The sequence below is a fragment of the Colossoma macropomum genome, unplaced genomic scaffold, assembly GCF_904425465.1.
Source record: "Colossoma macropomum unplaced genomic scaffold, Colossoma_macropomum, whole genome shotgun sequence".
Classification (NCBI taxonomy): Eukaryota; Metazoa; Chordata; class Actinopteri; order Characiformes; family Serrasalmidae; genus Colossoma; species Colossoma macropomum.
In genome coordinates this window covers 17286621-17423465 of record NW_023494809.1, presented here as the reverse complement: position 1 = coordinate 17423465, position 136845 = coordinate 17286621, and the positions used below count along the sequence as shown (strand labels likewise).

General features: G+C 37.4%; 4 protein-coding genes and 1 non-coding gene across 7 annotated transcripts in view; 4 read left to right on the top strand and 1 right to left on the bottom strand.

Annotated features, from left to right (window-relative positions):
• The window catches only part of klhl15 (kelch-like family member 15), an 8828-nt gene extending 1204 nt beyond the window's left edge, over window positions 1–7624 (top strand). Inside the window, exons 2-6 of one of the 3 annotated variants that reach the window (XM_036558792.1) lie at window positions 1476–1563; window positions 3433–3537; window positions 4435–4570; window positions 5179–5754; window positions 6390–7624. In XM_036558792.1, the coding sequence (XP_036414685.1) occupies window positions 3518–3537; window positions 4435–4570; window positions 5179–5754; window positions 6390–7499 (1842 nt within the window). In that variant the 5' untranslated portion in view covers window positions 1476–1563; window positions 3433–3517 and the 3' untranslated portion in view covers window positions 7500–7624. Of the gene's footprint in view, window positions 1–1475; window positions 1564–3405; window positions 3538–4434; window positions 4571–5178; window positions 5755–6389 lie in introns of those variants that run through there. The other 2 variants (XM_036558793.1, XM_036558790.1) reach the window with 2 other exon arrangements.
• A 7881-nt stretch (window positions 7625–15505) lies between these two features.
• trnat-agu lies at window positions 15506–15579 on the top strand. Its single transcript has one exon. It is a non-coding gene; the product is annotated as a tRNA-Thr (tRNA).
• Window positions 15580–19937: 4358 nt separating this feature from the next.
• On the top strand, window positions 19938–24373 carry cmbl (carboxymethylenebutenolidase homolog (Pseudomonas)). The gene is made up of 6 exons (XM_036557960.1): window positions 19938–20074; window positions 20925–21139; window positions 21219–21326; window positions 21932–22074; window positions 22727–22818; window positions 22900–24373. Exons 2-6 carry the CDS (start codon window positions 20925–20927, stop codon window positions 23077–23079), a joined length of 738 nt encoding a protein of 245 aa, XP_036413853.1. The 5' UTR covers window positions 19938–20074; the 3' UTR covers window positions 23080–24373.
• A 589-nt stretch (window positions 24374–24962) lies between these two features.
• cct5 (chaperonin containing TCP1, subunit 5 (epsilon)) lies at window positions 24963–33123 on the bottom strand. Its single transcript, XM_036557958.1, has 11 exons — window positions 32891–33123; window positions 32100–32160; window positions 31609–31773; window positions 29990–30188; window positions 28862–29054; window positions 28438–28587; window positions 28069–28188; window positions 27120–27305; window positions 26263–26400; window positions 25810–25990; window positions 24963–25228 (listed from the first exon to the last, which is right to left on the bottom strand). The coding sequence occupies exons 1-11, from the start codon at window positions 32993–32995 to the stop codon at window positions 25101–25103; spliced, it is 1626 nt and encodes a 541-aa protein (XP_036413851.1). The 5' UTR covers window positions 32996–33123; the 3' UTR covers window positions 24963–25100.
• Window positions 33124–33417: 294 nt separating this feature from the next.
• On the top strand, window positions 33418–83498 carry mtrr (5-methyltetrahydrofolate-homocysteine methyltransferase reductase). The gene is made up of 15 exons (XM_036557969.1): window positions 33418–33546; window positions 36297–36450; window positions 36594–36747; window positions 38633–38750; window positions 40210–40585; window positions 44413–44529; window positions 47011–47164; window positions 48757–48845; window positions 49744–49924; window positions 55062–55104; window positions 57117–57306; window positions 58933–59051; window positions 75626–75718; window positions 81978–82163; window positions 82583–83498. The coding sequence occupies exons 2-15, from the start codon at window positions 36307–36309 to the stop codon at window positions 82725–82727; spliced, it is 2109 nt and encodes a 702-aa protein (XP_036413862.1). The 5' UTR covers window positions 33418–33546; window positions 36297–36306; the 3' UTR covers window positions 82728–83498.
• The last annotated feature ends 53347 nt before the right edge of the window (window positions 83499–136845 follow it).

The following is a 136845-nucleotide window of genomic DNA, read 5'->3' as shown; positions in this document are numbered from 1 at the left end:
TATGGAAATTAGCTCTGTTTTGATTGGTTGCCCTGCATTTTGTCTCACTGAAAAAGCATTGCAGGCTGAAAATCCTCCTTAAAACATCAGTTTGAATGGGCAGAACATAAAATCTGTAGAATGAATAGGTGGATGGATACTGAATGTGCTGGTTTTCATATCATCACATAAACACTGGATTGAAAATGGGCTGTTTTGCAGCTTAGTTTCCTTATATGGACAGGAGAGTGAACGGTACAGTCTGAAACTTTAACAGCGTTGACAGGCTACATCAAACTTATTAATTTCAAAAAAGTAAAGGGAAATTTCTTTTTCCGTGATATGGGCCCTTTAACATTACCTGGGGGCAGTCATGGGCTGGAGGTTAGGGAACCAGCCCTGTGATTGGAAGGTCGCCCTCGAGCAAGGCACCTGAACCCCAACTGCTCCCCTGGCGCTGTGGATAGGGCTGCCTACCGCTCTGTGCAAGTGTGCTCACTGCCTCCTAGTGTGTGTGCATTCACTAGTGTGCATGTGGTGTTTCACTGCATTTCCCTGTTGTGGGACTAATAAGGGTCACTTAACTAACTACTGCTTTTCAGTATAATGTGCGCAAGGTCAGTCTAAGCCTGTTTGCTGGAGCTTTGCATAGTAATCAGGGGGTTGTAATAAAGTGTGGAGTGTTAAGTTCTTTGGTCTTTTGAGGTTTGGGTGTGTCTAATATCAAATGATTACCTGCATTTCAGTATAATATGCATGAAGTCAAAGCCTGGTTGCTGGATATTGGCTTTAAACAGTAATAGGGGGGTTATAATAAGATGTTCGCATGAGCTTGATAGTTTGGTGTAATATCTTTGGATAAGGTTTCTCACAGATAGAGAGTACCGATAAACTGTAAAAGGGCTCGTATCATGGAAAGCCAAATTTTCCAATTTTCCTCTGTAATAATAAAAAGTTCCATGTTGTATGCAAACTTTTTTTAAAGTATTAAAACATACTGTTAACCTTCCAATCCATTCCAGTCCTGCTGAACATTTACATTTATTTGTCTATTCAGCCTAGATCAGTTTAGCCCTGCCCATTCACACTGAATTATTTTTTAAGGAGGTACAATGCACTGCAGTGCAGTCAGTCAGAACAGAGGTCATATATATATCGTATATTGATATACATTTATCAATCTTTAAAGAAGCAGTAACAGAAACAGCCTGTTTAATTCTAAGGGAGGAACAGAGGATGAAAATGGTTACATAAAATGAATTGTGATGATTTTTGGTACATAACACCATGCATATATCATAAGTGGACCTCAGTGGGGTATAATGAGATACAAGAAAAATATAGAATATGGGCTCTTTAATGCAGCATGCTCTTTTTTAGTTCAATGTAAACACTCACCACTAACGAGATGTCAGTGTGGTTTTTCAACTCTGTGAAAAATCTGTGAGTCGGTTTGTGGGCAAAGTAATAAACTCTCTGTGCTTTTCATACCTCAGAGCAGGGGAAGCACAAGCAAAGGAAATGTGAGCGGCCCCTCAGCACGCTGTCAGTGAAGCCGCCGACCGGCCAGGAGGCCGCCAAAAGGTACCAACACTTTCATTTTGTTTCAAATTTCTTATACTTGTAGATAATACTGTCTAAGTAGAATAAAAAATAATACCCTGTAAGACAGACTGTAAGAAACTGTTTTCCAATTATGTATGTAAAACTGTCATATATTTCAAGCAACTACATGCAAACTTATTTCAATTAAAGTCCATCATCTCAATAAATTGCTTTCATTAAATACATCATTATCCAGCATGCATCACCCAGTGACTGTGTTTAGGATGTAAACAGGTTTATGGAGATTAAATAGATTTCTACTTTAGCACTACAGTTACATGGATCAGTTTACAGAATTGGCTCAAAGTCAGAGTTGATAGACCAAAATCCTTTTGCTTTGAACGAATCAATATCTTAAATATGTTTATTTTATTAAAATACATGACTGAACATTGAATTTTGGTAGTGACAATTCTTAGTGTAACACACTCACATTTCAAAACAGTGGGATCTAGCAGTCTCAGTTTCTGCTGTAAAATGCTGGGGTGTGGCTAAAATAAGGTTCCACCTACCGACTTAAACTCTGAGATTTGGCAGAGACGTGGGACAACATTTTTCATTTAATAACTAAATTCAAGATGAATCTAAATCTTTCAGCATCACTTTGAAAGAAATCAAAAAGATAAAAAATTGATTTAAAAAAAAAAAAAAGTATCATTTTCACAAGTTAAAATTTAAGGGTTAGGGTTTGAGACAGCCACCTCCCAATAGAAGGTACCCTATAAATAATCATTTTGTATTTATTTAGCTTATTACTGTCCTTGGGTTTTAAATAGATTATAGCACAGTTGTGATAAATATCAAAGGTCTGAATACGTACCTGTACTGTGGAACCGCAACTTAAACTAATTCAGTAGAATGGTCCCTATAACAAAAAGAAAAATACAAAAAATTATTAACAGTAACCAAAACCACAAAACATTCTGAGCAGCTCCACCTCCAGTATGCAAAAGTTTTATCAACAAATTACATTTTGTTGATTTTTCTATGTGAAAATAAGATAAAACATTCTCTACAGAGGACATACTTCACTATGACATTTTATCCTGCAAATCTTAATGCAGTTTCTGTTTATTTATTGGAAAGAATAAAATATAAAATGTGCCAAAATTTTAGCCTCAGCCACATTTATGTGTTATTTTCCCAGTATGTTAAATTCAGCAGATAAACAGTAATTGTATATTAAAACATGCAGAAGTGTTCTTTGTAAAAGATGTTTCAACTTATTTTCAACAATCAGCAGAACATGGCATTTGACCAGTGGAGCCCAAACTTTCTGCATGCGACTATATATTATTAAGACTAAGTTTTTGCCGTTTGTTGGAGTTTAAGAAGTGTGACTGTCATATCTGTCTCTAAAGCACTGTTTAACTAAAACTTGTTTAAAAATAAACTCTAAAGTATAAATATAAAATGATGTTGGCTCCTTAAAATCATCAGTCACAAGAAAGTCAGAAAACATTGACAAATATTGGATTATTTGTTTGTACCCATACTAAATACAGTGTCTGGGTGATGTTAGTTGTTCATTAATTGATTGAAAACAACATATTAAAATTGGAATAAAATCTTTAAATGAAATAACCTTGCATGTAACTGCTGCATGTAGCTCTTTAAACTTTACTTTTATGCTAATAGTCCCTATGAACACTTTTACAGAGATTTAAATGGAGCTGCTTTCATCGTGTTCTTGGATGTCTGTATGTGAATAGAGAAATAAAATGTAGGCTTGGTTGATGCAACATAATTGGCAGTTTTCATTCTATCATGAATTCTGTGTTTCACATCATTGTAATGGTTTGGGCCATTTTTGTCATTTAGGTGCATATTTGTCAACTTGTCGTTCAGGTGAATACCTTCAGAAAAGAGGTTTTTTTTCTCTGCGGACACAAGGGGCACTGTCCTCTGATTGGCTCGGACACCCTCCTGTGACATGCCCGTGGCCAATCAGAGGTGAGTGTGCAGTGCGTGTGCATGGGTGAGAGACAAAGCAGAGTCGGCTCTGAACAACACAAGCCAAAGTGCTGAGGTGTGAATGTTCTTGAAGTCCTTCCAAAAGCTTCTGTAGCAGCTATTTATTTATTTATTTATTTATTTAACAGTAATGCACAATTAGTGTTTATATGCAGGATTTAACATATTGGGGGGAAAAAACATAAAATTTGACCCGTTATTTTAAAACCGTTTGTTTTATTATTTCCAATATGTTAAAATCAGCAAATACATAGAAGTTGTGCACTGAAGAAAAATGTCATATTTAAGCCTGTTCTCTGGATGTATTAACCTATTTTCACTTAAAAATCATCAAAACGTCATTCAACAAAAAGGTGTTCAAACTTTTGCATATATATATATATAGATCCCCAGGAATATTAGGTTATACTTTATTATTGTCTACTTTATTGTTTTGTGTATCTTTATCTTACAGTAATATGGATGAATTAAAAGGGAATTCCACCTGTTTTTCAAAATTCACTCTGTCTCATTCATGTATTGATATGAATCCAAAGCCATTGCTTTTTTTTGTAGAGGTGTAAATCTCTGTTGTAAAATGATTCAATTCCATTCTCACTTTTTGCCACAATTTAATTCAGTTTGATTATTTACTATGATTCAGATTTAATTTTTGAAATACACAGAATAAACAAATGTAGTACAACACAGTAGTACAATATAGATGATAAACAATACAAACAGCTAAGGTTTTTCTTTTTTTTTTTTAAAATGGCCTGAGACTTTTATTTTGGAAACCTTCAAAATAAAACATTTTACATTCCTATGTTGTAGAGATTTGTTTTGTCTGAAATGTTCTAAATGTTCTAAAAGGTGTTTGTCGCTGTGTTGCTGCAGGTGCCTGATGGCGGGGGATGTAGAGGTGTACCTGTCTCAGGTGCATGATGGGAGCGTGTCCTCAGGCTTCCGGGCCTTATACGAGGAGCGCTTGCTGCTGGACGTCACACTGCTGATTGAAGAGCACCACTTTCAGGTAGGAGTGGGCAATATGATGATATTTTATAGTTATCACGATGAATTACAGAGTGATACTATTCAGTAATGCTCTTTTCTGAGTATATGATGGGTATGGTCAGTGTTTCTAGAACACTGAACAACTGCATGGATCATAAAAAAAATACAGATTAATAGACTAATTATAAGGAGACTGCCAACAATGACCCATGTACAGTATAGTACAGTATTGTCATTGCATAATACTATGCTTGTGTAGTAATGGATGTCGGCACATTATGCACGTTATTTTGTTTCTCCAACATAACTTTACAGGAGAAGGCAAAAACCTTCTTACCTTTCAGTGTTAGTTAGTGTAAAGAGATTTTATTCCAATTGATTTTAGAGCATTTCTGTTGGTCCATTCATCATGAAATTTTCACATAATGTAAAAGAACAGCTATACATATATACATACATTCATACATATAGATTGGTTTTTTTTTTTTATTATTGAAAACAAGCTTTTGAATGATAACTGCATATTTAAGATTCTTACACATATAGTGCCTTTCACAAACTCAAGATTGCTCTTAAGTAGCATTAATAAAAGTATTGATGTAACATATCACTCACTTTCATCTTTAGGCTCACAAGGCCCTGCTGGCCACGCAGAGCGACTACTTCCGGGTCATGTTCACGGCCGACATGCGGGAACGCGACCAGGACAAGATCCACATGAAGGGGCTGACCGCGGCCGGCTTCGGACATGTTCTCCGCTTCATGTACTACGGCTCTCTGGAGCTGAGCATGCCCACGGTGCAGGAGATCCTGCAGGCCGCCATGTACGTGCAGCTGACTGAGGCTGTGGAGTTTTGCTGCTCCTTCCTGCTGGCCAAGATCTGCCTAGAGAACTGCGCTGAGGTCATGCGACTGCTGGACGACTTCAGCGTAGGCGTTGAAGGCGTGCAGGAGCAGCTGGACGCCTTTCTGCTGGAGAACTTCGTCCCGCTGATGGCCCGGCCTGACTTCCTGTCCTACTTGAGCCTGGAGAAGCTGATGGCATATCTGGACAGCGACCAGCTGAGCCGGTTCCCCGAGATAGAGCTGTATGAGGCTGTGCAGGCCTGGCTCCGGCACGACCGCCGCCGCTGGAGGCACACGGATGCTGTGGTACAGAACCTGCGCTTCTGCCTCATGACCCCGACACAAGTGTTTGAAAAGGTAAATGCTTCAAGCGGTGTTTTTCATTATTTATTTAAAAATTAAGCCTCAAAGGCCCAATTATTTTTTTAAACTAATTATTACTATTTTGTCCCTGTGCCTGATTACTGTTGCCATTGTTGTTGGTAATATTCATTAAAAAAAAAACATAAGATTATTATGGTTGAGGCTTGGGTTGACATTGCTTTGGCATGTTTGTTTTTGTTTTAATTAAATTCATTTGTAATATGATACTACATTTAAGTTACGAATGTTTATGTGACACTGGGTCACTCCACTAAAATATCTGCATTGTATTATAAATTGGTTGTTTTAATTGAATTCTTTATTTGTAGTGTGATATTACATTTAAGTTACGAATGTTTATGTGACACTGGGTCACTCTGCTAACACATCTACATTGTATTATAACTTTATCTCTTACTTTATAGAAATAAATGTTATATTTCTCTGTAATGCTCTGTAATCCAGGTTGATATAGTCCCAATTTCTACATTTCATAAAAGTTTATGTATTGACAGATAGGTACATGACAAAAATATCATACGGAAATTGACATTTGTCCACAATTCCCATTTCAGTGCATCTATATATTAATAATTATTATTATTATTTTTTTTTTTTTGTCGCTGCAGGTGAAGACCTCTGAGTTTTATCGTTATTCTCGTCAGTTGAGGCAGGAGGTGGACCAGGCCCTCAACTACTTCCATGCTGTGAATGAGCAGCCGCTGGCCGACACCAAGGCTAACCGGATTCGCTCGGTGCGGCCGCAGACGGCCGTGTTTCGGGGCATGATCGGCCACAGCATGGTCAACAGCAAGATCCTGCTTCTGCACCGTCCCAAAGTGTGGTGGGAGCTGGAGGGTCCGCAGGTGCCACTTCGGCCTGACTGCTTGGCCATCGTCAACAACTTTGCTTTTCTGTTGGGAGGCGAGGAGCTCGGGCCGGATGGAGAGTTCCATGCATCTTCGAAAGTGTACCGCTATGATCCTAGACAGAATTCCTGGCTCCGGATGGCTGACATGTCGGTGCCGAGGTCGGAATTTGCCGTGGGCGTGATTGGAAAGTTTATCTATGCTGTGGCAGGCCGCACACGGGACGAAACGTTTTACTCCACGGAGCGATACGACATTGCGGAGGACAAATGGGAATTTGTTGACCCGTATCCAGTCAACAAGTATGGTCACGAAGGCACGGTGCTAAACGGAAAACTCTACATCACTGGAGGCATCACCTCGTCCTCCACCTCCAAGCAGGTGTGCGTTTTCGACCCCGGGCGTGAGGGTGCATCTGAGCACCGCACGCGCCGGACCCCCATTCTCACCAACTGCTGGGAAAACAAGTCAAAGATGAACTATGCCCGCTGCTTCCACAAAATGATCTCCCACAATGGGAAGCTTTACGTTTTCGGTGGAGTGTGCGTCATCCTTCGTGCATCTTTCGAGTCGCAGGGTTGTCCATCCACAGAAGTTTATAATCCAGAAACAGACGAGTGGACCATCCTGGCATCCATGCCTATTGGCAGAAGTGGGCATGGTGTGGCAGTCCTGGACAAGCAGATCATGGTGCTGGGCGGACTTTGCTACAACGGCCATTACAGCGACTCTATACTGACCTTTGATCCTGAGGAGAACAAGTGGAAGGAGGATGAATATCCCCGGATGCCTTGCAAACTGGACGGCTTGCAGGTGTGCAGCTTGCACTTTCCAGAGTATGTTCTGGAACACGTCCGGCGCTGCAGCTGAGGGTGTGTTTTGAAACTCCGTGAAGGTTAAGGGGGAAAAAACGTTTACAGATGTGAACATAGTCCTAAAATACTGAAGCTTTTAAAAAAACTGTAGGCCAGTTGCTTATTTAAGAACAAACAAAAAGAAAACAAAAAAATCTCTATACTTTTTAGGTCTTATTGGTAGAATGGGGTGGGTTAATACTGGTGGTTAGGCTGAACTTTTTCCCCCCAATTTAGCTTTCTCACTCAAAGGGGATGTAACAATGAAAGTTCCTGTGGACTTGCATTCATTTTTGGGGCCTAAATCAGTCTGTTCTATAATTGTAATGTCCTGTACTACCATGTCCATCATGTTGTTTCTTGTGAAGCCATACTATTTCCCTCGTGTTCTGTTCTAAAGGTGTTTGAGGAAGGAATGAACACTTAGGAGCATTTGGACAATTGGAAAGGAGATTAAATTATGTAGATGTTTGAAGAAAACAAAGTCATCTTATACTTTTTCTTGTTTTCTTTTTTTGCATTATTACGCCTACATGAATGCGTTTCTGTTGATGAGCTGAGTTATGGAAGATTATGCTAACTATTATGATTTTGACACTAACGATATTGACAAATGTTGCACTCTAAAGAGCGTTTCTTACTGCTCTGCAATAACACTGGTCCTCCACTGCTGACTATGAAAGAGCTAGAGCAGAGTAAAGGGTGTGTACATATATATATATATATATATATATATATATGTATGTATATATATATGTATATATATATATATACATGTATATGTATGTGTGTGTGCTTTCCAAATCTCTGCCAGCTATATTTATGCTGTAACTCTGTTTAATTTATTAAAAACTGGTGGGGACTCTCCTCAATCCCACCAGGATGAACCAGCTGCTGTTTTCATTTGTCTCGCTCATATTTTGTTCCATGAGCAAAAAGGGCTAAAGCACATATGCATTTCTTTGCTTTTTTTTTCAATTTTTTGGGCAAAATGTCTAAGTTTAATGTCTAAGCAGGTCTTTAAAGGTACATCACATGCAGAGTCGTATTCTATAAATCTATAAGGGGAATTTCACAGATTTTTCATCATTTTTGCATAATTAAATGATTATGGTGTAAAGAAAGTCATTCAGAGTGGTTTGATGTGAAATGCTCTGTTTTAGAGAAACTTATCAAGTCTGAATTGTTCACTTTGGTAGTGACAACTACCTCTAAAAGTTCTCTCACAGTAAGCTATTACATGAAATAGTGATGTATAGTGATGCCTGGTATCTGAGATGCTGTTTCATGAAGGTTTTGCCCCAAAAAGTATTTTTAAAATCCACTTTTTTCACAGATTTAGCAGTTTAAAAGTGGAATTCCACCAGTTTTTCAAATATTTTAGATTACTGAGATGTAGACAAAGTCATTTAGAGTGTTTTTAATATGAAATGGTTCATTGTAAAGAAAATTACCAACTCAGGTTTCTTTACAGTGGTGGTGATAGGAACCAGAGGTCATGATGTCTACAACACAAATATAGACATTTTATTTACTATCTAAAACCACTAGTGACACTACACTTCTGGGTTTTTATATGTAATGTCAATGATGGTAAAATAGTGGAGTATCTGAAAACTTACTTTTTCTTTAGGGGCTTTTTTTGCCACACAACACCTCCACCATGAATGCATTAATATGTTTTAGGCCAAAATCTTCAAAAGTACCATTAAAAAAAAAAGTCTCAGACATTAGGCAGCGTATTCATAACTATTTCATGAAATATCTGCATGTAAGAGAGCTTTTAGAGATGGGCGCCTGGTTCTTACCACCACCACTGTGAACAATCCTGACTTGGTAAGTTTTTCTAAAACAGAGCATTTCACACTAAACCACTCTGAATGTCCTTGTTTACATCTTAACCATTTAATTATACAGAAAATTTGAAAAATCATTGGAATTCCCCTTAAGTGAATCTTCAATGAAAGAGAGCAAACATTTCTCAGCCACATACCACGTGGTCATATGACCTATAAGTATTGTGATTATATTGTTAAATACAATGCAATATATTAAGAACACACTGGTGAATCAGTGAGCCACGGTTAAAGATCAGCCTGCATCATTTCACTTTTATTTACTTTGGTTGGATCTGGTGAATACCCTAAATGATCAAAACAGCCACAGAAACGCATCTGGAACTGTGATTGGTTAGAAGTTCATCTGCGTATTGCAGCCTTCTGCAATATCAGTATTTCAAAAGCCAATATGGTGAAAATGAACAAATTATATATTGTGCAGCCCTAAGACTTGGAACCTTGATTAGCTTGGCATAAATTCAGTGAAATTAAGCAAAATACAAAGGTTAAAACTCAAGAACCTTATAAATGGGTAGTATTCATTGTATACAGTATTGATTGAGTCTTAACACTGTAACACTAGTGTACAGTTTCTGAGTCACATCATTTCACTAAAGCCTTCACTTATCAATAATTCGCACCAGCACCCCAGGGGAATTCCAGCGGTCATTCAAAATTTCAACATAATTGAATCGTTGAGATGTAAACAAAGTCACTCAGAGAGGTTTGAAGTGAAATGGTTTATTGTAGAGAAACTTACTGTCTCGGATTTGTTTACAGTGGAGGTGATGGAAATCAGGGGTTGTAATGTCTGCAACACAAACATAGCCATTACTATCCAAAACCACCAGCGAACCTACATGTGTCTTCTGAGTTATTGTATGTAATGTTGATGATGGTAAAATAGTGGGAAATCTGGGGGCAGGGGGGGCAGTTTTCTGGACTGTTTTGCCTCACAATGCTCTGTATGTACCCCTCCACCATGAATGTATTTTAAAAATATGTTTTAAGTCAAAACCTTCTTAAAATGTTTAACAAAAACATCATAAAACAATGTCTCAGGCATGAGGCAGCATGTTCAAAAAATATTTCATGTAATAACTTGCTCTTGAGCTGTTAGAGGTTGTCTGGGTCCTATCACCACCACTGTAAACCTTTCTGACTCAGTACGTTTGTCTACAACAGATCATTTTACACCAAACCACTCTGAATGACTGTTTACATCTTAACCATTTAATTATGCATGAGAAGGAAACTGATAATGTGATGGATTTAACATGCCATGTACCTTTAACTGTATTTTTACCCTGTTTATGCTCATTTTACAGCAATTATGAGTTTTTTGGTTTTGTACCAGCACTTAATTCCCATGTTTTCTGCTATAATTCAATTCTTTCTCTTCCTTTTCCTGCCCCTCTGATTCTTTGGCTGTGTATTGATACTATATCATATGGGACTGGTTTAAACTTCCTCAAATACTGGCTCATAAACTCACGTCTCTGTCTTGTGGGTCATTGTGTTTTTTTTCCAAAACACGTCTCAATGTCATGTACATATAGATACCAAACTGCAGTCTCTGAAGTTTTATACTGTGCAGGTTAAGGTATACTACTCCAGTGCACAGGTATGTCAAGAATTAGATTTTTATCCTAGTCACATTTATCCCTCTGCAGAATAAAACGAAAAACTAATCAAGTTTAATAATCCATAGCCCTATATCTTAATTGTACTTGAGCATAATCAGATTGCTAACATATTTATCGTAATCTGATGGTTTACTGCAATTTGGAGACTTTGTAACTTCTTTCCTGAAATAAATGTTCATATTGTTCACTTTGTCTGTGGTCATTTTTTGAACACAAGTGCTAAGAGGTGTAGCAACCCAGTTCTATGTACTTAAAAGGGCGTTCTGACCTAAAACTAGCATTTAATATGTTATTTGTCAGGTCATAAAGCATTACTTGGCACAGCATTGCACCCCTCAGCCTTGGCGGCTTGACAGAATTGGTGCTCAACAAATCCTGGCTGTACACCACTGATCTAGAGGCTAATAAATACCTTTGCAGTGCTAGCTGGCATTAGCAATACAGCACTAACCATCATTTTTGTCAAATGTTTGGTAAAACTTAGCTAGTGAAATCAATTTCAAACAGCCCGCCTTCATCCCAAACTACTCGTAGTCTTTTTTTTTAATTTAAAGAATATATACGAAATATACAACCAACGTCAGACCAATACATTATCAGACACCATATAAGAATATTTGAACAGTACAGAAGGATGCAAACATACACATATACACACACAGGAGGAAAGCCAGTTAATCAAGTGTCTCTCCATAAAGCTGGTCATAGAAATTCAAAAATCTATTACTTTTCTTAGTTTCTACAAGATGTAAGGACTGGTGTAGTGATTTAAATTCCACTACAAAGAGGGACAGGGTTGGCTGAGAATTTGAAAACTTCTGTTTATGAATAAAGAATTTAGCATGTAGAATGAAAAAATTAACAATATACTCAAGAGGCTTGTTAGTGAAGTTATTGTAGTAACAATATCTTTGAGATTAAAAGAATAAGTCATTTTGACAGGGTTAAAAATGTGAGCACAGAAGTTGGACCAGAAGTCATTCGTTAGGTGAGTCAAAGTTTCATCAGCAGATCCACAGAAGGAGCAAAAGCTATTAATGTCAACAAATTTGGAAAGAACAGAATTCACAGGGTATATTTTATGTAAAATTTTAAAGTGAACTTCTTTTATCTAATTGGACATACAGTATTTATGAGGCACAAGACACGCCCTTTTCCAGTTGATATCCTCAGTAAAGGACCGCTTAAAAGGACCATTTAAAAATTTACTTCCTCCTGCAATATACATCACCAGAAGGGGGATTTCCTAGTCTTTAAACTGGAAAATCTCACTTTACAGACTACTCTGGCACTGCTGTAGGATGTGAGTAAACATGTTTATAACAGTTGTAGCAATGGTTACATTTTTCATTTTTGGCCAGAGTTACCTTTGATGGATTTGTCTTTTTTTTTAAGTTATAGTATTTGCACCTCTACTGGAGTACACTAGTGAGTAAAGTGATCTACTTTCTCCTCAGTTGCTTTTTAGACATAAATAATTTCTAATTATCTTTTTTGGGGTTTAATTTCATTCTGCTGTTTTCGTTCAGCTCCTGGACTGCTTTAATCTCACTCTGGAGTTTTATATTAAACGAATGAAGTTCCACTGCAGCTATAAGTTACTCGGTACTTAAGGTGTTTTTAAGCTTCTAGGTTTGTGCTTTTATTGTTAAAGCAGACATTATGTACCCAAATTAACAATACATTGACTTAAATAGGGGTTTCGGCTATACTACACAGCTCTGTAGGTGTTATATGTTTGTAGACTTAGAATAATCAAGCAGGAACGACAATGAATTTGTATTTATTCTCGGAACGAAGCGAGTACAGACCACATGCATATCATATTGCAGCAAATATGCTACAGCTCAAACAGTCCTGTATACGTACTACACCAAAATAGTGTTTGGACCGCGCTGTGTGTCCAATAGGGAAGTGTTTGGGATTCAGCCATAGACTGAAATGACGTATAACGAATATAGCGGATACAGATACAACACTTAACGAACTATGTAAAGTAGTTTGTAAGTTAAGCCATTTGAGGTGCAGCCATACCAGAGCCGGTTCACGAGGAGTCTGGCCTCTTCCTATTTCCCCCGTTATATCACAAACATGACTACAAAACGCCAGAGGGCGCCCGCGAGCGAGTCCTCAATGAATGGGGTGAATGGAGCTAAACGGCTAAAAACGACAAGTTAAAATGGTTCTAGTTACTCGCCCAGAACTCTATTTGAATTTTAGAATGTAGAGGCATGTATCTTACTAAAAAAGCAAAGAAAACTTACCTGTCTGGTTTTGGGCATTACTGCTACTGAGTGCTGATTGGTTGGCGAGCAGAGCAGCTCATTGGCTGTTCGCGCTCACTGACGTCATGAACGTACATGCGGCGCCGTTTTAAACTCCTATAACCCGAGTTATAAAAAGCTCTTATAAATCTAAATGCAGTGTTAAAATGTTTTATGTGGTTCTGTGTATGAATGTATTTCTTTACATTAAAAATGTTTTAGTATTTATAAACTCAAATGCTCAGTTGTTCCATATTAACCCATTCATTTGGGACTCTCTCGGGAGCGCCCTCTAGCGTCTGAGAAACCGACATTACAGAATGGTAATTCTCCTCACTACAAGTTCTCTGGCCATTGTTTTACCTCTACTGTGTACTCTTCAAACTACCGAGCAACAGCGACCTCTAGTGACGAGTGCCAAAAAGGACGAAGGAGGGCTTTAAAATGTATTTTCTGACAGTACTCCACATTTTGTTCTCAAAATACAATTTATTACAATTTAAAAGAATATATATATATATATATATATATATATGTATATATATATATATATATATATATATATATATATATATATATATATATATATATATATATAAGGATACAAAAAACGGAATTGAATATAAACATGTTTATTCTGGTCTCTCATTGGGTGTGGGAGAGGGGTTACAGTAACAACAGCTGACCAAATCAAACATACTCATGGGCCACAGGCAGCCCAGCTTTAAAGCATAAAAACATAACAGCATACAGAGCTGTGTCTGTTTACTGAATTAGAAGGGATTACACTTACATTTATGACACTTATCAGATACTCATCCAGAGCAACTCACAAAAGTGTTTTGTTGTCCACTTAAAGAATGAAGCCTTCACTTTTAAAAATAGTTCTTCACTGGTCCTTTAGTAAGAGGAATGGTTCTGTTTAGAACCGTGAGCTCCATATGAAAACATTTTGTGCTTAAATGGTTCTTTGCATGTTGAAATGGTTCTACAGATTAATGGAGAATGCGTTATATATGGTTCTATATAACACCAAAAAGCGTTTTTCTATTGTTACACTGTCATCATGACAACACATTCTCATGCATTCTCCATTAATCTGAAGAACCATTTCACCATGCAAAGAACTATTTAAGCATGAAATTGTTCTATTTGGGTCTATTTAGCACTCATGGGCCTAAATAGAACCATTCCCTTTACTAAAGAACTCTTAAAGAACCATCTTTTTAAAGAATATAGCTAGTAAAAATCCTAGCTAGGTCCAAGCTACCCTTGAGCTAAAGATACTGTCAAGACAAGAGTCAGTGCTGATACCTTAATAGATAGACAAACAATACAGAAATAAGACATTACAATAATATAATAATAAGTACACATAAGTTCAAGATTGATGTCCATTTAAAAGCTTCACAATTAGTTTGATTGTCAGTTTGCAAGATGAGAATATATATATATATATATATATATATATATATATATACATATATATATATATATATATATATATATATTATATATATATATATATATATATATATATAAATTCTCCTACTGCTTTTCTAACAGTAAGAAACAGCCTTATACACTCATATATGCATTTTTTGCCATAAATATATATATATAGTATGTATTTTACTAAATCATAAAAAATCAGTCAGCGCAGGAATGTAAATCATAAATGCTTTGGTCGAAAACTGGCGTCTTATTCAGTTTTGCTAACAGAAGCAGCGATATAGCACCACCTACTTGACAGAAACTGAGATACACGGCTTTATGTGTGACTTGTGTCGTCTTGGTTAAACTCAGTGTAGTAACTCAGTAAAGAACACAGGCTGATTAATGAAATCATGGTGCATAAGTGAATTGAAAACCCACTTTTTTGTGGAATATTCACAAGGAGGAGTAATTTTTCGTCAGATTTAACCAAGCAGGCTCTGATTTAGCCAGCTTAGTTTCAAATATCAAATTTCTATCAAATCACAGCGGTGTATTCAGGGAGTTTATCTTGAGTTCGATAAAGTGTTTGTGTTGTGTTCAGTACAGCTAAAGCGTGTATTTAGTTATGCTTAGCATGATTCTGTAAAGAGAAACATATGGCGGCTGATTGATAACTGACTATAATACGGCGCTGGAAATGTGAGCTTATAGCTGGTCAGTGAAAAAACGCCCTTTTCATTTAGAATGAAATAACCTGGCCAGTAAAATGAAGAAGACATGTTATCAGTCAGAGTTTCTCCCCTGTTCTAAAACTCAGTATTTTCGATCTGCAGCCGCGGCGCCGTGGCTTAGTTGGTTAAAGCGCCTGTCTAGTAAACAGGAGATCCTGGGTTCGAATCCCAGCGGTGCCTTTTCAACAGCTTTCATGGTTAAGTGAGGAAAGTATCTTTTTATCATACGATAGTACTCTATAATATGTATTTAGGTGAGAGTTACCCCAGCTATGATGTAGTTTGCAAAACAACATTTTTCAATATTTATGCTGGTTAGTGTTTTTTTTTTTTCTTGGAATATGTGGAATAAGTCGGATAAGTTAATACATAAACATTATGTAACTGATTATAATATAAAAATCCATAAATCAGCTATCTGTGATGATTAAATGAAACATATGAATATTTGTATTATTATTATCTGTAATGTAATTTTTAAATTACTGAATTGTCAAGAAGTATAAAGATATAGAGAGTTAAGGTATATAGAAGTCATGTATTCAAGAAGTATAGTAAGAAAACAGGCAGACCTTGCCAGGGTATAAATCTAAAAATAATAGTTGTTATTAAGCACAAAAATAACAATCTCACTATTAAGATATAAATATGAGATACAATGTCTATTATTCCAGAGGCTTTATATGTACCTCTTCTGCTAGTGTTAATAAAGAGTACTTCTTGTAGCAGAAGGCATTCACCATGTCTCTTTCTTCACCAAGATACTTCACCTACTTCACATACTTCACCTACAGTATTGTGGGATCAGTCACGCCTGGTTCTGTTTAGTTTTTAAAAAAGGTTCATTCTTATTTTAGTCTATTTATTTGACAGGAAACATTAGCATCTGTTATGTTACATATGTTATTTTGAAGCACAGCACTAAGTTCTACCTGTGTGGTGAATGGACCTAAAAATGGACAAAGAGTGTAGATATAAGGTAAGCGTACTTAATGAAGTGGCTGTTCGGATTGTATGACTCCAGCAACCACAATCAGTGAATAGAGGGGTGGTGGGCATTTGTGAGGAAACAGCATCAGCCAAGACTGATGAACCGCTTCCAGCAACTAAAGGATTCAGAACTCTTTACAGGTGACCTCCTCAAGAAACAGCTAATACTGTAATACTGTTTACTTGTTTAAATGCCACTGAGATAAACATTTGTGTGTGTGTGTGTGAGTGAGTGAGTGAGTGAGAGAGAGAGAGAGAGAGAGAGAGAGAGAGAGAGAGCTTAATTATATAACATAAAAAAAAGAATTTACTGTTGTTTGTCTGTAGGAAGAGCTGCAGCAACTCTTAATTAAACAATTAAATTCCACCTTGCACGGATGCACCACATGCACGCCCATTCATGATGTACACAAGTTTCTGGGGCAAAAGGTCACTTGAAACAACTACATGCCCACATAGAAGTCCACACCTCTGCAGTGAGACAGTCTTCACTTTGTCCGGTCATATTATGGCTGAGAACGACCTACACCCACCCACCACACCTGCTGAGGCAACAGAAATGTACCTATTTTTGAGGACATGCATACTTAATGACTTGTAACCTGGTATTTACCCGCGGTACCTCCTAAACACAAAGCTGTGTTCCCTGAACTTCAGTGGGTGAGGGTAGAGTGTGGCCAGGTTCACCTCAGTCTAATGATCCTTGCCCACAACTGGACAGTATTTTTATTTTAACCTACACAGACCGAGCAACCTAAATACTAGTCCATTATTTTCCTGAATTAAGCTCAACCAGATTTTTCATAATCACAAGCAACGAATTAAATGCCGGTCATCTGAAATGAAAACTTTATAGCAAACCTGGCAAACATCAGATTTTGCGGTTATAATTGTCAAAAATATTATTATTATATTACTGAAACAAGAGTGATAAAAAAGCACAGTAAAGTAAGTTTTGTAATATCAAACAACAGTCTCTAATATTTCATTTCACATTGTAATTTTCTGTCATTTTAATTACATCACTTGCTTTGAATTACATGCATTTGTGAATGATATGTGATACAGGGTCAAAGTAACACAAACTTGTTTAATAAAATATCAGAGTAACAAAATGCTTTCTTTAAAGTAACATATTGGTTCTTAGATTTTCTCCGCTCTGAGTGCTCTTCAACTGCACTCATTTACCTTGCACTGAAACAGTAATAGAGCATTAATATGCCATGGCCAGTGATTTAAGGAAACAACAAACTGTTATTAAACTCAGCGCTGCAGAACAAAATCTTCTAAATAAAATGATCTTCACTTAGTGAACTTCCCTGTATTGCTTTCTCTTTATGAAAGTCCAAGTGCAAAGTAGAACATTAACAGGTACAAGAACTACTATAAAACATTTCACAATGCAAGTATCTCCATTCTTCTCCTAAAAGAGCAACAAGATATTTATAAAGCTCAACAGGCACCCAAGTACTGCTGCTCAAACAGTTTCCATAATAAAATAACAATCTCATAAACTGCTTTCAGAATGATTTCTTACATTTTGAAGCTTTCTCACCTAGAACACTATAACACAACTGAAATGCATTCATACATGTCTTGTTATAGATATGAACATATTTGGATGTGTATCCTATGATATACTTCCCTTCTAATAATTCTAGAGCATAGGTTTACTTGATCCTTTGCTTTAAACAATGTCCATTCTGTAGACTAGGGCTGTTTGATAGATCATAGTTTTATTGTTATCGTGATATGAGTTTCCATGATAAACACCTAGTTATAAGCTGCAATGACAGAACAGATCAAATATCCTCAGAAATGCAGCATCGGGGGACGTCATATCATTTATGTATTTTTGTAGCCTTTATAGAAAAAGGTGTTGGGGTAATGCTGACTGTTTCTCAGCCCTTCAGTGCGCAAAAAATCTGCTGGCAGATCTGATGTTAGTAGCTGTTAGTATTTCAGTAATTCTTTTTATTTTGCACAAAAGTAAATGGTGCTTTTGTAATTATATATTTTGCTGTTTGCTTGAAGGAGAGGTTAGTTAGATTTCTTTATACACATTAAAAAAGTCTGTACATGCGTCCTGTCCAGTCAGAGGCACAATATTTTACTAATAACTTATGGCTCCTCATATCATTATTGTTCTTATATCTTACAGCTTTATCGAACACCACGTTTTATGTCCATATCATGAAACGAAATCATAATTATAAGAAAATAAGTCATTATAATGAGACGTTTAATCTTGAATAAGAGATTGTAAGTCATGATTAAGATATAGTAAGTTCTTATTATGAAATAGTAAGTAATAATTACATTATTGTGAGATACTAAATTATAAATGTAAGTCAGTAAGACGTAATAATGACATGCTAAGTCATAATTATGAGACAGAATCATTATTATTAGATAGCAAGTCAGAATTATGGGAAACTTTCTCATTATTATAAGTTACTAAGTGGCTATATATCTCTTTCCAGGGGTTGTAATGGGCTTCTGTATTAACTCTGCTTATCATAATAATGAGAAAGTTTCTCATAATTATGACTTAGTGTTCCATAATTATGACTTAGTATTCCATAATTATGACTTAGTATATCATAATAATTAGTTTCTCATGATAATGACTTAGTATTTCATATTTATGACTTAGTATATCATAATAATGTGAATGTTTCTCATAATTATGATTTAGTATATCATAACGAGTTTCTCATGATTTTGACATAGTATTTCATAATTACGAATTAGTATATCATAATAACAAGAAAGTTTCTCATAATTATCACTACGTATTTCATAATTATGACACAGTATATCATAATAATGAGAACGTTTCTCATGATTATGACTTAGTATTTCACAATTACGAATTAGTATATCATAATAACGAGAACGTTTCTCATAATTATGACTTACTAGTTCATAATTATGACTTAGTATATCACAATAATGAGAAAGTTTCTCATGATTATGACTTAGTATTTCATAATTATGACATAGTATACCATAATAACAAGAAAGTTTCTCATGATTATGACTTATAAACACACTACCACGGCATCACCACATCGGTGTCCGTGCAGTGCCGAGAATGATCCACTACCCCAATAAAACCTGCTCTGTGGGGGTCCTGACCATTGAACAACAGTGTGAAAGGGCGCTAAGAAAGTAGGCAAACTACAAAGTGCACCTATATGGTAAGTGAAGCTGATAAAATGGACAATGAGCGTAGAAACAAGGAGGTGGTTTTAATACGGTGGCTGATCTGTGTTGTATTTTGCTATAAATAAGAAAAGGTTGATTCCATATGTACATTTTTTCATTATTGTCATTAAATGTTAGATATTTTTCGGATAAAGTTATTTTATCCTAAAAGAGCATCTGACTGTACTGACCTTCACAAAAAAAGATGTGTTAGAAGTTTCTTTGCTTGAAGCAGCAGTACAAATTCATAGTTAATTACATTTTAAATTACATTTTTTAAATTAAGTTTTTACCGGATAGTGTCTGGGAGTGACTATCAGAGCCCACCCGCCTCTGGCTTCGTCAGTGGTGAAAATCACAGTCGCGTTTCGCCCACGGTGGGGGGCGTGTCTGAAGGGGCAGTTCCGTTTAGCTAGTGCTCTCTGTGCAAGCTGAGTGTTGTTCTTCTACAGCAGAAACTGCCGAGAACTCCACGGTAAGTGAAATAAACTTATACAGCGAACAGGGTGTTAACTTCACTGTGCTCGTTATTCAGGCCTGTTTTCACTTCTCACTGCGTTGTAACGTGATTTGGGTGAAGCGGAGACGATATGAAGGACGCAAGCAAGCGAGTCAGCACAGTGAACTACTGGCATCATCACAAGCTGTGTGGGAGAAGTGTTAGCGAATTAAAAAAAACGTTTTGCAAAAAATTAATACAACAGAAAGGCAGTTTTTCTGCTTATGTCATGATGAATGGAGTTTGATCTGGGGTTACATAAATGTGTCACGTGATCCAGCATGTGGCTCCAGTATTTCGACTATCTGATTAGATTACATCGCGTTTAGTTTCTATTCCAAACGTCTGTTCTCGATTAAAATGCCTGAATACTACGTGTAGATTTTCGTCTACTAAAAAGTGGACAAAATAAGAAATAATGTTGCTATGTCTGTTAATATTTCATTACATACAAATAAATACTTGTTTTTTAAATTTTTTTATTTGCACAAGAAGGTAAAGAAAAGGCTGTAAAGAAAGCAGAATACAAAAAAAGCATATTTATTTAGGAAAAAAGCATAAAATGTGGCCTGTGCTAAAGTTCTGGCATTTTTTTTCGTTCTAGTATGTTAAACTCAGCAAATAAATAGACACTAGGCAGAAACAAATGTCATATTTAAGTTGTAAGAAAACCAACAAACGTAATTTGACTGGGGGTGTTCAAACTTTTGCATAGAACTACTTTTTCTGTACTATGCTTCTTTCTGCATTATTTTGCAGTTTACTTTGATACATTTCCATTGGGGGTGTTCTGCATGTGAATACGTTTTGACTTTCTCTCCCTCAGATGGCGAATGAAGCAAGGCCGTGCCCGTGTGACATTGGAGATAAGATTGAATATGGCAGTCTCGGAGAGGAGGTCCAGATTGAGCACATTAAAGCTTACGTGGTGAAGCCCAAAGCTCCGACTGACAAAGCCCTCATCATAATTCAGGACATTTTTGGGTGGCAGCTCCCCAACACCAGATACATGGCTGACATGCTGGCTTCAAATGGATATATGTAATACTTCTTTAACAGTGTACACAAGACTGTCCAGGCTGTAGCTGAATACATGTTTACCTGAGCTTTATGATTACAGTGCTGTTTGTCCAGACTTCTTTATTGGAAAAGAGCCATGGAGTCCGTCCAATGACTGGTCAGGGTTCGAGCAGTGGCTGGAGGACAAAAAACCCACCAACATCAACAAGTAATGGTTCAGATTTGATCAAATATGCTTTAAAGTGCTTTACCAACAAGTGATAAAATTCAGTATCAGGAAGAACATTGTGATTAGGGGTGCTTCAATCATGAGTTTTAATGGCTAGGTCTGGTTCTGGGCAATTTTTGGCTGATTTTACTTAGTTTTTTGTCTTTTTTTTCACACTGTTTGGATTAAATTAACCCAAGAAACACACTAGCACACAGACACTATGTAAATAATATATATATTTTTACTTTAATGTAATTACATAATAATTACATAATAGGTCAAACTTTAAATCTGAAATACTTAAATAAAAAATCAGTTGCCTATTTTACTAAACCGCATAAAGAGCTCAACCTTAAGTAAGAGGCGACTGGCTAGTTAGCACAATGAGTCATGAATAATTATGCTTTGACATGCTATTTATGTCATAAAATCAACACAGATCAGCCAAAATCAAAATAATAAACAGGCTGAGTGTTCAGAGTAAATATTGAGTGATTCCGATCTTGGCCAATTACAATCGTGCATTCCTAATTTTGATCTATTAATGTAGAGAGTTTTCTGTCTGTCATGATTTGGTTAATTAAGCATGATTCTGTATGCAGAGAGGTGGACGCGGTCCTGAAGTACCTGAAGGGTCAGTGTGGGGTCAGCAGGATTGGTGTTGTTGGTTTCTGCTGGGGTGGAGTGGCCACGCACTACATTTCCCTCCAGTATCCAGAGATAAAGGCTGGAGTTTCAGTCTATGGTAATGAACTTGTAGACTTGTGGTATACACTGACTTTGTATTAAAAACAGAAAATATTTGGACATTTGTGCCATTGTGCTAGGAAACAAAAAGTCAAACCAAGACTCTCATTTTCCTTTTGGTAAAGTATTCTTTCAGAAGGTGGGCTAGTTTGAAAATGCAGTTGTGGGAGAAAAAGAAAAAGTTCTAGCTTTTGGTAAAGTTTGCTTTTAAGCAAACTTCTCCCACGACTGCATTTTCTTTTAAGCAAACTTCTCGTTCCAATAACTTCCATTCAAAATGTAGAGAGTTTATCCTTCTCCTGTAAAGTTACCACTTTGGAGATAAGAGACAGTGACAAAATACTGTTTCAGATAAAATTATTTGTATAAACAATTTTGCAGTTTGTTTACTTCATTAATTTGTTTATTCTTAATTCTGTCTAATTTCATTCCATATGTTAATTCAACTTAGAAACTCGAGAAGATATAAATCACCCCAAAATATTTCTTTCCTCTAAAAAAGCAAACTTAAAGTGCATATTGTTGCTGTCCAAAAAAGTATTTCAAATCAACAATTAAATTAGGACAATAGTCATTACAGGAGAGAGGTACAGTAGAACTGTGTTTGACACTGAGCTGAAAGCTCAGCTAAAAGTTTTATCACTTTGCAGGAATTGTTCGAGAGAAGGAGGACAGATATGACCTTAAGAGTCCAACCTTCTTCATTTTTGCTGAGAATGACTTTGTGATCCCACTTGACCAGGTGAGTCCTGCAGCTGAAGAACACTTCATATGAATAACTAGTTATTAATGATTATTATATATTCTTATGTTTTCTATGAAGGTAAGGGCACTTGAGGAGAAACTGAAGGAAAAGTGCACTGTTGACTTCCAGGTGAAGATTTTCCCCAATCAGACTCACGGATTTGTGCACCGTAAAAGAGAAGACATCAACGAGCCGGACAGACGCTACATTCAGGAGGCTAGGCAGGACATGATTAACTGGTTAAATAAGTACATTTAAAGTGGGTGGTTATTAGGCCCACACTGAAGCACTATGCAGTCATTCACAGGCCACGTAAATCATGCAAAATGTTTCAAATCTAATCTTACAAGCCTACAAGGAGCAGTTCCGTGGACTTGGCTTAAGTCTAGATTGCATTACCTGTGGTGATTAATCACTGAAAATGATTGTTTTTAGTACATGTTTAGGGCTAAAAATACAAAATTGAGAATTAGTACGCAGGACATGGGACAGTTTGCATTTTTCAAAATAATTTTTAAATCTGATCTCAGTCTGCTGCATCTGTAGAGTCAGTTATTACAGACAATAATTTCAATTCACTGATTTAAAACACATCTATAATTGAAACCAATGGGCAGATGCTTTGGTCTGTTCTGAATATTCATTGCATTTTCTGGCCATATCTAAATACAGGGAACTTAGCACCCGTGGTAACACACTGTATGATGCAGCTCATTGAGATCAGGTTGAAAAAACAGTGGAGTATTTCTTCAAAATCAAGTACATTTGTTGTAATTGCTTAATTGCTGAAGGCTTCTTAAGTCATGTTTCCTTGTGTAGTCATCATTATGCCCACATTAGGAACTCCAGGTGTAAGCAGATTTACTCTTTAGGAAAAATGAAATTTCTAAAAACCTCAGCTGTAGCATCGTAAAATAAACTAAAAGCAGGAGCATTCGCTTAAATTTCCGAAAGCTTAAACTTCAGTACTGATATATACTAGCACCAGCTACTCAAACTGTAGCCTAAAACTGCCAAAAACAGCAGGCCCAGATTTCCTTACATGGGCTTGACGCCAACTACAGATTGACTACACGGCTTGAGAGGTCAATTCAAATCCGGCATCAATTTAAAATGTCTTGCATTTCACAACGGTTTCTGGAGCTGAGTGGACGATTAAAAAGTGTTGTGTAGTTACTGAAACAGGACTTTCTATTCTGAGGACGTGCTTTACCAGTCAAAGTTGCTGCAGGTATGTTTTTTACTGTGATGTGACCCTTTAAAGGCCAACGACGAGATAAGCAGATCTTTCTGATTGTGCTTGTATTTATGCTTTCACTCATTTCCATTTCTAGAAAAAAAAAACACATAACTTTGTAAAAAGTCCTAGTGCAAAGAACATGACTTTCTGCCTATTTTCTTTTGTGTAAGGACTAGTAATGCCAAGTAGATGACCACCATAGAAAAAAATACTTTTAGCAGATAAAACATTTACTCTTATATTTTTAGGTATTTGTAAATGAAGTTACTTTAAACATATTTTTGGCTACATCTACTTAAAGAGCTCATATCCTACATTTGTCTTGTATTTTATTTTTTCCTCTTGAGGTCCACCAAAAATAGTCATAATTCATTTTTACATGAACATGACCTCTCCTTATCCCTTAAACAGGCTTTTTTTGTTACTTTGCCTTTAAGGCTGATATATGCAAATAAGCACTGTTCTAATTGGCTGCTGTGCATTGTGACTTACTCCAAAGTTTTGCAGCACAGTTTCCATAAAAGGACAGTATGGACGGGGGAGTGGTGCATTTTTCAAATTATTAAAAAAAAAAATTTAATTTTAACAAATTGAGGGAAATTGTTTTTTTTTCATGATATGGAATATTATGAAAAACAAAAGTATTTAAGTAATAATATAATTCAAGTAAAATTTCAAATTGTAATGAAATTTGATATTAGGATGCAAAGAGTTTCCTAAAGAACAGTAATGAAACTGTAGTAAGGTCACAGATTTACACCCCTATCAACTTGTATTCCCCAAGGATACCTACACTAACGCACCCCATCATCGTTTTGGCTAATTAAATCAAAGTGGGATCTGTGACAGTTAACAGTAGTTTCCTAATCAAATTTTTCCTTCAAAAGACAACAAAGAGCCATTAGAGTCTAACAGAGCAACGTTTTAATGATCATTTCTGCTCTACACAGTGGCTGAGAAGCGTATCAAATGATAAATAACGGTAAGAAGGTTCTGACAACACCAATTCCGTCAAAGAGCTCAAGACATGAAACACAGACTAGTCTTCAGATTCTCCAGGGTTTCTGATGTCATCTATCTTCAGGATCATCTTCACCACCTGCGTTGCCAAAGAAATCTGCTGTTTCTTTCCAATGAGCGTCTCAATCACATGCTGCTGCTTCATGTCTGCAGAAAAAGAAGAAGTTGAACACATTATGGAGTGGTTTTCTGGATAAATCCTCCAGTCCTATTAAATCTGCATCACACTTTTAAAACATAGATCTCAGAACACCACTGATATTGTTCCAATGAAGTCTTACTGAACATTTAATACAGCTGGCAGCTAACAGTAAATGCGCCCCACTAATAGCATGGCTGAGATGAAACTGTCGAAGCTAAAGCTTGACCATTAACTAATCTTATGATAATTACATTAACAATAATAAAAAAATGGCAGATTACAGCAGTTAAGCTGCTAACTCCCCCTGCTCACTGCCACTCTGTTGTGGCCTGGTATCGAACGATCAATGGTCCAGTGGATGGGAACCTCTGCTCTAGTGTAACTGTGGCTTAGTGATCTGAATTCAATTTATGAATACCTTGCTAATAAGCTGATGAACTGAATTAGGCGAGTTTGATAAGGCAGAGCCGTGAAGTCTGCCATGCTGTGGTCTGCAAGGACTGAAGGCTGACACCATGATCAAACACCTGCCACTTAGCTCGTAGGGGTGCCCTGACAAAGTGGCTGACATGAGTGAACTACGTACCATTTGTAGACAGACGCAGGCAGTCGATGCCGAGTGCTGGGTTGTTTTCCTTCACTTGCCGGGCTCTGACCTCTGTCATCGTCTGAATGGGATTCAAACCACTATTCTCTGCCAATGCCATTGGGATCACTTCCAAAGCGTCAGCAAATGCTCTCATAGCATACTGTTCCAGAGACGGGCACTGCAGAGCAGGTACAGAGTGTTAATGTTACAGAGTACAAATGTTATTTAAGACATTTTATCTACATATAACATTAAATTAGACACTTCTATGTTACATGTAGACATTCAAATGAAATACAGAATTAAGTTAGACGTGTTTCAGTGTTTAATGTAATGCAGACATTAACGTTCAAAAGTAATTCACTGATCACTTTCTTGGAATTTATACTGACACCTGCACCAAGAGAAATTCCTACATCTTGTACTTGAAAAAAAGATTTTGACTGATACCTTATCAGCTGCCTCGTTCACAGCAAGAGCACAGGAGATTTCAGAAGCTCCACCACCGTAAACAATCCTGTTATCTCTAACCAGGTTACGGATAACACACAGGGCATCATGGAGTGCTCTCTTAGCCTCTTCAATAATCTGAGGAAATTAAAGGCACATAAAACATTAGTAAACAGTTGTAAACAGAAACATTTCATGCTGATTTAAAGCTGTCCAGGTGAGTTTTTTTTCCCAATTCAACTGAACTCATTACATTCAAGTATCTGTGAACTTTAAAAGTATAACAAAGCAACTCTAAGTAATATAAAACATCAATATGTAATAACAAAAAAAAAAGAAAAATGAAGTTACAGTAAATGGAAGTACAAAGAAAATTATACATACTGTCATAGGCAAAAGTTTGGCAGCCCCAGTCAAATTACATGTTTCTGTTGATTTTCTAAGTATAGATTAACACATCCTTTACAGAGAACACATTTTAATTTCTGTTTATTTGCTGAACATAGTCAGAAAAAAAATAAATTGTGAACTAAAATTTTCAGAAAAATGCCATAAGTGTGTTCCCTGTAGAGGATTAACTTATTTTCACTTACAAATTCCACAAAACATGCAATTTCACCAGGGATGTTCAAATGTCTGCATAAGACTGTATAATTGTTTTCAACATAATGTCCACCCGCTGAACCTGTAGCATACAAACGATTATGGACACTAATTTTTTACGTTTTCCTGTACAAAAAGAACAGAGCATTTAAAGTGTCGTCTGTGTTAACTGACTATGCTATAGATACAGCAGATAGGTTTAGGTTGATACCTAAGAGCAAGATAAGATACAAGAATAAGAAAAGAATATATACCATTTTGTTTCCTCCACGAATGAAGATAGTAACAGCTCTGGAGTTTTTGCATTCCTCGATGACAAGCATGTGGTCTTTAGTGGTCCCAAAGCAGAGTTCCCTCACCAGGCCAGCAGTGCCTAGCTTCTCTGGCGTCAACTCACAGAAACGAGGCACGATGCGTCCTCCGGTGGCGATGGCAATGAGCTAAAATAAAACATCATTAGTTGTTTAAGGGGCTTTTTTTGCACCTATTGTCTCAGTTACCATATTGCCTTGGTTAACATTTTATAACTTAAAAGGAGATTATCAATTTTTCAAAATTTCTGCAGTTAAATGAGACTTGTTCACAGTGGTGGTGATAGGAATCAGATGTCCACCTCTAGAAACTCCCCTCACAGAAAGTTGTTACATGAAATGGTTATGAATACACTGCCTGATGCCTGAGACACTGTTTTGCGATAGTTTTAAGAAGGTTTTTGACTGAAATATAACCTTTAAAATCCATTCATAGTGGAGAGGCTCAACAGTCCACAAAACTTATATTTTTGATTCAGACCTCTATTTTACCATCATCAACGTTACATATAAAAGGTCAGAAGATGCATGTAGGTTCACTGGTGGTTTTGCATGGTACATAAAATGGCTATATTCTTTTTGTAGATATCGTGACCCCTTTTTCCAATCACCACCACTGTAATAATCTGAGTCTCCAAATGCCTCTATAGTTAACCATTTGACATCAAACCACTCTGAATAACTGTATACATCTCAACCACTGAATTATGCATAATTTTTGAAAAATCATTGAAATTCCCATTTAAGTCACAATGAACAAGGCGCTGTCTCTGTATTGTTGCAGTGAAGTTTTAAAAGTATAAATGGAACATTCCAAAATATGAAACAGTCAGAAGACAGATACAGAAAAGATACCAATAAAGATTAATGTAATCCACAGACTTTTACTAACCTCAATCTCAGGTCCTCCTACCCAGCGGACAGCAGGGAGCTCATTCTGCAGCAACAAGTGATTCGCCTCATCATCAAAACCCCACTGACAAATGGCAAGGTTGGCACCATTCTCCTTCACCTGACAGGGAGCAGTAACAAGGTATCACACTCATTCACTGTGATTGAGAATTCATTTGATTATACTAACTGATTCAAACTAAAGAGTTATTGTGTGGTATTATTTTATATGTTCCAGAAATATCACTGAACAATTAATATAATTGCTCATTGCCATAAACCTTTGCCTTTTGGGATAGAGAAATATCTGGATTCAACAGTTCCTTCACAAGTGCAAGTGGCAAAAGTGACAAAACATAAGGATACTTACTTGTTTAATCATCTCCTGAAACTTCTCCTTCTCGTACTTCTGCAGAGCCTTATAGTCTTCCACAGAGGTGACATCAAGCTTGTGCTTGGTTTTAGGCTTGGGTGGCTCAAACGGGCAGGTGAGGATGGCAATTTTTGTGTCTTTTAAGACCTGCAAGTGAAGTGCATGTTACACAATTACCTCAGCAACAGGGCAGCAAGACTGCCTAACAGCCTATATATGGTCTATATAAACAGATGCCTCATTTGTTTTTTCAGTGTAAATTTAAAAATAAATCTGAACCATACCAAAAAAATCAAATTTAATCGTGAAATTTGAGGTTTCATGATGCAACCATTTCCTAAACAATCACAATGAAGTCCATTAGAAAATCAGAAATGCATTCTGTGCATTGACAAAGAAAAAAAAATAACATATCCTGTACCTTGGGCATTTGAGGATGGCTGAACTCTTTGTCCACGATTACGCCTTTAATAAGCTGAGTGTCCTCCAGTTTACCTCCAACTTTTCCCTCCATCTTAATGAGCTCAAAGTCAACATCTTTCCTCTCCATGTCGGCCACAGTTAGGATGGCATTGACGGCAATCTCTGCCATCTGTCTGTGGCATCGGTTGATGCTGAGAAAACAATGCATAATGAACAGTTCAGCACTTAGCACTTTTGCTAAATCAGCCACCAATTATGCAGCTAAATTGGTTTCACAATACAGAAAAGATGTGGTGCCTCAAGAATGCACAAAGGTTGTACAATATGACAAAATACTTACTGTGATTATACTGATACATACTCTCATACAGACATATTCTTATTGCAATTCTGATACACACAGATGCACAAAACATGCTTTGCTAAATCATGTGGCATAGTTAAATATTTGTCTGTATTATTTTAACCAAAATAATTCACTGTTATTGGATGTCAAACAACTCAATTCACTGAAACACTCACAGAAACTCATATGGAGCTGTGACTGATCAGAATGCATGCAAAACACACACAAAAATGTGCACAGCGCAGCCTTCCATAACACCAGTACTGCAAAAGCTAATGTCACAATAGCAATTATCAAACTTGACACTGTGCAGCCCTACTCTGCACATAACAGTTTATCATGATCATTAAAACCATTAAGATCATTTAAAAATAAGATAAAGCTGTAAAGATATCAGGTTTTGAGAATATCCAAATCTGCAGAGTTTATTACTGGCACAGGTAATACCACTGTAATATGGCTAATTTAAATATTTGTATCTAAAGATTTTGCATGTTTGCAATTTGTTTCATAGAATGGATTTTGTTTGCCAACACAGGAGTTATTTGTGATCAAAACTGAACCCAGACAAACATCTACTAATGAGCAAGTTTAAGCATGACTGCACTGTTTTAAAAGTTATTATGCTAAGTTTATCTGTTTTTTTAGAAGGCTACAATATGAAAATGAGCCTCTACCAGTTCAAATTGTAATCAGACTCTGAGATGAAAAATAATGCAGAACAATTTTCAACCATTACACATTATTAATCTTGTTCTATTACAATAAACTAGAGCTTACACTTTGGATCCGAGTGTTGTCATGGCTGTCTGAATAAGTGGCTCTGTGTTGCTGGGGTCCACTGGAAAACTGTCCCCGATCTTATCGAGATGTTCAATGGCGATCCGTGCAGCCTGGTCATACCCATCAGCGATGCGGATGGGGTGAATGCCTCTGTCCAGCAACTGCTCAGCCTGTTCCAGAAGTGCTCCAGCAAGGACTAAGATGAACAGGAAGGGTCATAACATCACCATAAGTTGAGAATTTTTCGGTGTGTGACTCACAATAATCAGAAAAATGCATAACTAAATTTTATACTTTCTAAGGTAAATTAATTAACACATCCTCTATGGAGAATACTTAACATGGCATTTTCTGCACATTTTAAAGCATATTTTCTAATTATTTGCCGTGTTTAACATATTGGAAAAAATTAAACATAAAATGTGCCATAATGTTTGCGCAGACCATATTTTGTGTTTTATTTTTTCTGGAAATGTAGAATTCATTTTACCATTCTAATGCATCTTATGCCATTGTTATACAATTCTTATATAAGTCTTCTACTGCGCATCCTTGTGGGACCTTCGTTGCCATATTTTGACCTTCTGTTAAGGCATGTTTTCAATAAGAGACAGGGATAAGGACTCCAGGCAGGCCAGTCTAGCAGCCATGCTGCTGTGACACATGCAGAATGTTTCTTGGTGTTGTCATGCTGAAACAAGCATAGATGTCCCCAAAAAGGACATTGTCTAGATGGCAGTACATGTTGCTCCAAAATGTGTTTGGCGTTAATGGTGCTTTTACAGAAGTGCAGGTTACCCATTAACACCTCCCCACACCATGCCAGAACCTGGCTTTACACTGGTAATAATCTGTATGGCCCTTTTCTTGTCTGGCCCGTAGAACACAATGTCCATCAGTCCTACAAACAATCTGAAGGGCTCATCATACCACAGCACACGTTTTCACTGTACATCAGTCCATTTCAGATGAGCTTGAGTCGGCAGCGTTTCAGTACGCTGTTGACACATAGCTGCTTCTGTGCATAGTACAGGCCTAACTTGCATTTATGGATAAAGTGATGGACGGTGTTTATTGACAATGGTTTTTCAAAGTATTCCTGAGCCCATGTGATCATATCCATCACAGAAACATGGCAGTTTTTAAAGAAGTGCCCTCTGATGAGTCGAAGGTCACAGACATTCAGTTGTGGTTTCAGTTTTGTCCTTTATGCACAGAGATTTTTCTGATTCCCTGAATCTTTTGATGAACCTATGCACTATAGAGGGTGAAATCTCTCATTAAGAAATGTTGTTCTTAAACTGTTGAGATTTTGCTGATGCATCCTTGCTCATAAAGGACGAGGCCTTTCCTGGCTGCTCTATGATTGCATCACCTGTTTAAAAACGTTTTTGAACATTTCACAATGTTCCTAGACTTAAGTTGGTCCTGTCTCAACTTTTTTGGAATGTGTTGCAGGAATTAAATTTCAGAATGAACAAATATTTACAAAACACAATGACGCTGATAAAATAAAACATCTAATATCTTGTCTTTGTATTGCCTTTGTTCAAGTACAGGTTAAAGCAGATTTGTAAATTAAAATCCATTTTTTAAAGGCTTATTTGTGTCCTCACCAACTACACCAGTGGTGCCATCTCCAATTTCATCATCTTGTGACTTGGAGAGCTCAACCATGAGTTTGGCGATCTGGTGATCCACATCCATCATGCTGAGAATTGTTGCACCATCGTTGGTGACTGTCACTTCACCATCCTTATCCACCATCATCTTATCAAGCCCTGTAAAGTGGAGAAAATCATATTTTCCAGTTTAACCTAAAGCACTATTAGATTTCATGAAATGATGATTTAGTCTCTCCTGATTACATCTACACATACTTTATTGAACACTACCACCCTGCAAAAACAATTAATTTTATAGACGATAGATTCCCTATCCAAGAATTGCAAAATATGCAATTAAAGACCATTGAGTAAACACATATGGAAAACCTGAGAATTTATCAACATATTAACAGGTACCAAGTAAGGTTGTATTATTGAATTCAGGTATTTATTAATCAGATATTTATGAAACTGGACAGAGCACAAGAGGGGTGTCTCACCATTTGGACCCAATGAAGTCTTAAGGGTGTTGGCCACTGCTTTTGCTGCCATGATGTGTGACTGAAAAGTAAAAATGAAGGCAAAGTATAACTTCAGTAAGCACAAAGATGAGCTAACCTAAGTCAGTTCTACTTAGTGTACATGCCTTCTGCACAAATGCACTTAATGACTGCCTGACACTGTGAGGAATGCACTAATTTACTATATATATATATATATATATATATATATATATATATATATATATATATATATATATATACATACATACATACATACATACACACACACACGTGGGAAAAATTGGCCATTCACAGCCTCTCAGACAAACATACGAACATAAAAAGGCAAGGCTGCAGAAAAGCGAGGTTAAACGCAGCTTTGTTCCTCCTTCTTCACTCAATGGAAATAACGTTAATATTTAATATTAATAGCCACAGCCCAAGTACATGACGAGGCTGAAGTCTGCTTTCTATTCGCAAGATTCTAGCTCGAATTTTCCCGTTCCACCTTAAATGATGCAGTTGCTGCGGCACCATTTAAGGTGGAACGGGAAAATTCGAACAAGAACCTGCCGAATAAGAAGCTGGCTTCAGATTGCTGAGCACATGGGCGACATGCCGGCCAGCCGGTTCATTCACAGACAACAATACGCATCTAGTAAAGCCATCCAGCAGCGCACAGGGTTAAATACTAACATTTAAAGAGTTTATGAAGGACTGAAACGCAATAATGAGAAACAAAATCCCGGCAGAAGCGCTTCTAGCTCAAACAAAGTGTTAGCATTTACCTTCAAAGCATCAAGGCCCGTGAGACGTGATTTCTTATCCTGGTCTTTAATGATAATGAAAGGCCTTCCATATTCATCGAAGGCGAGTGTTCCCAACGTAGACATCTTAAACGGCAGCTAAACGCTCACAGCTTTCAGAAACTATTTAATTTTAGTGAAAATTTCAGAGCATAAGCTGCGTGGACCTGCCGGCCACTTCTGGAAGGATCTCAGGGCGGCGCGGACCGTACCAAGTCAGATCGGGCAAAGAAAAGCGTAACTGTTGTTGTCCTGTTTTTTATTATTTTAAATTAATATTTATACTAAATCATTGTTATAAAGCATTAAATTATGCTATAAAACACAGAATAAAGTGTACAGGATACAACAACGTTGTACAAATACTGAAAATCAGATTAATCTGGATGGTTTATTCCACTATCGCGAGAACTCCACACTCTTGCACACGATCTGCATAGCATTAGGATTGGCATGAATATCGTAGTGTCTATGGTAGGATTCGTGCGAAGCTGTAGTTGGAGATCGATTTTTTTGCAGGCTAAGCACGTGTTTTAGCCCGTATTCCGGTATCGAAAATACTTTTATGCGTTCATTATGCTGGTTAGGTTAATGTGTGTTCCTCAGGCAAAGATTTGGTGTTGGTTAATAGCATGAAGGTAAGAATGAACTTAATATATGAGCAGTTAGACTCTGGTCATTGTTCGTTTTAGCCGTGGCTTGTTATTGTAGAAGTTACAGTTTTCACTAGACACCGTTGACTTTTATCCACGCTACCAATGTGTAGGTCACTTTCAGATGTCAGGTGCTGGTTACCAGTCATTAGACTACTATCACAAGCAATTTTAATATTAGTTATTGGGAAAAGGTTGGATTCAGGTATTTTGGCACGTCAAGTAGTGTAACTTAACTCGTTCAGTGTTAGGTAACACGGGACAGTTTGTTATGGTCCTGCTGGACACTGTGTTATGTAATGTGGGACACCCATTCCATTGTTTCAGAATGACATCTGTTTTTACAATTTTTTTTTAATGTAATTTTTCACTTAAATACCTTTTGAACTTACTAAAGCCAGATTATTCCTTTGTGCTCATTTTATTATAATACACTCCTGAAATTGAAGTGCACCCCTGGTACATGAGGGTCCAGAATACCTGAATCCACCCTACAGAACAGTGCAAATGTCAGAGCCTACCTTCCATGTATTTAATTTACAATACTGTAGTTTCCAAAACTGGAGTTCAAAAAGTGATTAAAAGCTATAGAGAAAATGGGACTCATGACAACCACCTGCAAGATCTCGTAGACCACCAAAACTGTCCACATCAGTTAAACAGTATTTAAGGCTTTAATCTTGAGGGAGAGGAGGAAATCAAGCTCCACTCTTGCTTCAGATCTGAAAAAAATCACAGGTGTTTCTGTCCGTCCTTCCACTGTGAGAAGACAATTCAACGATATGAGTCTGAAAGGATGTGTAGTTGTCAAGAAGCTCTTACTGAGAAAAGAAAATAGACACATCAAACAAAAAAGCTGCTGGTGTTCTCAGAACAATGAACTGACCACCCCAGAGTCTATAGGGCTGTCACGATTAAGTTTGAATGAATAATTGAGGTTATTGAATTGTCTTTTCTTGTTCATTGTTTAAAGCTATTAAAATACAACACAGAAGTGGCTAATTAGCCACCTTACATGCTAGCTATGTTTACATAGAAGCTAACTCTTGTTGTACTGTTGAATCGACGCTCCAAATGTCTGCAATTACACAGAATTACATGTAGAATTAAGCAAAGCTAAAACAGAGTGAAAATATAAGCAGAAAAACAGTAGTTCTGGCAGCATACAAGCTAAAAATGTTAGAATCAACTATTATTAAGTGCTTCCAAGTCATTTCCAACTCCTCTATAATGTTTCTCTGAAATATCGTCTCTTCTGTTTGGGTCTTCAAGCTTCTGAATGGCTGGTTCATAATACCTCTTATAGTATCCATCCATCTTGTTTGCTGGTCGTCATCTTCCTCTCTTACCTCCAGCTTTTCCAAGCATGATGGTCTTTCCCAATGAAATAGTTCTTCTCAGAATATGTACAAAATAAGAGAGCTTCAATTTGGTTGTCTGGGCTTTGAGTGAAAGTTGAGGCTTGATTTGTGTGTTTTCTGCAGTCCAAGTTACTCTCAGAAGTCTTGGCCAACACCAAAGTTCAAAGGCATCTGTATATTTCCTGTCTTGCTTGTATATTATCCCGCTTTCACATCCATAAAGAACCACAGAGAAGACTAAAGACCTAGACAATTCTGATATGTTTGTGGAGACAAACCGTTGCATCTGAAGATCTTTTTAAGCTCTTGCGTCTTTATTCTGATGAGTGTCAGTCAGTGTTCTCTGTTGTCGATAATTGATCTGAATAAGCCAACACAATATCCATTTCCACATCTTCTCCATCAGTAGTTAAGCATCTTTCCTGTTTTCATGACTGTAGTCTTCTTCATACTGTGCTGAAGTCATGTCTTTTCACTTTCTTTAACCATGAGGCCTTCAGGTCTTCAGGTCTTCCAGAGTGTTGAGTTTCTTTTATATACTTTTATTTGCCTCAAGCTAACACACCAAATTCACATTTTCTTTGATTCAGCATGAGTGTGAAATCTAACTTCTAAGACTGAACTTGGTGTAGAAAAAATATCTCCTGAAATGATTGGAAGCTGTCATAAAGGTAAAGAGTGGACACAAAACAAATTCCTACTGAAAAATATAATACAATAATTAGTTGTTGAGGCTTTCTGTTGAATATGTTTTCTGCTTGTTAACTAATTGAGTCAATTGAATAGCTTGTACTCTATGGCTGTTTTGAGTGAAAATATTACATGCCTTGCTCTTGGTGTGATCTCTGTTGGTCGACCACTCCTGGGGAGCATAACAATGGACTTGAATTTCCTCCATTTGTACACAGTCTGTCTGACTGTGGATCGGTGGAGCCCAACTCTTTAGAGTCCTTAGAAATCTCCTTTGTTCATGCTATCATACACTTCCACAAACATGGGTTGTGAAGATTAGACTGTAATAGATCCCTGTTCTTTAAATAAAACAGGGTGGTCACTCACACCTGATTGCCATCCCATTGATTGAAAACACCCAATTTCACCTTCAAATTATCTGCTAATCCTAAAGGTTCACATACGTTTGCCACTTACAGGTATGTAATTTTGGATCATTTTCCTCAGTAAATGACCAAGACTAATATTTATGTCTCGTTTGTTTAATTTGGTTCCCTTTATCTACTATTAAGACGTTTGAAAAAGTTTTAGGTCAAATTTATAATTTGAAATATAGAAAATTCTAAAGGGTTCACAAACTTTCAAGCACCACTGTATGTTAATAAGTTATTGTCTGTATTTATCAATTGTTTTCATACACAGGGTCCAGATCATGCCTTGTGGAGTTGCATCTCGGTTCCTGATACTGTACGGCTCGCAGCGAGGTCAGGCGCAGTCTATTGCGGAGGAGATCTGTGAGCAGGCCACTGAGCATGGGCTTATAGCTGAGATCAGCTGTCTGAGTAAAGGGGAGAAGGTATGACATTCTGAAAGGAACCATATATGTAAGAATGATTTTGAGTTTTAATCCATTGAGAGCTTTGGGTGATGCAACTATGTTTGCTTTGCTGATTATTGCAAAGCTTGAAAATCAATGATCTCACTGCCTAATTTTTGTAGTATAACTTGGACAGAGAACGTGGCCCTGTTGTTTTTGTTGTTTCCACGACGGGGGACGGTGAGCCTCCGGACACGGCGCTGAAATTTGTAAAGAAAATCAAGAATAAATCTTTGCCTTGTGATCACTACTCTCACCTGCACTACGCACTATTAGGTAAGCTTCTGTTATTTTTTTTGTCAGTTAAGTCAGCATGTCAATCAAAAAGACTGAAAAACTTTCTTGAATGACTGGATAACCAGCATAAGACAATCTTTAGGGGAGTAAATACAAAGTAAATAGTGATTTACATGTTTTAAACAGTCATTATAGCAATTGAGATCTAACTCTGGGTTAATTTTTCAATTGTTTGTCTTAAGCCTTATTATTCAGTAACTAAAGCTGGGGGGCAATGAAATTATTGTAGCATTAACTGCTATTAAATGAGACACAGTTTATACACAAGTCGTTATGCTTTATTAATGAGCCGCAGTTAGCCACAGCTATGCTGTACACAAAGAGAGTTTGCTAACTGTTTATTTTAAGCCAAACACAGCCAGTGGGAAGCCCCACTTTTCAGAATAAGAGTCCTTAATAGAATTACCCCATGGACACATGCTATAGAACACATAACCTGGAATGAACATGACATAGTTTTTTAACACACTATACTATTATACAAATAATTATAGTAATACTGTATACAAATTATCAAAATATAATACATGCATCTTTCTTATATCCTTTTAAACCTTAAATAAATAAAAGCTTGTTATTTATTAAGATTACGATTTTAATTTTCACCGGATGCTGTAACTATGCTGTAACATTGGCAGTGTTTACATGGCTGCCTGCTGCCATTGGTCATGCAAAAAGACATGGAAAGATGTTTTTTTCAACGCTAGTGTGAAAACATAGCATAAGCATGCTCCATTGTTTCTCCTGATTGTGGAAACACAGCTAAGCTGTGCTAAGCTAACAACCTAGCTAGCGAGTAGTAGTAGTTGACTGCGGTAAATAAAAAGTACTGTAATAAAGTGAAAAGAACCTTGCAGTCTTCAAGCATTCATTCTACACATCTACTCCTAAAGCTGTAAAAGGTACGTTAGCCTAGTTGATTAGCTGCTGTGGAATTCTGTCAGTGGTTAACGTTAGCCAGTTAAACATGAGGTAAACAATCAAGTGTAGTATTCAATATTGAAAATGGTTTTATCCCTCTGATTATAACAATAGGTGGGTAATTTATAATGATTTATCTATAGTGAAGTTGGATAGTTGGTGGTTGTCATCCTAAATACAGCAAAATCTCAGTGCCTCTCTCTTTCTCTGTCTCTGTCTCTCTCTCTCTCTCTCTCTCTCTCTCTCTCTCTCTCTCTCTCTCTCTCTCTCACTTTCTCTCCCTCCCTCTCTCTCACTTTGTCTCTCTCCCATGCTTGCTGACAGGCTAACATGGGGTTGCACGCACAGAGATTTTCATGCATTCTGCAGCGGCATCTTAAACCACATAATACTACACTAAATAGCACATAAAAGTAGTACAACATCAACACTGCCATTGCTATTTTGAACATACTACTTAGTACAGTAGTGTTCGGTTTGAGACACAGCCTGTGTGTAGGTGCGTTTGTCAAAGTTAGGCTGCATTATAACAGCACAGGATAAACCTGTTAATTCTTAGTTACAGTTAGTTTCAAAAAGCAGTTTAAATACGCATCTTTATCCGATGCATTAGTTAGCCTACAGAAGATTAAACACTAGCTGAAAAACAATCATGGTTTTAGCTGTCTTACACAAAGGCAGAACAAATACTGGACTGGAAAATGTATTTGTACAGCACTTACTTAAAGTATGAAGAAAAATGTAAAAACAAACCATCAAAACTCCGATAATTAGTTTTAAAACATTGGGAAAAAAACTTTAGCATTTAAGGAGGGTAACTGTTCAGGACATCTGGTACAATAGCTGCCAAAAATGTGTACAGTTCTTGTATTGTTTGGTTCTTTAAGGCAGTATAATTGCCAGTGGTTGGAAGCAATATTATTTGTTTTTCTATCTCCTGCAGCTTTGGGAGACACAAATTATGCAAACTTCTGCAACTGTGGAAAGACTATAGACAGCCGTCTACAGGAACTAGGTGCAAAGCATTTCTATGCAACAGGTCATGCTGATGATGGCACAGGGTAAGGGCATGTATCTTGAGTTTCTAGTTTATTAGAAACTCCTGCCTTGGAGCTATACTTGTCAGCAAAGTCACACATCGTTCTGTAGCGCCCAAATTAGAAACTCTGGATCAAAGCAAATTTGAAAAAGCAGATCCCCAACTACCATTTCACTCAGTCACTTTGTCAGCATTATTATTATTATATCATATCACTGCTATGGACAATAACACTTTAACACTAAGTCACTTTAAATAACCATAACACTGAGTCACTTAAGCCACTTTAAAATGTGTATTGCCTCTATATTTTGTGTATATTTTGTGTATATTTAATATATTTCAGTTCGTTTTTCTTATATTTTTATTTTTACTTATTTACTTTCTGTAGAGTGATTAGCTGAGCCTCACCACAAGCATTTCAATGCATGAATGTCCTGACATGTTGTGCAAAGGACAAATTAACTTGAAACTTGATTTCTGTCTGGGGAAAATTGTGTGGTGTTTTTGAAAATCACCACTGTCACGCCCTGTGATAAACTTATATGTTCTAAACCCGTCCGTACATTTTGTCCTACAGATATTTTTCCTCTGAATGTCACTGAACCCTGTAAACCAAAGTGTCGAGATATGAATGTTGTTACATGCAAGTTGACACTGCTGTACACTGAACTGACATCATAAGATTGCCAACCTCACCAAAAATACTCCACACAAACCCGCAGGTATTGTTGAGATGTGGTAGTTAAGTTGCTGTAGCAGTTTTAGGCTGCAGTTTAAGTGGCTAGTTTTGGTACATAACGGTGTTAAGGTTTAATAGTAGACCTTTTTTCATGTGACATCATCTCAGTGCATAAGAGTGTTAGCTTTCTTGAAGAATGTATTTAGCAATATTCATATTTTAACTCCTTAACACCCTCATAATTCAGAGGATCTAGTGACATTCTAGGGAAACGCATGTAGAACAAAACATACCAAAACGATTTTTTTTACCACCAGCCGCAATATTGGGAAATTTTGAAATCGATATATATTTTTTCCATAGAGAATGCCACCTTAGACCCAGAGTTCCTAATATGGGCATGACACAGATTACAGAATGACGCACGACTTCAGAACTGTGTTGGCCATTTTATCAGAAACACCTACCAAATAGATGCACTTTGTAGGTGTACAGTTATAGACTGTAGCCCACCTGTTACTGCACATTTTTATCAGCCCCTCCCTACCTCATCAATCAATGGAAAGGGACCACCGTAGGACCACCACTGTCCAGATACAATTTCGCTGTCAGCAAAAACAGCCTGTTTAATTATAACGGATAAATAGGGGTTAGTATATGGTCATGTAAAATTTAATTTTGACTGTTTTTAGGACGTAAAACCACACAAACATCATAAGTGAACATCAAGAGTAAAAAGCACGAAAAATGTTGCATATGGGCCCTTTAAGCATAATTGTTTTTGCTGGTTTCTCTTCAGGTTGGAGATAGTTGTCGATCCATGGATTGAGGGACTTTGGGAGGCTCTAAAAAAAACATTTGCCAGAATGTCTGCCTCAAATCAGGAGGGCGCTACTCAAGGTACTGAGAAAAGTATTCAGCAAGAAGCACAAATCCAGGAAAAACTGGACTCCTCTGCGATCAGCCTTAGTCTTTTGAAGCTCACTGATGTGGAGACTCAAAAGGGAAAAGCAGAAACATCTGTGTTGGAGAGCAAAAGCACAGAAACTCATGAAGCCCCTTTGGAGGCATCTTTGATTCGATCTGTACCGCCTCTGTCTGGGTCTTCTCTCAATGTCCCAGCACTGCCCCCATCATACCTGGATGTCTGTTTGGAAGACTCTCCTGCCGAAGAGGTAGGATGCACTCAGTAATATCATTAAAGCGATAGTTTGGCAAAAATTCTAATTTACATAATTTTGATCCTCACCCCAAATTACAGTTGCCCATATATGACGAACTTTAATAATGTAATATTACAATGTGATAGTTTTGTAGTGTGACAATTTATTACCCTAACTTTCAGTATTTACAGTACTTTGTGTAAATAAGCTAACACTACGCTGACATTGTGTTGTGCCTACATTCTTTAAAATAACACCCAAAAAGGAGTCCTGAAGAGCTGTGTGTTAGAAGAAGACCTTAGGGTTTCTTAATAACCTTTCATTAATGTGTTCTTTAGAAATCTTTGTGAATGCAGTTAAAATCCATGTTTGCTTTCTAAGCAGTATTAATCTTGGGTACCGCATACGTAAGCAGTGTCCTTACCAATCACAAGACTGATACGGGGTGTCCTGTCCACACAGCTGTTCCCTTGTAGTCTCCTTCTCTCTGTTCAAGTTGGAGAGAAAGCAAACCAGAGTGAAAGCTAATCTAGCACACATAACTGAGCTAGTAAGTACATCCGTTCAGCTGTTCATGCATTTAATCAGTCACACCAGCGTTCCCTGAATATACATCCAGCAGTAAAGCAAATAAGAAACTTCTTTAAGATGCTTCCATATAAACACTGGCTACATTTTTAGTGAGTGGACACAGCAGAGTCTGCAACACCTCCTGTATGTGTAGAGCCTGTTTCATTCCTCCCAGCTTCACTTGCGCTGTTGTGTTTAGTTCTGCTTCAGTGGTGTGGCATGCTAAGAGTTTTGAAGTGAGACATGTCAATCACATGTGTTTGTCACAATATTAAGCCACGCCCATATAGTTCTCGGATAGGTCTGATCAGCGTTTTAAACAGTGTTTTTTAATATTTCTGTTTTTTATTTTCATTTTAACATTGCTGGATATTTAATACAACGCTAATTTTTTGTATCATGCAGATATTTTTTATATTTTACACTGTGCTCCCTAGCACTTTAAAGAACCGTCACATACACAAATGAAAGGTTTTTAACAACCTAGAACCGTACATTATAGCAAATAACCATTTAGTTATTTTCTTTAGTTCAACTTTTATTTTTAAGATCCTATAGCCAATCAAACTGTGCATGCAGTTTTACCTGACTCTGATAATGCAAAAAAAACATTTGTTCTAAACATAGTGTGATAACTGTTAGGCTAACAATTTGAAAGAATTAATGTTAACCTCATTTAGCTACTTTATTTGTTGAGTTGTATATTGATGAAGAGATTGAATTTGTAAATCAGAGATGTTAATTAAGCTGTAATAATTTAAATATTTTTTCTGTGTTCAATCCAGTAAACATGAAGTGGTCAGACAGTGATGAATGTTTAAAATATTTTCCATATTATTATTTGGTATTGAGCACTGGGAAACTAATAGGCTATTTTTCTTACTGTGCCTTTAAGGCTAATGAAACTGACCTCTGTTGTTGTTGGCTCATTTAAGAAGCAGTTTAGGCGGAAACACTCCTTATAACTTCAGCATGAGTGAGTGGGGCTTGGTTTTTGTGACATCACAAAAACAATACATTCAAAACCTGCCATTTTTACAGTTTCTGTATATGGACTATATAGACTAGAGAGTGTATAGTGTGTTTTTGAAACTTCAACTGTTTTTACGTTCTCTTTTGTTTAAAAAAAGGAATGTAAAAGGAAATTTAGATTTCCATAATACAGGCCCTTTACTTTTGTTCTGGAGCTTTAAGGCTAATGTAGCTAACAAGCAATGGACAAGTTTTCACAATAAACTTTATTTATTTTCTTTTGACTTTTTATATTAGTCTCAAAAGTCTCAAAAAAAATGTACAGATGACTGTAAGAAAAGCACAGGTGAGAAAATACTACGGTTAAAATGAAACAGCACAATTATGATGTTTTTTGGTGGATAACATCTTTTAAAAATGAGCAAAAGTGCAGGCTTCAAGCTGGCCGCTAATACTCAGAAGATACATGATGGTTTTGGATAGTAAATAAAGTGGCTGTGTTTGTGTTGTAGTAATGACATTAAAAATGTAAAAAAACTTTTAGCTATGTGATGTATTTTTGTTCATGTTTTAATAGTATGTTATACAGTGTCAGAAACCACATAAGTAAGTCTATTAGACATTACTGAACAACTTCACATGGTTTAAGACAAATATATAATGATTTACAGTGCTGTGAAAAGTATTTACCCCTTCCCAATTTCCTTTGTTTTTTGCATATTTGTCACACTTGAATGTTTCAGATCATCAAACTTCTTTTCATATTAGAAAAAGATAATCCAAGTACACACAAAATGCTGTTTTTAAATGATGATTGCATTTTTTGATGAGGAAGTAAAAGTAATTGTCCCCACAGCTACTAAATTTAGTTGACTACAAAGCCATTGCTAAGGCTCTGGCACCAGCGAACCACGGTGAGAGCCATTATCCACAAATGGAGAAAACTTAGAACAGTGGTGAACCTCGCCAGGAGTGGTCGGACTATCGAATTTCCACCAAGAGCACATCAACGACTCATCCAGAAGGTCACAAAAGAAACCAGACAAACATCTAAAGGACTGCAGGCCTCACTTGCCTCAGTTAAGTTCAATGTACACGATTCCACAATAAGAAAGACACTGGGTGAAAATGGCATCCATGGTAGAGTTGCACGGTGCAAATCACTGACCAAAAAGAATGCAAAGACTTGTCTCACATTTGCCAAAAAACATCTACATGACCCCCTTGCCTTTTGGGATAATATTCAGTGGACTGATTAGTCAAAGGTGGAACTTTTTGGAAGACATGGGTCCCGTTACATCTGGTGTATAGCTAACACCGCATAACACCATAAGAACATCATACTGACAATCAAACATGATGGTGATAGTGTGATGGTCCATGCTTTGCTTCTGCAGAACTTGGACGACTTGTCATTAATAGTTGGAACCATGAATTCTGCTCTCTATCAGAAAATCCTGAAGGAGAATGTACCCCCTGCCAGTTTGTGACCCAAAGCTCAAATATAGTTGGGATTATACAGCAGGACAATGATCTGAAACACACAAACAAGCCCACCTCTTAATGGCTCAAAAGAAACAAAATTAAGGGGTTGGAGAAGCCGAGTCAAAGTCCTGCTTTGAATCCCATTGAGCTGCTGTGGCGAGATCTTAAACGGTCAGTTCATGCTCAAAAACCCTCCAGTGTAGCCAAATTAAAACAATTCTGCAAAGAAGAGTGGGCCAGAATTCCTCCACAGCGATGTAAAAGACTCGCAAAGTTATTGCCAGTGTTTGGGTGGCACAACCATTTATTACATTTGGCAATTACTTTTTCACATGGGTGATATGAGTTTTGAGTAAATCTTTATCTTTAATAAATGGAACGAACATTTAAAAGATGCGTTTTATGTTTACTCATGTTGTCTTTATCTTGTATTAAAATTAAATGGATGATCTGAAACATTTCAATATGACAAATTAGCACAAATAGAAGAAATCATGTAAGGGCAAATACTTTTTCACTGTATGTGTGCAGTTAGCCTCCATTACTTTATAGCTGCAATAGCCTCAGAGCTCAAATATTAAGCTAAGACAGCAAACTTCAGACAGCAAAAATGTCTTGGCTGATTGATTACATTTGGGTTAAGAGGGGAGGATGACTATGTAAATTAGATTTTTTGTGTTGCTTTAATGGTAAAAAGATGGTTATGAAGCAAGATTTGAAAAGTTTAAGAAAACTCAATATCAGATATGTATGAGATAATATGAACTGAAAATGAGTTGTGCTGAAACAGCTTGCGTCTGCTTGTCCCATAGGAGAGCGCCCATCATGTGGTGAGGGAAGGCTTTTATGAAGTGGCAGTTTCAAGAGCGGCTCATTTAACTCGAGATGATGCGGTGAAAAGTGCCATCTTACTGGAGCTTGATATCTCAGTATGTTTGTATTCATCACACTGCACTGCGAAACTTCAGAAATTAACTTGTCTGATCAAAACCTGTGCTTTTCTTGATGTTTAGAGTGATATATTTTCACTCTGCTCTTTTATTTATACAGCCTTTATTCTTTATTCTTCCCTTGAAATTAGAGATCAAGTTTTCTTTGAGGAAATATATTTGGGTAATTCGCCTGCTTGAAAAAAATGAGCAGTATTAGAACTAAGAGTGGATTAAGGACCCATTCAGACCCACAGAACTTGTTGTGATTGGTCTAAAGTGATTGAAAAGTAATTCCACTTATTTTTCAAAGTATCTGTACAATTGAACTGTTAAGATGTAATGAAAGTCATTCAGAGTGGTGTGAAATGCTCTGTTCTAGAGAAACAAAGTTAGAACATGAAAAGGATATTAATACCCTGCTTGATGTCTGAGACATTGTCACAATAGTTTTGAGAAGGTTTTGGCCTAAAATGTTGTTTTTAAAATACATTTATGGTGTAAGGGTACATGCAGGGTGTGGTGAAGCAAAATAGTCCCCAAAGAAAGCTTATTTTTCAGATTTACCACTATTTTACCATCATTAACATTACATATAAAAACACAGAAGACACGTGTAGGTTCACTGGTGGTTTTGGATTATAAATAAAATGGCTATGTTTGAAAATGTTTTTACAATAAGCTTTATTTTATTTTCCTTTGGCTTTTGTATATTAGTTATAAAATCTCAAAAACTTTGCAGAGGAGTGTAAGAAAAGCACTGGAGACAAAAAGTTTTTTGATAGCTAATGTCTATAAAAATGAATAGGTATGGGCTTCAAGCTGGCTGCTAATACTGCATTTAGCAACATGATTTACTTTAGTCCATGTTTGTAGTTAACAGTTAACATGTTTGTGTGTCAAACCACGCAAATAAGTCTATTAGAGACCATTTGATAACTCCTCAGATGGTTTTGGATAGTATTTAAAATGGCTTAAGTTGTGTTGTAGATATCACAGTAAGGTACGATGAACTATTTCACATCAAACTGCTCTGAATGACTTTGTATGACTTTAAGGATGGTGACACTGGGTGCCATTCACACACGCTGACAAAGCAAAGAGCGCTTTGTTCACACATGGTTTGTCAAGTAAAGAATGAGCTAATATACCCTGCAGATAAATAAATATCCTTTTAATAACCAACATTTAAGTGCAGCTATAACTATTTGAAATAAGTGTTCATTGGCTCAGTTATTAGTTAAACAGACTTTAGAACCTTTTTGAGGTTTATAGCAGTGCAAAGCTGCTGCTCTCATTTAAAATATAGCTGCTGTTTTGCTTATGGGCTTAGAAATGCACATTATTGCCATAATACTGACTTTTGTACTATTTTGAGCTAGAAAGCAATAGTATGCTGTAAGTCTCAAAAATAGACCCAAAGCATATTTTTGTGTTTCATTATATTCTAAAAATATACTGTGACGTAATTTATCACATTAATTATTAGAGCTGCATTGATACCATTTTTTCAGACCTTGTAGGAGTAAGAGTACATGCTTTAGTACTCACAGATATGATTACAATAAAACGCTGAGTAGCTTACTTAGAATTAAGTAGTTGTTAGTGTAAATGGGTGCAATGTACCTTAAAATTATATCATTAACATCTAGCTGATTTTAAATGATGTTCATTAGCTAGCTTTGCTATGTTAGTTACTTGGATCCAGTAGCATTGCAGTGGAGAAGAGAGGGTTTTGTTCCACGTCAGAAAAGTGCTTCTGTACAGCTGTACATAAAGTATGTTTCATAGTTTTGATCCTCATCTGTCTCTTTCTGGAACAGTATCTGTAGCACAGTGCCAGCAGAAATAACATCCAAAGTTAATGCATCTGAAGAACTCATGTTTTGTCTTTTCCATATTGTTTTTTTTGGCTGGTTGAATTGTAGTTAAATGTCCTCTAAAGTCAGGCGTAGGCTGTGTAATTTTAGAAATATTGTTCTTTGGCGACTCACACTGAATGTTTGAAAAGACCATTGTGTACAGACAAGGCCTACAACTTATATACTTAAACTGTACCAAAACACTCCATACTACGTGAATGCAGCGCCTGAAGTTCAAATAAAGTTGTTTTATTCAAACATTCATTCAAAATATGCACACAGAGTATTGAGCAGAAACACTTGTGCTGCACTATGCACTGAAACTAAAGCAGGCAATGATGTACATGGTAGGACAGTACAATCTCTCTAAAGCCTATTTTACAAAGACAATTAAAAAAAATCAACATATTAATGTTTATATCTCTCAATTCTAGTCTGTCAAACAGAATAAAGTAGGGATTTACAAACTTTGGTAGCAAATGTGGACTTTTTTTTTAAATAGCAGCCTCCCCTAATAAGAACTTAGATGTATAAGCTTTACCTGATGTGCTGTAAAACAGATATTGACAGTAGTACTATCTCTCTGAAGTCTCTGTAGAGTTATCTTGTCTCTCTCCAGGATCAGGACATGCCTTACCAGCCGGGCGATGCCTTTGATGTGCTCTGCCCGAACAGAGCAAGCGAGGTGGAGGAGCTGCTTCGGAGGCTGGGGTTAAAAGACCAAAGGAGCCAGCGCGTTCATCTCCAACTGCGCAAAGACACCAAGAAGAAAGGTGCTGAGACCTTTTGAACGCATAGTCAATTACATCAAGACAGTCTGTCCTGTTTAATTTTTCAGTTGCATCAGAGAAGTGATAGTGACATCAGTTCAAGACTTTAGCTGAGACATAAGAGTAAAAAGTAAAAGTAGAGTCTCAAATATACACTGGTTTAGCCCTGTCTTAGCTAATGTATCATCGGCGATCCACTTGTTGTGTTTGTCCCTTTTAACTGATTAAAATCTGCCCTGATGTGTAGTTGATGGGCATGCATGTCCATGTTGGTCAGTAAAATGGATTAGCATGGGGAATGTGAGGTTTGTATAAGCTACCATGTGTCCTATCACTGTAAAAGAAGCCTATGCATGACTTATTGTTAGATGCACTGCGATAGTTTCTGAGTGAGTGTGCAAACACATTCAGAATGCAATTCACATCGCTACAGAAACAACAGTAGTAAAAGGTGTCATTGTAACAATAGGCTAATGCGATTTTCAATTCTAAGCTTAAGATTTGATTCCATTTTTGATAGATTATGTGTTTAAAACTCTCTTGATTCGACAGCTCTAATTATGTTCCACACACATTTTGGTTTGACTTAGATAAATACAAATTCTTTAATAAAGCTTTTTCAGCACCTGCCACACCGCCCTCTAGCAAAATAAACCAAAAGTCTCAAAATGTGTCAGCCTTTCGGATAAATACATCGCTCATTTGAGTATGGTTGGGTCCATAGCATAAGCCCCGCCCATCTAGCAGTCTTTCCTCTATGGAAAAAATGAATGGCTTATTTGAAAACTGCCTCGGTCCTGCGCTGTAGTGCACACAATTGTTACAGAGCTGATGCCTTTTTGTTGTGGGTACGTTTTCCTCCCAAATATCACAGGAGCCTCTTTTGAGGTCAGTAAGTAGTCAAAATATGAATGGTACATCAGTGCTACAAACAAGCTCACACTCCTGTGCATTGAAAAGACATTGCATGAAAGTAAGTCTGCTATTAACTTACAGTGTTATATACCAACACCTGCAACTCAAACTGCAGCTTAAAACTGCCAAAACAGCTTAACTACCACATTTAACAAAGCTTACAGGTTTGTGTGGGGTATTTTGTTGAGGTTGCCCGTCAGTGTGCAGCAGTGTTAGCTTGTATGTAACAATAGTTGGATTTCGACTCCTTACTGACCTCGTAATCCAGAGCAGCTAGTGATTTTTGGCGGAAAATGGTTTCTATGGCAAAATTGTATTTGGAACATTTTAGTTGACCCCAAGCACAGCAGCTGCGAATTTTCAAAAACCTCATCAGATTTTTCCCCATAGAGAAAAAACACTAAGACCCAGAGCTCCCAATGGGCATGACCCACGCATGACTTCTGAGGTCTACTGTCAGTGGTTTCCACAAAAGATGGTAAATGAGACGCTCGAAAGAGAGCGAGAGGGGTACTGGAGTTACGTACACTGTCAACAAATCATTTCTTACATTTTTCAATATTGTATTGAATCATTACATCCTTAATAAAACCATCATGTGTTTACTTGCTGAAAGCAGTTGGCTTTCTCCTTCAGCTTCAGAGTTAAACTAAAGCATTTGTGTGTTTTTGCATCAATAGGGGCTCAGGTTCCCTCCTACGTCCCTCAGAAATGTTTTCTAGAGTATCTTCTGACCTGGTGCTTGGAGATAAGAAGCACACCAAAAAAGGTAAAATTCTGAATATTTACACTGCAAAAAATGATGTCTTGGCAAGAGATAGTATCTTATATATTGCCAACGTTTGTGATATTTCTGATTATGACACTTATTGATTATTCCATCTGTTTTTATACTGTTATTAGATGATTTTATGAAGTGGAATGATTGTTAATGATTATTAACCCATTTCTAGACATTTTACTCCTTTAAGTAATTTTATTAAGTGAAATGGTCTCACTGCCCTGGAGAATAATTTTACTTTAAGGAAGAAAAGATTATCTGCCAGTGCAGTGAGATCATTTCACTTAATAAAATTACTTAAAGGAGTAAAAATGTCTAGAAATGGGTTTAATAATCATATAAAATTCTTGTAACAAGGTGACTGTGAGAAATATTAGACATTAGAATGTTTTTAACAAGGATTAGTGTTTTGCAAAAATGTCACAAAAACTGTTTTGCTAACACTTAAGCATTGGGTGCTTTTTATAATGAAAGTTTCTTTATTTGTTTATTTACTGCAGTTTGGCAAAAAATGTACACAGTTTTCCCCTCTTACCCTAAATATAGTCAATCAGCCAAGACATGTTTAGTGTCTCAGGCACTGGAGCTACGAGGCTAATGTAGCTAACATGAAAGGGAAGGTTATAACAAACAATTAGCTTAGTGCCAACTACACGCAAAACTCAATACATATGTCCAACTGTGTTGAGTTTAATCGTGAACTGAAATGGACCAAGCGGACCAAAATTAGGCTTCATTATGGCTCCTACTATTCAATTATTTTTGTCCACTGTTGTTTTACGTGGTCAATTTAAAGCGCTGAAAAGAGACCCTTAGTTTGTACTTAAGATGTCGTAGTATTTTTAAGAAAGCAGACTGGTTGAAGTTGTTTGCTTATCTCTTTTAGGCATTTGTGCGGGCGCTGGTGGACTGGACACAGGACAGCGGAGAGAAAAGACGCCTACAGGAGCTCTGCAGCCGAGAAGGTTCAGCAGATTACAACAGATTTGTGCGAGACACTAACCTTTGCCTGCTGGACCTACTCCAAGCCTTCAAATCCTGCTCACCTCCACTCAGCCTTGTCATTGGTCAGTTAACTTTTTGCTTACAGTTTGTTTGTCATTGCTGTTTCTGTACAAACTGGAAACAGCAATGAATTTACCACCATGCTAATGTGACATTGTAAAGTTGTGTTCTACAGATTCTCCTTAGGTTGAATGAATAACTCACTCTAAATGTAGGTATTCTGATATAAACTGAGTCTGTTTTACAGTTCTCATTAGGTGAATGAATCACTCTAAATGTAGGTATTGTGATACAAACTGAGTCGTGTTCTATAGTTTCTCATTAGGTTGAATGAATAACTCACTCTAAATGTAGGTATTGTGATATAAACTGAGTCTGTTCTACAGTTTCTCATTAGGTTGAATGAATAACTCACTCTAAATGTAGGTACTGTGATATAAACTGAGTCTGTTCTACAGTTTCTCATTAGGTTGAATGAATAACTCACTCTAAATGTAGGTATTGTGATATAAACTCAGATGTGTTCTAGAGTTTTTCATTAGGTTGAATGTGATTTTTGCCAGCATTCTTTAAAGCTTCTCCAACCTAGAAGCAGTAGCTTCAAATAAACACATTTATGGGTGGAACATGGTTAGATTGGTTAAATCAGTTTGACAATGACCAGCACATGTTTATGAACATCACCAGTTTACCCAAAGCAATTTGTTTAAGAATATTCCTTTGGTGTTGCAATGATGTTAGTGCCTTACACTGACCAGTTTTTAAAGGGGAATTCCACCAGTTTTTAACATTTTCTGCATAATTAAATGTTTAATTACATTTCTGCATAATTAATATGTAAACAAAGTGATACAGAGTGGTTTGATGTGAAATGCTCCATTCTAGAGAAACATACTGAGTCAAAATTGTTCACAATGGTGGTGAAAACACGTCTAAATAATTTAATGCCTCTAAAAGCTCCCTCACAGAAAATTATTATATGAAATGATTGTGAAGAGGAGGAAGAGTTTGCCCTGATATGTTTTAAAAGCCATTCATGGTGGAGGGGTTACATGCAGGGTGTTGTAAGGCAAAACAGTCCCCAAAAAAACGTATTTCCTCAGATTTATCACCATTTTATGAACGTCAGTATTACATATAAAAACTGAGAAGACACGTGTAAGGTCACTGGTGGTTTAAGATAGTAAATAAAATGGCAATATTTGCATTATAGACACGTTAACATGTGAGTAAGTTTCTCTACAGTGAACCAGCGGTCACTTACTCAACACTATTATTGTAGATAAGCCCTTTGTTATTGATTAATGAACATATTACTTTCTGTTATCTTTTGAATAAATGCAAGTTTCATGTTTGTTTTTTTTTATATTTTTTTATTTATTTATACCAAGTGTCTGGCCTGTAATGGACTTAAACTGGTCAGTAGTCTCTGCATAAGGACAAATCATGTAAGCTTATGTAACCTTTTTTTACTCATATGCTGTCAGACTTGCCTGATAGAAATTTGTCTGATGATTTTTAGTAGTCTCCACTAGGTGGCGGTAAAATCACATTTAATCTAATTTGACTAGATCTTTAGTAAATGTCTTGCAGTTGGCAACCCTTGTAATTTGATCAGGAGATCCAGGGGAATTAACTTTCTGTTGAAAGTGGATGCACCTATTTGATATTGGCCTACCTATTACAGTAGTGTACATGGAAGATGTCTGTTTAAAAACACGTCTGCCACAAGGACGTGCAATGATGAGGTTATATTAGCCGCACCTTAATGTTAGTGTGCCTCAGCTGTGAAATGCACTAAAATTGGCAATGACATTATTTGCGCGAGTCGAGAACTGTGCTGCCTGTTCCATTTTTCAGGACCAGATGGCATCGCTGATAAAGTCTGCTGCATAGTCCAGTTTCTGCAGGCGGTGAAGTCTTTGTTGAAATATTTTTAGGACATCATGACGATCATTAAATGAGAACAACTGGCTGTTGTGTCATCATAGATCTCGTTGAAGTATTTTAGGGCACCATTATGGTCGTTTATTGAGAGCTGCTGTTGTCTTCTTGGTGCTATTATAGAAATAATTTGATATAAAATCAAATTTATGCACTCTCCCCTTACCCCTAAAAGTAGTCGATCAGCCAATGCATGTTTGGTGTTTGAAGTTTGCTTTTTTAGTTTTGCACTGTAACAAATAATGGAAGCGTGAACCCAACCTAACATTAAGTTTAAATCAAAACCCAATCCTAAACCTATCCTTACCCCTAATGTTGTTGATAGCCAACTGTAGGTTGCCAGATTATTAATAATTAATAATTCACTTGATTGATAAGTAGGTAGACATTAGGGCACCCCTGGTCAAATGTTTTGTTAATTTTCTGAGTGAAAATAAGTTAACACATTCTCCACAGAGAACACACTACTGTGCATTTTAATGCACAATTACTGTTTGTTTGCTGAATTTAACATATTAGAAACACATAAAACGTAAAATGTGGTGCAAAAGTTATGGCACATTTTATATTTTATGTTGTATGAGGATGATTTAACCTATTTTCACTTCAATCAACAAAACATAATTTGACCAGGGGTACGCAAACTTTTGCATGCAGCTGTATATTTCATAATATACTCTTTTTCACCTCCAGATTATGATAATCTTTGTGTGGAGTGACTGAGATGTACAGGTATGCAGGACAGGTACTATAGGCTAATACACATGACATCTGACATGACAGGGATGGAAAGAATAAATAAAAGGAAATGGTATATAATGATTATGAATGAGTGAAAAAGGGACAGATGATTTGGTGAAAAATACCTAAAGAAAAAAATGGATAGTTCCTATAATACACGTATTTGACAGGTTGTTTGGTAACTTTGTGAGGTAGGTCACTTTTCTGCAACGTGAACCACACTAAACCTTAGATTCTAGTTTTAGCCTTGTGAGCACACCAGTGCCATCCGTACCCACAGTTTTTGAAATAATGAAAAAAAAAAAAAACACAAATGACAGCAAAAGTATAACTAAAAAATGGAATTCATTACCTTGAATAACCAGCTGTGAATTTCGTTGAATTTCGTGACACATACTGTAGCCTGTATAATGTAATCATTTTACAAAATTTATTTTATTTAAACTGTGTTTATTTATTGGCAGCTTTTCTTATTTTTTGGTTTCAGTGTTTCCTGAATTTTTCAGCAAAAGATTTTCATGGTGCATCACTCAAAACATAACACTTGCTTTTCACTGGATGAGAAGAGGAATCCACAGTATTGACTGGTCCACTGTCTGTGATGTATGACACTCTTTCATGGGGCAGTAGAGAGGTTGACTGATTTTCAATGCGGTTTAAAAGTGTGGAGTGTGCTGTCCATGCTAGAGGAGCACTTGGTGCATGTTGCTCCATAGACAACAATAAAAAGAAGTTCACAAGAGTTTGAGAAGGTGTTGTTTTAAATGCACCCTTAGGCAGTTGGCACAGTGTTAACTGCTGGCTATAAGCTTCAGTGACTTTCAAATTAGCCTCATAGCTCCAGTGCAAAACTAAAGAAACAAACTTCAGACACCAGACATATCTTGGCTGATGGAATACGTATGGCGTAAGCAGGGGAAACAACATAAATTTGATTTACTAACTATTCCTTTAACGTCAGTGCTTCTGCTCAGGAGGATGCAGCCATGAAGAGTGACTAAAACGGCGTGTGCTATTTATTGGAGTTGCTTTCGGTGAAGAGGAGACTTGATTTACAACAGCTGCTCAGAATATTTAATCCTTAATTGTAATTCATTGGTGATGTTGAGGACCCTCAGCACTTGCATATGGCATCGTTTAGATTGAGCTAGAAACATGGGGGGTGTAAACAGCCCCCTACCTACCACTGACTGATGAAACCTAATTGTAAACACTCTGTTAAAGATAATGAACTTGGGGGCAGCGGCGGCTTACAGGGTTGTGGGTTCAATACCCGGGTCTGCCAAGTTGCCGCTGTCTGCTCAAGGGGCAGCATGGCCCTATTCTCTGATGCAAAGAAAAGACTTCTGTTGTTCTGTGCAAGTGTAATGACCATAAAGATACTTAAACATCTGGATCTGTGCTGTTTACACCGCAGCATTGAAAAATTGTAAAGTGAAAGCTCAATTAATAACATGTATTACCTGCATTCTAAACCGCAAAGTTTAGAAGTCACATGCCTCACTATTGAACTGCACAGTGGTGTTTATTAATTGTGTCATTAGCCTTCATAATACTTGTTTGCATATCAACATGCAAATGAGCCTCTAACTATTGATTGAATATTTTATTGTGCATTTGAGCATCCTGGCCAATCACAGCTGGTATTTAGGTTGTAGCTGTTAATTTATTTGGTTGAGTAAAGGCATTCACATGATCCAGGACATGTAATTATGGTCAGAAGTAATGCAGATAAATTTTAAACCATTGTCAAGGTTTCGTTCATCTTAAAAGACCTACTTCTGTCTATCGTCAGAGAGTCAGGTGAGTTTCAGCACTCAGCATAATCAAGAACCACCTACATTGGCAGGGCCTGACTGTCATGCCAAACAACCTTTCACAAACTGTTGATTTTGCGTGATGTACATGTATATTTTCAAAATGGTGCTACAACAAAAACACACCTGAATGAAACAGTGGTATACCAAACACAAAACATGTGAGGATATCCCATTGCTACTAGCGATTAAATAATTTTAGTGTAACAAAATGAAACGATAACTTTTAAAGATATGAGATATATATAAGACAATTACTTTCAATCAGTTTCCACTCTAAACATGTTTTTGTTTATCATAACTGCAAAAACCTAAAATATCGCCATGTTGCTTTTCCTCAATATCGTTCAGCCCCACCTGAATAACATCTGAGAATGAATCAGTATAAAGTCTATCCTTCATCCCTGATATGCAGGTAAAGTCAGCCAAAAACACAAAGTACAACATGAGGACACCGGAGACTTTCTAATGCATGAATTTCCTGAACCTGTGAATATGAAATATGTTCAACGGTAGAACCAGCCTACAAAAGGACTATAAATGGAACAAAGGGCATGTACTGTCTCAGTCTGCTTTCAACTTGCCTCCAGCAACTTAAGCTAAGTAAGAACTGAAAAGGAAGTCACAGATAATGTTAAATGTCCTTAAAATCATCATTATGTCACCATCTGTGCTCCTTTCTCCCTTTTTATTACAGAACATTTACCGAAGCTTCAGCCCAGAGCCTACTCAGCTGCAAGGTAAGCAGGCCTAATTTCAAACACCTGTGTTTTATATTTGGAGTTTGGATCGAAGGTTGAAATTAGGTTTTAGGTCATTATCTACTGTAGAGGTCTAAATTTGGACACTTGTTTAAAATCTTTCGATCTAAAGGCCTAAGACAGGGGTGCACAACTCCAGTACTAGAGGGCTGGTGTCCAGCACAGTTTTGAGGTTTCCCTGCTCAAGCACACCCGCTAAACCTGCCAATTAACAGATGAGTTAAGTCAGATGTGTTTGAGTAGGTAAATCACCAAACTGTGCTGGCCCTCCAGGACTGGAGTTGTGCACCCCTGGTCTAAAACAAGTATTAAAAAGTGAAACTGGTTACTATTATGGATTTATTTCCAAAACAAACATTATAAATGCAAAAATATTGTACTGTTGGAAAAGCATCTCAGATGACACTGTATGTCACACAGTTATCTATAAACATTGGCAAAACAACCATATAAATAAGTCTGTTAGAGATTACTTAAAGGGCCTACTTCATGGAAAACCTCACTTTTCAAAATAAGAGTTTGAGGTTCCGTGTAAAGTTTGTTAAAGTCTCAAAATGTACCTTTCACTTTGGAAACTAAAACAAAAATGGTCTGTTTGGAATTCATTGATTTTTGTGAAATCACCAAAACTAGTGCATTTACATATATCTGCCTATTCAGCCTACAGTAGTTCAGCCCCGCTCATTCACTCTGAAGGTATAAGAAGTGTTTCAAACCGTATTGTTTTTTAAATGAGGCCCAATACAGGGCAGCCAGAGGTCATTAACATATATCAGTCCTAAGGGCACAGTAAAGAGTGGTTGGAAAATAAATAAAAAAATAATAAAAAATTATTATGGTTGTTTTTTGGCATATTAAACCACACAAACGTTAAAATTGCAGTAAAGCAAGAAAAATGGGATATGGGCGCTTCAGCAACTCGACACAGTTTGAGGCAAGTGTGTAATCATTTACGCATGCAGTTAGCACCATGCTAATTGGTGTTTATAAGCAAAACTGGTGTTTGTAAGCAAACTTCAGACAACAAACATGCCTTGGTTGATTGACTACATTTAGGGTAAAAGGGGAAACTGTGTGCATTTGATTTTTGGCTGAACCATCACTTTCACTGTGATGCTTGCGGGGTTTTGAGCAGGAGCCATTCATTCTTATCAAATCTGAGAGCAAGTGTAGAGTGTAAGGATGCTGCTTTCAGAGCAGCCTGACACATTCATTTGTTTTCCACGCATCTCCTTGGCCTGCGAGAGGCTCCGTGTCTAGACTAATGGTGGTGACTGAGTGTAATGATGTTGATAGGGCCTTTTTTCCAAGTAGCAGCATTAGGGCACTAAAATATTAATGTTCGGTCAGCAGGGCTCCCCAGAGGTAGACTGACCACTGAGGAAAAGATAATGATGTGTGTAGTCGAGATAGACTGCACACATAATTATCCAGAGGTTCATAAGGTAGATTTATAAACTACTACTGGAGCTGGGCTAGATTTCTCAGAGGAGTCTGTGTAATGTGCAGAATTTGATTGGCCGATTTGGTTTCAAATAAAGCATTTGTATAATTTTCCCAAATTCCCAGATATCCCAGATTGAAGGGTCTTACACCACAGGACGCACTTAATAACAATAACAACACGGTGCACGGCACCACGCGATACTGGATTAAAATCACTCCACAATTATTACTGTCTGACTTTAAAAACTATATACAATGCAGATTTATACTAGATTAAAATTATTCCATAACTGTTAATCTGTGATCACTATACATACTTCTAAATCATACTGGATTCAAATCACTGCCATGATTACTTTCAGACTGTACAACTACACACGCTGTAGATTCATACTGTATTAAAAGCCCTCTACTTTTATTATTGTCAGACTATAAAAAAAAACTGCACATACTGCAGATTCATAATGGATTAAAATCACTGTATAATTATTACCGTTAAACTGTAAAAACTCTAGAGGGCTAACTTTTTTTGTGTTATTGTGTAGCTCCAGTCTATGCCACCCTGGAAAAGTTCATTTTGTGTTCAGCGTGGTGGACTTTCCAGCATGTGCGGAGCATCCAGAAAGGACAGGGCTGTGTACAGGATGGCTAATGCACCATGTCTCGGCCATCCTGCAGCCCTGTGGGAAAACAGCCTCCGCAGAAAAGACTGCAGATTGTCCAGCTTTACCCAAGGTGAGTGCACTCAGAGTTTGACCTTGGGACAGCATGTCCTTCCTCTTCCTCGAGAGCCATAATGAATCCTCTGGCTCTGAGTTTCTCCCTAAAGCACAAACACAGCTAATCACAGCCCTGGCTGAGTTTGATTTGCTCCACAGTCCTTTAGGTTGCAAGAACTGGAGGAGAGCTCATTCTAAATGTAGAACACAGAAGACTGACTACTCAGAGATGCTGCAGAAACATGAACTAACATGCTCATGTTGGTTGCAAGGCAGTTATTATTTTTTGCTCTTTGTGGGTGCCTTGCCACTGCCAAACAAAATATTTCAAACTTGATTAATACTCAGAGGTGGAAAGAATCGCATGAACCCACACTGAAGTGAAATGTTTTTGATGCAATAATGTCTGCAGTGAAAGTAAAAATATCTTTCCAAAATCAACTTGAGTAGAAGTATGGATGTAGCAGCTCAATAAATACTCAAAGTTTTGTTAAAAATTAAAGCAGCATTACTGAATCAGGAGACTACAAAAAACTGGCTAAAGTATGGTGTGTGTGCGCTGCTGCAAGTCACTATGTACATCCTGAAAGAATCAATTAAACGTCAGAGGCAACAGGTTGGATTTTGTGGGATTTTTTTCAGACCATGTCATATATCTTTATGTATTATTGTCACACCCAGGTTTAAAAAGAAGGCCCTGCTCAATGTTTAGGTCTCAAGTGCAGACTCAACATTATACTCATGAAGATTTAATGAGAATAGAAGACGCATTCTCTGAAGACACTTTCTTCATGAAGTTTGACTGAATTCTCTTGGAACGTTGCATGCAATTACACATTTCAGCCAGGGAGGTCTCCAAATCCCCAAAACTTACACAGTGTAGCTTTAAGTACTGAATAACTTATACAATTGCAGTGGAACTTCTTAGTCCATCCAGCATCTATCAGCATAGGAACTGCAGTTTGTTAGGCTCTGTTCTTGTCTTTTTGGATCCTTTAGGTCTAAAAAAAAATGCTAAAACTCTGAGAGGTGAAAGTAGTCTAGGAACAGAAGCAAGACAACAGAATGAAAGTAAACTCAAAAAAAGAAGTTAAATATTCATCACTAAAGTGGAACTGACTGCTTTCCTCACTAATAAACTAGTGCAAAACTATGTTTCATTTGAAAAGACTCATAGAAGTACAAATCCATTAACATTTTACTTGGAACTGAACGAATGGAACTGGTTGCTACTCACCACATCTAATAATAATATGTCGTTGCATTTGAATAACTTTGTGTCCAGCAGGCTGGGCAGAAAATACTAGATGGGATATCGGAGAGAAAAAATGTATTAATCTGACCCAGTTCATGTAATAAATCTATTCTGAAATAGCAAGTATCGGTTTCGGCCAATACTCCAAGGTTTTAGTATCAATATCGAAACAGGAAAATGTGGTATTGCACCATCTCTAGTTCACATTAATGACAAAGTTTATTGTCATGACTGAACGATCGGATCTGATCTGAAAAAAAAGTCTATGAGGGGCCAAAAAAGGACATCAGGCTTGAACAAAGGCACAAAACATGAATGTAGACTAGTTTTGTTGCAGTACCTTCAATAGTTTGAATTAAACACTCAGTCTTATGTTTTCTGTCTCAGATCAACGTGAGGCCACGGGTCAGCAACACCTTCCACTTGCCCTCTGACCCTTCTGCTCCCATAGTGATGGTGGGTCCAGGCACAGGTGTGGCTCCTTTCATCGGCTTCCTCCAGCAAAGGTATGCAGTCACAGTTAACCTCTCCTAATGTTATGCTGTGCTAATATTATCAATTAGCAGTGTAGTAATTACACAAATGTCATAGTACACAGTATAACACATTTTTCCCCAAAGAAGGGGAATAGTCCAATTGCAAAAAACAGGACTGCAGCATCTGATAAAAGCATAATTTACACAAACAACTACTGGTGGGGTGGGATTAGTTCTCTGTGGCCCAGATCGAGTTGATGTGTTGTCTTACCTGAAGTGTACAATGCTAAACAGAAAACATGTAAAATGACAAAGAAAATTTGATTTTGCAGTACTGTACAGAAGTTTTAGGCACCAAAGCACATTATGTAAGGTAATTTATCTCAGCAGTGAGTCTGTTTGTCCTTAAAACAGCATATATCAATACCAAGAAAAAAGGCAGTAAAAAGTAACCAGAATTTCTTGGTTTTCAAAAAAGTTCTTATGAGCTGGTCTGAAGGACAAAGTTTGATGGATTTAGTAATCGGTTTAGTAAATTTTGTTACTAGCACACCTGATTTCACATAATGAAATGTTGATTAGATAAACCAGGTACTGAATGATAACTACATATGATACTGCTTCGAGGGGAGGTTTGGAATGGTGTACATAACAGCACTACTCATTTTATTAGTGTTATTGTTTTTTTATTGCAATATTCTTGTTTTTTGAGCATATAAACACTTACTGACCAGATAAACAGCTTTTTAAATCTCAGGTCATCTTATCCTATGTGAACTGGTCATAAATGTTACAGACATCATGTGGTAATAATTACATTACTCAGCCTCCCCATGTAAAACTAATCTCATCCCAGTAGTACTTATTATTATAAGTGCATATCACCTCACAACCCCCGTGTTGAAAAAAAGATTATTAACGTATAACACCTCTTATATGTGAAAATGGGTTGAAACTGCTGTTAAACAAAGCAAAAATGTGTGAGTGTTTAATAAAGCAGGATCATGTAAGTCTAAAGTGGGGGTTGTCTGGTATAAATGTTCCTTAGCTCTTCTCCTATTACACAAGATTGACTCTGGGCTTAGGTTATCTGGTTAAATCGGAAATCCTCCTTTATTAAATACCCCCAGGTCTGAGACCTGCATAATTTTGAGTTTCATCATTGTCTAATTTGATATTCATGAGACAACGCTGTCACCTCTGCCACTTAACAAGGGGAAAATATTGTCTCTAACGGTTTGCTAGCTGTTGTGTAGAACAGCAAACATTAATTTTCTTGTAGAGTTTGCACTGCTGTTGACTAATCAATTCAGAGGTTTCTTATGCTCCATCACTGTAGTCAGAGATGTAAATGTGGCCGTCAGTGCAACAAACATTCCTGTAATTTGCTTCAGTGCGCAATAAACATAGTGATTATCTTGTTGCTCTTTATTACTGTGTTAAAAAGCAAACAACAGCATGTGCAAATGGAATGCTATTGATATTTACAGCTATGGTTTGGATTTTATAGTGTCAGAAATCACATAAGTAGTGAAGCCAGAATTTAGTCCGTACCTGTTTTATTAGGGATGTCCTGATCCATTTTTTTCGCCCCACAGTCTGATATGGCTAATTTTATGTTGAATATCAGTCAGTAAGAACGGTTGGTGAATGAGGCCTATTGTTGTTTGGCCAAAAAGACATTGAGCCTCATTCACCAACCATTCTTAGGACGAAATTTCTTCTTAAAACCCAGTCATGCAGCTTTCACGAAGATTCTGACATTCACCAATGTTTTCTTATTTGGGTTTTGTTCTTAGGTAAGAACAAAATCTACGTACACTGAGGAGCACAAAGGTGAGAACTTTTTCTTAGGACCTTTCTCAAGTACAAATTTAAGAAAAAACTTGGAAGATATTGGTGAATGAGGCCAATTGTTGGGCTTCAAAACATTTATCATTTTTGTTTAATGTAAACTCCCAGCTGAAAGCCGCACAATGTAATTTTGAGGATTTGGCGACCTCTCTGGTGGAAATATGTACTTGCAGAACAACATTTTGTTGCACTTCAAAGCCCTCCCCCGAGGGGATGAATCTGATGATTTGTGAGCGCGTTACTAGAACATTCAAAGAGAATTCAGTCAAAACTCGGGTTAAGGATGTGTCTTCTGAGGATGTGAGTGAATTATCTACTATTGTCATCATATATTCATCAGTATAATGTTGATTTTGCATGATGCATTTGAGATGCAAACACCGAGCTGGACCTTCTTTTTGAGGCTGTGCATGTGATTTTAATCCATAAAGAGACATGATGTGGTCTCAAAAACTCCCGACCCAACATCTCTGACTTTTAAATAATTATTTCAGGCTTTACTGGGCAACTCACAGCAGCGCACACACACCATATTTTAGCCTGTTTGTATTCTCCTGACTCAGTGATGCTACTTTTTACAGTTAAAAATCTTACAGTTAAAAAATCTTACAAAGCACAGTTCTATCAAAGTCTGTTAGAGATTACTTAACACCTCAACATGGCTTGAGGCAAGTCTGTGATTTCAGAGTGCGATCTGCATGATGTTTCCATCACTTATTAGCTACATTAGCCTCATAGTTCCAAAACTGAAGAAGCAAACTTCAGACACCAGACATTTCGTATTAACAATTTATCCTTTGATAGATCACTTTTACAGTGAGGAGGATAAAGATGAGACTGTGCTTTACCTGGCCAGGTGTTAATATCCTAATAACTGGCACTGAGGAAGCTGTCAGTGGTGCTAAAGGGTAAAGCATCAAAGTGAAGGAGGAAATAAATAGGGTATGTGTGTGTGTGTGCATGTAAAAGGCAGCTGGATGAAACCTGTCACCTCAGAAAAGACGATTTATGTTTTTTTGCTCCAGGAGTGACATGCTAAGACTGCATATGAATGGAAGTGTCTGTCTGTGTTGTGTGACGGGGTCATCTTCTGCTGTTCGTGTGAGTTGTGATATAAGGAATACAGCAGTAATCAGAGGGGCCGGTGGTGAATGTGGGGATGATTGATGTTTTTTCCCAATAGAGGGATGGCACCACCTGTGGAAAACAGAACTGCTGATGAGTGTCGGCTTGTTGCGTGCACACACGCGCACACACACACACAGATCTGTGTCAACTTTTAAACTGTCAGCGCGGTGGTTGTCTGATGTAGCTGAATGTATGTGGTGTTTCTTTCTTTCTTTTCCCCAGCAATAACCAAAACAAGCTCTTTTTTTATTATGCCACAGTTACAGTGGGGTCCTAAAGTCTGAGACTGCTATTTTGCATTTCTTTCTATTTTAATGCAAAGTTTTTCATAACAACATTATCATTGTGACATTATCATCATAACATTTTGAGTAAAAAGTAGAATCTTTGAATGTTTACATGAATTTCAGAGTTTCTCAGTATTTGGTATGTCCTTCTTTTGCTCTAATGACAGCGTGCTCAAGCTGGGTGGGACTCTGCAAGTTTGTGCAAAGCCTCTCATTAGTAGATCAAATCCACCCAAGTCATCTGAGGTGTGTTTCAGTGGAAGGGATAATGCTCAAAAAAACTGGTCTTTTTTGTACTAAGACCTGGTCAATTTTACAAATTTGTTTAAACTTTAATCATGACCTAGAAATAGAGTAAAATTTTGAATTACTATTTCTTCTTCATTTTAATTGTCATATTTGTTCTTTGTTTTAAAGTTTTCAGGATTGTAAAACTTTCTATTGTTTATTTCCAGCATTAAATGATACAAAATACAAGATTTTCAATGTGGTCTCAGATTTTGGACTCCACTATAGTTCCAACCTTCCAATGTCGATTGGCTGAGAGGCATTCCATGAGTCTTTTGATAATGGCACCCTGACTGAATCTCTTTAAGTAACACTGCCTCTTATTCGACTGTAATGTAGAAATGACAACCAGCTGTTTAAAAAAAAAAGGAGCAGCAACAACTTTATTACAAGGAACTCACCTGCTGAAAAGAGCCTAATAATTTGATGCACCAAAATAAACATTTATGGCCAAAACTAAAGCCGAAAGTTCAGAAATTTTCACATTGGTCTGAAAAGTGGAAAAAGCTAACAATAAATAAAAACAGTTTACATAAAATGAACTTACTCTAATTATCACAGAATGTAGTAAATGGTAAAACAATAACAATAATTAACGAAAGATAACTTCCATGATAGATATATAAGAAATGTTCGATAAATGTTCAGTGCAATAGACCACTCTCACACATTTCTGTGTTCTAGCAACAGCCCTGGTGGCATACTCTGTTGTCACCATGAGAGGGTGCACTACCGAGTTTTCCGACATGATTCGACGAGGGAGGGGGTGGAGACTGAAATGGGTCACCAAATATACCGTGGTAACATTTTTGGCCATATGTAGGCTACGCTGCCACAAAATCCGACATCTTGACAGCAGACAACAGTGATGAATTCAGAATTCTTCCAAAGTCAGCTGCTGTTTGTGAATTTGCTCATAATTTCAAAACAATTTCTCTTTCTGAAATTGACATTTTTGCCTATTTTTGTCTAAAAAGGGCTGCATCCCTAAAAAAAATAAGAGATATATAGATATGGGTAGGCCGATGCCAGTATCTGATATCTTTTATGTACATATCTGTTAATGTCAATACATAAACATTGGGAGTACATCTGTCTGATTAGCATTACAGAGAAATATAACATTTATTTCTGTAGCGTTACAAATGCAATAAAATGAATAAAATACAAATATTTCAGTGCAGTAACCCAGTGTCACCTAAACATTGTGCTCTTCCAGAATACAATAAATACATCAACAAATATCAGCTTGAAATATCGGTCAAATCTGAGCCTCTGTCCAATGCTGATATTGTATGCCAATATGTAGGGGTGGAAAGTAATGAAGTATAAGTACTTTGTTGCTGTACGTAAGTGCAATTTTTACATATCTTGAGTATTTCTAACACGTAATACTTTTTACTTTTGCTCACTATATTTCAAAAGAAAAATCTGTGCTTTCTACCGCACTACATGCAGTTGTGTTTTTGCAAAAAGAAAATCATCCTGTATATTTCTGCCATGTTATTTTTATTTCTTGTCATCAAAACAAACAGGAAAAAGTCAGAAATCCAAACTAAACACACAGAATGTCAGTTGAGTGTCATTCACTACATACCTACATAACTAATCATGTAATTACATTTAAATAATAATGTAATTTAAATCAAATGTAGCAAAGTAACCTAAGACATTGAAGGGGTTATGAAAATTGTACACAATTGAGAATGGTAATTCTATAATGCCTATTTATTGATATGAAGATACATAAGACAGTTTGATGAGACTAAATCTAACAGTTGAGGTACAGACTAGAAGCTTGTTGATCAGCACAGCTTATGTTTAAATAAGGCTTATACAGCAGAAATTGGCACGGTCTTAGGTGTAAATGTTAGAGGACCCATGTCCTTTTTTTTTCTTGTGTTTTATATTTTAGGTCCGCTTATGATGTTTATGTGGTTTATGCACCATTGTTTTTTACATGACCATTTCCAACCTCTCTTTATCCCTTAAAATTAAACATGCTGTTTTTGTTTCTGCACCTTTAAGACTGATATATGTAAATGAGCTCTGTTCTGATTGGCTGTCCAGTGTTGCACCTCATTCAAAAAGTTGAAACGCTCCTTATAACTTAAGAGTGAATGGAAGAGATTAAACTTCGATAGGCGGATAATTATAAATAAGCGTCAATTATCAATGATCAATATTAATTATGATATCAAAATGGTCTTTTTCTGTGTAGACATTAAAGCAGTATTTTGTGGTCTATCTCTCTGGGACTGAGCTGCAGATTATCCTTTATTTATTCCTCGCTCACATGCACACAAAGCATCTCCACAAAAAAAGCAGAACACATAATAGAGAGAGAGAGAGAAGCTGGAAGACAATTTAGCCGTTCGCCCGCTGTCTGTCCGTCCTTGTGTCTGGCCAAATTGTGAAGACTTTGTGCGTCTCTGGAAGATTTTAAGTCGAGAATTCTCCCAAACACAGCTGCCTTTGATGCCAGGCTTCAATAAAAGATAACAATCGCCATTTTGTCAGCGGGCCACTGTTTGTGTCACAAAAGCCCAAAGCTTCCTTTTTAGCAACAAACAGCATGGGACGCTTCGATTTCCCCTCAGCGAATCAATGACTGTCAGCGGGCTGCAGGAGAGGCATTGTGAGAGCGAAAGAGAACTAGAGAGCGAGAGAGAGATACAAAAGGTCAGGGCCAGTGAAACTGTATGCAGATTGTCGATGAGAAGCTCCAGTAAACAAGCCACAACTTCAAATAGGAGCAAAACTTCAAATAGGAGCTTGCGCCATTTATGGCGGAGTCAAAGGGTCAAACTATGTTTTTATGCTGTTATTAATTTGCATTCCCTAAATTTTGTATGAATTATTTCTGACTCGTAGCTAAATGAAACAAGTGGAGAAATTCTGTATAAGTGCAGATTATAAACATTTTAAGTCCATACAGCATTTAGAGGAGATTAACTATTATGATGTTCATTTGATGAATAGCTATTATTGTGCGTACACTCTCTTCATATTTGTGTAATTTTTTGATATCCAAGCAAATGGGGAAAAAAGTCAAACCTATCAATACAGAATAGAAAATTGGATGTTAAAGTCATTTGTAAATTTGTAATTGTAATGACTGTCATTAATTCTGTAGTTACATTTAAATAAATGTGTAATGTAATACATGAAATATGTCCTTTTATGCTTACAGACACAAATGTGGTTTGTGTTTAAAATCTACACTTTTCACACAATTTCTCCACTTGTTTCAATAAGCAATGAATAAAAAATAATGCATATAAAATTACAGCATGCTTTTTTTTCAGCATGCTAACAATAACCGTTACTTCTAGGGGTCCAGTATTAGGCTGATAAATGTAGACAATGATATCAAAGTGTCTCCCTGTACTTTGTAAAATAAGCACCTTGGGGGGGGGGCTTACGACAATATTTAACATGATCGTGATAAATTATGTCACAATATGCTTTCCTGAGCATATCTTGGATATTGTCAATACACAGAACAACGACATCATTGCAAAGAGAGCATAATTTGCCTCGTTTCGTTTGATTTAGCGCAGTGGCGTATGTGAAACAGTGAATAAAAATCATTGTGTTTATGGTTTTTGATAGTATTTTTGTAGTATGGCCCCACTGGTTATTTCATCTGTTCCAGCTTGTCAAACTGTCATGATGCGTATCCTTAAAATAGCTTGAGTATCGTGATATTATACGCTCTATGGCCAAAAGTATTCGGACACCCCTCTTAATTATTGACTTCAGGTGTATCAACCACACCCATTGCAAGTACATAGCCATACAATCTTCATAGACAAATATTGGCAGTAGAATGGGTCGTACTGAAGAGCTCAGTTACTTTAAATATGGCATGTCAATGGATGCCACCTTTGCCACAAGTCAGTTCATAAAATTTCTGCCACCACTATCCCCTGGAGCAGTGGAAACATGCTGTTTGGAGTGATGAATCATGCTTCACCATCTAGCAGTGTGATGGACGAATCAGGGTTTGATGAATGCCAGGGGAACACTACCTACCAGAATGCGTAGTGCCAGCAGTAAAGTTTGGTGGAGGCGGGATAATGGTCTAGGGCTGTTTTTCAGGGGTTGGGCTTGGCCCCTCAGCTCCAGTGAAGGAAAAAATCTCCAGCATGGTTGACCTGTGTGCACCAAGCAAGGTCCATAAAGACATGGTTTGACAAGTTTTTGGTATGGAGGAACTCCAGTGGCCTCCACAGAGCCTTGACCTCAACCCCACCGAACATCTTTGGGATAAACTGTAATGTCAATTGCAAACCAGACCTTCTCTTACCTGACCTCACAAACGCTCTTTTGACTGAATGGGCACATTTTCCTGGTTCACTCCAAAATCTTGTGGAAAGCTTTCCCATAAGAGTGAAAGCTGTTACATCTGCAAAGGCGGGGGCGACTCTTTATTAATGCCCCTTGTTTTTGAATGGGAAGTCCAATGAGCTCCCATAGGTGTGATGGTCAGGTGTCCACATACTTTTGGACATATTGTGTTTGTTTGCGATATTACCCACCCCTACCACGGCTATACTAAAAGCCAATGAGTGAGTAGGTGTTGAAGCAACTGCCCATTGTGTCCTATTTGTAGGTGAGTTTTGAATCAGTGGGCTTTTCTCTTCTATTCTAAGTGCAGGGAAATGTGTCAGAATGATTGTCCATGGTGATCAACAGAATGCTACAGGTGTGTCAGGTAGAGATTAGGTTGAAAAATGCCTTTGTAGGCTGAAAGCACCACTAGAGCTGTGCCTATGATGAGAGATGATTATATATTCTCCACGATAAATGTACCCATGTTATTCCAGTACTTCAGTGCCACTCTGAGTCAGTTAAGCCACTGCTTGGTAACAGCAGCTCTCGTCCTAGCTTGAACCCACAGTGGAGATTGTTGGTGTAATTTTCTTTCGGAGAGATGGCGACTATGTGCCGTCTGTCGCAGAACACTTGATTTGTATTCAGGATGGAGCCAGTTTGGTCTGCGTGGTTTTTGTTAAAATAGATTCCAGGTTTTTCATATTGGTATTGATCCCTCTGGGCAGTATAAAGCCACGCTGAAGCTGCTTTATTGAAGGCCATTTCCAGATTGGACACTGAGCTCCCAGATGCTAATAGCATCGCTTTGGGACAGTCTCTTTGCACACTCTAGCAAGAATTCTTATGCCAAATCTAATATTGCTCACATTGGAGCACTTTTAAATACCCGTTAGAGGGTGCCAAAATTTCACCTGCTTTATATATATATTTGCACAACCTTTTAAATTGTCATATTTGAATGCTTCTTTGATCCATTATGTTGTACCACTGAGACAGAGTATGTATGAATCAGACACCTAATTTTGCTAGTTAAAAAGCAGTTCAAATGTTTTTATTTACTATTTTATTAGCTGTTGTGTATTGTGCTGTTTTATATAGTAGCTTTTCATTTCTAAAATCAAATTCTCATTTTTGTTCATTTTTTATGAACTTTTGCTTTCTGTACTTATTTTTCCTTTTTGTTTTAAGAAGCAAATAATATTCCTTTCATTTTATGCTATTTTTTGCAGTACTATACATAAATAAACATACACATACAGTGCTGTGCAAGTCATTTATTTTATTTCCAGTCAAAACAGTTATCAAGTTATTCATTTTACAGCATCAGGAAAAAAGCAGAAAACATATTGTGATGTGGTAAGGCGAGGCCTACCCCATTACCAACGAATACCATCCCTCGGACTATAAAATACATGTGTGTGAAGGTACTTACCTGTGTCTGTCTGTGAAAGGGAAAATAGTAAAAGGGGGACAGCAGGGAGACCTACTTACCTTATCCTTATCGGGAGGATCCACCGATGGGGAGAAAAGGGGGGGATCCATTCCTCGTCTATTATCCTGTGGGGGAAAAAGAAAATAACTAAGTTGTTATAAGTTAATGGCCAAGACGATGTACTTACCGGTAATGAACTGCTTAACCTAGGTTGACTATTGTGTATAGCGCTATCGTTTGTTTAATGTGTAAACCACACTGTTCTGACCTCATGGAGGGGAATGGGATCTCCGAGGGCGGGGCTTTAGACTTAAAACCGAGGGTTCCTTGGAGAGGTAGTCTACTTCTCCCCACGACTCTGTTTGCCACTGAGAACACTAGCTGCTTGTAGCATCTAAAGTAATGGTGTGGGGAAGTTTTAAAGTGAGTTGGGGCCCAGCCTCGCGGCTGCTTCCCATGCCATGACTAAGCCTGACGCTTAGTTATTTTTCCTTTTGTACAGTTTTTGTTTTCCTGTTTTCACGTCGTGTAAATAAACCGCTTGCTTGTGCACTCTACTTTTGGTCTTGCCCATCCTATTGGTTGTCTCACCCTCGCAGACCTTACCAGTAAGCCACACGTAAAACCCAAAATCCTCTTCTCGGGGTTTAATATCTTCACACATATGTAACTGAAAATTACACAAAAGCCTCAACAACTAAATACAACATCAGATTTTTTCTGTATTTAGTGTGTACTGGGTAGTTTTTCCACTCAAAACAGCCTCAGTTCTTCATGGCACAGATTCCATAAGATTTTGGAAACATTCTTTTCCTGGCCCATGTTGACATGATTGCATCATGCAGTTCCTACAGATTTTTCAGATGCACTTTTATGCTGCAAATCTCTTGTTCTGCCACATCCTCAAGGTGTTCTATTGGATTCAGATCTGGTGACTGGGAAGGCCCTGGAAGCACATTGAATTCATTGCTTTGCAGGGCACCTTTCGAATTGACGTCCACATGAAAGCTTGGACACAGGGTTTCCTCTCAGAACATTACCCAGAGCATCGCACTCCCTGCACTGGCTTGCCTTCTTTGCCAAGCGCGTTATGGTGCCAGTACTTCCCCAGATAAACAGTGCACACATACTCGGCTGTCCACATGATATAAAAGAAAACGTGATTTATCGGACCAGGCATCCTTCTTCCATTGCTCCAAGGTCTGGTTCGGACACACGTGTGAACATTGTAGGCACTTTTGACCGGACCTGGGTTAGCGTAGGCTCTCTGACCAGTCTTCAGCTACGTAGACACAGCATGGTGTGATGCACTGTGTGTTGTGACACATTCTTCCAGTAACCATTGTGAAAATTTTTCGTGACTTGTGCCACTGTAGCCCTTTTGTCAGCTCAGCCAGACAGGATAGCCTTTGTCGCTTAACACCCTGTTGCCGGTTTGTGGTTTGTCCCTCGTCAGACCACTGTCGCTGGGTACTCACCACTGCTGACTGGGAGCACCCCACGACCCTTGCCCTTTCAGAGATTCCCCGATCCTGATGTGCCCTTGGCACTCAGGTCTTCATGCCTGCCCTTTTTTACCGGCCTCCAACACAATAACTATGAGATCCAAGTGTTCACTTACCATCTAATATATCCCAGACCTTGATGTGCCATTGTTACAAGATAATCAATGTGTGTGTGTGTGTGTGTGTGTGGGGGTGTATGTGTATATAACTGTATAATAGTTCATATGAAATAACTCCAGTTAGTAATACTAAAATATTGGCCTTCTACTGAATGGGGTTATTTAGACCCCATCCTCCCATGTCACAACCAACTGATTAACTTAAAATGTATTAATGAGGACAGACCTTCTGCTAATTAACTTTTAATGAGAAACATAGTAATTAGGAAGATATAATCTGTGTGACTGTGTTTCCAACTCTACTTTTTCCAACTCTTTGGTTCACTAAAGTACAAAATGAAAACTACTTGTTAAAAAAGTTTAATAATAAAAATAATAATAATATGGCATTGTTATTATTATCATTTTATTCCCTGAAAACTTAACAATGTTAATAGCAGTACTTTGTTTTGAACAAAGTAATTCCTGTTGGACGGATCTGTGGTTTAAATTTATGACTGTCTGAATTTATTTCAAAGTATCTTCAACAGTGTCAGATGGACAAATCTTCATGTTCTCCTTATTTGAGGGCACCGAATGTATTTGATCAGTAAAACATGTTCAGTGAAGAAGTCATGTTTTGCATTAGATTTTTCTTTAAACATCAGAGTTTGAAGTGAACCAGTTCCAGCTTTATCTAAACATGTCAAAACAAATCTGCCATCAGGTTTCGCAATGAAATTAGGGTGCTTGGGGTCACGGGTAGATTCTTTTGGTCTGCACTGTTTACCATCAGCCTGGTGGAGGTCAAAGGAACACTCATTTTTCATCCTAATTTCTACACTCCTGAAAATAAAGCTGCCATTGGAGTGATGCCATTGAAGAACCATATCTGGTTCCATAAAAAATCCTTCTGTGGATGGTTGTTTATAACTAGTTTTGTAAATGAGATGTGCAAGTGTGAAGAACATGTCAATGTTAAAAGAACTTCCATATGATGGAAAGGTTCTATGCCAATTGAAGTTTTTTTGTTTAGAGCCTTATGTTCAAGGCAAGAACCTTTTAGGAGCCTTTATTGCTGGAGGCCAGCCAGCCTCCAAGAATTGCTGTCTCTTATTGAGTCACTAACTGTTTGACTCCCATTGTCGAGACCATCATGCACAGCCGTCGCCTGAAACAAGTAATAGGTTGCGCTATACACATATTTAAATAAAGTCGACACCTGCGTATTCATACTCCAGATGTAGGGCTTACGTACAAATACTCATAGAAAGCAGAAAACATATTCATCGCATTAATTGAAACATGTAATGGATCTTACAAAAACAGCAGACAACTGTTCCTAATAACAGATGCAGTAAACATGTGGTGAGTACTGGGTGTTTGAGCGTGAGCTGTGCCTGATTTCAGTTGGAAATTTTAACTTTGCAGTATAAGCCATGCTACAGAGCAATTCCTTACCAGGTGAGGATAAAGACATCAAGCACAAGTACATGACCACTAAGTGCACCAGTGTAAACCAGAATAGTATTTTGACGTGTTGACTGCTATTTTCAGAGACATCTCTTTGTAAAGAGTTTGCAAAAGTAACATTACCTTGCTTGGAAGTTATAATGCTGGTGTTATTAGCATATATGCTAGCAGCTAGCGAACAAGTGTTTTTTTGTTATATTTTTGTTTGTTTTTTGTTCGCATTTTTCAGACTCCTCACATGATTCTGAATAACAGTAGTCATCTTAGCGTCTGTTACTTGTTAACAGTTCTGGAGTCTGCTAATTTAGAGCTAGCTAGAGTGCTATCTAAATCAGCTCTCATGGATTTATTTATGATATAGCAGTGGATACAGCATGTCAGAATTGTGATGAATCTGTGGAGAACACAGATTTTAGTCTTTTTAAGTTGGCTTGACAAAGCCCAATTTGTTGGTCTTTGTTTTATTATTCTATTCAACATTGTGCTTTTTTTCATGGGTTGCAATAATTGAGCTTGAGCCACAAAACTTATATATATATATATATATATATATATATATATATATATATATATATATATATGTATATAATAGCAACCACATGGGATACCATAGCAAAGCCAAGTGGGCATCCACCAGACACTGCTGGCAGGTGGACTACAATGTTAATTTGCCAACATTCACATAATGCAAGAATACATCCATATGATAAGATATGATGGTGGTCCAGCAAGACTAGGTATACCTGAAGTGTATTCACCACATCTGTAAAGTACAGTCAATTTCCTGTACTGTAAAATAACGACACGTAAAACATAAGTGAATGGGCAGGTACTGAAGCAAGTGCCCATTGACTTATCCATTGTAAGTGCTTTTTGAGTCAAGGGGTTTTTCTGTTCTTTCCTGAGTTCAGGGAAACGTATTGAAAGTATTATCTGGGGAAATAAACAATATGATACTGATGCAGTAGACAGAGGTTAAGCCATGCTGAACTATATATTTAAGAGTTGCTTCATCAACATACAACACTTCCTAATGGAGCAGGCAAAGTGTTCATCAGTCTGTAACTGGATTGTTTTGTCCTTGGAGCTTTGCTGCTGGTCTGCATCTGTGATCTGAGGCTTTGCAGTAGTTTTCTGATTATGTCCTATCTCTTTAAACACAGTAGCCAAGAAGAGTTTCTTGAGTATTGGGGGAGGGGTGATGCCAGTTAGGCTGTCTCTATTGTGCAATGTTTAGGCGCTTGTGCATTTTCTTCTTTAATCTCTTTCATAATACACACTCCAGAGAGAAACATGTTAAACTGCTGTTTTGATTTTGTGGTTAATGAGAGAAGTGTTTTGAGAGATTCTTTGCTGTGGTGGACATCCAAATAGGGCACCATGGTTCTAGAAGAAGACTAATAAATAATAAACATCAAAAATATATCCTTCCAAACCTCTGCAACATTAATTCAGTCTGAGGAAACAAGGCATCAGTAGTGTGTCTACTAGACACACCTTAGGTTGACCCCAAAAAAATGTATGAAAAGAGCCTAAGACTGTCTCAATAACCTTGGTTACTTAAATAAAAAAATAATAGATTAAAATTGACCTTATCATTAATTATTTGGCAGTTTGTATGATGATAATGGACATTTTAATGCATATTCTCCTGTTGATCACTAAGAAATAGAGCCTGATGGAAACAAACATCAAATAAACAAAACATTACTCATCGCTGCCTTTTAAATCCATTATTAACAGACATCAAATAAACAAACGTTACTCATCGCCGCCCACTAAGTGTTATTACCAAATATCAAATGAACGAACATCACTCACCGCTTCCCTCTAAAGGTGCTGTTAAACAAACATCAAATAAACAAACATTACTCACCAATAAATGCCTCTCAATAAATGTGTTTCTATTTTCTTTTATTTACATGCCTTTGCCTCAGCCCAACTAATGAAAATACCCAATTTAGTGAAAGCGAACAATTGTGGAAAACATTTGCAGTCAGCCTAAATAATTGTCATCAGATGATTATATAATAACTGTGACAGGCCTATTTTTATCACTTTTAAAAGAATGTTTCTTAAATCTTTTCTAGTTTATCTTGTTTTTGTAAAATGTCTTTTAAAGGCTCTGCACAGTTTCTCATTTGATCAGCTCCATCATTTTATTCTTTGGCTTTCAAAAAAAAAACTGATTTACTTGATAAATCGTCAAAATACTGTCTGCCAACTTTGGTGGTCTGAGAGTCTGGATGCAGGTCTGTTTGCAGGTTTATAGGATGTGATGGATCACCAAAGGCTGCAAATGAAATGAAGAAGCACAGATTGTGGGCACTTGAAGACTGACCCTGCTTTGTTTGTTTGTTTGTTTGCTTGCTTGCTTTTCAGCCTTTGGTCAGTCCTGCTGTTGTGTGACTCTAATTGCTATTCTGATTGCAATTACACTGAGCTGTCTGTGCATGCAGCAAGTTTAGATCATTACACTGTGTTTTGATCGGTCCATGTCTCAGTCCACAGATAAATTGTCAAAAATAAAAATAATAAAATATGCTGCTAAAGTATAATCAAAGTGGCTCATAAGATCGCAGTATTAATTAATTTATTTAATGAAGTGACCCTTATTAGTCCCACAACGGGGAAATTTCACCTCTGCATTTTACCCATCCGAGCAGTGAAACACTATATACACACTAGTGAACACACACACTAGGGGGCAGTGAGCACACTTGCCTGGAGCGTTGGGTAGCCCTATCCACGGCACCCAGGGAGCAGTATCCGTATCAGTCTATTAAAGAATTGTTCGGCAAACAATCTGTTTTACAGTTTTTATTTACTTCAGATGTAATCAGCCAAACATGTTTGTTCACTGAAGTTTGCTTTATAAAAAATGAACAAAATTACATACAAAATTCAGTCTTCAAGCTGGCTGCTTCTACTGTTTTTAGCTGTGCTAAGATACTTTATTCCATGTGTATATGTAACAGTATGTCACACAGTGTCAAAAGCCACATATTCAAGTCCGTTAAAGATTACTTAGCAACTCCACATGGCTTGCAGTTTGTACAGTGGTAGTAGGTGGGTTATATGCTTCCCTTACTTGTTAGCTAAATTAGCTTTGTAGCTTCAGTGCAAAACTAAAGAAGCAAAGTTTAGACACTAAACATGTCTTGGCTGAGTGACTACATTGTGTAAATTTAAATTTTCACCAAACTGTTTCTTTAAAATCAATGTGAATCATGGAACTAATTGTCCATAATGTGACATATTTGAGAGGGAAACACTGTATCAGAGAGGTTTTCTGAGTAGAATATTAATTTTTATATGTGCATATTGAATTTCTGATGTCATGAAGTGTCGGAAATAGAAGCTTGCCATAGTAAATTTCAGCAATTTAATTTATAGTTGTGTGAGGGAATAAACTTTAATGCATGTTAGTTAAAAAAGCTTGAATTCTTGAGTAGTTGGTGAGGGTGCATGTCTATATTGGTCAGTAAAATGGATCAACATGTACAGCTGGAGCTTTCTGTGGGCTCCAATGCGGCCTTTACTGTTGGATGCATTGTGACAGTTTCTGAGATACATTCAGAGCACAATTCACATATAGATTAAAAGGCAGAAATAGCTGTTTTTTTTCCTTAGACCTTTAATTTGTCACCTTCATGTCTTCAAATTGTTGCTTTTAATGACCACTATCACTAAATCAGTGCTGTGATCAGCTCTCAATAAAGCTTTGAGTAACTGTTGGGTCTGAGACAGTGCAGGGATTTTTATGTGACGATGTCAGCAGTGAACAGGTGCGATGGTCAGATAGTGTCCATTGCCTCTGTGCCACCTTGGTGAAGGGCATTCTGGGAGCACAGCCAGACCTTCTGGGGGAATGGCTCTAAAAAATGCCTTTGAATCCCTTTTCCTTCCCAGCCCCCAAACAGCCTCTTTTATAACTGCTAAACGCCTGTAAAATGAAAGGGCTGAAATGAATCACTGTATGCCAGTAAATGCATTTGCAGTGCTTGTATTTCAGAATGCAGGACGTGAATGCCAATTATTATTATTGCATTGTGTTATAATTGCATTTAATTGAAGCATTTTGAGTGCTGATTTAAAGCCCATAAGGAGTTGTTCATTTTAAAAGGTAAGTGCTGCTTGTTTATGTTCTGTTTTTCGTCACATGGTGATTAGAGGAAATGTGGTTTTGATTGAACAGAGATCAAGAACGAGAGGAAAAGCAGGATGATGTTTTCGGAGAAACGTGGCTCTTCTTCGGCTGCAGGCATAAAGACAGGGACTACATCTTCAGGTATGTGCTTTGTGTACACGCAGATCATAAAGACAGAGGGTCAGATGTGCAGATGAGCGCAGGCAACGCAAAATGTGCCTTGATGTGACTGGAATATAATATAATGTAATGTCAATACTATAGTAATACTGTAATGCGCCCACAGTGTGCCTTCATTTAACATTCAAGTTATTATTGCTGTGTTCACATGTTGGCATTGAAAAAAATGTTCTCTACCTTATGGTGTTAGAAGCCACACATACGTTGGCATGGTGACTGCAGTGCCAGTGCAAATGGATGATTATTAGAGGACAGCTTTAGCAGTGTATATTGTTTATTTAAAGTGGGGAAAACGCAGGAGGACACGCTATACTGTTTTATCAAGAATTCAGCAAGACCTTGGTCATTCAGTGATCCCATAAACTCAACATCAACTTAATTTCACCTTTGCAGTGGATGACAAAAGTTTTGTTGGGTTGCCACTGGTCTACTGCCAGCATGTAAACGCAGCATGAGGCTGTTTTCACTCCTAGTTTGTTTGCTGAAGTCCACAGAGTTCGAACTTTTGGTTTTGTTTTGACAGCAACGATTTAAAGTCCATATCCAGATTATTGCATGGAAGTAGATATGCTTAATGTCTAGGTACATCACAATCAGAGTAATAAAAATAAACTTTACTTGATAGCTACATCCCTCTGATCAGTTGCTTTATGCGTCAGTTTTAATTTTATCATTTGAGTTTTCTTTTGTTTTTTTACCTTTTTATTAAGTAAAAAATTATACACAACAAAAACAAACACAGAGTATGGAATAATAAAGTAATTTAGGAGACTTGAAATCCATCCTTTGCCTTAAAGGTAAATTCCACAATTTTTTTTCTAAATTTCTGTATAATTAAATGGCTAAGATGTAAACAAAGTCATTCAGAGTGGTTTGGTGTGAAATGCTTCATTCCAAAAAAAAAACTTGAGTCAGAATTGTTTACAGTGGAGGTGATAGGAACCGGACGTCCACCTCTAAAAGCTCCCTCACAGAAAGTTATTACGTGAAATTGTTAAGAATACACTGCCTAATGACTGAAACATTGTTTTATGATAGATTTTGGCCTTTTTTTATTATTATTCATTCACTCAGAATATTGTGAGGCAAAAATAGTCCACAAAGGATTTTTTTTCCAGATTTTTCACTATTTTAACATTGTCAAGATTATATAAAACTCAGAAGACATGTGTAGATTCACTGGTTTCTTTGGATAGTGTATAAAATGGCTAGTTTTGTGTTTTAGACGTTGTGAGCCCTGGTTCCTATCACCATGACTGTAAGGAGATGTGATTCAGTAAGTTTCTCTAGAATGAACCATTTCACATCAAACCACTCTGAATGACTTTGTTTACATCTCAACCACTGATTTATGCAGAAAGTTTGAAAAATCAGCAGAATTCCCCTTTAATGTTATAAAAGGAAAAGCATAGTAGATGATATGTTTCTTTTTTTTGAGTGTATGTGTATCTTTCTGCTTTATGATAATTAATAAGTATATGGCTGATCTCGCTAACATTCAAGCCTGCTCCAGTCTTAGCAGCACTCAGTGAAGTATTCAGTGCTTTGCTGTTTCCCGTCAGCCTGTTGCTCTTGTCCTTGAGAACTGTGATTGAAAAAGCAATGAAATGAAAGTGCTCCCTCTGAGAATACTGGACGTATGAAACAGGGCTTTATAACAGGCCGTGGGCTGCTGTCCCATCGAGCTCCAGCCATAATTCACAGCTCAAACACTGACTAATCACACTGTGCTGGGACTGACATGCACTGCAAGAAAAAGATCTTAGCAAGTGAACACATCTTGAATGTTGAAAATGTTTCTCATTATGATACTGTTTTATCCAATGCGTTTCTTGAGATTTTACTTTTCCAAATGTCATTTTATCAAGTAAAATGATCTAATTGTGCTGTGCTGGGTTTCCAAAAAGCATCTTAGCACAAAGATGATTCCCAAATGGTAGGAATACTATCTCCACCTGTTAAGACGATCTCAACACTAGTGCTGCATTTAAAAAGCTGTCATTCCACCCCTCCTAGCAGCACATGACTGACAGCAGCATGAAGCCACGCAAACGTTGGTATGGTGACAACATCGCCAGCCAAAATGGATGATTATCAGATGAGAGCTTTAGCGGTGTTGACTGTTTATTTAAGGTGGAAGAAGGCAGGAGAATGCTCTGATCTAATTTAAAATTTCACTATCATAGTACAAGATTCAAGTCTATTTCTCATATATAGTCAGAATAAAATAGCATTGCTGTCAGAACAAAACCTTGTATATCAAAAAATGTTCTGAAATATTCCTAATGTAAGTTAATGTAAGAAGATTTTATTCAAAGTCATTTTGGACCATTTCTGTTGGTGTGCTTCTATTTTGACGCAGTCTAAAGAGTGGATGGCACTTAAAACCTGATCTGTTTTGTGTATGTGCAAGCATTTTACAGCAGTAGTTGAGCCATAACAACTGTCATATTATGTTATGTGTGCATTTTGCTGTTTTTCCTGTTCAGTTGACAAGCTATTCTACATATCAGTGAAAGCATAGAGCTTAAAGGAGTTATTATCTGAGCAGTTTTGCTTTTCTATGACTGCATTTTAGCCCGTATAGGTGCTACATTAACAACAGCATGAACAAAGCTGGACAAAATATAGGCTCAATCTTAAATGGCTTTAAAGTTCCATCCGCTCTTTACACTGTGTCAAAATTATATCAAACCAACAGAAATGGTCCTTTGAATAAATGCCTATGCAATGCAGGCTACCTATGCCATTTCATAACAGCTTCTACATACATATGTCTAAAAAAAGGCTTGTTATATTCAGTTAAAGCTGCACAACATGCTAACATTTTGTGCACTGTATAGGTATAGAAGCCATGGTTTTATGGCCTGTGCTGCACTGTATAGGGACTGAGGAGCCATTTGAGATTCAGCCAAACTCATGAGTCTCTACTGCTAAATCTAAATCATAATAACATCAGATTTTTGTCCATATCCCTCTCATCTCCCTGTGCTCTTACCTGAATGTTTTCACCACGAAACGTAATACTAAGAAGTGAAAAAGAAAGAAAATAAGACTACTCATATGGTGGTTTCTGCATTGAACACTTTAAACAATCTGGATTAGGGTAGGGAACCAGCCCTGTGACCGGAAGGTTGCCGGTTCGATCCCCATGATAAAGTTTCTTTTTTTGTTGTTATTGTTTATAGACATATAATTTGCATTAATCGAATGAAAGTAAATCCCATTCTGAAGCACCTTTAATTTGTTTGCTCTAAATATATTTGCTCTGCATTTCTTGATGTGTGTCCACATAAAGCAGCGATCTGCATTAATGGACTCACTGTGGATGAAGTTAATTGAGGATGTACACCGTGTAACAGCCTCCTTTTCCTCCCAAAGTTTTGATAAAACAGAAAAGTAACCAAAGCATCAGAGCTGAAAGAGAAATTTAAACTTGCTCGCTCTTTTGATGTTTCAGAAGTTATCTCACTCCGCTCTTAGATGAAAAGCAGACAGAAATTCTTTGCTGTCAGCTCGCCCAAGGAAAATAAAACGATTTGCAATAATTCCTAATCAAGCCCAGCATTTAACTTCAGTGTTAAAGGGGTGAAATCAATCTCAGCACAGGGTGAGGAATTTTCCAGAGCAGTACTGCTTTACTCTGCTGTTTTATGAGCTGAGATTACACACTGAGGAGAAATGGGCCTAGAACTGGTCAGAACAGCGAAGGATCACTGAAGCGTGCCTTTTTTTTCTGTGAACAGTCAGCATCTCAGAACAGACGAGGACGGAACTGCGGAAAAATGGATGTGAGAAAGTGACAGGCACTCAGAATAAAAACCACACACAGTACACATGAAGTCCCAAAACAAAGCAAGACCCAGTTTTCAGAGCAAATTGGATAGTTATCATGAGATAAAGTCATGGTGGGTGCTTTATATGTAAACTTTACAATATACTGTCATGTGAAGAAATAAGTACGTTCCATAAAACGTTTAGACCTTACTTGAACATACAGTTATCTAGTCTTCATTTAAACAGTCTTGCTACATAAAGGTGATCATAATTTAACAAGTGACACTTAAAATTAACATTAACATTAATCCTAACATACATCCTTTATGTAACTGTAATGAACAGAAATGCAGTTTTCTTATGTGGATAAAAGTAAATACACCCCTACATATAGCACTGCTTCAGATGTGTCAAAGTTAAATCAGATGGACTTGATCAGGTGCTAATGATTACAACAGCACTAGAGAATATCTTGGAGGAACCTGTCTTATTTAAACCTCAGATGTCTGGTCTGGTTTGCCCTTTGTTATTGGAGTGTATGGTATCCTCATCCCTAGATCAAAAGAGCTATCTGAGGCCTTGAGAAAGAAAGTTACAGATGCCTATGAGTTTCGGAAGGGGTTTAAGAACATCAATCGTTCCACTGTCCGAAAGATCATCTACAAGTTGAGAAGATTTAAAACCGCTACCAGCTTGTCCAGGCCAGGCCACCCCTGCAAACTTAACCCAGAAGATGCTAAAAAGAGGTCTTTAAGAACCCCAAAATTTCATCAAAGGATACCTTTTGCCACCGTTGATGTCAAAGTGCATGCATCTACCATTTGAAAGAGACTGCACAAATTTAACCTACATGGAAGGTATGCCAGGAGGAAGACTTTGCTACCAGAAAAGGGCAAACACTTGAGTTTGCTAATGGATATCTAAGAAAGGATCAATGTGGAACAAAGTGCTAGACAGGTCAAAGAGAGAGTTCTTTCGCCATGGCATAAGACATGTTTGACGAAAACCAAAGACATTGATCAGAAGAACCTCTTATAAACCGTAAAGCATGGTGGTGGAAATGTTATGGTTTGGGGCAGCTTTGCGGCCTTGGGATCTGGTGAACTTGCAAACATAGACTTCACTGTGAATTCTCTTACATACCAGAGAGTCTGTGAGGAGAATGAAGCTGAAGAAGTGGACCTTCCAACAGGATAATGATCCCAGCCAGACATACAAGGAATGGCTCAAAAAGAAGACATGGAGGGTTAAGGAGCCTAGTCAAAGCCTAGATCTGAGCCTATACACACACACACACACACACAGGCACATATACAGTGGGGTTCAAAAGTCTGATACCACTTTGAGAATCTGGTATTGTGTTTTATTTCAGTTAAATTTGGAAATAAACAGAAAGAAATAAACAGAAAGTTTTATATTTTTGAAAAATATAGAACAAAGAAAAGTTATGACAAGTAAAATGACAAAGAAATAATGAAGATTCTGCACTACTTTAAGGTCACTATTATTATTTTTAATAAGAATATGAATATCACCAAATTTGTGATTTTAACCATGTTAGATCTGATTTTTCAGACAACTCTGATGGATTTGATCTGCTCATCAGAGGCTTCTTTTTATTTTATTTTTTACTTCATTCAACCAAAAGAGGGACAAATACTAAGAAATTCTGAAATTCATGTAAATATTTCAATGATGTTACTTTTCACTCAAATTGTTATGCTAATAACATCATTTGTAGTGAAAAACTTTGTATTAATTTAGAGTAGAATGCGAAACAGACGCCTTTTCAGTAATAGCCTCAGACTTTTCGACCCGTGTGTGTGTGTGTGTGTTAACCTTCCCTTAAGGAATGTAAATAAACATGTTGTCTTTGTCAGTTTTAGAATAACTTGACATATGAAATAGCAAGCTTGTTAAATTTTTTCTTTGATAAAATTGCAAAACTGAAGGAACACCTGCTTGAAGCCCTCCCTTGGGAATATAGCCAAAGGCCACACATTTGTTCTTGTTGTTGTGATGTAAGCACTCATCAGCACTCAAACCTTTCAGGTGCTTAATGCTTTTTTGGGCCAAAAGAGTTTCAGTATGTGCTATTAACAATAGTTTGAAAGAGAAAGGTGTCAGATCATTATGTAGGCAAAATCTGCTCTTCATACCAAAGGAGGCACATTGTTGAACATGAAGCTGAGTGTTGGAGATAAATATACCACACGGCTGCTTTATGATTATTAAACCACTGCAGGTATTTTTTTCTTGCTCAACTGAAAAGTAAGTTAGACTGCAAACATTTTACTCTTCTTCACAGTGATGTGTTAGTCTGTGTGGAAATTCTGCAGGTCAACCATAGCAATGTCCAGATTATTGATTTGAACAGAGGAATTATAGTGTGGGAATAATGCAACATTCTACACAAATGTGTCTTGTTGTGCTTCCTCTGTAGGGAGGAGCTGGTGAGGTTTGTGGAGAACGGGACACTGAATCATCTGAAAGTGTCTTTCTCTCGTGATGAGCCGGACAGAAATGAACCTGAGCCCAAACCCAGATATGTCCAGCATCAGCTGCTCCTCCATGCCAAAAACATGGTCCATATCCTCTTCAAAGAGAACGGCTACTTCTATGTTTGTGGGTAAGCGAATGAGATCGCATAGCCACCAGTGTGCATAGTATCAATGATAATGAATGAGTCGTTTAGCTATTTTAAAGGAATAACTCGGGTAATGGGTGAGTTCACTCAATTTTGTAGTGTTTTTCTAAAGGAATATTTCAATCTAAAACACTAATGTTAATGAAATTGAGTGGCCATCTGTTAGAATTATGCCAATGGCATGTCAATTGTTGGCTACTATCTTCTATTACAATGAACCTTGTTAGCAAGTTTTGATAAAGCTGTTCCTTGCATTTTCCCATGGTTAAAAGTTATACAGTGTAGAATTCTTTGAGATCTGCATATCATGTAGATTCATCTTCATAACCGAGCCTTATGGCTAGTTACTGTGTACTGCATGCACTGTTTTGCCATTGAAAGACATTTTGGTTGTTTTTCAGGGATGCTAAGAACATGGCTAAAGATGTGAATGATACTCTGATAGAGATGATTGGGAATGAACTTCAGCTGGATAAGCTGGAGTCTATGAAGATGGTGGCAAAGCTACGAGAGGAGAAGCGATATCTGCAGGACATCTGGAGCTGATAAGGAAAGAACTGCGGCAAAATCATGTTGCAGATCATCGCCGTCATATCGAACCCTTGCATCTCCACTTTTTCAGTTTTATTGTTTTATTTTTCAACACCATTTGAAAACGCCAGCTACCCTTTACATTGTATGAACATTTCATGGTGAATGACCTTTAGAAATGATCCAAAATTGCTACATTTTACATACGTTTTTTCTTTATCATTTTGGAGATGCAGGGTTTTGTTACAACAACGATTATCAGTTTTTACTAGAGATATACCTTTGAGCAAAGGATTTTAACTAGCACCAACAGGTGGATGACAGTTCAAATCTTTATTTCGTGCCTTTTATGCATTGAATTTTCAACTTTTCAATGGTTGTTTCTTAGGGTGGAGGGAGATTACAGCTCATGAAATGTAAAATTTGCATGCCTGATGCAAGCAAAGGATTTTATTTGTCTCTTATTAGTCTACCAGACGTAAAAAACAAACCAAACTGTAATAAACTGTAAGAAATCAGTGTCCGAAACTGCCAAATCTGGAAAAATCTGCAATGTTTTATGTCCAGTGTTTTAGTAGATGGAAGAAGAAGCAAAAATGACATCATTGTTTCCAAATCAGCTCAGGTTTCTAACACCATACAGACTAATAGACGCATCTTTCAATACAGCAAAAAGAATCTATATTTTAAACCAATAGAGTTCATTTTATCTCACTTCTGATGACAAATACTGTACACGAGCATACTGTCATTCTTTATTTTACACTGGAGAAAATAAAGCATTAAGAAAGAAAAGCCTGATTATTATGTATCTTATTTAACCCATAGACATGTAGACTTGTTGTAATTCTGCTAAGTGTAATTACACTTTTAATGCATGTTACAATTACATTTCATTTAATTTCTGGGGGACAGGTTTGAGTCTCTTTTTCTGAGTTGTTTCCCATTAAATTCAATGTCAAAAACCAACAAAAACAGCAGAAATATGAAAGACAAAACTTTTCATCAGATTCAAATCATGATGACATCTCCTCTTCTGCTTACAAAGGTAATGTGGACTGGATTGAAAGTTTAGAATCTTTACTTTCCACACAGTTTCTCCACTTATGTCACTTATGAGCTACAAGTTAGAAATAATTAATATAAAATTTTAGCTTGCTTTTGTTATGGCCGGTGATAACTGAGGCTTCAGAGCAGTCAGACCGTCTCCACTGACATTTTGCAATGTTTATTTTAATATGGTTTCTCTCAAAGATATTTCAGTCTTCTCTTCCCTGAATTGTTGTTGTATGCAATAGAATTCTAAGAACTGGTGCAGAGTGAAGCCATCCTTGGCATCTGGTAAATCCAAATTGTTTATAGATGCTTTAAAGTAATGACTCACTTCCACTGGCCAGTCTTTCAAAAGGTTAATGAGAGAAATTAATCACAACTGAACAAGGATCTCATTGCTACTCGATGCAAGAATATAGAGTTTATGAACCGCGTCCTTGTTCCCTGACAGTACTGTGCAGACATCAGAGAAAATGGGACTCCTTACAACCGTGCAAGACCTGGTAGACCACCTAAACCGTCTCCATCGGGTAAACAGCATTTAAAGCTTTCTTTGAGAGAGAGGAGAAAATCAAGCTCCACTCTTGCTTCAGATCTGAAAAAATCCACAGGTGTTTCTGTCCATCCTTCCACTGTGAGAAGACAACTCAACACTATGAGTCTGAAAGGATGTGCAGCTGAGAAGCTCTTACTGAGAAAAGGAAACAGATAAATCAAACAAAGAAGCTGCTGCTGTTCTGACAACTGGTACTGACCAGCCCAGTCCAGACCCCAGTGTCACTGAATGTGTTTGGGATTGCTTGGACAGTGAGAAGCAGAAAATGCAAAACTCCTAAGACTGAGCTTTGGAGGTGTGGAAAAATATCCCTGCATATATCTTTGAAAAGCTGAAAGTGAGGCTCCTGAAGAGAATGGAAGCTGTAATAAAAGTAAATAGTTAAATTAAATCCTCTAAAAAATTAATTTTGCTTTTGAGGCTTCAGTGGAATTTTTTGTTAGATGTACATTTACTTTTTTTTTTTCTCCTCACAGCTGAATTACATCCTGCGAATGGAGGAGACGAACAGTGTTCAACGGGTCTGACTCTGTGTTCATTTTAGAATTCCTGCTTTTTGTGATTCAGTCAAAAATCATGCCTGCCCATCATTATTTCCTGCTTGAATATCCTGTCTCACTCTTAAATATGTCGCATTAAGGAAGAAAACTGCGTTCTGATTTCTGTACTGCCCTACAGTTTAAGTATGTGGGGTTGTTACATAGTTAGCTTTTAGCTTCCTTGCAGCATGGATGTAGCATTACTCGTATTTTGACTCTTTAATGACCTTGTAGTTGAGAAAATCCAGTGACGTTTGGGGGCGAAATGTACACGAGACAAGTCACGAGAAACATTTTTGTTTACCGTTTCGGAGGTCTGTTGTTCAATCACAGCCAATATGAATCCATGAAGTCATCCTGATAAGTACTTTTCCAAATGGGCCTCTAAACAATTCAGCACTGACAACTACATAAGTTGAAAACCTTTCTTTGCCGTTCTGCCTTGGCATCCGCCAAACCCAGATTCACCCATCAGACTGCCAGATAACACGTTTCACTGCTCCAGAGTCCAGGGACAGCATGCTTTATGCCACTCTAGTCAATGCTTGATATGAAGTCAGTGTAACTGAAACAACTGAACTTAATAATTGAGAGGGATGTCCACATACTTTTGGCCATATATTCCAGTTGCTTTCACTCAGAAATGACCAAAAAATTTAATGAGACCGGGGTTGCAGAAACATTTGCATACAATGATAGGCCTTTAATTTCCAAAAACTAGACTAGCTAGCAGGTTAGAATTTTAGATGGTATGAAGTAGTTTAACAACTGCATGTATCAAGAGGGAAGGAGTCACTTATCTTAAGGAATTATTTTTTATTTAATAAAAAAAAAAGCCCTGACATGGGTATTTCTGAATTTTTCTCTCTATAAAGTAGCCAAGCTCTGGATTTATGAGTCGTCAGCCAGTGAAACAAAGAAAAACATCCCTCTAAATGGGTTTCTAGGTTTTCTTGTTTACACTGTTTACAAAACCCTCCTTTTTGGGCTCCAGTGGAGTGTGATCATTGTACTTGACAAATGAAAGGTGTTGTGTCAAAGAATAGGGTTGATATAAAGTTGATGTAAACCCGAAATGGCTTTAGAAACCCTTGTGTTTTAGTTATTGATATAAAACTGCTAAGATAAATATGCTTTTACATACCTCAGTGAGCAGCTGGATTAATTCACAACCAATATGGTACGGCTATTCATTGTTCCATTAAGAACGAAAAAGAACATAAAAGTAAGGTGGTCTTCTCCAACATATGTTCAGAAAAGTCTCATAAAATTGATAATAAATTTTGTGAACGGAAAATCATTCGCTCATGTATTTACTCACAAGCAGTCAAACATCAATTCAAACTTCTAAGAACATCTGGCAGGTAGACTCTTCAGGCTTTTCCATTCCAGTAAACAGTCTGATTCACTCTGTGCCTTGTTTATGACAAAAATCACAAAAATGATGTTTTCCAGGAAATCTGGGTCCATATTGCAGGTCTAAAAGCTCATATTTATCAAGCCCATTTGCATCTCTGCTGAAAAAACAGTGTTGCAGCTGCAGAGGCAGTAGAATGAGTCTGATAATGGATGCCCTGCATTAAGGATGAATTAAGTTTCAAATTACAGTTTCTTAATTAAAAAGGTTCAAGGTGCCTTTACGGCGGCTGCGCGAAGACTCAGAATGGTAATGTGAATAAATCAAAGAGGCCATGAGCTTGCAGCATGGTGCTCATGATAGATCCTCCTGTTAAGAATGGCTTAAATGAAGCAGAAAGATGTATGCAGAAGGTAATGACCGTCATTACAGTGGACTCCTGGTCATTCTGTTGCAGAGTTTGTATTTCACTTTCAAAGAGCGTGGTCTCTTGACCATTAGCAGTGGATTCCAGTCTGAGAAATGATACGCTGCTGCGTGACGCCACTCTGCTACAGACTCTTCAAGGTGAAAAGGTGGCAGACCAGGTGCAGATGTACTGAATACAGTGTTTGATGGGCTCTGTAGACCTTTCTGCAAGTCATTTTGGTTACATGGTTGATTACAGGCCTGAAATACATTCATTAACTGCAATTATATTTTCTAGAGGACCTCAAAAAGGCTGTCACACAAGATGCACAAAATGGCCAGTTTATTGGAAACACCTACCCTATAGCTATGCTCATTGGCTTATTTATCAGAAACAGTTAGAGATTGTAGCCTAAATGTTGTGCAGCATAAAAGTGCACCTATATAGTAGGTGTTTCTGATAAAATGGCCAATGATTTAGCTATAGGGTGGGTGTTTCAAAGAACCTGTACACTCTATGCATGTACAGGACATTAATTTGGCCAACAAGAGAGGCAGTAAGCTATATTGTTCAACAATATTTCTGTCTTTATGAGCTTATGCATTTGTTTGTGAGTCTTACACCACAGTGAAAGAAACCAAGAAGCAGATTAGGGTTCCAGTCAGACTGTTTCCATGTACAGGATTGTGCAAAAGACAGAGACGAGTCAGTCAAAACAAACATTATGTACAAGTTATTCATTTTTCAGGCTCAGGAAAAAAAAAACAGAAAACAAATATTTTATAGACAGTTACACAGAAGTGTCAATAACTAAACATTTTCAGTATTTAATGTGTCCACTCTTTACCTTTATTACAGCTTCCATTTTTACAGGAGACTTGCTTTCAGTTTTTTAAAGAAATCTGCAGGGACATTTTTCTACACATCCAAAATTCAGTCTTAGAAGTTGGTTTTGCGTTTTCTGCTTCTTATTATCCAACTAATCAAACACATTCAGCAATGTTGAGCTACACATCCTTTCAGACTCATAGTGTTGTGTTGTCTTCTCACAGTGGAAGGATGGACAGAAACACTTGTGGATTTTTTCAGATCTAAAATAAGAGTGGAGCTTGAGTTTCTCCTCTCTCTCAAAGATGAAAGCTTTAAGTTCTGCATATCTGATGGGGAGAGTTTAGGTGGTCTACCAGGTCTTGGCGGTGGTTGAGTTCCATTTTCTCTGTAGCTTTTAATCATTTTTGAACTCCAGTTTTGGAAACTTTTTTCACTTATCGTCTTTTGACATTCTCCTTCCTTATGCAGGTGGATCTTATGTCTAATCTGCTCAGAAATATGTCCTGAATATAACTGAGAACAGTTTTTACCTAATGTCTGTTTGAACTCAAACTTCAACAAAGGAAGGTCTCTGATGTTTGCATAGCACTGAACTCTTATTCAGTACAACTTATTTAAAAAATTGACAGGAAACAGGTTATAAATCCACATTTCTCACTAGAACCTGCTGTCACCTGCGCTCCTACGCGATGAATCAGCAGAAAGTTTGTGAAGGGCCTAATGTACAGCCTGTGGGAGGCACTTGTCACACAAGTTGGTTAATGAGGGGCAAATACTTAAATATCTTTATTTTTTGCAGAAGCCAAACACGATAAAGCACATGCCAAACATTTTAAACCCACCTAAATTGTTCTGACTGTCTGTCTCAGGCTTTTCCAATTGCAGGAGACAAAGAGGAAGTCAATTAGTTTTTCTAACTAGTAGAAAGCCTTCAGTATGAAACTAATTGATTTTCCTTTTAATGAGAAAAGAGCTAATGGTCCTGCAGGAAGTTTGCAAGCTCCTGATAATCAGAGGCCTAAACGAATGCTAAGGTAAAACTACTTTATTTGAATGCTACCTACATAGGGACTTTGCATTGAATAATGTTTATGAAAAACAATACTTGGGTACTTATGTACAGCTCATGTTGGTATTCACAAGATGACACAAGACTTTATGAAGTGAAAGAGATTTTACTAGCATAAAGGGATATATGGATAAAATGAGCCCCCAACATTGATTAAATTATGCTTTTCTTGACACAATTCTGATGCAATTACATCAGATGTTGGATTGTGACAATCAACACACAAGAATGCAGGTACAGTTGCATGCAAAAGTTTGGGAAACCCTCCAGATTACACATTTTGTTGATTTTTGAAGTGTTGACTGCACTCCTGTGCGATGTGACTCTTCCATACAGATAATGTTTGGGCTAGCAACTCTGCACAGTAGAACAGTGCACCACCACTCCTGTGTCACCTAAACCTTCTTGCAGGTCCATTGCTGTGATAGGGGAGTTTTGCTTTGCATTTTTTGCAGACAAGCAGTTCTGTTTGAAAGTTTTCTTGGTCTTCCAGATCTTGCCTTGACTTTCACATTTACTCTTAACTACCATTTCTAAATGACATTTCAGACAATGAAAACTGTGAGCTGGAAGCTTTTTATAGCCTTCATCTGCTTTGTAGGTATCACCTTTATTTTCACATCCTCCGCAGCTGCTTAAACGAGCCCATGGTTATTGAAGGTTATTGCAAGGTTTGAAGAGTGGAAGAATTTCTGACACTTTGCCATTGTCATTTACTAAAGAAAGCTGAAAGGGTGCCTTACCTTTGCATGTCACATACTACTAACATTTTTTTCTTTACAGTAGTGGTGGTAGGAACCAGAGGTCACGATGTCTACAACACAAATAGAGCTAGTTTATTTACTACTGAAAAGCACCAGTGAAGTCAGTCAGCCAGTGAATCTACGCATCTTCTGAGTTTTCATGTGTAATATTGATTATGGTAAAATAGTGGTAAATCTGGATTATTTGGGACCATTGTGCCACACAACACCCTGAATTTCTCCACCATGAACGAATCTTAAAAAACACAGGCCTAAATGTTCTCAAAACTATCATAAACCAACCTCTCAGACAGCGTATTCTTAACCATTTCATGTAATAACTTTCTGTAAGAGAGCTTTTAGAGGTGGATGTTCCTATCATTACCACTGTGAACAATTCTGACTCTATTATCTAGAATAGAGGGTGGGTTTCTCTAGAATGGAGCATTTCACATCAAACACTCGTTTGGTTTTTATGCAGAAATTTTGAAACATTGGTGGAATTCCTTTTCAAGAAGTGTGTTGATTTGATTTAAGTAACATTGAAGTGAAGCATTGCTACATAATTTAAATAACACCTCATATAGAAGATAATTATCTTAGAAAAAACTCATTCCTTGACTCTTGACTGCAGTTGAAGTACTTGGATCATCCAGCATCTGTCAGCATTGGACCTGAAAGTCATTCAGCTCCATTCTTCTGAGTAAACTAAACACACTGTGATTAGTTGCAGGGCTCAAATTTATAAAGAAAAGTGGTAAAGTGATATTTTTTTAATATTGCTATATAGTAGAATTTGTATTTTACAATGAGTAGAATATCTCTTCCCAGTTTTAAAGGGCTCATAACCTTCATTTTTCTTGTATTTTATTTGTATTTTTTCCTGAGGTCCACTTATGATGGGTTTAAATACTAAAAACAACTTAGATTTTAAGATTGGAAAAAAACAATGATTATTACTGACTGACTTTTAGTGATGTTTTGTTAGTTTATTATTTGTATGTATTAATGATACATGACGGTATTTGTAGGACCCATATCCTACAATTTTCTTATGTATTGTTTAGGGGCCACTTACAGCATTTATATGGGTTTATTTACCATTAATTCTTACAAGAGGACATTATAGGCTGTTCTTGTTACTGCACTTTTAAGACTGATATATGTAAATGATCCCTGTCCTGACTGGCTGCCCTGTATTGTGCCTCATTCAAAAAAACAGTCCAGGCTGAAAGGCTCCTAATGTCAGTGTGAATGGATGTAAATATGTAAATATGTTAGTTTTTATGAGCTCACAAACACAGTCACTTCAAAACAGGCTGTTTTTGTTGCTGTACCTTTAAGTACAGTAGTCTGGTTTATGCAAATGACTCGATTGGCTGCCTCATTTAAAAAGCATTCTGGGCGGGGCTAGCTGCTGTAGCCTAAAGCAGCGGATATATGTAAATGTGTTTTGTGACATCACAAAACAGTGCATTTAAAATGAGCTAATTTTGCTGCTTAGCTTCCAGATATGGACTAGGAAGTGAATTATGCCTTTCTTCAGTGTTTTGATATTACTCTGTATTGTTTAAATGCAGGATTGTATATGATTTAAAAAGGGTAGTCAAAATAAGTTATAGCTTCAGACTACAGCTTTTCGGTCAGTGCTTGTTTTTGTATCGATTATTATGTTACACCTATAGTTTTTCCTTTTATTTTGTGTTACCTAATAATATTATTATTTTTTCCCTTATATTTTTCTCTTATATGTAAACACCTTGATAAACCGAAATAAAAGTATTAATTACAATTACAATTACATTTCAATAAAGCAAGGAAAAATCATTTTTTGATGACATGGGCTCTTTAAAGCAGCACTCATGCACTCTTCATTACTGCACCTAAATCTCTCAGCCAGTGTCTGGAATTGCCTCTCTGCGTTGAGATGTTGGCAACATGTACAGTTTTATTGCCAGGCTCATTAGACAAACAGTAATTTCAGCACAGTGTTGTTCTCTTTGCAGCCTGACCTAGCTTTACTTAATGTGATGCAGTTATGAAGTGTATGCCCCTGATGTGTGCTTCGGAAAGGTGGGGTTCAGTGCCTTATTCACTTTCATTTTGGGCTCTGCTCACTTTATTGCATTCGTAATGACCTTTGCTAATGTGGCCACTGACATTTATATACATTTCAGCCTTTTTTTGTTGGTTTGGTGAATCCCCAGCCTGTTAAGAGTGTTTGTAATTTATTTTATGTGCTGTCTCAATAGAGTCCTAGATTTCTACCTCTCAGTGTGCAACAGAAAGTTAAGCACTAGATTCTAGCACACAAAGAGGTCAGTGTAAATCGAGCAGATGGCTTTATGAGATTCCACAGAAGCGCAGAAAGAAGAAAAGAAGTTGCAGTTGCCCAAATTAAATGGTTGAGGGGGAATTCCACTCATACCACTCATTTTGTTTAAAAGACTGTATAATTAAATGGTTAAGATGTAAACAGAATAATTCAGAGTGCTTTGGTGTGAAATGGTTAGTTCCAGAGAAACTTACTAAATCAGAATTGCTCACAGTGGTGGTGACAGGAACCAGACAACGACCTCTAAAAGCTCCCTTACAGAGGGACTTATTGCATGAAATGGTTGTGAATATGCTGCTTGATGGCTGAGACATTGTTTTATGAGAGGCTTTGGGCCTAAGATGTATACCTTTAAATCCATTCATAGCATTGAGGCACAAGCAAGGTGTTATAAAGCAAAAGAAACCTTATTTTTTTTTTACCATCGTCAACATTACATATAAAAACTCAAAACACATTTAGGTTTTGGATAAAATTCAAATTCAAAGTCAAAATTCTGGGGAAAACTCTGAAAATATACTTATTATGATGTTATGCTGTCTGCTAAGGTAAAATAGATGCTCAACTACAAATTCAGCGAAAAGTAACTTTTTTTGCGGTGGTGATGTAGCAAACCAGTTCACCCAGTTGGTCCTTCATAGCTTAACAACTGTAACTATGCCAGGATTACCTCTGAAAAACTTTACAATGTGCCGTAGCATGTTTGTAAATCTGACAACTTGCCCGGTTTCCCAAGAGATGAAGTGAACTGATTCACTTCCCATTCTCCAAACCAAAGACAAACAAGGAGATGTGCAAGATTTCAGTCAATGTGTGGAAGACCCCATTAGCAAACTAGAAAAGAGCATTTCTAGAAGAATAAATGTTAAACCAAACATTTTGTTGCCACTGAAACTAGCATCAGCACCTCTGTGATGAGTGAATTAGCAGCCTGTCAGCGCTGGGGTTGCCAGCCAACATTGGACCCCCTGAATACCAGGGGGTATTTCGAACACTGCTTATACCGCATACAGAAGGAAAAATATCCCCGAATGCTCTTTTTCATAGCCCTTGTTGCAATGTTGGACAGCCTTTGTAAAATGTTGGCAAAAGTCTTATTCAAACAAATGAATTTAAGCTGGAGTTTAGATTTGCTACGTATCATTGAGTTTCCAGTTTAAATGGTCCAGCAGGTTATATAGGCACGAATAATTAGTCTATGTAGTTACTGAGTAACAAGCCTGAGATTTTAAGAGTTTAAGGTTAGGTACTCTACTGAGCTGGACTGTGTTGTTGTAGTGAATTAAAACGTGCTAATGCTACCTCGATTACACAACAGCAAATTACTTCTGATCTGTATAAACTGAGTCGTGTTCTACAGTTTCTCATTAGGTTGAATGAATAACTCACTCTAAATGTAGGTATTGTGATATAAACTGAGTCATGTTCTATAGTTTCTCATTAGGTTGAATGAATAACTCACTCTTAATGTAGGTATTGTGATATGAACTGAGTCGTGTTCTACAGTTTCTCATTAGGTTGAATGAATAACTCACTCTAAATGTAGGTATTGTGATATGAACTGAGTCGTGTTCTACAGTTTCTCATTAGGTTGAATGAATAACTCACTCTAAATGTAGGTATTGTGATATAAACTGAGTCATGTTCAACTGTTCCTCATATATGGTTATTTTTGCTCTGTTCTTGGGCTCTTAAGATTAAAAATACAAAAATAATTAGTCAAAAAGCCAGCAGAACAGGATATTTGTTGCAAATATTTGTGTCCAGACTCCTGTATTCATCTTGCGTTTGGACGATTTTATCCACTATTTAAGTCACACATTTAAACAAAGAAGTGTAGCTAAAATCACCTCACCAGCTCATTACTAAGGCCCAAAATATATATCAGCTAAACTGAAACCCAGCCTCGGCAACGCCACCTCATTGTCCCACACTCAATCCTCATTAGCCTGAGGCAAAAAACCACACAAATTGTTTAGCGGCTAAAAATTCTCAATGATGGATGCAGATCGGCCCGGATTTATGATCTCCTGAGCTGACAGCCATAATGGCTTATGCAAATGAATGATTAATTGGATTTAGGGAAGAGCTGTGACGAACGAGCTGAGCAGAGAAGAGCATGTGAACGACAGAGAGACAAATATAGAGCAGGATATGCTCTTGTTTCTTATCCGGACACCTGCTCCATAAAGAACAGCGATACAGACTGACATCATCTTTCCTCAGGCTTGATGCTGATTAATATAACAAAGTCTTACAAAATATAAGCACCTAAATGTAGGTTCTGTGGTACAATTACAGTTTAATCTAACAAGCACTGTTTTTAAAGCAGCTGTCAGCTCAGTCTTAAACATATCTCTATGAAAATAAAGATATGTGACTTAATGATCATTAGCGAAAGTTAGTTTTGGAAAATAAAATAATTCTACTGGAATTAAATGTTAGAAGTGTAATTTTCAAGCCACAAGGCAAGGCTTTCTGTGGTCTCTAGATGGCTTTAATTTAATATAGTAATGCTGAGCTGTGACGCACCGAGAAACTGAACAATGCCAAACGCTACTGAATGTCCGCACTGGTGCACGCACCTTCATTGAAAACTATTGGTTGAATTCAGTGTGTAATGGCTTTTAGGGTTAGCCCTTACTTCAAGTGCATTTGAACTGTCCTCATAAACTTTTACCACAAGGAATGCACTTGTATGGCTGATATAGTGGTAAACACTAGTGATAAACCCACTAGTTTCACATTACCAGAGTTTATTCATTATGATGTATCACAAGCCAGAACATTCTGCAGTAAGACATCAACACAGCAGACTTAACTGGTAAACAATGTGGTCTACCAGGTTAATTACATAATTTAATATAATACACTTTATTTTCAGTATCAAAATACATACAACTGATCATAACATTAAGCATACCTATAGTGAATAGGCAGACCCTATCAGTTAGCAACCAAAAATAAGTCATTTTTTGCTGTGAGTGATGTCATTGGTCCATCTCTACCCCAGTTACTGATTAACACTCAAACACAAAAACTGGTAGTTATAATTTGGTAATGTGGCAATTTTCTAACTTTACGAGTTGACAAGGATGCACCATCCAAATGCACCATCTAATCCTAACCCTGGAAAAAACACCCTAATTCAGATTAGTAAATCGCTGCATTTGGGTGCTCATCAGAAGGTTATGCCTACCATAAGGTTAACTACAAAATATGACCACTTTTTTTCAGGTGCTTGTTGAAGAATTTCATGGAACAAGAAAGCAAGATTGGCAGGAGAATTCTTATCCTGTTTTTTCTTTGCTATGTTAAAAAAACACATAGATTACACAAAGGTCACATTATGCACTCACCAAGCACTATATTAGGAACACTGTCTTAATACTGGTAGGGCCTCACTTTGCTCTCAAAAATCTCTGCCTCAATTATTCATGACATGGATTCTACAAAATGTTGGAAACCTTCCTTTGAGATTCTGGTCCATGTTGACATGATTACATCATGCAGTTTTTCAGGTGCCCTTTCATGCTGTGAGGCCTCTGAGGAACAATGAACTCATTAGCCACGTTTACATGCAGCTTGATAATCCGTTAATCATATGACTAATAGCTTAATCGGAATAGAATGCGTCCATGTACACACCTCAGTCGGAATAGACTAGTCCGATTGAGGCCATTCGGAATACAATTTCTGTCCAATTGAACGAGGTGGATAATCCTGTAAATAATCTGTTAAACAGAAGAATAATAGTTGTGTAAATGCCTGTATCGGATTACATTCCCAATCAGAAGGTTTAAGTATGTTCTGCGGATGTACGTTTGCATCATAGTGAGAATTTATAACGTTTACCATGGCGGGAGCAGAAACTGGTCTGCAGAGGAGACAAAGTTTATGCTTTGAACTTTGAACAACGGTGGTGGGACTGATGTCCAGCTTATGTGTCTGAGAATACGACGTCTTCCTCTTGCCGCTTCTTAAGTACATGTGAAGTACTTTTTCCTGCTATAATTTTAAAGTAATTAAAAACACAAGCACACCAGCTGAAAACTCAGGTAAACACACTGCTGCTTGACTTACTCTGAGTGTACTCATGGGATGCTTGTTTTTGTGGTAACTAAGTGGTACTTTACGCATGCACCTAATTTTGGATTGGATTATTTGTAGTGTGCATGTAAATAGAGATTTTCTATCAGATTGTTGAGTAGAGTGTGCATCTAAACACCTCAGTCATAATCTGTAATTGGAATGTATTCAATCGGGTTGGCAAAACATCTTTGCATGTAAACACAGTCACTGTCATGTTCATGAAACCAGTTTAAGATGACTTTTGCTTTGTGACATGGTGCATTATCATGCTGGAAGTAACCATTAGAAAATGGGTGAATTGTAGCCATGAAGGCATGCACATAGTCTGCAGCAATACTCAAATAGGCTGTGTCATTCAAGCAATTATTGGCATTAATGGGCCCGAAGTGTGCCAAGAAAACATTCTCCACACCATTACACCACCTCCACCAGCCTTGACTGTTGACACAACGTAGGTTAGGTCCATGGATTTATGCTGCTGGCGTCAAATTCTGACCCTACCACCTGGGTGTCAGCAGAAATCAAGACTCATCAGAGCCAGGCTATGTTTTTGCGGTCCTCAGCTGTCCAGTTTTGGTAAGCTTATGCCCACTGTAGCCTTATCTTTCTGTTTTTGGCTAACAGAAATGGAGGCTGACAAGGTTTTCTGCTGTTGTAGCCCATCCACCTCAAGGTTCAGCATGTTGTCCATTCTGAGATGCTTTTCTGCTCACCACAACTCTACTGACTATTTTTCTGAGTTACTGTAGCCTTTCTGTTGGCTCAAACCAGTCTCGCCATTCTCCCTTGAGCTCTCTCATCAACAAGGTGTTTCCATCTGCAGAACTGCCACTTAGTGGATGTTTTTCTTTATTGCATCATTCTGAGTAAACTCTAGAGACTGTTCATGTGCATGAAAATCCTAGGAGATCAGCAGTTATAGAAGTACTTAAACCAGCCTGTCTGGCACCAACAATCATGCCTGATATCAATTTTTCCCCCGTTCTGATAGTTGATGCAAACATTACCTGAAGGTGCTACCATGCAATTGACTGATTAGATAACAGCATGAATGAGTAGGTGTACAAGTGTTGCTAATGAAGTGCTCGGTGAGTGTACATCATATCCGTATCGTGCATCATCTAAAGTCCTGGGTTTACCGAAATATGACTTCAGAGGTTGTTGGAGTTGGAAAACTGGTATTTCCCAGGGCCCATTTCAATACTTTTATTTTTAAACACACCCTTGCCAAACAACTCACCACTCAGAAGTACATCAAACTTACATTACACAAGTAGCCATAATGGGAGGAAGGGGCAACAAGGAGTGAAGCTTTTTTTTTTTACTTATGCTGAAAAAAGAATAACCAAATGGCTGCTTTGTTTAAAAGTTAAACAAATGAAGAGTTGGTCTCTGACTGTTGTGCAGTACTGTATATGTATATATTACTTGTTGCAGTGCTTTCACAATGCACATGTAAATTTGTCATGCCAGTAAAGCAAATACTGAACTGAACTGAATAGTAAATTCACAGAGGACCCTGTAGCTAATAGCAAAAACAGCTAAAAGAAAATAAGCTGAGCAGCCTCTTTAACATGTTCTTAACACCGATCCCCAACATTCATACTGCATCCGTAATAACACCCTTACCTCGGTCCAGATTTATTTGGCAGATTTATTTCTAGAAATGCTAATGCAGAAAAATACATCAGCCATCGCCACAGAGCAAGCCTTCGCTCTGACACACACCTCTGCTAGAGTTCATCCTAAAAGTGCCTTTGGACTCTCCAAGTTTTATCCACCGTGTAGAACTAGCAGGCATTTTTAATCCTGTCTGCGCCTACATAAGCCCATAGGATAGTGTGCCTGCGTGAGTCAGTAGAAGCCGTTCACTCTCCACATTTAATTGGCTCTGCTTACTGAAGGGAATAAAACACAGCAGAACTGCACAAAGTGTTAACTTTCCCTGCCTGCACAGCTATTATATGATTCTAAACTTGCACAGGTGTCCCTGAAGCAGTCCATCTGTCAAATAAGTGCCCACACATGGGTAGATGCAGCTTGTAAATTCCAGGATGCTGTTGCTTGTGGCTGTGTGCTGATACAGAGGCAACAATCCAAAGAAAATGAAACCATATGGCTCCATGCTAGTTAGTTAGCTAGCTAATGCTAATTAATGCTAGTGTTAATTAATGTTAATGCTGACCAGTGCAAGACGATTGTAGTTAATTAGCTAGTTAATGCTAATTATGTTTGTAACTACAGTAGTTATTGCTAATGAACTAGCTTTTGCTAATTAATCCTAGTAAATTAACAATAGCGGTAGTTAATGCTGGTCAATGCTAGTTGATGCTAGTTATGCTAGCTATGTTAGTTAATGTTTGCTACATTAAATGCTAGTTAATTAACTAGTTAATGCTTATTAATGCTAGTGAATTCATGTTAATGTTCTCAATGCATTAATGGAGCAGATAAGGTAACTAACAAGAGAATTTCAGCAGTTTTTGCAGAATTCCACCGTTGTAATGTAAATAAAGTCATTCAGAGTGAGTTACAAAGTTTCAGACTCAGATTTCTTGATGGAGGATTAACAAGAAGTTTTAGGCCAAAACTTTATCACAAAACTGCCGTAAGACAACATCAGGCAGCGTATTCACAGCCATTTCCTGCAATAACTTTCTGTGAGAGAACTTTTAGAGAAGGACGTATGGTTCCTATCCCCACCACTGTGAACAACTCATTAAGTTTCTCCAGAACAGAGCACTTCACACCACTCTGAATGACTTATGACTCTTAACCATTAAATCATGAAGCTACTCAGGGAAACAAATAGGATTGAGCAGGTTTGGTAGGCACACTTTCCTTTTCTCCTCAGGCATATCATACTTTAGAATAGTCCAACTAGCAGAAAATGAAAGCTGAACATCCCAGCTAAAACGGACACTTTTAATGTCAGAAAATGTTTTCTGGAATATGAGACATAATTTATGCTGCACAGTTGTACCAGCTAGTCCCAGCATTGGGTTTGTTGGCACATGAAATAGGGATGGTTGGCATTATGCTAATAGGCTATAATTTCAAAGAATGAAGCCACAAATAGAAATAATCTGAGCTCTTAATTTAAACCAAAGCACAAATAGAAAACAAATCAATGGATCAATTCATTTTCTGTTTACACCGATCAGCCATAACACTAAAACTAGGGCCTTGTCTCTACACTCTTTTTCTGTTTTGTCAGCACTGCTTTTGCATATACGTGCACTTTTTAGTTCTACAGTTACAGACTGTAGTCCATTTGTTGCTCTGCATACTTTGTTAGCTACCTTTCACTCTGTTCTTTAATGGTCAGGACCCCCAAAGGACCACCCCAGAGCAGGTAATATCTGTGTGGCTGATCATTTCAGCACTGCAGTGACTCTGCACTGCAGAGATAAAAAGAACAATGAGTATAGATACAAGATAGAAGGAAGGTTTTTTAATGTAATGGCGGATCAATGTACGTTTCATATTTAAAACATCAAATTTAATACATAAATTGCTTAGGACGCTAGCATCACTGCTGCTGAATGCTAACTGGCTGGCAAGCTGATCAGCTCGTTGGCTGAGTACAGCAGTTTGCAATCATTGGTGTCATGAATGCACATAAAGCTTAGTAAGCCCTAGATGTGGAGTTTAAAACTGTGCAAACATATGACTATTTTCAAATGACTGCTTTGCACTAAAGCTTCATAGGAATCCATTCATTTTCGGCTCCCTGAGGAGCGCCCTCTAGTGTCTGACCAATCTGGAAGACAGTGCATATTCTATGATTGTGTATTTGTAGTAAAACCATTTGGAGAGAAAGTGTTTTCACCAAAATACAGACCTCTAAAGTTTTTACAAATTATGTAAGACCATCAAATACAAATTACAAAGTAGTGTTTTGTGTTTTATATGAGTATTGCACATACTACCCCATACCAGAAAAAAAACACAAGTGTCTGTTTGGACAGACTATACTGTGAAGAACTGTGAAAATTGTTAGTATGCAGTGCCCTAAGCAACAGTAGTTAATTAACTTGTGTTCAGATTCCATATCCATGTAAAAACTCATTTTACTACATTTAGTTGTAGATATGACAAGCATTCATAGCCAGATTGTCTAATAAATCAGGTGTAATGTTATGGAGTTAACATCAACAATGTTTGAAAAAAAAAATTGCAACCCAAATGTGCCTGTAAAATTGTAAAAAAAAGCCCAATCCACAGTTCTGAGCTGGACCTGCACTGTCTGTCTTACATGTTGTGTTGAACTGAAAGGGCCCTAGTGTGAAGCCCTGATGCACTAGCTTTAGTGAACATTGACAATGTATCATTTCTGTCTCAGCGCCATGGTGATCCCTCAGTAAGACTATGATTTAAAGCTCAGAGCTACACTATTCCACTCTAATCTCACCATTTGTTTGCAGGTTTGTTCACTGCCTCGACTATTTCACCTCCTCTAGAACACATTGGAAAAAAAAAATTCATGCAAGCTCAGGACCCACAAACTCCCTTCATGTTTCTTCAGGGCTAGAAAATAAAGTCTGCAGAGACGTTATTTCTGAGTAACACCTACCGAGCAGCCTTCTCTATATGCATTTACTGCCCTTAATGATGTGGAGAAGAGGTAATAAATAGGAGACTAAAACAGTGGTGTGTCCATAGAGAGCCAGTGGAGTAAGGCCATGGGTGGAGATGGAACATCCTAATGAGAAGAAGGCTAATTAGTTGTTTGTCACTGGAGTGAAACAAGCCAAATGCTCAGACTATAGTGACTGCTAGCATGAAAAGAGATGGTTTATAGTGTGTAAAATGCGGCCCTTTCATCATTAAGCCTCATGCAGGAGTGCACATTAAATACAAAGTGGGGTATGGAGGAAGCCTAAAAAAACAAAGCATGCATTTTTGACTGTTTACTGCAGAATTGTGTTATTCTTTACTAAAGAACCTTAAAGGGGTACTCTGGCTGGAGTTATAAACATAACCATTGCTGTATGTGTTGTCCACTGACATGCTACAAGTCATGGGATAGCAGTATGTAAATTAATTATGAAGTGGCGTTACCTCAGGGGCAGCTTGGCAATGCCCATACCTGTATAAGTTGTGAGGTGTTATCTTGCAAGTGAGGTTGAACACTGGCCAGCACGCTCAAGGCGAGACGACTTTAATTATTGGAGCTAAATGGATTGGACATTCCATTTCTGAAGCTGTGCAGGCATTTAACATTCCTCCATCCACAGTGTCACATGTGTACCGAGAATACATCATAAAAGTCATTAACACCCACAGTGCTTGCAGTGGCCGCCCATGGGTGCTTAATGACTGTGACCGGTGGTGTCTGGCTAGAATTGTCTGTGCAAACAGACAAGCGACTCTGGCAGAAATCACATCCACATTCAATGCAGGAGACCCCACACGCCTATCCCGCAGGCCAGTGCAGCGTTCTTTAGGTTCTATGGGAGCAGAAGACCCACCCGAGTGCCTCCGTTAACACCACGACACTGGACACAGCGCCTCACCTGGGCTCATAAGATTGCCAACTGGAGGACTGGCAACATGTGGCGTGGTCCAATGAGTCACGTTACCAATTGTTTTGGGCTGATGGTAGGGTTCGTATGTGGCGCAGACCCCATGAATTCATGGACCCCAGTTGTCAACAGGGGTTTGTGCAGGCTTGTGGTGGTTCCATACTGGTGTGGGGTGTGTTCTCATTGCATGGGTTGGGTCCACTGGTCCACCTAAACACATCGTTGACCAGTGACCACAACGTTTCACTGCTTGGTGACCCTTTGCAGCACTTATGGACTTCATGTACTCCCACAATGATGGGGTATGCCAGCAGGATAATGAGCCATGCCATCAGGCCCAAGTTGTCCAGAATTGGTTTGAGGAGCATTCTGGAGAGTTCCGATAAATGGTGTGGCCTGCACGTTCGCCTGACATAAGCCCAATCAAGCATTTATGGGATGTGATGGAGAGATCCATTTACAGCTGAGATCCTGCACCTACAAATACCACGGAGCTGTGAGTGGGTATCCAGATGGCATAGCTCAACATCCCTACAGATGTCTTCCTTCCATCTGTGGAAACAATGCCATGTCGTGTTGATGCACTTCGCTGGGCTAGAAGGGGTCTTACACAATACTAGTTTCTGTCCCATGACTTGTGGCATGTCAGTGTATATAGCACTGGCCCAAACAACAATTTACAGACTTTGAATACTTGTTGTTCTTTCCGAATGAGTACTGCAAATGACTATTAACACAATATTACTTACTATTTCATAATTTTTAAGTATGTTCATTACTGCAGTTCAAAATCAAATACAAATAGGTTAAATGCGTCTTTTTTGATTGACATTAACATTTTATGTACCACCGTTACAGTTCAAGCTTTAGTTAGACGCTTTAATGTATTTTATTGAGTTATTTTATTTGGCTAGTTTGCTGTTTTTTTTTTTTTACTATTGAAAGCAGCAGTGAGAGTGATTCGCAAGCCAAGCTGAGCTTAGTCATAGTCAAGCTTTTGAGAGTACAGCGAAGAACTGAGAAACTACAGGAGTTACAGGTCCGTCTGAATGCAATGAGAACCACCCTAGAAGCAGCTCAGCAGGTGCCTCACTCAGCTGCTGTAGCTGGTACTGAGAGGACATGTGGCAAGGCAACAGGACTACTGAAACTGTCATCACTTCCACCAGCCTAAAGGTCTGCCTGGGAACATCCACTGCTAGAACTCACCTCTGCAATCATTGAGACATTGAGCTCACTGGTTTTAGCATTGCCCTTTCCAGAAAGTAGCAGTACTCAAAAGAGTATTACTATACTTATATATTAAAAATTATTCATCAAACTTGTCATGCCTCCATGGCATGCCAGCCTTTTATCATAAATTTTGCGTTGAGTGTTTTAACGTAATTCAGGTTAGGGTTAGTTTTTTCTGAGGCAACTTTGCTCTTGGATTCTTGGAAAGTGATGCAATTTGTTGCACTTTGAGGGAAGGTAATGTTGACTCCTGACATGAATTTATGATGTATACAATTAAACCAGCAACAATTAATTTATTTTTGACATTTTTCAAATATTAGCCATTACGATTCTACACTTTATGGTCAAAAGTATGTCAACACCTGTACATTACACCAATATGAGCTTGATGGACATCCCATTCCAAAACCATGGCCATTAATATGGAGTTGGCTAATACAGAAGGAAGCCAGTTAGAAACCTTGCTGCCAGGAAACTATCAAATCTGTTGTGAGGATTTGATTGTGTTCAGCCTAAGAGCATTAGTGACCTAAATAGGATCTTTCTGTCTTATTAAAGCAAATGTAACACAAAACTGTCAGCAATTTTACTCTGAAGCCCTCCAAAGAAAAAACAAATGTCATGAAATGCTGGGCATAAAAGAAGTTCATACGAGGTTTGCACTAGATGTTGGAACACTGCTGTGAAGATTTGATTGCATTCAGCCACAAGAGCATTGGTGAGGTCAGCTACTGATGTTGGATGATAAGGTCTGGATCACTCCAACTCATCCCGATCCCGTCAGCATATTGGATAGAGCTCCATCACTCCAGAGAACGCAGTTCCACTGCTCTACATCCCAATACTGAGGGGCTTCATACCCCTCCAGATGATGCTTGGCATTGGGCATGGTGACCTTAGATGATCTTGAATCATAGGTTATGTGAAGGCTTAACTTTGAGATTTTGATGGCCGATCCTTCTGCTTTCCATGTTGCCCAGTAAGGGTTTTTCTACTGTCCATATCAGAATCAGTCATTAGCCCAAGGTTAAAAGCTTCTTTTCTGAACCTGACTATGAAAAGGTAGTGCAGAAGCTTAAATAGCACAAGGTTCAAACCCATTTACAGTGATTACAGCAATAACTCCTTATCTGCACAGGGCAGCCAATGATAACAGGGTAATTGCTGAAGCACCACAAAGCCCTGACCAATCATTTGCACCAATATCAACCTTGCGATCGCTCGTTGGTGACCGTTCACTCAAAATAAGATGGATAGACCAATCTTAAAGTCTTCATAGCTGTATGCAAGGACAGTCTTATCAGAAAGGGTCAGGTCAAATTAAATTTTCAAAGGGCATTCAAACAGTGCCTAATATAGTAGATCTAAAGAGGATCTTTCTGTCTTATTAGAGTCAGAATAACACAAAACTGTCAGCAGTTTCACTCTGAAGCTCTCCAAGAAGAACAAATGTCACAGTAATAATGTTGTGCAGTGCATTTTTGGCACCCATGTGAGTTTGAATTCAGTTCGTTTTCCCCTTGTGGACATGGTGACCTAATTTGCTGGTGGTAAACTTCACACCCATCAGACTCCTTCTGCCTACAGGTTAATACATTCAATATATATATATAAAAAGTCTTTTACACTGTCCAACTTTCACTTCTTCTAGATATTGCATTTAAAATATTCCTCAGCTTAGTGACCACATATCCACATCGCTCCAATTATGCCATTTCATGTCAGCAGGCTTCGTCGCTTTCTCTTTGAGCATTATTAACACGATTTGTTAAGGAGAGAGGGCCAAATGGGAAAAAAGTACATAGGGAAAGTCCCATCTCTCTTACTAACTGCTACGTTCATTAAACTTTCAGTTCTGGCTACCTGGTAGCATCCGTACTGCTTGTGCTAACAAGCTAAAAAAACAAAGTAGTACAAAGGAAAATGTAGAAGCACACAGAGGAGAACATCTGAAACCTTTTTCATTAAAAAACAAACTGACTAAAATATGAATGAAGGCCAATTTAAAGTGAACACAAAAAACAGGACCCTTAAAATCAAGTTTACTTCAATCAGAGCAAGGAAATTGTTTAGTCACTCACTATTAGAAGGGCAAGTTTTCATGTCTAACATGGAGATGCTTTTAGTGACAGAAGCTGCCCCCTCAGATGCGCTAATGCTAAAGCTAACAATAAAGCTAATCAGAACCGCGTTAGATGCTGAGGAGGACTCATCATCTTTTACACGAGATCAGCAAACTTAGATAAGACAATACAAAGAACAGCATGTGTACAAGTGCATTAATATTGATTTATCAAGCTAACTGTCAGCAGCTAAGCTAAGAAAAGCTGACTAGTTAGCCAAGTGATCTAAACATTGTTCTGTAATGCTATTTATTGTTAGACATCATATTAAAATGATTCTTAGCAAATACAGTAATCTGATAAATAATCAGATGAAGCCTATCTTACCTTACAGCTAGCATTAGTCTGCATGTTAATAGTTTTGTTATTGAGCTGTGAGTTTGGTGTTCCATAAAACTTTTTTCAAGCTTCAGGAATGAAATAAAAACAGCTCCACCCTCCAGAGGATCAGGATAGTGTGAGTCAGGCATTCTACGTTCTTCACTTACACCTTTCCACCATTTCTTACACTAACATTCTGACTAATTTACTGCCATCAGCATTTTCACTGCAGGTTTGTTCTGAAGAGTCTGACGTAGGAAGGAATGCTTAGAGACGATCGTGATTGGCTAAAAGGCGTGTCAATCGTAATTATGCAAATGGTAAACTTTGAATCTTCTCAGCAAAATAATAGTGAAAACAATGGTATTTATGCCCTTACATTGGCAAAACTTTTTATTAAACTTTAACTAAAGAATAGGCCAGCCAGTTTGCATTGTAGTTACTAAATAATAAGCTGTAACAGGCCTGGGATTTTAGGGGTTTATTCTACAGGATGAGGTTTGACAGTGGTCATATAAAAGTGAATTGTGACTGTTTTGTTACATGAATCCACACAACTGTTATAGATGGACATGGTTTCCTTGCTTGATATAAAATAGTTTGATGAAGAATGTAAACTTTGTTATTGCTACACTATGTAAGTCCTGGAGATTGGGAGACCTCTCTGGTGGAAATGTGCAATTGCATGCAACATACAGAAGAACATTTTGTAACATGGGACTGTTTCTGACCCCTTCCCCAAGCAGATGAATCTGACGATTGCGAATATATTGAAAGACTATTTAGAAAAAAAATCAGCCAAAATTGGCAAATGACGTGTCTTCTGAGGACGTAAGTGAATTATCTACCATTGTCATCGTACCCTCATCACTGTAAGGTTGACTTTACATTTGAGACATGCCTGTGTGTGTGAATGCTCCTGAGCTGACGCTTCTGACTTTTAAATTGTTGTTTCAGGTTTTACAGGGCAACTTGCAGCAGCGCACACACACTATATTTTAGCCTGTTTTTTATTTTTAGCCTGTTTTTTATTCTTTATGCAGTAATGCTACTTCATATATGGAAAACTAAACTACTAAAACAGTCTGTTTAGAATTCCTTTTTTTGTGATGTCACAACAATGGTCATGTAAAAATGATCTGTGACTGTTTTTGGTACAGAAAACCATATGTCAAAAGTGGACCTCAGGGAAAAGAAATCAAATGCAAGAATAATGTAGGATATGGGTTCTATATAAAAAAAAACCACTATGTGTTGTTTTTAACACATCTGTTTTGAGGGTGTAGAAATGTGCTACAGATTAATATCCTTGAACCCAAAAACACAGCAGTCCACTAGCAGAACCCAATTCAGTGTACAGAAAACAACTGAAGAAAAGATTTTATCCTAAAGCTGAGAGATGAAGCTGTTCTGTTATTATTCTATTAAAACAGTAGCAGTTGGTCAGCCTGTAAGATAACCTGATGAATGTTGTTCACCTTTCTCTGAACAGATATGTTAGATCATGCTCAAGGTGTAAAAACTGCTTTATGGTTCTCTTTCACTTGTAATGTATATATATATATATATATATATATATATATATGTATATATATGTATATATGTAATTGCATTGAAAAAAAGTGCTTGTCCTTTGGAATTTTTTTTACATGAATCTCCTTATTGATGTGGACAAAAAACATTTCACAATAAGGTGTGATTTTATTTCAGTCTACATTCTAAAGCCCCTTTATATAATAAACAACTCTGAGAAACCATTTCAGTTTTTGACCTTTCAGTACTCATTGCTGTGAGTAGCTCAAGGCCTCAAGTTTTTCATAATTGACTTTAAATCTAATCCATCTCATCCCACTGCGTGAGAACTTCACAATATATTCCCAAGGCATCTTAATAAGATTAACAAAATACCTTAATTAGATTACACATACAGCATCTATCTAATTTACTTGCTTTTTCACAAGGGGAAATGCTTAGCATTAAAAATGGCATAAATGTGTCCTTGAACCCTTCTGACTTACCCAGAAACACAATAGCAATGATCATTTAGACTGTAGGCTTTCATTGCACTCTTGATATTAGAGTAAAATGGTGTACAAAGAGTTAGAGACCCACTGATGAATGATAGATAGATAGATAGATAGATAGATAGATAGATAGATAGATAAATAGATAGATAGATAGATAGATAGATAGATAGATAGATAGATTTTTACTGTTTGTTTCTATACTCCACAGCACTGCAGTGACACTGACATGGTGTTAGTGTGTGTTGCGCAGAGTGGATCAGACACAGCGTTGCTGCTGGAGTTTTTAAACATTCTGTTGACTTACTGTCCACTCTGTTAGACACTCCCACCTTATTGGTCCACCTAGATGTAAAATCAGAGACAATAGCTCTGTTGCAGTTGTGCAGTTTATGTCAGTCATCCTCTAGTCCTTCATCAGTGGTCAGAGATCACTGCCCACAGGAAGCTGTTGGCTGGATATTTTTGGTTGGTGGACCAGCAGTGACACTGAGGTGTTTGAAAACTGCAGCAGCACTGCTGTGTCTCAATCACCTATTTCCGTGTCAACAATTTTTTTGGAAACCATGCCAGGAAAAAGCCTTTCCTGTCATGTAACCACAAATGTAAGAGTTGGAGTTTGCTAAACGCTACTGGGACTTTGACTGGAACCATGTTCTATAGTCAATAGACAAATGAAACAAAAATTGAGCTTTTTGGCAACAACACTCAAGGTGGAGATGACTACACTGAAAACAACCTGATGCCCTTTGTTAAGTATAGTGGAGCGTCTATGATGTTGAGGGGCTGTTTTTCCTCTAAAGGTCCTGGGAACCTTGTTAGGGTACATGGCATTGTGGACTCACTAAAATTCCAGAACATTTAAATGAAAATCCATCTGCCTCTGCCAAGAAAAATGGGCCATCATTGGATCTTCTAGAAGAACAATGATCCAAAACATATGTCCAGATCAATACAGAAATGGTTTATTAAATGCAAAATCAACCTTCTGCCACAGCCATATCAGTCCCCTGATCTTAACCCCATAGAAAACCTGTGGAGGGAACTAAAGAGGAGAGTACTTAAGAGAGGACCCTGGACGATCTGGAGAGATTCTGTAAAGAGGAATGATTTGTGCTAATAATTGTGGCACATATGGTTTTGTTAAAAATATTTATTTCTTGATCAGAGATTTTCTTTCTCAGAATAAATTTACTTCAATGAAAAGTTGCAATTTATATATATATATATATATATATATATACACACACACAGTAGATATATACAGTATATTCTTTGCATTTTCTGCAAATGTTAGCAATTTGTATTTATGTACTGTGTTTAACATATTAGAAAAAAATAAAACATAAAATACAAAATATGCCATAACTTTTGCACAGTCCACATTTTATATATATATTTTTTACTAATATGTTAAATTCAGCAAATACACAGAGGATGTGTTAACTTATTTTCACTTAGAAAATAGTCCAGGTTGCCAAAGTTTTTGCATAAAAATGCTTTATTTAATATTTTGACATATTTTTACAGTGCACCACATACATATTCATATACAACAGTGGTCACCATCCTATCTCCTGGAGATCTACTTTCCTGCAGAGCTCAGTTCCAACATCTAACATGCTGAACCCTCTTTACCAAAAGCTAATACATCTGATCCAGCCAATCAAGGGCTTCTGTAGTAGCTAATTATCTGGAGCAGGTGTAGCAGATTGTGACTGAAACTAGACTCTGCAGGAAGCTAGATCGCCAGAACCAGGATGGGTAAATACACTAAAAACACTGTATTACATTAAATAATCAGCTGATTGACTAGGAGTTGTCCTCTGATTGTAGATGCATGTCTGTAGGTAATTTGGGTTGTTTTATGGTTGAACTACCTTTTCTAGTTATTTCTGTGTCTCCCTCACTCCCTGGCTGTGAGTCTGTAAGTCATTAGGGGGGCAGACGAGGAGAGAAAGTGGGACACGCTGGAGTCTTCCTAAAACACCTCATTACTGCAGACGTCTGTTTGAAAAGTCTTCTTTTCAGTCACTTGATAAAGCCTGGATTTATTCAATCTGAGGAATTCACCACTGCGGACACACACAGCCTGGCACCTTCTGGGCTCAGAAACACAAATATACCCTCCAGAGAAATCACCAGGGATGTTACTAGGTCAGCTTCCATTAGTGATAATAATAATAATAATAATAATAATAATAATACAAAAGTAAATGTACACTATTACTTCAAATAGTCAATACTATTTTTAATTTATTCTTAAATTAATTTCAACTGTTCCATCATGTCTCCAAATTCATAATATACTGAGATGGCAAAGGTTTTCTAACCTAAGTGGATGAGTCACTCAGTAATGTCTTTTGTCAAACGCTAGAGGGCACTCCCGCGCGAGTCCAGAATGAATGTGTTAATATGAAGCATTTGTGCAAAATCATAGTTTGTAAATGCTTAAACATTTTTATACAGAAGGACACATTCATTTCCTGAACACAGAGCAGTATAAAACATTTTAACACTGCTGTTATATTTTTAACTACAACTGAAATCCAGTTATAGGACTTTATAACGGCGCCTCATGTACGTTAATGACGTCAGTGAGCATTAACCGCTTCAGCTAATAAACTGGTAATTGCCAACCAATCAGCTCTCAGTAGCTGTAATGCCGGTGTCCTACTGCCCACAACCATTTTCTGTAGAAAAGAGAAAATATACAGGTAAGTTTTCTTAGCTTTTTTAGCGAAATATATCCTTCTGCTTTCCAATATTAAAGGAAGGTCTTGGACAAATGGTTATAAAATGTTAACTTTTAATTTTTAGTCTTTTAGCTCTATTCACGCCCATTCATTGAGGACTCGCTCGTGGACGCCCTCTGGCGTTTACAGTCATGTTTTTGTTATAACAGAAGAAAGAGGAAGGGGGCAGGCTCCTCTTAAACTAGTCCTGGTAAAGGACCCAGCTCGGCCAATCATATCAGACCTCTTAAATTGTAGGCCAATCATACCAGACTTCATAAATTATAAGCCAATGATGTAAGACCTGGGGGAGGGTTTCTGGTGCGACTCTTCTGCAACATAACGTCAGTCAGCAACCGCTGAGGTTGTCGCAGGATAGTGGCTAAAAGCTAACTTAAACGTTATGCCTTATTCAAAAATATATGATATAACTGTTGCAGAGTGAACCGGTAAGTAGTTACAGAGTGAAGATACCCTCCTAAAATTCGAATTTCTAACAAATTATGGTCAATGTATGTGGCTATCACGTGTTTTTCTGGTTGTTTCTAGCTAGCGTTAAGTAACTTGAGGTTTATGTGAGGTAAAGAGAAGGAGAGGCTAACAGTAGTGTTAACTAGCTTAGCTAGCAGAAGAGCCAACTATTTTAAAAATTAAAACAGGTGAGTGTGAATGAGCAAAAGAGATAGAACTAACATTGTCAGCTCTTTGTATTATTTGTAATTATTTTTCTAATTTCAAAGTAGTCACACCACTGTTAGCCATAGCATTTTTTACAATACGTTTTTACAGTAGATTAATATCAGTGAAAAGATCATATAGTGTTGATCATAACACAATTTTATTTCCTTCAGTTCCTCAGCCTGTAGATGGAAATTAAGGCCAGTCAGGTGAGAAGATTTTTTGCAAGGTCACATAAAAATTTTACTGATTTCTCATTAAACCTTGAGTTCTTGTAAATCTGAGTTTAATAAAAATAACATGTTATTAAACACAGGTGAGGAGGGGGAGAGAAAGAAGCTGAAGGAGACTGACGTCTGAAGGAGCAGGTCTGATAGAGGTTAGTACCAAGAGAGTTGTTTAGGCTTTAAGTTGAAGTGAATAATAAATATGTAGAGATGTTATCCACTTAATGTATGTAAAAATAATTGAGAAAATATAACATTTGTGCTGCCACTATCACCAAGCCACTTTATGCAGATTATGCAACTAGAGAACAAAATCGCACTTACTCTGATTGCACAAACGCTGTATATAATGTATATACATAATATACATATTTACATATATACATAAACACATGCATTGCTTGATTTGATCTTTCCTTAATATAAACTATAAAGACACATCTATGTGTGACTGTTCACCAAATAGTCATCACATAGTCAGTATATAACTATAAGTATATAACCGCCCTCTCACTAAATAGTCCTTTGTGTTTGGTGAGACTTGAAGGCTCAGTTTTTCTCTCCATTGTTGTAACTTTTCTCTGGTATGTCTGAAAATCTGAGCAGATCACTTCAACAGCCCCCTCCCTAAAAAATGTCACCTCACTGTTGTGGGATGTGAAAGAAAAAAAGGAAATTCTGTGATGTGTATCTTGTTACAAGTCAACCAAGACTGCAATTACTTCACTTACAGCAAATTTATTGCAGTTAGCTTGAGTGGCGAAAACGCTAATGATTCAGAAAGACAAATTATAATTAAAAAATGACAGAAACAGGAACCATATGGTGCTTTTCCACCAAATAATCATGCACTGCACTAATCAATGAGGTTTAGTTTCTGACACATTATCGCTCCTTTCTATCTGCCTCCTGTCTTCATTTATGAAGAATCTTTAATTTTCCTGAAACATTAACACACAATGATGTTCAGATCTTGTCAGGTAAGATTTAAAAGGGAACTACATTAATTTTTCAAGATTTCTGCAGTGTTCAGTGGTTGACTTGTACACAAAGTTGTTCAGGGCGGATTGATGTAAAATGTTTATTGCAGAGAAACTTCACTGACTCAAATTCCTTTACAGTGGTGGTGATCACCCTGCATGTACCTCTTCACCATGAATGGATTTAAAAATATGTTTTAGGCTAAACTATTATAAAACAATATTCCAGGCAACCATTTTATCTAATAACTTTCTGTGAGGGCGCTTTCAGTGGTGGACGTCTGGTTCCTATCATCACCACTGTGAACAATTCAGACTGTGAGGCGACAGCACTACCCACTGCGCCACCATGCTACCCCTTAATTATGCAGAATTTTTTTGAAAAACATGGCAAAACTCCCCTTTAAACACAGTGGGCCAGATTCATAAAATTTGACGGTAACAGTGCTATGCCACACAAAATGTGCGGCTCTGTAAATAAGGCCTGCTCATGAAGTCACCGTTGTGGTGATTAGCACACTGATGTCTTTTTAATACTTTTTCACCTCTGTCCTAGACAAGAGCCAATCAAAGTACACATACATGTACAACCCCATTTCCAAAAAAGTTTGGACGCTGTGCAAAATGTAAATAAAAACAAAATCCAATGATGTACAAATCATTCAAAGCCTATATCTCATTGAAAATAGTACAAAGAAAATCAGATGTTGAAACTGAGAAATTTTATTGTTTTTGAAAAATATATGCCCATTTTGAACTTAATGCCAACAACACGTTCCCAAAAATTTGGGACGGGGCATGTTTACCACTGTGTTTCATCACCTCTTCTTTTAACAACACTCTGTATGCGTTTGGGAACTGAGGAGAGCAATTGCTGTAGTTTTGAAAGTGTAATGTTTTCCCATTTTTGATTAACATAGGATTTCAGCTGCTCAACAGTTCGGGGTCTCCTTTGCCGTATTTTTCATTTTGTAATGTGCCAAATGCTTTCAGTGGTGACAAATCTGGACTGCAGGCAGGCCAGTTTAGCGTCTGGACTCTTTTAATACAGAGCCATGCTGTTGTAATACATGCAGAATGTGGTTTGACATTGTCTTGCTGAAATAAGCAAGGCCTTCCCTGAAAAAGAAGTTGTCTGGATGGCAGCATATGTTGCCAAAACATGTATGTATTGTTCAGCATTAATGGTGCCTTCACGTCACCCATGCCATGTGCACTAATGCATCCCTATACCATCATGAATACTGGCTTTTGAGCCGTGCACTGATAACAAGCTGAGTGGTCTTTAGCCACGGAGGACACAGTGTCCATGAATTCCAAAAAGAAATTCAAATGTTGATTTGTTGGACCACAGAACACTTTTCCACTTCCCCTCAGTCCATTTTAAATGAGCTCGGGCCCAGAGAAGGTGGCAGCATTTCTGGGTCCTGTTTATATATGTTTTTTTCTTTGCGTTTAAGAATTTAATTAGCATTTTATAGACAGTGTTTTTCAGAAGTGTTTCTGAGCCCATCCAGTGATTTCCACTATAGAATCATGTCCGTTTTTAACGCAGTGCCACCTGAGGGCCCAAAGATTATGGCCAGCAAATACTGGTTTTTGGCCTTATCCCTTGCATACAGAGATTTCTCCAGATTCTCTGAATCTTTTAATGTTATTATGTACCGTAGATGATGAAAAGCAAAATTTCTTTGCTATTTTATGTTGGGAAATGTTATTCTTGAATTGTTGCACTACTTGCTCGTGCTGTCTTTCACAAAGTGGTGAACTCCTCCCCATCTTTGCTTCTGAAAGACTCAGCCTCTCTGGGATGCTCATTTTATACTCAGTCATGTTACTGACCTGTTGCCAAATTAACCACCAGGTGTTTTTAAGCATTATACAACTTTACCAGCCTTTTGTTGCCCCCATCCCAACTGAAAATGGGCATATATTTTTCAAAAAACAATAAAATTTCTCAGTTTCAACATTTCATACGTTCTCTTTGAAGCATTTTCAATGAACTATAGAGTTTAAATTACTTGCACATCATTGCATTTTGTTTTTATTTACATTTTCCACAGAGTCCCAACTTTTTTGGAAATGTGGTCATACATATTAAAGACACATGCCAAGTGATGCTTTAATTGACTGCTAAAATGGATACGGTGAAAAAAATTTAAGAAAAAAAAAAAAACAAAAGTCTAAGAGCTAAAAGGGAAGAGCTTCTTTAAAGGAAGAAGTGCTGGAAAATAATAGTAAATTGTTTGGTAAATATGCTTTTAGCTTTTAATCAAGAAATGTTTTTATGAAAAAATGTTGATACTTGAAAAAATAATGAATGAAAAATTTTGATTATATGATCTTAAAATTCAACTTTTAATTGTATGTAATGGCCCACATCAGGCAAACGGTAAAACAGGCCAGTAATCCTTGTTTATTAATGGGCAATCGTGTTACCTCCATGCAGGTTTCTCTTAAAGCCTGCAATTACAAGCACATTTAATTAAAGCAGTAGTTTGGTGAAAAATGAAATGTACCTAATTTCCCTTCCTAGCCTTGCTGTAATTTATCAACAATGACGTGTTTGGGGTGTGAACTTTGCTTCTTTAGTTTTACACTGGAGCTACAAGTCTAATGTAGCTAACAAGTAACTGAAATTAAATACTATTTTCTGTAAACACTGACAGGACTGTGTAACATAGCTAAAAACAGTAGTTGAAACCTGAATTTTGCCTCTACTTTTGTCCCTTTTTATAAATAGACTATAGTCTTGGCTGGTTGATTACGTTTAGAGTCAAGGGAAAAGTCTCTAAGACAAACTTCCGCTTTAAGGAGTGTTTTTTTTTTTTTCGCTTTGTAGTGAAAGAAAGGAAGAGAGAGAGAATAAAGCAAGACAGCAGCAGGTGTGACTGTCTGCCTTAGCAAAACAAGAATTTGTTGCAGGACTTGTTTAATGAAATTTTCGAGACGCTGATAAGCATATTTGCAGAATCCTGTGGGCCAGAGTGTATTGAAGTCACCATTTGTTCTGGATAAATCAGCTGCAGGGGCATGTAATAACAACGAGAAACCACAAAAGTTGGAGGGAATTCATCAGGGACTTGTAGTGGAGGCTAATTTTTGGAACAGCACATCTGTTCAACATTTAAAGTGCGCTGCAATCGACCTGTCCATGCAAAAACTGCATGATTTCAGTATATTGCATCGGCTACAATAACTCAGTTACACTAAAAGAAAACTACACCCGTTGTATCCTAATAGTGTTTTATTTCACACACACACAAGAATGAATAACTCATGTTAAACATATTGTGATATACAGTTTCTCATTAGTTTGACTGAACAACTCACTCTAAATGTAGGTATTGTGATATGAACTGAGTCGTGTTCTACAGTTTCACATTAGGTTGAATGAATAACTCACTCTAAATGTAGGCATTGTGATATAAACTGAGTTGTGTTCTGTAGTTTCTTATGAAATATATAATAAATATTATAAAATATAAATAAGCAAATCAATAAGTATATACAGAAAGACAAATATGTAAATAAAGTAAATAAACCCTACATTAAATATAATGAATAAATACCAGGTACCCCTGGTTTCTTGGGGGCCCTAAGCCCAAGGGGCCCTGATTAGAGCTTTAAACTTTTAAACTTTTAATGGGCCTGAAGTGTTTATCATCTAGTGATAATAATAGCCAATAAATACAAATAAAAACATGTATAAAATAATGATCTAATCAAATAATCAGCTGTCTAATATTAAGTTTAGCAGTTTCTTTACATAGAACATGCTACATAGAACTCATTGAACATTAGGGGTGTCACGTTATGCATGTTAATACTCCTTTTTTGCTGTATGGGGGTCGGGAGATGATAAAAGCTGTGAATTGAATACAATTATATTTCAGAATTTAAAATCTGATAAAAGTGATATTGGGAATGGTTTCTGCTTAAAACAATCCATGATATTCCTAAAAGTGAAAACCATGAATGTAAAAAAAATTCGGTGCTGCTCTTAGAACCGGAAAAAACTGAATTGGTTAGCTTACCTTGAACATGCTGATGTTAGCTTTGCCAGCTTCTTTTCAGATTTTCTGTTTCACCTTAAATGATGCAGAAGTTACACTTAGGCTCCCGGGGGAAATTCAGGTTAGAAGCTGGCGATCAAGAAACTATGTCTATCTTGGATGGTTGATTAGGTGAGTTTTTTGAAATGGCAAGCAGAGAGTAGGCTTCCACTGGAAAAAGCAAAGTTATTCTCCTATTTATCTGCTGTTTGGGGATGATTTGTTTTCCCAGTTGTGCAGCAAGGGTGGTAAAACACTTTTTCAGAATATTTTCAAATTTTAAGGCATGTTAACTGATGTATTTGAGTGTATTAACTTGATTACTTTTGATTGGTGGCTGTAGTGATGACAAACAAAAGCTAGAATCTAAACAGCTGAGATTTCCTGCTGTTTTATTATTTTCATGTCCCTAACCACATATTAGCACACTAAATAGTGTGTATAAATATACCATTAGAAGTGCACTCATTAGTGTAGTAAGTGAAGTACAGAAGTGTGTGGTTTGGGATGCGGTGTGAGATCAGCAAGTATGAGGAGTTTAGCATCTCCAGTGACTGATTATAGCTTTGTTGTGCTGCTCATTAGCTGCTCAGTAAATATCTCCAAGCGAAAGTTTGAGGTGTTTGTCAATTAAGCATGCCTTTATTGAGGTAAGCCATTGTTAGCTTCATATTCACCAACTTTCTAAATTCATTCTATGTTTAAGGAACCTCAGAGTAACTGCAGCACCATTTAAGGTGGAACGGAAAATTCAAATGAGAAGCTGGTGAATAAGAAGCTGACTTGAGCTTGATATATATGAGTTTATTATTTAAGCTTTTTTCCACTTTTATTAGTTTTCTCTGAAATATCACGCACTGGAATGTTCTGGAATGTGCAGTCTATACAGATCCGGGCCACTAATCTAGCTGATCTTCTCGAAGCGTTTTCTGGAGACTGCATCTAATGCAGTCTGAATCTTTTTAGTGGTCAATCTGGACTATTTTGCTTGGTTTTTATACACCTGCAGGGTTGTAACTGCAGTGATGGTAATGAGACGAGATTTATCAGAGCACAGCCAGAGTTGCAGCTTGCCTACCGACATGGCAACATGGTCTTAATGATGTAATCGAATACTCTGAATATCGTTTATAGCAAGAAACAGCTCTGGTGGCTAAATCATTGTTGTTTTAAAACTGTCTAGTTTTGATTACAGCCTGTGAGTGTAGCATTTTAAACTGTAAACTCAACCTTATGTAGTGACCTACAGTTTCTCATTAGGTGAAAAGGGATTTTAGCCAGCATTCTGTAAAGCGAAAGAATGCATTTGTGCATTGGTGCCAGTTGCACTGGCATTGCCCACATGCCCTGCTTGCTCCTGACTTCTGGCTGGACTTTGGGCAACATCGATCCTAAATCTCCACAACCTCTTGATGGATGATCATCTTATGACCTCTAGAGGTCAGAATGCTAATGGCCCTCACACAAAACAGGCTTCTACCAGCACAATATGACAAACAGCGTATGAATCAGTGGGAGATGAATGGAAGTGGACAGCAGGAGAGCCACTGAGAGCAGCGTCCAGAAAAGCCATTAAAGATTACACTGCACTTTAATCATTCACAGCGGTCAGGCCCACTACGGGCTACACGTTACACTGACCCGAACTGGATGCCGGACAAGAATAAAGCCATTAACATTTAATCACATCCACAGTTCTGAAGTACTTTTCGAAGTCACTGAAAAGGGGGGAAATTAACATCATACTGTATATTTAAAATGATAAGCAAATAGTTGGACAAAATAGAAAGCATTTTTATTAACACAGTAGTCTTTTTGTTGGCTAAGAACAAGATGAACAAGGAATTTCTCTTGGTGCCAGTACCAACATGAGCTCCAATAAGATAAAAATACTAAAATAATGTTTTATACCATTTAGAAATGCCAGGTACAGTTTACATTCTATAGACGTTTTATGATGAATGGACTAACAAGAATGCTCCAAAATGACCTGAAATAAAACCTTGTTGAAATAGTGTATATTAAAGTTAAATGAATGTTTTCATTACTCTGTAAAATTTACATTTCAGAGATGTAAAGTTTTGTTATTACAGCGACACTTCAAAATACATGGCAACACTTCACTGACAGCAGCATTTGTTAGGCTACGTAACACCTACAGAAGACTTTAATGATAGCTGACATCAACCTACATAAACATATATAAAGGCTTTTTCCAACAACCATCATTTCTGATGTTATTTCACCTCAGAATGTATTTTAACAACTGACGCTTGCCGGAATAAGCCTTTATATAGGTTTGTGTCGGTTGTCTTGCATGGTATAAATGCATAGTATAAATCCACAAATAACATAAAAGATGAGCTACTCTACAAATATTGCAGATGTATAGAGTTAAATATAAATATTTGAGCAGTGGATATATTACGCATGTCTGGAATCTGCATTCTGCGCTGGCCTTAGAAAGACCAAAGTCAGACAATTGACTTTTTCCATACACAACACTGAAGTAACTGATGTCCCAAATGCATCATTACTGAAGAATATGTCACAATGTCTTGTATAAGATATGCCTACTTATGTTTACACCTTCAAATCATGCATTGCATTAATATGAGTCACCTCAGTGTGGTCAGACTTAATAACAAACTGTATATGGACTGCAAAGTGCCCAGTATTCACTGGGGTACATGGAGTAAGTTGTAACGTTTGCACTCGCTTGCTTTCCCCTACCTCCTTGCCTATCTCCAAAAGATGGCACCCAGGCAACCGCCTAAAAATTGAGGTTTACCATCGAAAGTGTGTGCACATGGACCTGCCAATTAGAAATGCCAGTAGTTGTGGCCAGGTTAGCTATAGATATCACATGCTACCTTTATGTTTAAGGCTAAGACTAGGTTTGTTTACGTCTCAGTGTCACTGCTAAGTTGAGGGCGGACCACTACCCAAAAATATCCAGTCAAGAGTGGCTCCATGGTCATAAACCGACTATTGATGGAAGGCTTACTAATTGTATTTTGTAACATGCAATAATATTTTTCCTGAAGACAGGCTGTATTTCATCCCACTTACATTATATGACTCATTTATGAGTGGAATGACAGTGAAGTTGAGTTAAAGTTGAGCTGAGTGTTTGTTTAGGCCGCCAGTGGCCTTTGCTGACCCTCCTGTCTTTATTGTTCTTTCTAAAAGCTTCTTTGGCATCGCCTCTGTCTGCAAGCGTCTTCTCTGCTGCCTTAAGGCCTGTGCTTACTTAAAGAGAAGAAATCAAACCCGCTAATTGGTGTTTAATGGAGATGAGATGGGTTGTATTGAGCGGCGCCGCACACGCAGGGCGCTCCGGAGGAGCTCATATGAACTGAAGCTGGAGGAAGTCCCGGTGGACATTTCTTCTAAAGCACACTTCACTTCAGTAAGCATTGCGCTGACTGGGCTGAGCTGGGGATTGATTTGTTTACGGCCAAGCAGGACATGCAGAGTCTCCGCCAGTGCTTAAGAGATGAAGCCTGATAAATAGATATTGCTCTCACGCATCCATAATCTGAAGAGAGAGTCGCTGATCCTGCGCTCTGTTTTCCTCTCGCATCACACTCGAAGAGTCAAAAGTGAACATGAAGAGCTTTCTCATACCCTGGGATTAGAACTAATTGCACACAAACTTTATCTACTCATTGTTATGCTCTTGCTTCATACTTAGTAAGACTGCTGATTAAAGAGCTCCTGTTCTGTTTTTCTTGTACTTTTCCACTTGTTACATGTAAGTCCAGTTAGAACATTTGTGTTACAAAACAACAGTAATTCATTTTACACAACGTTTTCCAGCCACCTCTGTTTCCTTTAGAATTAAACAGGCTGTTTTGGTCACTGTGCCTTTATGTAACTGATCTCTGATTGACTGTCTTCTATTGTGCCTTGTTCAAAACATTTCCTGTCGAAATGTGGAACAGACTGTTAAGCAGGGACTGAAATACTCAGGGATGTTGGGGGGGGGGAAATAACCTGCTGCTCCTTTTGGATGTGTGGATCTTTTGGAAGGCTGCAGTGATCTGTTTGCTCCCCAACAGTCAGGAACCTCACAATGTTTAACCATTTTCCCACATATGCAGGAACAACACTTAATATAACTTCAACAGGAATGGGTAGAGCTAAAAAATGCTGTAGGCTGAGTGGGCAGGGCTATGTAAGTGTGTTCATGTTTGTGAATGCACAACCACAGCAAATTCAAACTGGGCTGTTTTTATAGCCCAATTTCCCCTATATGGACTGTGTGGACTGGTGAGTGAATGATACATTTTTAAGCAATATTTACATACTAAAGAAAATCTGTTTTTTCAAGATATAGACCCTTTAAATCATCTCATATGATCTATTCCGCTTGAATCTGCACATTACTGCACTTTTTTGCAATTTTTGTATCTTATATATTTTTATTTCATTTACTGTTTATTACATTTTGTGTGTTCATGATATTTTGTGTGTAAACACCTGCCAGAACAAAGTCCTGGAAAACATACTTGGCTAATAAATAATTATAATTCTGATCTGGATTCTGATTCAGATTCTAGTTATTTTCCTGATTCTCATTCTGATTTTAATTGTTCTGGTACTGATCAGCCAGAACAAATTCCTTGAAAACATACTTGGTTAATAAGTAGTTCTGATTGTAATCTGATTGTTTTTCTTTTTCAGATTTTGATCCTGATTCTGATTCTAATTCTGTTTTTGGTGCTGTTTCTCATTCCAGTTCTAATTCTGTCATGGATTTTTATTTGGATTCTAATTATATTCCTGATTCTCGTTGTGTTCCTAATTCACATTCTCATTCAAATTGTTCTGATTCGGATCCCGAACCTGATTGTGGTCAGAATTCTGATCACAATTCTGATCTTGATTCTGTCAGTAATTCCAGTTCTGATCCTGGTGTAGATGCTGATTCTGATTCTAACTCCTGATTTTGATTCTAATTTCTTTGTGATCCTAATTCCAGTCCTAATTCTGATCCTATTTCTGGTCCTGATCCTGTTCCTTATTCCAGTTTTAATTCTGATCCACATTCTGATTCTGATTCTAACGCTTCTGATCTTTACTCTGTTTCTAATTGTTCTAATCCTGATTCTGATTCTGATCCTAATCCTAGTACTTCTGATCCTGATTCTGATTCTCATCCTACTTCTGATTCGGATATGTCAGTCAGACTGTTTTGGGGTTCAAAAAGGCCTTGAAGAATCAAACGTCTCTACTTGTTTTTCGTGCTCTTGTTGGTTATTTGGTATTGATTTTCTCTGCGGGGATGCAGGCTGAGTTTGTCATTATTCTTTTCTCCTTCACTTTACTTTCTCACCAGGAGAGGAGGAGAGGTCGTGTGTAGAGGAGATGTAGACTCTGCAGGCTGCTAATTTCACCAGTGTTTTGTAGAAGAACAAGGGAAGAAAGCTAAAGGACCACTAGGTTCCTCTTTGTTTATGTTATGTGGTGGGGTACACTGTAGAAAATGGCAGTAAATCTGAAGTGTTTCCAGACATTTTTCTTTGTGTCATTTTAATCAAAGAACATATTTATTTAACTTGAATAAAGCCAGTCCAACCACGTTACCATATGATGCATATTCTAAGTTGCAGTGTCTTCTATAAATCTCATATGCGCCCAGTCCTGATAATAATCAGACAGAAGATAATCCTTTATATAAGATAGTACTAAGCTAGTTACACAGTCATTCATTACTATGGATGTTCATTGTTCTTCATGAATTAAACCCAATTATGGACAAAGACAAGTCAGTTTCAGGCTGTTAACTAGATTAAGTGGATAACAGCAGTCTAATAAATCATTAATTAATGGTAGTCAGCCTTTGTGTTTTTGCTTAATCTCAATTAGGGAAAATGAGCCTAAGTGCAACAAAAGAAAAAAACATTTGTAATGCTGTCAACAAATTCTGATCCCATATATGTAACAAACAGTTCTTATACATTTGAGACCGCAGTTCATAGAAGTTTATCGATAGACAGGGTCACTGTTGAACAAATATTATTATATTGACTACTGATTATGGGCTAAAGGATGCATCATTCAGAGTTTTTAACTGTACTCTGTAAAGGGGTTTCTAAAAAAGTGACCTCTGGTAAACTCAGTGTACCTCTTTTAACACAACATTACTGAAACTCAGTGGGGAACCGTCAGCTCTTTCTAGATCTTCAGAGAAGGCCTAATGATTTATGTGAAATAAAAAATACGACTGTGATTTTTAGCCCGGTTTTATTTTGTAGAATCATCGTGCTTGTTGTTTTTAAACTTTACCAGCTGATAAAAAGTCTTAATCGCCACAACTTTTATTAGAAAAAACAAACCTGCTGAAAAGAACAATGACAACAGCAAGTGACCGACAACGAGAAAACCAAAAGAAGAGCATTTTACTCAGCAAAGCTGTTTACATCAGATGTGACTGTTAGAGTATCCTTTTTTTATGTTCCACCTGAAATATTGCAGTTAAAACCAGATGCCTTTTTGTCAAAACATGGTTAAACTACCCAGAAATGAATGAGAAACTAATCCATGAGTTGAAGAAATGTGAGCAGAATGAACCGTCCTCTAGTTTTATAAGGACGCTGGTAGCCTGCTTAAAGTTTCAGTTATGTTTTAATTTGTTGTGAGCTTCTGAAATTGCATTTAAATGTTAAATGTAAGTACAATGTGTAGTTAGTTCTCTCAAGCTATTAGCTAATAAGTTTGTAGTTTGTTTTATGTTTTGTGTTAACAAGCAGACTTCTGAAATGTTTGTGATGTGATACTTCATTTTGTAGTGTTTATATGAAAAACGCCACATCAGAGCTATTTTTCTCTATTAAGTATACATTTTTTTTAATTAAATAGTTTTGTGTCATAATTGTTACAGTAATTGAATTTTAAAAATCAATATTTGGCATAATTGGTGGTATAAGTAATACACTGGAGATCATGCAATACTGTGAGACACTGGCACTGCTGAGCTGATCTACTCAGCCTTTGGCCTCGTGCCTACAGCTGCAGCACAACAATATCTCACAGTATAGCACTGTCCCTTGTGTTTTATTCCACAAGTTCGAAACTTGGGTCAGTGGCATCTAGGTCAATACAGCCATGCAAGCTCTCTTATTGGTTAGGACTCAAGAAGTAAACTGAGGGCCGTACACGTTAGATTAACTATTAACATAATTTACCAATCTCGTTTTGATTTACGATGACTGGGACTAATTTTGTGAGAAAAATGTCACTCTGGAAGTAGGGGTGGGCAATATGATGATATTTTATCATTCTTGCGATAATGCCACAGTACGCTTTTCAGAGCATATCATGGATGTCCTCAGCACTCGAACACTAACTAACTGCATGTTACATGTAAGTAAGAAAAAAGTATTATTAGGCTTGTTTAATTGGGTGTCATGTATCGTGAAAATGCCTTGGGTTATTATGATATTTGCCATATCATCCACCCCATCTGGTAGTTCTAGATACATCTGTGACTGTAGTCAAACAAGTAGTTTCAGTTGTAAGGAATAGAAAACAGTGGCAGCAGCTCTATGCCAGGACTCTTTTAGAGTAGCTGTAAAACTGGTACATACAAGCTCAAATATATGTTAATGTATGTTACAGGCTTCAAATAAAATATATAGAATGTCTTTCAAAAGCTTCAAATGTCTGTGTTTAGTCTATAATGGCTCAAAATGTTTATATGCATCAGTTTTAGCTTAGTGCTAACTAGAATCCTATGGGGCGCTAGCAGAAATTAGCATTATCAGAGGTATTTTTGATATTTTTGACATGTATGGCCTGAACTGAAGGCCTAGCTCTAAAAGTCATGGTTCACTAATGCTTAAAATACTTATTAAGCAAAATTATGGTATATTGTTAGTCAGATAAAGTGATGATGGTGTTGCAGTCCAGATTTTCTAGCTAGACGTACATGTACAAAAGAACTTACTCTGTTGGAAACAAGCAATGTACACCTTGTTATGACAATGGACTAAACCAAACTGATAAACTCTGTTTCAGGAAATGCAGTGGCCCTGGTCAGTTTGAGTGGTTTGGGGAAATCAGTAGAGGAGACGTTAATTGGAGAGAGCGATGAGCTGATCAGGCTGCTGAGTTATAGAGGTGACCTTTGGGCCGCTGTGTACTGATGTATTAGCCAGTGATTTTCATCAGCCACGCCAGAGCCTGACGACACCAAACAGGAAACAAACTCATCACTCTCACAGTGTGCGTGTAGAGAGGTGATGCAGTTTCTGTACTGTAACTGATACAGCAGTTTGCCTGTAGCGTTTTGGTGTCTGCAACCCCTTCTGAAAGATCTCTAGATGCAATTGTGCAGGATTTTCCTTCACAGAGTTTCTCTGTTATTAAAGTTTCATACTCACTGCCTCTGCCAGTTCCTACCTAGCGAGCACAGACAATTTGTGGTGAGAAAGGCATATTTTCCGGAGGCTTCTGCCACATTACTAGCTGAGGTAGAAATCTTCCAGCAGCACAAACTTCTTTACAACCTTAAAAAGAGTGGAAATCATCTAGATTACATTTTAAATATATTGCAATGTAGAATTGTGTCAGTTGTCCTATTCAAGCTCAAGTGTCAATTCAAGTGTTAATAGTTTTAAATAATATGTAATTAGTAACATTAATTCATTACCAAAAGTGCTAACGGTGGTGAGCATATTTTGTCCATCCTAGATTAAACATGGACATGTGAAGCTTATAAAAGACATTCCATTTGTTATATGAAGCTTGTAACAGACATCAGCATATATTTGAGCTTGTATGTATCAGTTTCAGTTGCTTCTAGAACTTCTACAGTGACCCACTGGTCCCATTGTAAATTAACATTTGATTGGTTTATTCCTCTGTCACGCCTTAATTATGTCGACAGTTAATCTAACGTGTAAAGCCTTCAGTCCATCTCCTGAAGTTCCCACCCAATGAGAGCTTAGCTGTATCTACATAGATTCCACAGATAGGAAAATACTTATTAGACAATTGAGAGCTCTGAGAGCTCTTCACTGGTTTTAAGAGCTTGCCAGTCCTCTTCAACTTGCATGCCTACTTGCTCAGAAACAGCTTTTTCTGTAGGTGTCTGACTAAACAGTAGTTGGAGAAATGACTCCCAGTTTGGGGTAAAGCCAGACTGAACCCATGGAGAAAAGCAAGTGAACAAGTTTTACCAGACTACCTGCCCCTGCACAGTCATTGTTGTAGTCTGAAACATAATTATCTTCCTCATGCAGATGCTAAATTAGATCATGTTTGTTTTACACCTCTTAATAAACCTTTAACCGAATCTCCTCTATAGCATGAGCACAGCAGTAGGCCTGTCCACTGGGGTTCATATTTGCTTATTAGGAAGGGTCTCACTGGATATCAAAACAGAGCACGTTCTCCAGTGGGAGCAAACTTAAATGTGGCATTTTTATGCAAACTTTAGAGGACGTTTTCTGTTTATTTGTGTCTAACTTATTGGAAAAAACAAAAAAAATAAAAAATAGAAAATGTGTCATAAGGTTTGCACAGGCCATGATTTTATGTTTTTTTCCCAGTATGTTAACTTAGAACGTGTATGAAACAGCCCAGATGTGTTTTATATACACAATATTATACAAAAGTCAGAGCCCACCTTTTATTTATTTAATTTCTGGTCAAAACAGATATTCATTTTTCAACATGAGGAAACAAGAAGAAGACATATATTTAACATAAAATTGCACAGATGCATGAAGTATTGATACAGAAAATTTTTATTTCAATGTTCAGTGTGTCCGGTCTCTTCAATAGACTCATTTTCAGTTTTTCAAAGAAATCTGCGGGGATATTTTTCTGCACCTCCAAAGTTCAGTCTTAGAAGTTGGTTTTGCATTGTCTGCTTCTCACAATCCAAATAATCCCAAACACATTCGGTGATGTTGAGGTCTGGACTCTGGGGTGGTCAATTTAGTGGACAGTTTAGGTGGTCTACCAGATCTTGCACGATTGTTTGGAGGTTGTTAGTGTTTCTCTGTAGCTTTTAATCAGTTTTGGAAAATGTTTTTTTTTTCACTTCACTTATATTAACAAGTCTTATCTTGACTTTCTCCTTCCTTATGCAAGTAAATTATTTGTATTATAGTACAAAAACTTGTATTTAATGCATGTTTTCACTGGAAATAAAATAAATCAAAATCTTTGACTTTTGCACAGTACTATATTTAAGTGCTTATATGTAATTATATGCACATATTACTAATTCAGTTGTGTTCTGTATAATCATGTTGTGAAATGTTGTCCTTGTTCTTATGTGCAAACATTATCATATTTAGGTTATGATATACATAATCAAGCAGGCCCTCATTTCCATTCAGTCACAACCCTCTCGCACTACTTCCACATACTTGAGGCACTTTATTGACACAATAAGAACATCACAAGGACTGTGGAAAAGCCTGCATATATTTGGTTGCTAATTCAAGACCCATTTTCAGCTGCTCTTACCTAACCAAGCATTGAGGATTCTCTGTGTCGTAAATAAATCATGTACTTTCTCTCTGTCCTCCGGCTTGCTCTTTTATTGATGGCAGCCATCGATCGGGGCCACTAAGCGCACATGCTTAAGCTGCGGTCCATAAAATTAAGGTTTTACTGCAGCTAAGGGACAAAGAAAGAAAATTATGAGCGAATGTCCGGGTTAACTGCATAGAAAAATTCCCTGATGACTTTGTCATGATCAAATATTAAACCGGCGAAGTGTTTACGATTGATTTATGAGTATTATAATCAAAATTAAAGTAAATACTGTCCCTGATAACTGTGATAAGAGGGTCAGAAAGCTAACCATTGGCAAATTAGCATGGCACAATGTCCTGTAGGGTTCACACAGTGTGCCTAGCATCCTCTTCGATTGTGTTTAAGAATCGTTGCACATCTGAAACTACTCTAGATTAGCTGTAATTCTGAGGAAGCACTCAGAACCATTACGGAAAAGCTTGTATTCATCACAAATGATCCAAGGAAGACTAAAAAGCCAGGCTGAGCCTTTGATATGTTGATATCCGTGCTCTAAAAGCTGCATTGTTGCACAACAACAATTAGAAAAAAATCATCCATTTCTTAAAGCTATTAAAATCTAATCAGACAGCTTTCTCTCTCTCCAAAGTGTTTGTGCAATGAATCAGATGTGAACGCCTAAAAACAGCAAAAGCATAATGAGCCCGGGCAAGCATTGTGCTGCTGCCGCCACTGCTGCCGCTGCTGTCACGTCATTTTAAACCGCAGCTTCATGTCTTTTTAAGTGAGTCTTTGTGGACGAAGTGACAAGCCATATTTTCTCCACTGATGTTGGAGAGAAATTAATGTTGAGATTAATTTTCCTCCATAACCCACGAGGATGATACCGCAGCGCCTCTTCCCAAAAGAATTACAATCTAATTTTAGATTTAGCCAAGCAGCACATTTATGCATCCATCTATTCCAGCATGGCAGTATAATCTCAAAGAAAAAAAAGTTATAAAAGCATGCAAGCCACAGCAGTGAACAAATATAACATAGTGTTTTCGATAACACTTCTTATGGATCCTGTATTCATAATGCATTATAAATGCATTTAGAAGGCGTTCTATGGCATACATAATGGCTTTTAATAACAAGCAAAAGCTTGTGTAATTGCCATGGGTCTGCAGTGAATAACACACCAAAACCTTGTTATAGTGTGTTATAGTGTTATAGTGCATTACCACATTCATGTGTGTTATGAAACTTGACATTTTAAAGTTACATACTCTTATTTAAGTGTTATGTGTGTAACTACAGCTACTTATAAGCAATTATACTAGCTTATACCAGGCATGATAAGGTATTATGTATGCCATGTTGCACATCATAAATGGATTTATGAATACCGGATTCATAGGAAATGTTACTATTTTTATGTTTTCCAACTTAAAACTATAGTAGTACAAAGTTATGCATTTCAAATTATTATTATGCCAATTAGCATAAATTGCCTATTATATCATGGATAGTTCAAGTTCTAAAATCTGATTGGTTAAGCTATGTTCCAGGCCACACATATGCAAATGTTTGAACACTCCGGTCAAATTACATGTTTTGTCAATGTGAAAATAAGTGAATGCACTCAATATGGCATGTTTCTGCATATTTTAGTGTACTTTTATTTATTTGCAAAGTTCAACATAGTGGAAAATATAAAACATTACATATAAAATGTGCCATTACTTTTACACATGCCACATTTTATGCCCCCACCCCAATCCCCAAATGTTCAGTTCAGCAAATTAACAGTAATTCTGCATTAAAATGTGCAGATGTGTCCTCTGTATTGAATAATAATAATAAACCTTATTTATATAGCACCTTTCCTACAGTAAAATGCAGCTGAAAGTGCTACACAATGACAAAGGCTAATAAAAGCCAGCATAAGAGAAGAAACAGTAAACAGAGAAGGTGAAAAAGAAAGGTAAGAAAAAGAAGGAACCAAAAATGTGCAACAAATTCTAAAAATAAATATGTCTAAATGTAATAAAACTAACAGTAAAAGTTAATGTATATAAAAGACAAGATAATAATGATTTTAGACATTGTTGGAGCAGATTCAGTTAGATAATCTTACATATTAGAAGGTGCTAATCCATTAATGACTATAAAAAACAAATAAAAGGCCCTTAAATTGAACAGGAAGCCAGTGAAGTGCTGCCAGTACTGGAGCAGGTTTATTCTTCTGTGTTTGAATCAAAACACTTGCTGCTGCATTCTGTACAAGCTGTAGCTTGTCTCTTTTTAGAACAAGTGAACAATGCATTATAATAATCTAAACATGAGAAAACACAAGCGTGATTTAACTTCTTAGGATCGTGAGTACTTATTTTCACTTGTAAACACGTAATTTGACCAGGGGCGGGCAAACTTTTGCAAATGACTGCATATACAGGGGTGAAAACATTTCTGACCAGTGGAGGGGCCATTAAGCAGGGGTAAAAGCATTAGTAGTGACATTAAACATACAGAATTGTAAACGTAAAACTAGGTAAACAAACTACGCCTACTATTAGTCATCAGTAACACTTTATTTGAAGGCTACCTACAAGGAGGCTTCATAACACATACGTCAGCACTGAATAATTTATAAAGCAGCACTTTTCCAAACAGTTTATGCCGGCAATCGCAAGATGACATGGGATGTTTGATGAAGTTAATGACATTTTAGTAATTAAACAATGCTGTTTTTTATCATATTGTGTTTATCTTTTGTTTTATAAAAGCTTTGCATTGTGGTAACAATGCTGTAACAAACATCCTCTTGTGGCTTATTGCTTTAAAATAAAATTAATTTAGCCATCTACCACTCATTATATCCCTAAAGGCCCATAAAGCAGCTCGTGTTAGTGCATGTACATGCTGCATGCTCCAGTTATGCGGAGATGGTGAAAATGAATAGTCTCATCTGTCTTCCTCTTTCAGCCGGCCATGCTGGTAATGGAGGCCCAAGGTGGTGCATGGTTGGCCCTTCCAATCTGTTTTCATTTGTGTGGCATTTCATTCTATACAAGATGTATTTCCCTTCTGTGGCATCCAAGTTTCAAATGACAGGAGTGCAGAAAATGAGGACAAATTTTTATCAACAAAAACAGAAAACTCTCTTCCCATATTAAAGCTATGGTAACAAATGTATGGCTACTGCGAATGCTCGACTTGATTCATTCCTTCTGATCATTTTCTTGTCTTTTTTGCTGAAGCAGCCTCACCAAATCGACTTATTTGAGGCTGTCCAACAGCATATCACCTTTATCACACCGTGAGGATACATGTATTCACAAATCTGTGGACAAAGAATGCACAGGTTGGAGAAAAATGCTGCTAATGTTGAAGAAGCAAGAATCAAGAATATGTGGAAGCACTGCTTACAGACAAAGCGAATCTGAATGTGGTCTTGCTTAGATAACTCTTACATTAGCTGTTAATAAAACACAGTCCATCATGTCCTTTATCGCTCTGGCCTGTAGTTAGTATTAATGGGACCATATGCTGCTTTTTTCCCGTATTTTATTATGAAGCCCACTTGTAATGTTTCGTTTTATGTATCCAAAACACTCATGATTCATTTTTATATGACCATGTTTGTTCATGACACCCTCTCTTTATCTCTTAAAATTAAACAGGCCGTTTTTTGTTGGTGCCTTTAAGAGTGATATATGCTCGGACGATCTGTGTTCTGACTGAATAGGCCGAATAGATATGTATACAGTCGTATGCAGAAGTTTGGGCGCCCTTGGTCAAATGACATGTTTTTGTTGATTTTCTAAGTGAAAATAAGTTAACACATCCTCTACAGAGAACATGCTTCTACACATTTTAATGAACAATTACTGTTTGTTTGCTGAATTTAACATATTGGAAAGAAAAAGAAAACATAAAAAATCATAAAATAACATAACATAAAATGCCTGGGCAAAAGTAATGGCACATTGGCTCACAATCTCCATTCTAGTTTATCCCAAAGGTGTTCGATGGGGTTTATGCACTGGGGCATGCTGGAACAGAAAAGCTTCTTCCCCAAGCTATTCCCACAAAGTTGGAAGCATACAGTTGTCCAAAATCTCTTGGTCTGCTGAAGCATTAAGATTTCCCTTCACTGGAACTAAGAGGCCTGGGTCAGCCCCTGAAAAACAACCCCATAGCATTATCCCTCCTCTACCAAACTTTACAGTTAGCACAATGCAGTCAGGCAGATAACGTTCTCTTGGCATTCACCAAACCCAGACTCGTCCATCAGACTGCCTGATAGAGAAGCATGATTCGTTACTCCACAGAGTATGTTGTTCTTTTGCTGATGTTGCTTCCAGAGGCGATTTGGAACTCTTTAGTGTGTGATTCAACAGAGGATAGACACTGTGCGCTTTAAACACTTGGTGGCCCCACTATGTGAGTTTACATGGTCTGTTGCTTCGTGGCTAAGCTGTTGTTGCTCCTAGGTGCTTCTATTTCTCAATACTCAAGTACACTGTCAAACATGGCTTGTCAGTTCAACCTAAAAGTTAATGTAATAACAAGTAAATTAAATAGTTTTATTTAACCTAAATAAACACTTTGAATTAAGGGTTCTTTTAAACAAAGTAATTTTTGAGTTGAATAAAACTAGTTCAATTGCTTGTTACTACATGAACTAATTTTTTTAGGTTGAATTGATAAACCATTTTTACAGTGTACTGCATCACACTTTAGTTCAGTGATATGGGCCCTTTAACTCGTACAAAGACAGAAAATGTGCTTTTCGGATAGAATCAGTGTGGCTGGGCATTACCTGACTGAAGCTGCGGACAGATCTCATCTGTGGTCCATTTGTCTCCAGAGACTCTGACCCTTTCCCACCTGCTTGACCAAAACAAAGTAAGTCAGTGTAGCAAAAAGTGGCTGCAGAGCATCAGTTGCCGTGGCGTGAGAGCCTTAAGAGCAGTTTATTTCTCAAAGCTTTTACCTCAGTCTGTGGTTTCAAGAGGCCGACACCTGCTGTCTCTGCTTATGTGGATATTTTTCTCTGCTGTGGACAGCACAGCCCTGCATAAGCACAATTCTCCAAAAGTGTATACGTGTATAAAAAAGGGTCATTCCTAATTTTCACATCCAATAACAGTCGAGTCAGCTAAGAGAAGAACTGGAGGCTATACTGCAAAGCCCTGGTCTGCTACAGAAGCCACATTCTTACAGTTATAAACATCCAAAGACTGTGGAGGACAAACCCACAACAATGTATGCTGGTTGTCAAAAGTTTGGGGACACTTCTCAAAATGTTTTAGCAGCATAAATGAGCACAGTCTGTTTGCAATAATTTACCGTAGTAAATGTGAAGCTGTTTAGATCTTGTTATTTTCCAACTCAAAATCTAGACACATATTCTTCCTTTGCCTTTCCAAAGCTTCTCAAAACGCATGGAGCTAAGCCCAAAATAGATTTTCTTTAGGTTATTTATGAATAATGCCCTGTAGGGTAGCTGATGTTCTAGCAGTAAGAGAGTTGAGCCAGCAACCGGAAGGTCATGGGTTCTAATCCCAGGTAAATTTGCTTGTGACATTTAAAACATTTAACTCTGTGCTGCTCCCAGACTGGGTATAGTTAGGCAGCAAATGATGAACTTCCTTCTACAATCAATAAAATACATAACATATTCTAATATGCATTGGTAGGCATATATGCAAGCTTTAATTTAGTTTGCGCCATGCTCACTGGCCACCCTAAGTTTCCAATACTCGTTAGCTACATTAGCACTAGTACAAAACTAAAGAAGCAAACTTCAAGCATGTCTTGTCTTATTGACTACAGTTGAGGTTAAGTTGGCTGAACTACCACTTTATGAGACATAGTAAGTGATTTTTTTTGGATATCTCATTAAAAACTGCCTATATTATATCCTTCACTAGTGGCTTTGAGTGAAAAGAACAAAAAAGGCTTTGAAAGTAACCAAAACCTTTTTCATTACATGTGCTATGAATAAATTTAGCTGATAGCATGCCAAATTTGAACAAGGAATGATGAATTCAGTCTTCATTGTCTCTGAAAGAGACATTATTGAAAGACATAAATGTCTTTTGGAATTCAATTTAACTTAGCTTGACCCTTTTTTACAGAAAAGTCAGTTAAGGTCCCTAAAAAGTTGATGGCTGTGCAAAGAGGACATAATTACCGCCATCATTCATATATACTGGCAAGGATTTCCCACAGAAAGCACAGGGCTGAAATCTCATATTTCATCCCATTTATCTTCCCTTTGTGTCTTGGGACCTCTTCCGATGGTCAGGATTTGTGTATTTAAGCTTATAGTGGATTTCCTGTAAAATTCTAAGGTTAGGTGATGTTTACCAGCACTGGCAGTCGTATTTACAAAGTATAATTCACTGGACGATAATGATGATTAATGAAGGCTGAGGAGGTTAGTGGTTGTCCTAGTGCCCTTAATGATATTGGGGCTTTTTTCCCTCATGTAGCTTTTGGTTTTTCTATCTTATGATGCCTATCTGCTTTAATGAATCCAGATTGGAGTCATTTGTCAAAGCAGACGTTTGATGGGACGTTGGAGGGTTATCAGAGCCATTGGACAGAATATAAAAAACACAAGATTCTGTCTTTGACCTTCATTTGTCAGCTATTAGAGGTGCTTTTCCTGGGAAAGAATCCGACAGTCCACTACCTCAGGATGTTTTCTTTTTCTGCCTTTGTTTAACTCTCATACAGCGCTAGCTCAGGGCAAAATGTGTATGAGCAATCAATAACTCATCCTAAACTTCATTAAGGACACTCATGGATTTAATTGGAGGCTTAAAAATGAAACATTTATCCGGGGAAATTATATCAGTTCCTGTCGCACATACAGGCTCGGATTAATTTTATTGGTTGTCTGGAGAGAAAAGTGGAAAATGAAAATCGATTTTGACTTCCTGTGGGCACTAAATATTCTGGAAATGTCCACGTAGTGCACATGTACAGCATTTTATAACTGGTTCCTTTACACACTTTTTTTGAGATATCTAAACAAGGCTGAGAATGCGTGAATGACCTAACATGGGCAGAGGATTGATCTTGAGGCCAACAGAAAGAAACAACTTAAACAGTGCTTGTTTTAATGCTAAAAAAGACAATTTTTGCAGTCTTACTATGGTCTTACTATGTTGAGCTGTTAAGACAGTTCAGCTCCTTTGGAATGCATGTTAATCTTGATTCCATGTTTAAACAGTGAGGTTCAGAGTTGTATGAGACATTGAGGATTTCCCCTGCAGTCATAAATCAATAGAAGATGCCACCTGGGTTTTCTCATCAATTTCAGTGTCATTCCAGGGGGGCCAAGTTCAAACTAAACTAATGAGCAATCCGTCACAATACTGAGCTCGAGGTTTGGGTTAGCATCACCCTTAAGATGAACCCCCCTCACGCTAGCTGACATTTTAAACTACAGGTCACAACTTTCATCAGTTTTGTCATGTTTTCTCAGAAGAGAATTTGATACCACTTTAGGGTCATGGAGTTTACCTTTTTCTAAAAGTTTAGAAGTTAATTTCAGGGGGGTAGATTGATGTGGGCTGCTAAAATTTCAGATCATGTCTTTAAAGAGCCCATATCACAGAAAAACAAATTGTTTCAAAACCATTGTTATGATAAATTATGTCACGTTACTCTTTTCTGAGCATATCATGGATATTGTCAGTACGTAAAGAACACTGACACTGACTAATTACATGTTCTATCACAAAGCGCAATTATTCTTGTTTAATTGAATTTAGTCCAGGACACTTAAAAGAATAAATAAAAATCATTGTAGTTGTAAGTTTATTATTATAGTATTTTTATATGTGGTACTACAGGTTCTATTTTGTCTGTTCCAACTTATTGAATCTCAGAAAATCTAAATATTTTGATGCATATCGTGTATCGTCAAAAAGTATTGTGGTATACTTTTTCTGCCATATCCCCCCTTCCTATTTCAATTCACTCCCCTGTCCATACGGTCCCTATACGCAAACTAAGCTGCATAAACAGCCTGTTTTAAATTTGTTGGTTTTGTGATGTCACAAAAACCAACACATTTCCATATACCTGGAAAAGTTTAGTTTTGCCCATTCACATTAGTAGTTCTGAAAGTAGCCAGTCAGAACAGAGCTCATTTACATATATTGGTCTTAAAGGCACAGTAATTAAAACAGCCTGTTAACGTATGAGATAAAGAGAGTTTGGAAAATGATCATAAAAATGAATTATACCTGTTTTTGCTTCATAAAGCCACAGAAAAATGAAAGATGTAAGCCCTTTAAAGGATTAATTATTAGTATTTGTTGGCCCATGCTACATTGGTTGCACGGCCTGCATCTTCCCTATGGTAAATATGTGCACCTTCTGAAATATCAGAGACTGTTTATATTCTATATTCTGTTGAACGCAGCAACTGACAGCCCTCTTTAAAAAGCCATAAAATCTGACCATGTTCTGCGTTTCCTCTATTGTTTTGAGCTTAGGCCTTGGGTGGGATTGTGGTTGAAAAACAGCTGCTGCTGACGAAAAAATCACCAGTTCTAACTTCACACTAGCAGTCTGACGGAGGGAATATTTACTGCAACATAAGCAACAGCAAGGGACCATTACTATACAGAACATGGAGAAAACTGTGTCCATTCCCAATCAGCATCTCGCTTCATCCCTATTGTCTGGTGATAGCGACCATTTTCTGCTTCATTCATGGAGATGATTGCCTCGCTGGCTGCTGTGGGCTTTAGGTGTCACGAAAGTCAAGACATCCTGCATCAAAACAAGCCATTACACAACTGTAGCCGCGATCCTGACTCAATCTCAGACAGGTCAGGCTGCAAGGCTGCTTTGTCTTTGCCAGACGTGACTTAATTCAGCAGCGTATTAATCACCTGAGGCTGTGGAATCTCCAAACAGACCAGCTCAGCATGCTGATTTACACTGGGCAGGTAGAAACATGAGATGACATTTTGTTGGATGGGACAAATAAGACTTAATAACACTGCTCAGGTGCAAGCAAAAACAGGGTGGAATGTTAGTCATGTACAAAAGTTTGAATACCGCTGGTCAAATCACGTGTTTTGTAATTTTTTTAAGTGAAAAAAAGTTAACGCTTCATCTATAGGGAACAAACTTAAATATGGGATTTTTCGGCATATTTTTGTGCACAATTTCTGGGAAACAAAACACATATAATATAAAATGTGCCATAACATTTGCACTGACCTCATTTGTATGATGTGTTCTTTTCCAGTATGTTAAATTTAGTTATTATAATTAGTAATTAAGTAATTATAATTTGCACAAATATGTTAACTTATCTTCAAATTAATAAAACGGAATTTGACCAGGGGCACCCAAACATTTGCACATGAATCTATATTGTTATAGTTGTACAGTATGTAACAATTCATATCTAAAACGTATAGGTGTTTCTTGCATATATACTGTGATTTTTAATCCCCTATAATTGCTATTTTCAAATCCATTGGGCCCAAATAGACAGTACTTTGCAAGGCTGTCACGGCTATCCTGTCACCAGTTTCCCATAATGCCCTGCTGGAAGCCACTGCCCTCACTCCCGTTTCCCTATCAGTGAGGTTGGACTCAATTTCCCCATGTTTATAAGACCTGTGGTTCAGTCACTGTGCAAACTTTTGACTGTGGTTGCAGCTACTGCTTACTTTAACCTCTTGGTAATGTGGTGCATTGTTAAATTTGTATTTAAAGATTTTGCCTAGTTGGTTTAGGTTGTTAGCTTTACTTTGCCTTTTGTTCTGCTACCTATAACCTTTTTTTGTTTGCCTACTAATGCTTTGCTGCCTTTTTTGTCTGTTTTAGTTTTTCATACATTTCTCCTCCAGTTCCCAAGTCTAAAATCTCAGCAATATTTTTTTTAGCTGCAAAACCGTGTAACATTATAATAAATAGAAAAAAAATGGTTGAAAGTAACAAGTATTTGTTGAGTTTCAGTGAAGTTAATCATGTTTGTTAAAAAAGTGCTTTAGAAGAACAATTAGTGAGCCTGAGTTTTCTGAGTTCTCTGATTGGTAAAGTAGGCTCTGTTATTCTCAAAGGTCTCTTTGTGAACATGGTGTTATTAGTTGTTTCCGGAATGGTTTAGGGTTAGTCTAAGCTGGTCGGTATTGTAGAGATGGAATTAGCAGTCACAAGGCTTAGGCCTAGACTGGTGGTTACCAACCCTGCTGTAGAGATGTACTTTTCTGCAGTGTCTAGTTCCGACCACAATCTGCTACACCTGCCCCAGACATTTAACTACTACAGATGTCCTGGAGTGGCTTGATCAGATGTAGTGCTTGGTAAAGAGGGGTCAGCATGTCAGGCGCTGGTGGGAACTAAACTCTGCCGCTGGCCTGGACTGATAAGAGCGTATCCACCTTCTACAAGAGCCCTTACAGTGAGCACTGGAATGAATGCTATAACACATACACCACCTCACTTTGTCATTTTAAAAATTTGACAGGCGTAATCATGGACATCTACTTTGAATATTTGAAGTCAGATTCCTCTAAATGGGCCCACAAACGAACAGACTGTGATCTCATTACGGTTTACTTGTGGCTCTTTGTGGTGCAATTGATTTGTGCATTGTCAAAATTAAATTTTAAAGAACCTCAAGATTTAGAGTGCAAAACAGTGCTTAGTTTAGGGGACAATGCTATAGATCTCTTGCTGTGGGTTTGGTTGCTAAGCGTGCCACATTT

What these genes read in the sequence shown, in the direction of transcription:
- cct5 (XM_036557958.1), bottom strand. Translation starts at nt 32,995, where the DNA reads ATGTCTACGTTGGGAACACTCGCCTTCGATGAATATGGAAGGCCTTTC. An exon ending in TGGCACCACTGGTGTAGTTG is followed by an intron (nt 30,189 to 31,608) that starts GTGAGGACACAA and finishes TGTTCATCTTAG; the next exon opens with TCCTTGCTGGAGCACTTCTG. An exon ending in TAGGAGGACCTGAGATTGAG is followed by an intron (nt 27,306 to 28,068) that starts GTTAGTAAAAGT and finishes GTTTTATTTTAG; the next exon opens with CTCATTGCCATCGCCACCGG.
- mtrr (XM_036557969.1), top strand. Translation starts at nt 36,307, where the DNA reads ATGCCTTGTGGAGTTGCATCTCGGTTCCTGATACTGTACGGCTCGCAG. An exon ending in CCTGCACTACGCACTATTAG is followed by an intron (nt 36,748 to 38,632) that starts GTAAGCTTCTGT and finishes TATCTCCTGCAG; the next exon opens with CTTTGGGAGACACAAATTAT. An exon ending in AGAGCCTACTCAGCTGCAAG is followed by an intron (nt 55,105 to 57,116) that starts GTAAGCAGGCCT and finishes GTTATTGTGTAG; the next exon opens with CTCCAGTCTATGCCACCCTG.
- cmbl (XM_036557960.1), top strand. Translation starts at nt 20,925, where the DNA reads ATGGCGAATGAAGCAAGGCCGTGCCCGTGTGACATTGGAGATAAGATT. An exon ending in CTGGCTTCAAATGGATATAT is followed by an intron (nt 21,140 to 21,218) that starts GTAATACTTCTT and finishes TTATGATTACAG; the next exon opens with TGCTGTTTGTCCAGACTTCT. An exon ending in TTGTGATCCCACTTGACCAG is followed by an intron (nt 22,819 to 22,899) that starts GTGAGTCCTGCA and finishes TTTTCTATGAAG; the next exon opens with GTAAGGGCACTTGAGGAGAA.